Source organism: Pinus tabuliformis, chromosome 7 (genome assembly GCF_031772625.1).
Source record: "Pinus tabuliformis cultivar Carrire ecotype Pingquan chromosome 7, CPIR1, whole genome shotgun sequence".
Classification (NCBI taxonomy): Eukaryota; Viridiplantae; Streptophyta; class Pinopsida; order Pinales; family Pinaceae; genus Pinus; species Pinus tabuliformis.
In genome coordinates this window covers 1107558535-1107702713 of record NC_142293.1, presented here as the reverse complement: position 1 = coordinate 1107702713, position 144179 = coordinate 1107558535, and positions in this window count along the sequence as shown.

Below are 144179 nucleotides of genomic sequence, written 5' to 3'. Positions count from 1 at the left end.
TAAATAGAGGCCAATGAAGTGGAAGGGGATGATTAGGAGGCCTTGATCGATGATGGTGAGATTGAAAACTATTATAGACATTTTTTTGAGTTCATGCAGGCCCAACTACATAGGAAATATGATCGTAGATCTTCTACGAAAAGATCTAGAATGTGGGATCAAAATGAGGAGTCCTATCCCACCAATCCTCCTAAATCAACAGAGAAAGGAAATAAGGCACTAGACAAATCCTCACTAAAAATGGAAGACTCTTTAGATTCCATTCTCCGCAAGTCCAAAGTTTATAAAATAGAACAGTTTCCCTTAAAATCCAAACTAGTCTGTGATAAAGAAAAAGAGCTTGCCGACGTGGTCACAGTTGATAGGAATCTCCCTGCATTTAGTCTTCAAAAAGTGTGGGATAAGTTCAAAATATATGTTCCCTTAACCAAGTTGTCGAAACAACCAGATTACAAATTTTAATTATCTTGGTTCATGTGTCCTCCCACCATGGCTCCTCTACAAGATAGCTTGAACTGCTATGAAGAAAGACCCGCAGTTGTATTTGGACATCATGTTGAGGAAAAATACCCTTATACTCCCCCTTTTTATGTCACTTTGGTGATTCATGAATTTCTCTTACATAGCTACATGCTTGAGTCATGAGCTTCTCACAACCTGATGCCATTGTCTGTTATGGAGCAATTGGGGATGCAAATAACAAGAACGATATAAAAATATGTATTTTTTTGACTTCAAGAGAGTAAAATGTCTAGGATTGATTAAAGACCTAGTGGTCAATTTGTCTCAAATCCCTATGAAGAGTTTTGCAATGGATATTATAGTGGTTAATATCCTTGTGAGGTTTGGTATGCTCTTGTCTAAATAACGGGGATCGAAAATTGGAGGATCCATTTAAATGGATTTAACATATGCTATGATCTAGGAGGATCTCATCATATCAGTTCTACAATGTTTAGTTCATCGTCAGTGTTCAATTCATCATCAGTGTTTAGGGTTGATTCAGTTCTTCATCGTGTTTCAGTTCATGGTTATCGTCATGGTGATTATGGGCGTCATGTGGTGTTTAATGTTGCATAGTGACAAAGATTTTTGTTGTATATGGTTTATTTACTTAAAAAGGTGACAACCCTAAAAGGGGACCTAGGTCATTGTAAAAACCTATGCTAAAGACCAAAGTGGCTAAACCTATGTGACAAAGCTATGGTGAAAACTTATGTGCATAAAACATAATACATAAGGTCTAAACACATGAACCTAAACTATAGAAAAAACCCATTTCAGAAATTTGTAAATCAAACAATACAAAACACCAGCTCCTAACAATAGCAACTAAGTCGCATCGGAACCGTGTTGCATGTGACCGAACTAGTGGAACAACTGTGGAAACAAACATTACAATGCACAGTCTAACTGTGTGGAGGATAAACCATTGGAGGTTTTGGTGACATGTGAACAGTTATTAAAACCACAACGGCCAAAGACCGCAACGGAACCACCCGATTATAACTTTCAGAGGGTGTGTGTTATGTGAACAATGGAAAACCGCTAGGTTTAACCACAATGGATTGTCAGTCGGAACCATGGGGGTAAATAACGCAGGTGGTGACAAACAGCTACCACTACATCTATTCACATGGAAATTCATAAACATCCACTCGGATTACCCTGATGGCTAGTAGTTTGGAGATAACCAAGGTCAAAAAGTGGGGTTTTAAAAGGTATTAAGATATTTGTTTAACCATAATAAGCCTAATGTCACAAAGTGACATAATATCTTCAACTAAAATCCTAAAATTTAACCTTAACTTTAGCTAGTACATGCCAAGCTTGGGCAGCATGAGTTAGAGTGTATCTAATGCCTTATAAAGTCACCAATTTGATCATTGAAGAGTTCATGAGTGGTTTTAGAAGTTTGTATGAAGATTCTGGAAATCATAGGTTGTTTTGTTTTCAGTGTAACGGGAGTATCCAAAGTCGAAATTGGGAACTGTTATAGGCATTGGAAATCTATTTCAGAGTGCTTTATTTTGACAGAGACCAAAAGTTCCTTCGTGCACATTCAGTCTAGTTCATTTAATCTGGAATCAACCTTCTCAGGTTCAATCCTAATAAAGAAATCGCCCATCTTGAAAGCGGACCCAGAGAGGTAGTCCATCAGGGATGAACTCCGTAATCAATATTGTTGTCTGGTATCTTTGTTTTGTTATGCAAATTCAAGCTCAATTATGTTTCTTAAGTTATTGATTCTGTCTTAAATGAACTATTTTTCCTTCAATCTTCCACATTCAAAACTTAAGGTTAGCAATCAAATTCATTGTTGGCAATTAATGAATTCTACTTCAGTTTTAGTTTATGATCGATTTCAGATCATATAATCTAGTATCAATGCAGGCTCCGTTTGTATAATTTTTCCAGTGAATGTTAACCAGGTCAAAGTCGCAACTTGGAGAAGGAAAACTTGAGGGTTTTGATCCAAATATTGGAAAGCAAAGAGTCACTCATAAATTGACCATGATAGGATCTGATGCAGGTGAAAGTTCTGAAGAAAAGATGAGTGAGGAATAGTTTCAGAAAGTGTTTTTGAGCACGCAGCAGATGTTGGGAGAACTATAGGATGATAAGAAGGTGAGATATGCAACTTCTTCTTCAAAGACATCGAAGAAGGACAAGTGTAAAGGCAAGGCTGATAAACCTCCTTCTCCTCCATCATCTCCATCATCTTCTTCTTCTTCTTCTTCTTCCAATTCAGAATATGAAATAGAAAAGAAACCTAAGGAAACATCTCTTTTAAAACTTGATGTAAAATTTGAGTTACATGTTTATGACAGCGAAATGAATCCTGAAAAGGTAGATAACTGGATTAAGCAGATAGAAATTATGTATTGTCGTATTCAGAACATTTCTGACAATAAAACAAAAATTCAGTTAGCTACACTTAGAATGGGGGGAAGAACTTTAATCTGGTGGAAAAGTAAAACTCAAATAGCTATAAAGCGGAAAGGTAAAGTCATCTCTTCATGGTGTAAGTTTTTAAAATCTCTCAGGAAATAATTCTATCCTTTGGGACACATGTAGCAAGCTGTATTTGATTGGAGTCATCTGAGGCAAGGTAAGGGGTATAATGTTCAAGAATTTACTCAGGAATTTGGCTCTTGGTATTCCATTGGATACATGTGAAACTTTATTAAAGTATATTGGCAGTTTACATTCATATTTACAACATACATTATTGATGTTTAATCTTGATGAACTTGATGAAGTGTGTGTTCAAGCCATACATATTGAATCAAGTGTCAGACCCTTCCAGTTTTCACAGAAACCATCTAGGCAGTTGGAAATCAAGGATTCCAAAGACAGTAAGAGGAAGGGAAATTTGAAGGGAAAGAGATTAGTGACAGCTTAGAAGGAAAGTGAGAGACCTACGTGTACTATTTGCCAGAGGAGGACATGATGAGTCCAAATGTTGGAAACTTCACCCAGAACTCAGACCAAAGAAGTTCCAGAAGAAGAAAGGTGAAAATAAGGCTAATGCAGCAATCCAACAAGATTTGGGCTCCGACTTAGGGATGAAGGTAAAATAACCGCAATGGTTTTGATAGGTAAAACTTCTGACACTGGTTCAAGTTCTAGTACTTTTGCATCTTCTTCAAACATAAATCATCTAAATGAGGATAAAAGGGTTGAATTATTTCATATAAGGATAACTTCTAAGCACAAGAAAATAGATACATTGTTTGATAGTGGTTCACAGGAAAATTTAATATCTAAATATTTAGTTAAGAAATTGGGTTTGGAGACACAGAATCATCCAAGACCATACCCACTAGGTTGGCTAAATAAAGAGACTCAGATTAATGTCACAAAGCAATGTTAGTTAAAATTTTCCATAACAAATAATTACATTGATGAAGTGGATTTAGATGTGATCCCAACAAACATATGTGGAGTAGTGTTAGGAAGTCCTTATCTCTATGATCGTGATGCAGTGTTTCATAGGAAAAAGCATAAATATCACCTTAAGAAAGATGGGATTGAATTTATTGTCAGGGCACATAAACTCAAATCACACTTGGATTTAGTTTCAGTTAATCAGATGAAGCGATTAATAAGTTCGAGTAAGAATTATGTACTCATGATTGTAAAAGAACAACATAAGGATCAACATGATGTTTTTTCAGGTTGTAAGTCTTAGTTTAAAGATATTTTGGTTAAAGTGGTAGAATATTTTCCAAGTCTATTTAAAGAACCAAAACATCTTCCTCCTAAGAGAGAAATACAACATGAGATACAGTTGATGTATGATGCCCCTCTTCCTAATATCATAATTTATTGCGTGTCTGTTATAGAGAACGAAGAAATAAAGAAACAGATCCAGGAATTAATTGAAAAATGTTTTATTCGACCTAGTTCATCTCCATGTGGCTCACCCATAATTTTGGTTCCTAAGAAAGACGGGACATGTAGCCTTAAACAAAATCACAATAAAAAAAGGTATCCTCTTCCTAGGACAGATGATTTACTTGATCAACTGAAAAATGTTGTTTATTTCACTAAGTTAGATTTAAGAAGTGGGTATCATCAAATTCACATGGAAGAAAATGACATTTGGAAAACTGCATTCAAAACTAGGCAGGGACTATTTGAATGGCTAGTAATGCCTTTCGGTTTGTGTAATGCGCCAACAACTTTCATGCGGGTTATGAATGATGTATTCCACCCATACATTGATAAATTTGTCATAATCTACTTAGATGATATTCTGATTTTTAGTTCCAATATGGAAGAGCATGTTAGGCATGTTAAGCAGGTTTTTGAAGTGTTGCACATGGAAAAATTGTACCTTAAACTTTCCAAATGTGAGTTTTGGAAAACTTCACTGAATTATCTTGGTTACATAGTTGGAGATGGAAGTTTGAAAATATATCCAACTAAAATCTATGTGATTGTTAAGTTGCAAAGACAAAAAAATGTGATTGAAGTTAGAAGTTTTATAGGTGCAATTCAGTATTGGAGGAAATTTATTGCTCAGTTTTCTTTGATTGCTTCACCGTTACATGCTTTAACAGGTTCTAAAGTTCCTTTTCAGTGGGGAGGAAAAAAACAAAAAGCTTTTGATACACTTAAGAAGAAAATTGTCACAACACCAATCTTAGCTTTACTAGATCTTCAACAGCCATTCAAAATTGAAATAGATGCTATTGGTTATGCAATGGGTGTAGTCTTACTTCAGAAAGGGAAACCAATTTGTTTTCGTTCTGAAACTTTTTCTAAAGTAGTAATGAATTATCCAACATATGATAAATAACTTTTTTCTTTGGTAGAAAGTGTTAAGAAATGGAAACAATATTTAATAGGTAAGCAAATAGTAATTCACACAAATCACCAGCCATTTCAGTACCTTCAGTATCAAATTAAGTTGCAACAATCTCGTCATTATAGATGGATGGGATTTCTTCAACAATTTCACTTAGCAATTAAGTACAAGAAAGGTGTCACAAACAAAGTAGCTAATATGCTTTCTAGACCATCTTTGAATGCTTCATTAGTACTATAGAATAATTATTTCAAACTTGAAAGTTATATAGAACAATATAGTACAGATGCTGATTTCAAAGATATTTAAGAATCATTAACTCATGGTTCTCAAGTGGAAGAAATAAATTATCATATTCACGAAAAGTTGTTATATCATCTGGGTAAGTTGTGCATACCACAGATAGAAAGAGCACATGTTATTCAGGAAGCACATTCTTCTCGCATTTTAGGATATTTTGGAGTAAGAAAAACAATAGAACAAGTTCAAAGGTATTGTTATTGACCTCATATGTATGAAACCGTTGCTAATTACATTAAATGATGTGTAATGTGTTCGACCAACAAGCCAAGAAATCGAAAGATTGGTTTGCACATGCCACTTCCAGTTCCTTTACGACCATGGGACAAAATTTCCATGGATTTTGTTGGAGGGATTCCTATCAGTCCAGAAGAGGGCATGATTACATGTATGTTGTGGTTGACATATTCAACAAGATATGCATTCTTGTTCCATGCAAAAAGAAAGTGACAGCTGAACTGACTGTAAAGATGTTCTTCGAACAAGTATGGGTTCATTTTGGGTTACCTTCTTCCATTATTTATGATCGAGACACTCGTTTTGTAGGAGAGTCTTAGTCCATTTTGTGGGGACTCATGGACACAAAGCTAAATAAGAGCACAACTTTTCATCTAGAAATTGATGAAGAGATAAAAGTGGTGAAAAAAATAGTCATACATATTCTCCGAGGTTAATGTAGTAAACATCCTTAGTTGTGGGATGAATATGTACCTGATGTGTAACATGCTTACAATCGAGCCTTACATTCTTCAACTAATCGATCACCATTAGAAACATGTTTTGGGTATCTACCAAAGTCACCGATGTATTTCATGTTCGGTGAAGAGGATAAAGTGGGTGAACATGTAGATGTAAAAAAAGTAGTTAATTTCATTCAACAGATACATGAAGCAGTATATGATCAGTTAGAGGAGAGTCCGGCCATGTATAAAATGCACCATGACAAGCATCGATTTGATCATCATTTTTAGGTCGATGATCATGTATGGTTGTATATCAGTAAAGACAGGTTGAAAGGAGAAGTTAAGAAAATGACACCTATCAGGTATGTCCCTTTCAAGATTTGGGAAAAGATTGGAAATAATGTATTTTGATTCAATTTACCTCCTTACATGCATATTTACTCAGTTGTCAACGTGGAAAGTCTGAAATTGTATGAACCACCAATGATCATGGATCCCGAGGAAGATACACAGATTCCAACTATTGATGATTTGGCACCTGAGTATATGAATGAGTTGTAGGAAGATATCATCTTGGACAGGAAGATTCAATCTTGAGGGCATGGAGATGTTGAATATCTTCAAGTGGGACTCAAGGTCATGAATCCGAGCAAGGCAAGGTGGATGGAGATCGGAAGAGTGAGGGAGTTGTACCCTCACCTGATATCTACTTAAATCAAACTTTTGTGGTCCAAAAGCTTTCAAGTGGAGAGGATTGATCCAAGAGGATCTCATCAGATCAGTTGCACAATGTTCACCTCATCGTCAGCATTCAGTTCATCATCAGTATTCAGGGTTGATTCAATTCTTCATGGTGTTTCAGTTCATGGTTATCGTCATGGTGATTATGGGCGTCATGTGGTGTTTAATGTCACATTGTGACAAATATGTTTGTTTTATATGGTTTATTTACTTAAAAATGTGGCAACCCTAAACGGGTGTTGTTGGGAAAAGTATCCAATACGGAATGACCCTATCCCACTCTAAGGGTGACAGTACCTCAGCAACAACCGAATGCAAAACTATTCAAGATTACTTCTTTATCAGATGTAAGAGAGAGGAGAAAGGGATCCACTAACCATTGTCTTCCGCTAATGGTTGATCCAATCTTCCCTCTTTGCTGCTTGCTCCCAGCTCCTTGCTCTTTCACTGGCCCAACTACACAAAGATCCTGCAAAAGCACAAGAAAGGGAAACTACAAGAAGCATACATCCATAATTGATTCAAGGATTAGAATAAATCAAATATACAAGCATCAATACGCCACAAAGACACATGCAAATAGAAGAACCTCAAATGCTTTATTAATGGAAGAAGTAAAGTTCTGAGAGTGTTACAACCATAAGAGGCCCAATCCAGCAACACCTCCCAGCAGAAAGAAATCTCCTCTTCACCTCCTTCAAAGCAATCACCCAATAGTTCTATGCACAAACCAACAACACTTCCTTACATTCACAAGATTCCAGCCTCCCTAGACCTCATGAGAGAGCTCTATATATAGGAGATTTGGAGAAAGGATGAGTCAGCTTGAGTTTGGCATGAAGCTGACTAGTGTCCTCTCCCACTTCAGTTATACTTCAATTCTTGAGTCCACTTGGAGTTTCTTGCTTCCACTTGGAGATCTAGATCCTCTTACTCATCACAAGGCGAATTCCCTGATCCAAGTGTCATTTTGGAAGCTTCCTGGGCATTTGACACCTTGCAGAATGACTGTGCCACTTGGCCAATCTCGCCCAGCGCAGGTAGCCTTCATTGCTTTTGACATTCAGCACAGGTACAGAGTGGAGCAGTTGACATTCAGCGCAGATGCTCAGTGGAGCAGCTGACATGATCCAGAAATAGCTTGTTTTTGAGTGTTTTCAGGTGGAGAACTGATTTTCAGTGCTGTGGTTTGCTGACCTTGTTCCTCTAGGGGTAGGAACAACATGTTTAGGGACTTTGGATCCCTTAGATTATTGACATTTCATGCTTCATGCTGTTAGGCACAAAAATGTCTATAACAGTTGCCCCCTAAAGTATGAGGTCGTTTATCGGGTGTAATGCTTTATCAGGAGGATCCGAAGTTCATTCAATCGCTGAGAGGTGCCCTGTAATAAAATACAATACAATACATTATTTTTCATTCTGTTTTCATGATCTAGCTGAGGCGGGCATTCCCATGCTCAGCTTTATAAATTCATTTTGGTACATAGAACAGACGATCGTCTGGTGGTAGACTGATAATTCTCTGCTGAAATTATCATCCTTTGAGTAGGATGATCATCTGCTGCAATGATGTACATAACAAATGTCTTTATATCCTGAATATATATATCGCAGCCCGGATGGATGAAACTAGATCCGGGGTCTTCAAAACTCGTTCGATCTTCACTCTAAGTACAAGTCGATCCATGTGAGAATTGCGCTGAAGTCGAACATGGAAAGACATCGCTTGATTACCGGTCAATAATGTAAACCGTTAACAAGCGCGAGAGGAATCACCAATAATGACAATGATCCTCAAGGTACTGCAGTACAATTCACGTGGTGTGAATAAAGGACTTGGCGTCGAACACCACGCAAAATCTTCTGGTCGAAGGTCATTGATGTATACGTGTCGCCGACAGTGAGAAACTTGCCATTGAGGCATGCAAGCTTCAAAGTACTGAGGGGGTTGTTCCTAGATCAACTCCTTGGATAATGAGCTGAAGTCGACAAGAAGCGATCCGTCAAAGGAGGGCCTTAATGAATCCCACATCAATGACATGGAACGGAGCTAATGATTTTAGTGGAGGTGAAAACAGTCTGTGAAATATGATTCAGGGTGGCGATCATGGGTGGATGAAGGATAATGTATGGCAGTGGATGGGACACGGTTAACTCTTTCTGAACAACATCTCTTGAACATATAACGACACTGATGTGATGGAATGGTAGAATTACCCCAAATGTGGATGGTTTGGCGAGGACCATGGTGATGAGACCGGTGAATGAAACAACCCAACCCGATGTGATACGGAGGACAAAGTGTCATGTTCAAGAGCGACTTGCTACCATTAAAGCTTTGAGGTTCTCCCAATTTTTCCCCAGTCATTTCTGACCAGTACCTCTTTATTTTTATCAAGCTTGAGGAGGATAACATATGCTTGTTCTATAACTTGCCCTTCGGGCAAGCCCATCGCTATGTTTTAACGAGCTTAGCGATAGGGAAACTCGTTCTCGTCTAAAGACAAGTTTGTCGCTATTTAATCATTTTAACGAGTCTAACGACAAGGAAAACTTGATCCTTTTCATTTTTAGAGAGTCTAAAAAGGTACAGAAAGTTAACTCCAAAATTCCTTTTTCGTCATCTAATCCCTTAAGTCTGAAAAAGTATAAAACAATACAGAAGGGATGAGTTTTCGATAATTTTAACGAGCCGAATAAAACAAGCGCTCGACCTTTTTGTGTAATAATCCCTCAGGTCCAAAAATATTAAAATCTAGAGGAGGGATAGCTCTTCCAGTCCTTTTAACGAGCAGGAAGGCCAAAACTCGGCAAACTTTTCATTTTTTACGAGTCAGATGAAAAGAGCTCAAAGAAGACTCGTCTTTTGAGGAACGAGTGATAAACAGGGATAGCAACAGATTCCATGTACAGGTTGGAATTTTCCAATCACGGCAGTGTCACAAGGATGGCTAAGTGAAATCACTCTTCGCAGCTGTTCCTCAAAATAGGTAAACAATCATATGGAGGTGAACGATTGGCCAAATGGAATGGAGGTGGCGGGTGCAAACACGACCAAGGCTTTTATGGCTAATAATTTTACAATCACGAACGGTTATTTACCGGTACTGGGTTCATTTTTTAAAGAGCTTGAATGCGCCAAAACACTGCTCAATGCTTATGTTTATTTTTTAACGAGCATGAATTCCGCGTTAAAACTGCTCGGATCTCGCTTTTCTATTTTTTTTTTAACGAGCATAAATTCCGTGGTAAAACTGCTCGATTATATTTTACTATGCCCCCAACATAATGATGCAAACGTGGCGCATGCCCCCTAGATTTTAGGGGGTCGTTTCATTTTTTAATGAGGTCGACACAACAAAGAACCATCCTCTTGACTCTTCATTTTTTAACGAGGTTGACCTGAGATAGGAATTATCCTCGAAGTTTTAGATCCATTAGAAATAGAAGGTTTCATATTCCACTGTGGCCATTTCCGCCAGATTATTCGGAGGCGGTGGGGCAAAAGTACCCCTTAAAGTAGGGTCTTTTAGGAAAATTACTCCGATATTTTGGAGAGAATGATTGCTTCCATGGATCATTGGAATGCTTCCCGTAACGAATGATGGTACAACTTTTGTCGAAGTTGTTGTCGAACTGCTTGGTTGATCTTTTCCTTTTTCGTTCGACAGCTGAGGATTACCATAATCTTTGTTCCTTGTCGAAATCAAAGCATCATTTTGCTGTTTCGACACCGACAACATAAGGACTTGTGATGGGGAAGAATTTCCACTGTCAACCAGATTTTGACTTTGATTGGGAAATGGATCAGACAACACGGCTGGATTTTTCGGACTCTTAAAGAATCTTTTTATCTCAGCTTTGTATGGACAATCTCTTGTCCGATGATCCTCATCACATATCATACATGGACTGTTTGGTTTCCCTTTTCCAGGAGGGTTTGAAGAATTTTTTCCCGGGGATGAATCACCCTGTTTCTTCTTCTTCCCTTTGTTTTGCTTCTTCCTGCTTCCTGGTTGATTGGTTTCTTTGCCTTTATCTTCTGATACGGAATTTACGTCCGAAGCAAGAATTTCTTCTTTTGCATTTTGATCCGAATTCTTATGGGCTTTCTTTGACGAAGCCTTCATCGATTTCGCGTTTGCTGTGCCTATCACGCCATCACCGGCATGAGAGTCACTATTTGATTTAGGAGGGGGAGGAATTGAAAACTCTGGTCTAGGGGCGTCAGGTATTTTGTCATAGAGTGTGCCGGACTGAGTATAAACTAAGTCCAAATATTGTGCACGAGCAATCACTTGCTCCTCTGTTACGACTCCCCCCTTGGCCACATCTTCCGTAATAGCCGAAAGTAACGACTTTATAAACCATTCAGCTAATAGCTGATCGGGAACATATGTTTTCACCATCCTACGACGATGACGCCACTCATGTATATGATCAGATATATGGGTAGCAGTTGTCTGTTTGAAGTTGGTTAATATTTTTGTTCCCGTTTCATACCTTATCGGTAATTGAAAGTGGGTTAAGAAAGTCGTGGCTAGGGAACTAAAGTTGTCGAAAGAGGCTCTTGGCAATTCAATATACCATTTAGCCGCTGGACCTGTCAATGTCCTCTGAAAAAGGCGAAGTCTTATCGAATCGTCATTAAGGGTGTTCGACGAACACCACAGATGAAAAGTCATCACGTGATTCGATGGGTCTTCACCTGGATTTCCATTGAATTTAGGAATGTCAGACGAAAGTTTATGAGGAATCGCTGGCCACCAAGGGGCATAAGCAATCGGATCGTTCGTCAACTGGTGTAAATCGGGTAACTCTAAAGTTGCCACGAATGGTAACTGTTGATTCAGGTTAGGCGAAGCGTAACCAGGGTACGATGGAATCGCTTGAGCAGTGGGTCTTTGCACACCAGCATAATGTAATTGATGTTGGTATGACTGATACGGTTGGTGGGCTTGACCACTGTAAAGTGGCTGGTTTTGACCGTTTTGGATATACGGTTGTCCACTGTTCGCAAAGATCTGCTGCTCAGAACCTTGGTACACTTGCTGGAATTGTGGTTGTTGGTATTGTACAAGCCATGGTTGTGACGCCATGTTCTATTGCGCCATGCTAACCATTGGACCAAGGTGTGGGGTAATTGTACCCGTTTGTACTTGTGTCGTCCCACCAGTTGGCGATTGTGGTTGTGACCCATGGTCAAGCGACTGTTGCATTACAACCTGAGAAATCTGAGGTTGACATGTAACAGGCATCGCTTGAACTTGCGACACGGTTACAATAGCCGGTGTGGTTGGGATGTTCGTCACAGGTATACACTGTTGCATAGAATATACAATCCTTGGTTGTTGAGGTAGCATAGGTACCCAACTACTTGATGCAATTCCAGTATAACCTGAATACTGTTGAGAACTGCCATATGGATATCCTCCCGGAGGAGGTAATGAAAGGGCATACTGCCCCCCATATGGTAGCAATCCAGAACTCCGAGGGATTGTTAGTCCTTGAGGACTAGATGGCCCAAATTGACCTCCATGAGGATCAATCTGTCGAGTTTCAACATAAGAATTACCGGGTATTACTCCGGATGAACAAACTGGAACAGACCATACTGTCGAAATAGTCCCTTGGTGGACTCCTTCTAGCTGTTGAGAGCTAGTTGGGACAGCTGGTATGCCGGCAAACATCGTTGGAGTGATGGCAGGGGCTTCTGCTGTCGCTGTGTCATTTGACACAGTCCTAGACGATGACGGTTGTTCAGACATTTTAAGTCTATCCAAAAGATTGCCTAGCGATTCTACAGGGACTTCCACTTGTGGTGGATTAACTTCTGATGAAGGAAATAGAGTGACCCCGACCCCAAAATGAGTTGGAGTACTTGCTTGCGGATCCTCTGCAATTTCCTCTATCGCAATCAAACCCGGTGGAAGAGGAAGACCGTCAGGTCCGTAAAATATTTCTGGTGCCGAAGAAGTGGTTGCTTCGACAGCGACAGTTGTTTGGGGAACAAAACTTTCTGGACCGGTTACAGATGGAACTGGTTCAGTTACACAAGTATTTGCCCCCAGACTAGGATCAGTATTACTGTCCTTCTGTGGCTGTTGAACTTCTTCTATAGAGGCAGGGTTTCCAGAAATGTAAGGAGTAACCGGAACCTCAGATGCAGTCGGAACACTTGTTCTAACTTTCAAAGGGGATTTTGAACCGGTTAAACGAGTTCGCTTTGCCCGTACTGTTTTCGATTCCGGGGACAAAGACGGTTGACTCGTAAGCCTCCGCGAACGACGGGGTTTCAATTGACTTTCTTCCACGATTGCGGATTACTCGATCAACTAAAATATTAAAAGGGGAAATTTGTGTTTCCGAATTGAATGAATTTTATTAGACGCTTTTAGACACAACTTGCTTTTTCACTTTTTAAGAGTCGAGAAAAAGCTAAAGATGACTCTAGTCTCCTTCGATGTATTAACGAGCCCGAAGTGACAAATGCTCGGTTGGACTTTTTCAGTTATAGAGTTTGAAAAAGGCCAAAAGAAACTGCTCTGGAGATCTAGGCAGAGGGTGTGCCAAACCTTTCGCAAAACCACAGAATACGTTTTACGGTACGAGTGGTCGATCTTCGTGAATGTTGTGTTCACTGCATTACGATCAGTAGGGCGGCCGACACGGTTTCCTATGGATAAAGGCTTTATTCCTATAGGGGTCTCCCAATATATACGCGACGGTACGTGGGAGCACAAGTCCGTATTAGTGCCACCGACTCTCAGGAGGAATCGCCCACCTTCGTCGAGATCGACAGTCACTACATTTAAAGACGCCGGAACACGTCTCTAGCTTAGACCTCTAGATGTTTGCGTTATGTTTCAAAGCGTTGTTAGGTTCATTCAATATATTTTAAGTTGATCTTTTTAAAGTTTGCCTTTCAAGGTTCACCACGAGATGTATTGATACAAATTCCTAAATGCAGTCTAAGATGAGAAGCAAGCTTTTTCAATCTTTTTGACTTATGAAAATCTTAACTACTGAGGGAAAAGAGAGACAAAATCTTTTCACACAGATCAAAGAGCACTCGCTAATGCACTTTTTCCCTAAATCAACATACAAACTTATATGCAAAATGCAAAAATGCAAGTATTTCTTTTCCTTTTCTTAATGTTTGTGCGACACAAAAAGAAAGCTGTTGTATAACTTTGAATTCAATTTCAAGTGAAAGCAAACAAGTTCGTCCAAAATCAAAAGACACCTTAAGATTTACTTGTTTCGACACTAGAAATATATAAACTCAAACCAAATGACGAAAGCAAAAGCTCAATCAGCTATGAACAGCAAACAAACTAACTCTTAAGATCAAAACGACACTTTATCACAGGTCTAGATCTAAGAGGTCACAGCAAGACTAGTTCACTTTCGTTATGGGAAACTGTAAATGATATAAGAAATACACAAAGAACAAACATAGTTTCTTTATACAACCGAGGCGGAATAGTGGCAAGGAAAGTTGGTTTCAGATAGGCACATTGACTGGTAACAGGCAGCAAAACAAGAGTGAAAATAGGGCAAGAAACAGCAGGAAACCCCAGTAGCACAAAGCAAGACTGGTCCAGCGCAGGTGGGACACTGTCTGTTTGACCTTCAGCACAGGTAGCCCCTTCGGGAACTGCGCTGAAATGCAGACAGCCTTTGTACAGCCTGCACTGAAGAACGAAACTTTCGTTTCTCTTGGTTTCCGGGTCACAGATTGCTCAAAAATTCACAGTTTTGGCTCAAATCAGAAGCTATCAGTCAAGGACACACTAAGGGATGACAAGGAGGATGAAAAGCTATCACTAAGAGCTTATTAGAGTCCTTGTGGATCAGCTCTTCAAATCATAAACTTAGCCAGAAACTGAGCTAGAGTAACTGCCCTCTACTTTGTATTTGAAGGATCCAAATACAGTTCGATTCGGTACTCCCTTTGTTTATGAAATGAATAGCAAAAACACAAACAACCAACAAGATACGATCCCCAGCGGAGTCGCCAATTTGTTGTTGGGAAAAGTATCCAATACGGAATGACCCTATCCCACTCTAAGGGTGACAGTACCTCAGCAACAACCGAATGCAAAACTATTCAAGATTACTTCTTTATCAGATGTAAGAGAGAGGAGAAAGGGATCCACTAACCGTTGTCTTCCGCTAATGGTTGATCCAATCTTCCCTCTTTGCTGCTTGCTCCCAGCTCCTTGCTCTTTCACTGGCCCAGCTACACAAAGATCCTGCAAAAGCACAAGAAAGGGAAACTACAAGAAGCATACATCCATAATTGATTCAAGGATTAGAATAAATAAAATATACAAGCATCAATACGCCACAAAGACACATGCAAATAGAAGAACCTCAAATGCTTTATTAATGGAAGAAGTAAAGTTCTGAGAGTGTTACAACCATAAGAGGCCCAATCCAGCAACACCTCCCAGCAGAAAGAAATCTCCTCTTCACCTCCTTCAAAGTAATCACCCAATAGTTCTATGCACAAACCAACAACACTTCCTTACATTCACAAGATTCCAGCCTCCCTAGACCTCATGAGAGAGCTCTATATATAGGAGATTTGGAGAAAGGATGAGTCAGCTTGAGTTTGGCATGAAGCTGACTAGTGTCCTCTCCCACTTCAGTTATACTTTAGTTCTTGAGTCCACTTGGAGTTTCTTGCTTCCACTTGGAGATCTAGATCCTCTTACTCATCACAAGGCGAATTCCCTGATCCAAGTGTCATTTTGGAAGCTTCCTGGGCATTTGACACCTTGCAGAATGACTGTGCCACTTGGCCAATCTCGCCCAGCGCAGGTAGCCTTCATTGCTTTTGACATTCAGCGCAGGTACAGAGTGGAATAGTTGACATTCAGCGCAGATGCTCAGTGGAGCAGCTGACATGATCTAGAAATAGCTTGTTTTTGAGTGTTTTCAGGTGGAGAACTGATTTTCAGTGCTGTGGTTTGCTGACCTTGTTCCTCTAGGGGTAGGAACAACATGTTTAGGGACTTTGGATCCCTTAGATTATCGACATTTCATGCTTCATGCTGTTAGGCACAAAAATGTCTATAACAATGGGGACCTAAGTCATTGTAAAAACCTATGCTAAAGACTTAAGTGGGTAAACCTATGTGATAAAGCTATGGTGAAAACCTATGTGCATAAAACCTAATACATAAGGTCTAAACACATGAACCTAAACTATAACAAAAACCCATTTTGAACCTTTGTAAATCAAACAATATAAAATGATAGCTCCTAACCGCAGAAACTAAGCCGCGTCAGAACCGTGTTGCATGTGAACAAACTGGTGGAATAACCGTGGCAACAAACATTACAATGCACATTCTAACCACACGGAGGATAAACTGTCGGAGGTTGCAATGACATGTGAACATTTATTAAAACCAAAATAGTCAAAGACCGCAGTGGAACCACCTGGTTATAACTATTGTAGGGTGTGTGTTATGTGAAAAATGGAAAGCCGCCAGGTGTAGCCACAACAGATTATCAGCCTGAACCGTGGGGGTAAACAACGCAGGTGGCCGCAAACAGTTACCACTGCTCCTGTTCACATGGCAAGTCATAAACCTCCGCCCAGATTACCTTTAAAACTATCCGTTTGGAGATAACCAAGGTTAGAAAGTGGGTTTTTAGAAGGTATTAAGATATATTTTTAGCCATAATAAGCCTAATGTCACAAAGTGACATAATATCTTCAACTAAAACCCTAAAATGTAACCTTAACTTCAGCTAGTACATGCCAAACCTGGGAAGCAGGAGTTAGAGTGTACCTAATGCCTTATAAAGTCACCAATTCAATCATTGAAGAGTTCATGAGTGGTTTTAGAAGTTTGTATGCAGATTCTGGAGATCATAGGTTGTTTTGTTTTTAGTGTAACGGGAGTATCCGAAGTCGGAATTGGGAACCGTGATAGGCATTGAAAAGCTATTTCAAAGAGATTTCTTTTGACAAAGACCAGAAGTGCATGTGTGAACATTCAGTCTGGTTCATTTTCTGTGTAATCAACCTTCTTGGGTTCAATCCTAATAAAGCGGTTGCCCATCTTGAAATGAGACCTGGCGACGTAGTCCATCAGGAACAAACTCCATAATCAATATCGTTGTCTCATATCTCTATTCTATTCTGCAAATTCAAGCTTAATTATGTTTCTTAAGTTATTTATTATGTCTTAAATCAACTATTTTTCCTTCAGTCTTCCACATTCAGCACTTAAGGTTAACAATCAAATTCACTATTGGAAATTAATCAATTCTACTTCAATTTCAGTTTATGATCAATTTCAGATCATGCTACCATTACTGTTTTTTGTGGAGAAGAACACTGATTATATAGAGAAGAGATATTTGTGAAGATAATTACAAGGACCAACTGTTCGCATAATTCCCCTGTGTATGGTAACGAGAAATATTTATCTTGCTTATTTTTAGAGGAAGATGATCAAATCATGGATGAGACAAAGGTGGGATGTTCTGTCTCATTAGACCAACAACCATTAGAGTGTTACCAAGTATGGAAGCTATACTTTGATGGTGCTTATTCTAGGGTAGGAATGGGGTAGGTGTGTTGTTGGAATCCCCAGAAGGAAGCTTGATCCCTCTATCTTTCAATATGGACTTTGAAGCCAGAAATAATGTTGCAAAATATGAAATCTTGCTACTAGGTCTATAAGCTTGATGATATCTCAACATTGGGTGGTTGGTAGTGTTTGGAGATTAGGAGATGGTGGTGAAACAAATCCAAATTTAATGCCAAACCAAACATCCAAGAGTGAAGGCATACTAAAACGAGGTATTGGATCTAATTGGGAACTTTTTCTTAGCTTTTAACATCTAGTTTTTCCCAGAGATGGAAATCAGATGACCGATTCCTTAGTTATAGCTGCTAGTAACTTCGAGTCTCCTCAAAACCCCTTGTCCAATTACGAAATTGAAGTCAAATACAGGCATTCAATACTAGAAAATGTTAAGTACTGGAAGGTGTTTGAAGATGAAGAACAGATCAAACACTTCATGGAGGTCGTTGGAGAATTCTCAAGCTCAGAGATTGATCAAGAGGAAGAGAAAGAGATAGATGAACAACATGCCAATTCGGAAGAAACCATTGTAGGGCACAAGATTTTATAATTGAAAGGTAATACTATCCCCAGAGGTTTTGATTTGAAATCACCCATAAATGACCTCAGTAAAATAATGAAGGTATTACAAACTCAAGTGTTGGGGTGTGCCTATGTTATTTTATGCAATGGATTGATAAGATTGTGAAATACACAGACACTAAAACAGTAAGAGAACACAGTAAGCAAACACATAAACACAACAAATTTAATAAGTAGTTCACCCAATCCTCCTAGGCTACATCTCCTGGTACAGCCTTCAATTGTGGCCTTTCTATTGTGTCTTAAAGCGGAGTTTTTACAATAAGGAGCTCAATTTGAGTCTCACTTTAACAGATGATGATTAGTAGGATTGTACTTGGATTCCCCAAGTCTCTAGAGTACATATACTCCCCTTACTAAATCTCGACCTCAACTAGTCTCAGTGGTATGAGTCCAATTTGGTACTCAATACCTGACAGGTATACACAGAGGAGTTTCTTGAACCTCTCAAGCCTTCTTTGGAGTTCACAGACTCTCGAACTCTCTCTGTCTCTGTCTGCTCGATGTTGCCTTTTCTCTGCAGGTCAACTCGGCTTCTCTGTTCTTTACAATTCACTTTTTGCTTGCCTCTCGGCTTTCTGCTTCTCTTTCTCTACCTACTTTTACTCTTTTTCTGTTCATGGCTTAAAGCCAATCTGCTCCCTGACTGTTTGTTTATGCTTCCTAGCTCTCTAGATCTCTTGCCTCTATCTGCTGGAATTCCCTGGCTTTACGTCATCATCACTGTGTAATGCTTCACGGAGAGGTGGCAACTTGTTTCCTCATGAATTGAGTGTGAGTTCTCTTTGAACAATCGCTATTTCTGTTGCTCCAAGATTGCCTGCAAAACGGATTCCTCTGCCACCTCAGCCGAACCTAAAAGCTTATATGACTCAGCCTATTCCCCCGTCGAATCTGTTCATCCATCAGATCATTTCTTCGCCGTTGATCTGGAGCCTCCAGATCCTACGGCCTCCGTCCATATCGCACGGGTAAGTAGCATGACCTTTATCCGCGTGATGTGAGAAGTTTTCTCTCTCATCCACTGGATGCGTGTCACCCTGTGTATGGCATCGGGCATGACTAATTCGAACCCGCTTACCGCTTGAAGCCCTTCCAATATCCTATCGGTTTTAGCATGGGACCTGCCTTTTGATGGAATCGGCGATTAACGTATGGTTTTATGTTTTTCCTCGTGACCGAGCGCTTGGGGGCTTTCCTTCACTAAGGGGGATGCCCTGCGATACGCGATTAGCGCTAATCACGTATCAAAAACTGCCTATGTTTTTGGATTTGACCTCCCATTTGTAAATTTGTGCGAGTGCGCAATCACCATGGGCCAACGATCTACGCGCTTTGACCAAGGATACTCGTTGTTCCGTGCCAACCACAAATTGCTATTGTTTATAGGTAATTTTTTGATAAGCTTCGACAGCCATAATACTTTGAAACTTCGGTATGAGTTTTACAAAGTTCAGGGAACTTTAAGTGTTTAAGGATCTAATTTGGATCATGGCCTTCCCACTGAAAAAGCTTTTGGACCACAAAAAGTTGGTTTTCAAGCATTGACTAAGTGAGGGTATAGTTGTCTCACTTGTCCAATCTCCATCCATTTTGCACTGCTTGGCTTTGAACCCTTGAGTCCAATCCTGAGGTACTCAACATCTCCCCTGTGCGTCGTCCTTACCTTTCTATCCAGAATTGTGTCTTGTTGTAATTCATTGAGATATTCAGGTAACAGATCATCAACAGAAGGCAATTGACTCTGCTCTATGGGATCTTCAATTAATGAAGGTTCGAATAGTCTCAAGCTGTCTGCATTAACAACTGAGTAAATGTGCATGTAAGCTGGTTAATCAAGGCGGAAAGCATTCTCACCAATTTTCTCAAGTATCTTGAAAGGTCCATACCTTATTGGCTTTAGCTTTATGCCTTCACCTTGCATTCTGTCTTTGCTGATATACAGCCAGACTTGATCACCAACTTGGAAACTATGCTCCATCTGATGCTTGTCATGCCTTGCCTTGTATTTGGCTTGGCTCTTTTCTAGCTATTCCTGTACTACCTGGTGAATATCTTGGATTTGTTCAATGAACTTGGTTGCCTTGTCCACATCACTGTGTCCATCAACTACTATGTCTTTACCAAAGGCAAAATCCAAGGGAGACCTTGGTGTGAAACCAAAACAGTTCTCAAAAGGAGATCTCTATGTAAAATAATGTTTTGCTCGGTTGTAAGCATGCTGCACATAACACAAATGTTCATCCCAAAGTTTGGGATGCTTGCTGCAATAGCCTCTGAGCAACTGGATCACTATCCTGTTGACCACTTCTGTCTAGCCATCTGTTTGTGGATGAAAGGCTATTATTTTCTTCAGTTTGGTGTCCATCAGTTCCCACAGACTCGACCAAAACTTCCCAACAAATCGGGTGTCTCGATCAGATATAATGGAAGTGGGTAATCCAAAATGAACCCATACATGCTAAAAGAACAAATTTGTAGTTTGTTCAGCTGTAATCTGTTTGTTACAAGGTATCAAAACACACATTTTGTTGAACCTATCCACAACAACATATAAATAGTCATGACCTTTCCTAGATTTAGGCAGTCCTCCAACAAAGTCCATGGAAATACTTTCCCAAGGATGAGAAGGAATTGGTAGTGGAGTGTACAAGCCTAGTTTTCTATTACTAGGCTTGCTTTTAGCACACATGGTACACCCTCTTACATATCTAGAAACTGTCTCATTCATTTTTGGCCAATAACAAAATCTTTGCAGCTGTGCAACCGTTTTACTTACCCCAAAGTGACCTGATATTAGAGAAGTGTGTGCTTCTTGAATTATCTTTACTCTTTTAGTTTGTGGAATGCATAGCTTCCCACAATGATACAAGAGTTGGTCCTTAATGCGATAATGCAATTCTTCTACTAGTTTGCCTTGACATAAAGTTGCATATACATCTTTAAAATCTACATCTTGAGAATATTTTTCAATGTAGCTCTCATGAAATATTGAGTTATGCCTAAGTATAGTAGATGCATTTATAATTGGTCTAGATAAAATATCTACAACTTTATTGTGTATGCTCTTTTTATATCTGATGACTAAATGAAACTTTTGTAGAAAACCCATCCATCTATAATGTCTTGACTGCTTAAACTTAGTTTGGGAGTGTAGATATTGAAATGGTTGATGATCAATATGTATAACTGTCTCTTTGGCCATTAAATAATGTTTCCAATTTTTCACACTCTGTACTAATGCATACAATTCTTTATCATATGTGGGGTAGTTAACTACTACAGAATTAAATGTCTCAGAATGATAACATAAGGGTTTACCGTGTTGTATCAACACTACTCCCATGGCATAGTCACTGGCATCCATTTGGATCTCAAATGGTATTTGAAGATCAAGTAGTGCTAGTACTGGTGTTGTACTAATCTTTTCTTTCAAGGTGTCGAAGGCTTTCTGCTATTTTCCATCCCACTGAAACACCATGTTCAATCCTGTTAAAGCATGTAAGGGAGCTGCAATTAAGGAAAAGTTAGAAATGAACTTTCTCCAATATTGTGTTGCTCCTAAGAAACTTCTAACTTCTGTAGCAGATTTGGGTTTAGGCCAGCTAACAATGACTGCCACCTTATAGGGATCTATATTCAATTCACCACCCCCTACTATATGTCCCAAATAATTCAAAGATGTTTTGCCAATTTCGCATTTTGAGAGTTGAACATAAAGTTTTTCTCTTTTCAAAACATATAATGTCTGCTTAACATGCTTTAAATGTTCTTCTCACATTTTGCTAAATATAAGAATGTCATCTAGATATACAATAACAAAATCATCAAGAAAAGGTCTGAGTACATCATTCATTATTCTCATGAAAGTAGCAGGAGCATTAGTTAAGCAAAAAGGCATAACCAGCCACTCATACAATCTCTGCTTTGTTTTGAAAGTAGTCTTCCATGCATCTTGTTCTGCAACTCTCACTTGATGATATCCACTATGCAAGTCTAGCATGAAAAAATAAACAACTTCCTTTAACTGATCTAATAGATCATCTATGTGAGGAAGGGGATAACAATTTTTTATTGTTATCTTATTTAGTGCTCGGTAATCAATGCACATTCTCCACGAGCCATCTTTCTTTTTCACCAAAATGATTGGAGACCCACATGATGATATTCTAGGTTTGATGAACCCCTTCTCAAGCAACTCCTACACCTACTTCTTGATTTCTACATTCTCTAAAGCGGACAACCTGTACATTCCGATGTTAGGCAATGGAGCATCTTGTTGCAAATTAATATCATGCACTATTTCCTTTTTGGGTGGCATACCTTTAGGTTCTTGAAACAAGATATCATATTCTGAAACATTTTTTTCTAAATCATCTTGTTGTTTAGCATCACAGCCCTCAAATACATTGGTTTTATCAGGTTTCTTTTCCTTTACAACCATCAGTAAAAATTGTTTGCATGAAATTACAATTCGTTTCATCTGCCCTGAGTTTATAAGAGTGTATTATTCTTGATCTTATGATCTCTTACAATATATTTGATTCCATATTTAATGAGGAGATACTTGTTCTCAGCTCTATAGAAAATATATTTTCTATAATACAAGTAGGGACTTCCCAAAACAATTCCACATATATCCAAAGGAAATATATCTAACTCAACCTCATCTACAAATGTTGACCCAAAAGAAAACTTAAGTTTACATTGTCTAGTCACTTGTAGTTGTGCTTTATCACTTAACCAACCTAATGGGTATGGTTTCTTGTGAGGTGTAGTCAGTAATCCCAACTTCTTTACAATTGCTTCAAAAATTAAATTTACTTGTGAGCCACTATCAAACAAAGTATCAATCTTTTGATTCTTGGAAATAACTCGAATATGGAAAAGCTCATGTCTTTTTCTCTCATTTTCTTCATTATTAGTAGATTGTGCAGAATTACTAGTAGATGCTTCAGAATTTTTACCTTTTATACCTATGGCTGCAATGGTTGTTTCATCTCTTGAGTCCGACCCCAAATCTTTCTGAATAACTACATCAGTCTTCTTCTTCTTGCCCTCAAAATTCTTAGGTCTTAGCTCTGAATGCAGAATCCAATAGTGCTCATCATCATGCCCATCCTTCTTACAATGAGTGCATGAAGACTTGCTTTTCTATGCAGTGCTGGCCTTCCTCTCTTTCCATTTCTATTTTCTTTTCTCCTTATTCTTGCTTGCAACGGACTTGGATGATCCTCCAACTTCTGGGTTCCCATTCTTTCCTCTAGCTTCTAGATGCGTAGCTTGAACAGATACCTCATCTATACTAGTGGGATTAAACATGAGGATAGTGTACCTCATCTAGCTATGTAGACCACATATGTACTTCAACAGAGTCTTAGGTGAGTCTAATGAAATTCCTAGAATCAAAGCTCTTTTCCTAAATTCTTGGGTGTAACCTTGTACACTTTACCCTTTCAATTGGCGAAAATTTTGCCAGCTCATCATGGCTTGCTGCATGTAAGCTAGTGGATAGAACTGCTTTTTGATTGCAGAAACAAATTCATTCCAGACAGAAAAAATCTTACCATGTTTCTTCATGTCAGCTTGTGTCCTGCCTTCCCACCATACCAAAGCAGTGCCTCCAAGGCGTAGACAGGCCAGCTGAATCTTACTCTTGTCTGAGTCAATACTCTGCAATAAACATCAATTTGGCTGATCCAATTATCCAGCTTCTCTGCATTCAACTCTCCATCGTAAATTGGTAAATCAAATTTAACATCTAATTTAATCAAAGATGTCTTCTTTTTATGTTCAGTGGTATTAGGAGGTGTGAGAAAGTTTTATTCTTTCCCTTTTCCTTTTGAGTGGTCATGGAGGAGAGACTCTTCTTCTCCTTTATCTTGTTTGGAGCCTGATGAATCTTCATCTTTATGTTTCCTAAAGTCCCTATACATTTCCTCTACCATGGACCTCATGGCCAGGAAACTATCTATAAATTGGGGGTCTGGTCCCAAGGGACTTTCTTCTGAGGATAGACTCTTCCAATTTCTGGGTTAGTTTTGACCAACTCTCCTTCTCCTAATTTAAGCTTTGATCTAGTTAGCATTCAACAACAAAATCTAGCACAAGATTGTCTAACCCTAACAACTTAGAAGCTTTGATACCACTTGATCTGAAATCACTCGTAAATGACCTCAGAAAAATAATGAAGGTATTACAGACTCAAGTGTTGGGGTGTGCCTATGTTATTTTATGCAACGGATCGATAATATTGCGAAATACACAAACACTGAAACAGTAAGAGAACACAGTAATAAAACACATAAACACAACAAATTTAATAAGGAGTTCACCCAATCCTCCTAGGATACGTCTCCTGGTCCAACCTTCAGTGGTGGCCTTTCTATTATGTCTTAAAGCAAAGTTTTTACAATAAGGAGCTCAATTTGAGTCTCACTTTAACAAATGATGATCAATAGGATTGTACTTGGATTCCCCAAGTCCTTAGAGTACATAGAATCCCCTTATTGAATCTCGACCTCAACTGGTCTCAGTGGTATGAGTCCAACTTGGTACTCAATACCTGACAGGTATACACAAAGGAGTTGCTTGAACCTCTCAAGCCTTCTCTAGAGTTCATAGACTCTCAGACTCTCTCTGTCTCTATTTTTTCGATGTTGCCTTTGCTTTGTAGGTCAGCTCGGCTTCTCTATTCTCTGCAATTCACTTCTTGCTTGCCTCTCGGCTTTCTACTTCTCTTTCTCTGCCTGCTTTTACTCTTTGTCTATTCATGGCTTAAAGCCAATCTGCTCCCTAACTGTTCATTTCTGCTTCCTAGCTCTCTGGATCTCCTACCTCTATCCGCCGGAATTCCCCTGCTCTGCATCATCATCACTGTGTAATGCTTCACAGAGAGGTGGCCACTTGTTTCCTCATGAACTGAGTGTTAGTTCTCCTTTAACGGTCGTTATTGCTCGAAGATTGCCCACAAAATTGATTCCTCTGCCAACTTAGTGGCCATGCCGGACCTCAAATCTTATATGACTCAGCTATTCCCCTTTCGAATCCGGTCATCCATCCGATCATTTCTCTGTCGTTGATCTAGAGCTTCTAGATCCTACAGTATCCGTCCATATCGCATGGGTAAGTAGCATGACCTTTATCTACTCGATGTGAGCGGTTTTCTCTCTCATCTGCTGGACGCATGTCACCCAGTGTATGGCATCGGGCGGGACTCAATTGAACCCACTTACCGCTTGAAGCCCTTCCGATATCCTGCCAGTTTTAGCACGGGACCCGCCTTTTGACAGAATCGGTGATTTTCGTACGGTTTTATGCTTTTCCTCATGACTGAGCACTTGTGGGCTTTCCTTCACTGAGGGGGACGCCCTGCGATATACAATTAGTGCTTTAGCACTAATTGCGTATCAGAAACTGATTCTATTTTTGGATTTGACCTCCCGTTTGTCAATTTGTGCCAGTGCGCGGTCACCATGGGCCAATAGTCTATGCACTTTTACTGAGGGTCCTCATTGTTCCATGTCGACCACAAATTGCCATTGTTCAGAGGTAATTTTCTGATAAGCTTCAACATCCATAATACTTTGAAAATTTAGTATGAGCTTTACAGAGTTTAGGGAACTTTAAGAGTGTTTAAGGATCCAATTCGGATCAGGTTTGGTTCTTGTAAAGCCTCATGAATGCTTCATCTTGACACACTTATTCACTCATTTTCCTCCTCCTTGACCATTTCTTTTAACTTGATAGGCATTAAATTGTAGGTTTTTGACATAAGTAAGGTAGTAATTATCTTATTTTTCATATTTTCTAAATGGTCCTTATTATTAAGTTAACTTTGCATTGGCTACCAGATTTGTGCAATTCTAAAGCTAACATCTGTTTCTGCAGCCAACTCCATTGTTGAACAGGGCCTGCGGCATCATTCAAGGAAAGAGAGATATGGGTAGAAAGAGGTTGATCCCCTCAACAATCTCCTCCTATTCACCTGCACCAAATCATTAGAAGAAAGTCCAAATCACGTGGTCAAAGGAAACGGTCAACACGTAGCTAGAGCAAGTGAGCAAGAGTCTGAGATGAAACTGCCTCTCAATTTTATTTTATGAATAGAAAATCGTGAGCGAATCATTATCTTTTTCTCATTTTAATAGTTAAATTAGAACTCTGTTAGACAAAAGTAGGCATGAAAGCCTCAAACAATTATTAAATGGATTTTATAAATGTTGTAAGGTAGGACAAAACAGGGGATGACATGAATGAATTTATGGTGATTGTAATCATTTTAAAACTTTGTGTTTTGATTTAATGGAAGCATCTTTGAAGATTTGATGCACATTTAATTGTTAATTTGGAGCTTGTGATCTCTTGTTTTTGGAGGGCCCCTACAAACAGTGAGGTTTTTAACTTATAGATTTCCCTATTTATTATTATTTGTTGTAGTATTTTCGTACATGTTTCATTTCATAATCCTTAGTTTGATTTTAGAATTGGATAGCAGTTGTGATATTTCTTTTGACTAGAAAAGCAGTAGTGAATTTCTTCGTTAGTTGTTTTTTATCATCGAATATTAGTCTTGGCCATTCATAGTTTTCATCTTCTTATGATAACATTAAAACCCTCTTTTAAATTTTATACAATTGATTTGACTCATTAAAATACCAGTGGTTTCCTTGTGATTTCTTTGGAATTTCATCAAAAATCATTTCAACTTCATAGCATAATATGTTTCTCTCTATAGACTTAGGTATATAGATTCCTCTTAGCTTTATGTTCAAAGAATTTTTATTCAAAAGTTTTCTTAGTTTAATTTCAAAAAGAAATGTGGTTTAATTGTAGTTACTTTATTGAACTTTCAATTTTGAAGCAAGTGTGAGTTACTATAGTTTTCATTCAACAAGTGTGAGTTAATCTAGTTTTCATTTAGCAAGTGTGAGTTAGTCTAGTTTTCATTCTGCAAGTGTGAGTTCTTTATAGTTTCATTTTTCAAGAAAGTGATCTTGCTTTAGAATTCACAATAATTTTATTTTCACTAGATAGCAATGTTAATTTCATTTTTTAAAATAAGAATACAAAACTTAAAAAAACATTTCCAATAACTCAATCAATTAATAAATCCAACTTAATAAATAGGCTTCTAGCATATATTGTGTGCTTTCACTTCACAAGTTTACCAAATCCGATCGGTAATTTATGCAAGCAATTTAGAACAATTAAATTGACAAATAGATCCCTTGGAAATATTATTCAATTCAAATGATATGCATGTTAAGCCAACTAGGCAAGAATTTGAAGAACAGGTGGAAGATTGCAATATTGGTTCAGATCAAGATCCATGAATAGTTAAGTTGGCAAAAGGAGTTCTTAAGTAATATAAACTAACGTATCTAGACCTTTTTAAGTAGTATATGGATGTGTTTTCTTGGTCTTATGATGATTTAAAAACATTTGATACTAATATCATGCAACATAAAATTCATTTGAAGAGTGAGGTGAAACCATACAAACATAAGCTTAGGTAGATTAACCCTCTGTTACTTCCATCAATTGAGAAAGAGGTGAGGAAGTTTCTCCAAGATAAAATCATCATAACTCTAAGGTAATCATACTGGGTGGAAAATCTAGTTCATGTTAGGAAGAAGAATGATGAAATAAGGTTGTGTATTGACTTTAGGAATCTGAACAAGGCCTCACTAAAGGATAATTACCCTCTGCCTAAAATGGACTACATTTTGCAAAAGTTGGTGGGCTCTGTTCATATGTCTATGATGGATGGTTTTTCTGGATAAAATCAAGTAGCTGTGCATCTTTAGGATCAAAATAAAATTTCTTTCACCACGCCTTGGGGAACGTTTATGTATGCCAAAATTCCCTTCGGCCTCATTAATGCAGGAGCCACTTTTTAGAGAGAAATGGATATAATGTTTATGGGAGAAAAAGATAAGTTTGTGGTAATTTACCTAGATGACATCATCACTTTTTCAAAAACATATGAGGAGCATATTGAACATCTACAACTCACTTTTGAGAAATGTAGAAAATATGGTCTGTCTTTAAATCCTAAGAAGTCTCAGTTTTCTCTAAGTGAGGGAAATATGCTAGGACACATCATGGCAAAAGAGGGGGTGAAGATAGATCCCAAGAGGGTATAAGCCATCAAAATCATCCCATTATTGAGAAATAATAAATAAACCTAGACTTTCTTAGGCAGAATCAACTTTTTAAGGAGTTCCATACCCAATTAAGCTGAGATAATTAAAGAAATTACAAATATGTTGAAGAATGATGGGGAGGTAAAATGGACTGAAGAAGCTCGGGAGTCATTCTCCATGATCAAAAGGGACTTTGCAAAAGCATCTATATTAATCATCCCTGACTACCTAAAACCATTTTTCATTTTCTCTTTTACTTCTCCTCATATAGTGGTTGACGTCTTATTATAGAAAAATAATAAAGGACATGAGAAACCAATAAAAAAATTTAGCCAGGTGCTACGGGATGTTGATATAAAGTATAACATTCTAGAGAAGCAGGATTATTCCTTGGTCAAGGTCCTTAGTGTGTGGGGGGGATTGTAGTTGGAGAGCTATAACCCATAAAATTATCAAAGTAGGTTTCTATTAGCCCAGTATGCTTGGTTAGGTACATGCATATGTTCGGGCCTATGAGATATGCCAAATGTTTGCTGAAAAGTAGAAATTAACACCTTTTCCTTTAATCTTTATTTTTTTTAAGAACCTTTCAGACAGTGGGGGTTATATTTCATTGGGGAAATACACCCATCCTCCAGCGGTCAACACAAATGGATTCTTACGACCATCGATTACTTCACTAAGTGAGTGGAAGCAGTCTTAGATAGAAATGTAACTGATGTCATGGTTATCAAATTCATGGAGGAGAATATCCTTTCTAGGTTCATTTCCCAAGGAATATTATCACTGATAATGCTCAAGTTTTTAAATCTGCCAAGTTTTTGAGCTTCTGCCAGAATTATGGCATCATTGTGGGTCACTCCACTAGCTACTATCCATAGGGAAATTCATTGGTTGAATCATAAAATAAAACCTTGGTAAGGATTCCTTAGAAGAAAATATAAAAAAATAGAAAAACTATGACTCACAATTGAAGTTTTATTTATGAGCCAATAGAGTTACTACCAAGAGGTCGACTTAGAAATCTCATTTTGAATTAGTTTATGGGAAAGCTGCAATTTTCCCTATACAACTAGCAATGCCAGTGCAACAATTCTACAGGATGTTGATAAGAGAAAAATTATCTAACCAAAAGGACCAATAAGCTGGTATAACTTCAAGAAACCAGGGGGGATGTGACTCATAATTTGATTCAATATCAAGAAAAGATGAAGGATCTGTTTAAAGAAAGGCAAAAGATAGAGGCTTACAACCAGGGGATTTTGTGCTCAGGTGGGATGTAAGACGAGAAGATAAAGGAAAACATGGAAAATTAGATCCCTTATGGTTTCAACCTTTTAAGATTGTTGAGGCAAAGGGAAACAATACTTTCTTGTTGGAAAACTTGGATGGTGAAGTGCTTGAGATGCTTGTGAATGGGTAGTTTCTCAAGATTTACTTCCAACACTAAAGAGGTCCATTTTCACCCACTGTACATACCGGTGAGCCATTGTATATACTAGTAATCTTTAAGTTCTTAATGTTTTTCTTTTTTTATTTTCATATACTTGAATAAAATGACTCCATGCCCAATAGATAAAATACACTAATTTGTAGGTTCTCAATGCATTTCTTGCAATAAATTGTCCCCAATTGGAGCCGATGTTGTCACCTACTACACCTTTTTGTAATTGTGTCAAATGATGTCAAATGGTGGTCAAAAAGGGAGTCGAAGTGCAAAAAGGTCAAAGAGGAGAGAAAATATTAGAGGCTGAAATCTAAAGAGGAGCGTAGAAATTTGGGACTCGATCACATTAGAACGCTTTTAAATTCCTTTTTGAAATATTTTTGATGAGAGGGGCTTCGATGTTATGCGACAGATGGTCATGAAGACTCAAAATAATTGAGGGTGTAGAGCAGGCACAACACCTAAGTTCCAAGAAGGAATAATAGAGGTTGAAGGCATCATAACTCTTTTTAATTCTTTTTTGAATAATTTCCAATGAAGAGGGGCTCTGATACAGATTAATGCTTGGTCATGAAAATACAAAGGAAAGCAACGAAAAACCAACGACCCCAGGGACCCTTTCTCTCTCCTAAAAACTGGACACATGGCAGTAAATAATTGGTTATGAGAAGCTAGGAGGGCATATTACTTCAGCATGACGTGGTCGGACAAGGACATGTGGTGGTAAATTTCGACATTTTGGAATAAATATAGGTGACACATGTCACCACTCAGGAGGCGCCACGTGGAGATGATGATGCTAACATGACGTCATTTCAGAGATCTATATTTCAGAGGTGAGAGAAATCATAACTCTTTTATAATTAGTTTTTGAAATTTTTCTGATGAAGAAGGCTTTGATATTATATGGTGCCCAGTCATGGGAACTCTAGAGAACCAAGAGCATAGAGATGGGGCAGAGCACCAAGAGCTAAGAGCTCATCGGAAATGGGAGCTTTCGTATCTCCGATTTTCATTCTTAATTTGAAAAATTCTGATGAAGAGGGCTTCCGCTGCAGTCTGGAACGTGGTGGTGAGAGATCAACAAAACCCAGAGCCAAGAGAATACTTAGCACCGAAGTTCTATGGGCCATATCAAGGATGTGAATTGTTAGGTTTCTATACCAATAGGAGTCATAATTTTGGATGACTAAGGTTAAGCCTTGTAATATTGTACATACCTTTGCTTTCTGCAAATGTTTTCCATATTAAAAAATTAAAAAATGTAAAGAGGGTATGTCCTTAAAGAATAATCAAAGGACAAAAAGAGTAAGAAAAGGTAAAAAATGAAAATATATGAACCCCAAAAAAAAAAGAGACCATGAAAGTGTGCAAGTCAAAATGCCACTACTATTTACTTTTATGCATAATAATGATTGTGTGCAGCTTGTTATTCATGCCACAATCCATGGTAATCAAACTGTTTAATCTTGATTATACAATGCTTTGAATTTTATTTTTATAGTTAGAGAATAAAATCTAACCAAACAATTTAATCTTAGCAAATCATTAGATAGGTAGAGAAAATAAAATGAGTTAATCAGTTTAATCTGAGCCCTTGGATTGATATAAGGTTAAAATTAGATAGTCTACTTTGTAAAAGAAAAAGGATTGATGAGGGTTTCTAGCCTAAATGCACCCAAATGAAATGAAGAAAAAATGGTAGGGTAAGTAGTAGAAACGTTGCAGAAATATCAAGTGATTACACAAAAGCACTTATGTCATGTTTAAATGCATCTTTCAAATGTGCATGAGCAGTAAACAAAACAAGGACAATGGTTCACAACTTGGTTTATTTAGCATCCCCTCAGTCATTTCACCCCTCTACTTACTAATTTCCCATAAATAAGTTCTATTACTTTAAATCCTACAAGTCAAAGAGGCTCAGAGCATTTCTCTGACTTTTGGAGGGACTAGACCCTCGACTTAATGACTTATGGACACAAGTGCTAGAATCCCCTTCATGAAAATTCATCTCCCTTCATTTTCCCTCATTTCCCTAATAAAACCCCCTTTTCCTAAGGTTAAACACCATTTGCCTATGAAAAGTAAAAATCCTATGATTAAATCCCTTTTCACTCAAAAACCCACAAAAAACACTTTATCCTAAGTATAAAGCGAAGTGCGCAGAAATGTTATGTTTTACCTTTTTACTTAGGAAAAACCCACTCTGCCCATTAGATTTCATATTAATTTCTAATTTTATTATATAATTCCCCCATATCCCTTTTCCCGTATATTAACTAAATCCCTATGTAAATACCCCCAACCCTTAGTTTTACTAAAAACTATACGTTTACCCCTTATCCCGACAAAACATATAAATCCCCTCATTAACCCTAAATAATCAAAAATCACTTGTGATTAAAGAATTGGACCCCTTTTAAAGCCTCCATACATTTCATATGTGCTATTCCCTCGCCTGACCACCATCTGATCATTTGCACCCAAATCCTACGGTCCACAGCTATATCGGGCTCACCCGACGCTCGACCTTTACCCAAAGAGTTAAACCCCGCTATTAAGCTCTGCCTGATCATTTTCAAACCTATGATTAAACCTTAAATAAACCCATACCGCCAAGGTTTAAAGCGTTGGGCCCCTCCTAAACCCAAGCTTTATAACTCGTGCATTTCCCTTGCCCGATTGCCATCCGATCAACATCTGCTTCATCCAATGCTCCATAGCCATATCAGCCAGGCCCTATCACCAATCTTTACCTACCTGATAAAGCGGTTTTCCCTGACCCCCCTACTGCTACATCTCAAACATTGTAGTGCATCGGGTGACCCCTCCCGAATACCGCCCACGCCAAAAAGCGGTGCGATGGCCCTCCAATACCACATCCCCGCTTAACCGAAAAAACTGCCAACTGTTCATTTGTAAATGAACCCACCAAAAGTAATTCTTTTTCTATAAAAGGCCAAAAAGCCCTCTTTTCTCCCTTTTCACACCTTTTCTCTGTAAAACTGTTAAAACCTTTGTGACTCTTGCAAATGCCGAATTGCCCAACAGACCTTGAAATATGCTCTAGAAGACGTTGCAGACAACCCAACAGACTTCCCAGTCCGTACCAAAACTGTACAAACCTTTGTAGCTGCTGCGAACCATCAATTTCAAGCAAATTCAGCCAATTCCAAGTATTTCGCCATAGAATACCACTCCTTGTTCAAAATTGGAAAAGTTCAGCGTGTCAAGCATTTTCATTAAGTAAAATTAATTGAAAAATAGCTTAAATTTAAAAATCTATGGCCAAACCCTCTAATAACTTTCCAATTTCCATTAAAAAACCTTTGAATAAACCCCCAGCACCTAATTTAAATCCATAAGAACTAATTTATGTTTTCCCCTGTTGCCCCGGACGTTAGATTGATCACAACTCCCCATTTGGACCTCGACCACCTTCCCTTGGCTGACAGGGATTTCCAAATCAAAGATACATCTACCTAGGGCCACTTGCTTAGAATCCATTGTCAAAGTAGGGACAGATACCTCAACCATGCTGATGATATTGGCCTTTGGGAGTCAAATTTGCCCAAATATCAGTTCCCCCAAGTACATATCTTCCCAGAAATTGTTCATATGTGCCATGCATGCTACATCCCTAGCCATAGAACCATAATGTCTCATGACCAAAAGGTGTTGTTTACTATCACAGCTGAATCCATAAATGAAATGTTGCAACTCCAACCAGGACCAAACCTGACTCCACTCTTAATTGGATATTTGTTAGACCAATATTCCAAATTAAGTCCCTCCAGACTAGTCCAATTCTTCCAATATTTCATTGTTGAAGAGCAACACATTCCTAAAAAGCCTCCCCGATATCTTTATGACATGTTCCCTGAAAGGGGAAAACAAATGATCACCATGATATCATGTATCCTAGGCTACTCTGCTGATGAATTTGTTGATGAACTTGTCCTGGCTGTCATGTCAATCTATACCCCAGGACAACCCCTTACTGTTGCGTACAATTATGTTGAGTTCATAGCTGAGAGAATGCATGATCATTTCACCAGAATGAACAATGAAAGAGTATTGAAATACTCATCTATCCTCTACCATATGTTCTTATATTATCAACCAGATAGATTTCCTTTTCCCTTCCAGAAGCTGGATACCAAATGCCAACCCAGGTATGTCATTTTTTGGACCCCGCTGTTCCATAAGTATGGCTCACCATATACCTATTCAGATTTCATAGATTCTTTTGTTGATCCAGTCATGACTATGCTGAAAGGAATCCCTCCACCCAGGATAAGTCCAGATATCAAAAGAGTCCTTTAGTTGTCTAAATAAAGCAAAGTGGGAGATTGGTACCTTTACCAAAACCACATAGAGATAAGGATTTATGGTTGCTAGCTTGCACCATATAAACTACCCAAATACCTCCCCACGAGGTTATTTTCTCTAGAGTACTATAGGCAAATAATGAACTCTAATGAGATAAATTTTGTCTCGACCAAGAAAAGATCACAGTTCAGAGTAAAAAACCAGTTAGGGCCCTTCATCTGCAATTCTAGAGAGGCAGGGAAGGAAGCAGACCAAATTTTGCAGCAAATGAAGTTCCAACAGAGTTTCATGTGGAGGTATGACCCTCAAGAATTCATGACCAGATTGAGAAAAAAGGCCAAGTTGGGACCTTATATCCACCATCCCATACTAGAGATAGAAAGATACGCAAATCAATCTGGGTAGGTGGAAAACACTCTTGTAGACAAAGACAGTACAAAGGTAGATGTAAAGAATGCCTTATGTGACTTAGAAAGGTAGTTTAATGAGAGCTCATTTCTGCAGGTACCTAAATAGCAAGATCCAGCCATGAACACCCCTCCTATCATGCAGACTCCCCAAAATGAAGAAAGAAATCCAAAGAGAAACAGAGAGGAAGCTTCTACTTCAGGCATGGAAACATCTAATGTACAATGTGAAACTAGTGACAGCAAAAGGCAAAGGCTCAATCCTGTTTCCAAACAAGAAGATACAAAAGGATCAGCATAGGTGACCAACATTTATTTGAAGAGAAGCAAGGGCACAATCCCATCTAGGGAGACACAGGAACCATCCACATCACAAACTCAGATGTTGGAGAGGTAGCTAAGTGTGGAAGTATCCTAATTCAATAAGCCTGTTGACAAGGACCAAGACATAAAGGATACGTATAAAGAAATCAAAATGAGGAATGAGAAGCTCAAAGCTTAGACATATGCTCAATATCTGAAAATCACTCCCACAAATCAAACAAGGTTGATGTCAGCTTTTGACATCAAGGAGGGAAAGCTTCAAATGTCCTTTATCAAACCTACAGCACAGCAGCCCAAGACATCTTCATACTTCAAGAGGGTTGACTTTGAAGTATTGGCAAGGGATATTCATCCCATAGACAAAATAGAATGGCATAAACAGGTTGGAGAGATGATATACTATGCCCTTACAGGTAAAGCCATAGCTTCCCATTAGCTACAAAACTAATTGAACAACATCTCGGCACAGTTTCAGTTGGAGAAGACCTCCTCATAGGCCAAGGATACAAGGATTAAGTCTTTGGAAGACTTAGTTATTGAGTTGGGACATGATCCCAAATATATAAAGGCTACTGAGAATATGATAAAGAAGAAGAACAATGATATTGCTATACTTAAGAAGCAATTAAAAATACCCCAACTGTAGCATCCTCAAACACTGGAATTTTTGGAGACCCAGCATAAGCATGAGGAGTTGATGGACTTAGTCCTATGACTCAATGATCAACTAAGGGAGATAGATAAAGAATTGGATAACTTGATCCAATTAAAAAAAACTGACATTGCCACAACTTCTAAAAATGTCATCCCTACAGTATCTACAACATTCCTTTCCACACTAGCAGCTTCACTAGCACCTACAGCTCGACTTGCCACAACATTTCCAGTCACAATAGAGTCTACATTAGTAGTAGGTACATCAGGAGAAAAAGCAACAGAGTTTGTCAGAGCCATGGAGGAAATGTTTATTCAGGCTACAGAAATGAACAGACTGAAAGAAAAGGTGGCAAATTTAGAAACTGAATACAAACTTACCCAAATTATGCAAAAGGAAGAGGCATGAAAGGCTAATAGAATGAGTGAAAGAGTCAAAGCTATGGATAAATACCTAACATTGGAGAAATCCCTTGGACAAGCCAAGGAATTGTTATGGGCCAATATCATTGACTCCATCAAGGATATTTGGCCATCTATTCAAGTTATTTTTGAACAGACAAAATTGAAAAAGATAGCTACAGAAGCTATCCAAAAAGTCAAGGAGGAATTGGGAGACATGCTTGAGGATGCCAATAGACTCATCCACTTCCTCAACAGCAAAAACAATTATGAGATTCATGAGCTGGATATAGAAGACAAAACTGGAATCATTTTGGAAATAAGGAAGGTCCTTTCCAAGAGAAACCTAATGGTGAACTTGGAATAAAAGTGCCAGAACATGCAAGTAGCCATTGATAGATTCATGGCTAAGTTCCAAATTTTGAGGGAGAAAGGATTGCCTAGTCCATTGGTCATTAATGACAAACTTATGACATAGTAGGACCATGATAAGAGGCTTAGGCAGTTGGATAAAAAAAAAGCTAGCACTTCAACAATAAAAGCACTGCCAACAGGGAAAGTTTTGTATAATACATTTGAGAAATTATTTTTTCTCCAGCATGAGATAAAACACTTGTTCATCACCAAGCCCAATTTTTCCAAGTATACCGAGGCTAATGAGATATATAGGCAAATGATGAATGTCAAATTACCTGATGCTAAATGGTGGGAAAAGATGGCTGATTTATTGTAAGAAATTTACAGTAAAAAGGTAAGTATATAGTAAAAGTAGAACAGCCAGGTAAATAGATGAAAACAAGTTAGCATGCCAAAGTGTATCAATGTCAAAGAGTATCAGGTGAAAGATAAAAGTTAAAGAAGATTCCAGTGTAAAATACCACAACAGCAAGCCAACATAAAGGGCTTAAATCCAACCATAAAAGCCAGCAGCACCACAATAAAAGGGACAACATGAAACAATTCAATAGCTGTCTCTATCTTCTTGCAAGAAGATATTTTGTATTTCCTAAATTAAATCTCAAGTTTGTTTTGAGATATTTTGTAATAATTTATGTATAAATACTTCATAATTCGAAGTATGTAGGGTGGATTCTTAGACATTTCTATAGACCTTTTTGATCAAAAGACTGTAAAGCTATTGTATCACTGACTGGACCAGCAAGCTGGATTAATGAATAAAGACAAGACATTTCACAGGATTCATGTGTAGAGAAAAGTGCAGACAAGTATTTTCTCTTGTGTTGTTATCTTTCTTAAAGTTTTTCCACAATATTTAATGTATTTCTATATCTGAATGCTATAATATGGAATGATATCTCAGAATTTGCTTCATTGCACTCTGTTTTAACTATTATGCATTTAAATGTTTTCTACTAATCATCTAAGTTAAGGAATTCTTGATTTCTCCTTAGTTCAGGTTATCTCCCTGTAATCTATAGCAAAGGATTCTTAATTTCCCTTTGTTTATGACTATCCTCTTTTCCTCGTTTTGGTCCCGGTCTAAGAATTCTTAATTTCTCTCTCACCCTGGTTAAGACCATTTCACACATCTGGGCCAAAGACCTGCACTTTACTCTACTAGCTTTCCCTTTGAACACTCCCTTTAGTGAGTTAATTCCAGTTCTGCTACCCTTATTTCGACTCCCTAGCCCAATCGTCCAAAGACATCATTTTATCCATCTGTTTTAAGGATTCCACCATCCAATCTTCAATACAAATCAAAAACCCCCTGAACCTTCAAAACTAGGCTGAAATCCCAGCAAACAAAGCTAAATCATATAGAGAGAGCCCTCTCTAAGCCATAGGTTGGCTAGAGCCTATGCTTAAAAGTTGGTTTGTGGTTACCTCGATCCTTTCCTTCTTCTGAAAACTTCTAGGGAAAAGTTCTGAGTGATAACACGAATATCATAACTCCTGCGTAAATTCTAATTTGGAAAAGTTCCAATCATGAAGGGGCTCCGATATGTGGTGATGCTTGGTCATGGCCATCCAAAGAACCAAGAGTGAAGCAAAAATTACAAAGGGAGATAGGCCCCCGACAAGGTCCCATGCGATAAATAGGAAGAGGGCCAATGGAAGAGGAGCTTGAAGGCATAAAAACTTTATTTTTATAATTTAGTTTCAAATGAAGTTATTGTTATACAACAAATTGAACTCCTCATCAACTCAGAGGGGAAAGACATGATGGCTAAAGCAAAGACCACAATCACAGGCCTTGATTCCACACTAATGCTAGCTATGCACTGACAACCTGCTTTATAAAGCTTTTCTGCGAGCCTAAGAGTGCGTTAGTGACCCTACTAACTCAAGTTTCTAGGATGGGAACAATGTTAGTGAAACTTGGTGAAGTTCTAAGGGTCAAAGGAACGAATTGACTCATAAATATCTAGATATTTGTTCCTAAAATTATTCAAGAAAATCAAGGAAATGTCCAAATTTGACGTATTTGGAGGATTTCTAATCCGAAAGAAGGAGGCAATTGGAAAGGAGTTGAAAGGCATGGCAACTTCATTGCTTTTTCCCTAGGGAACCCAAGGAGGAACTTGGCAACCCTAACTCAATTGTTTGGTGTTGGTATATCATTCATTCAATTGTTTGTCTAATACCTTTTAGCATGAGTAGCTTAGTTATGTGTAACTAGATGTTCTTTTATGTATTCATGTATTAGTTATTAGAGTTGTATGTTGTGATTATGCTTGTCTCTTCTATGTGCAGGACTTGATCTGGAGCCGGCTCAGGGGACTTCTGCCTAGCTGCATTGTGCTCTCCAGCAAATCTACATGGAGGATTGAGGTAATCTACTTCTCCTACTTTGATAATTAATTATTGTTTATGAACATGAATGTAACTTTGTGATGGTTGCAGATAATCTTACAGTCTACCAAAGGTCCTGAGAATACCTTTGAGGGTATCTTCATTCTCCATACACCATGCATTTTATCATATAGCATAATTGAAGACTTTGCTGGGGACTATACATCTAGTTCCTGGTTTACCCGAACTCTTCTTAGTTTTCTCCTCCTTCTAAGACCTCCCTATACCTCTGCATTCCCTTTCCAACCCACCAAAAATCTTGCTGCATCTTGCATACATGTATTCATCTCTAAATATGATCTAGAAAGCCCTATTTTTGATTGATTTCCCACACTAACGCAGGTTAGCAGACTACACAGAGCTTTATAAAGCACTGTGTCTACTCACAAGGAGCGTTAGTGGACCTATTAACTCTCTGTGGCCACTGCTATAGAGCGTTAGTCTCCCAAAACCTTGATTTCCAGCTATGTCTATAAGCCGAAAGGGATAGGAAGCCTTCTTATGGACTAAAAGAAGATCTTTTACTGCATTTTGTTAGCAAAATAGGTGTCCTAATTTTTCTAATTTTTTTCTCAGAAATAAGTTTTGTTTTTCTTTCTTAAAATCATTTTTTACAAAAGAAAGATCCACATTTTTTATTCATCCTTCTGTTTAGTTGGTTAAAAGTTGCTCTATTTTGGTTTCAAGTAGTTGTTAAGAAACATTGGAAAGAATTCCTTTGGCTATGCATGTGTTAAATGACTAAGATGCATGGAAAGAATATGAATATGTGAAAAACTCTCACTTGTAGAATACAACTTGTTTTCATTGAATTGAAATTTTTTTAAAGCATTGCCTTGTGCATGATTTATTGAGTCAGAGTCTCATCGCATTTCATACGTCAACTCCCCTACCGAAGACAATAATCAAGACACATACAATTTATCTAAAAATCAATCAGTAACTATTTATTGAGCAAGCAAACATTAGTGCAGGCTAGGATCTTGGGATAAGCAGTGTGAGTAAACTACCCAACGTCAAAAACAAAACTAGTGTCATTAAAGAGAGAAAAATTCCTTCTGCGCTCATACTACCGGGACCACTCCAGTAAAAGTGGAGAAAAATACAAGACAACATCAAACTGTAAGTGAAGGTAGACTACCTTCTCTTACAACTCCTTTGGGTATTATGTGTATTGGGAACCCCTTCGGGGATTTCAGAGCTGAGTCGGGGACTCAGGTATTCTGCCCACATAGCGTGATGTCCACGGCTATGTCCCCCCCCAGGTGGTGTCTATGATCTGAGGTATCTTTAGTGGCCAAAATTTTAGGGACTTACACAAGGTGACTGGGATGAGCTGTCCTGGTACTTAACATAGATGGATCTACTCTGTCTTTATTTTTTGGGAGGGTGCTCATCTTCACGAGAGTACTTGGCCCCTCAATCTGAGGTTTGGGTGAAGCTCTAGTGTAACCGTAACTGTACATCTGGCCAACCTTCTCTGTTATTCATTGAGATACTGGGTTTCATCTCCAGTGATCAATGCTTACCAGACAAGGTCATTTCCCTCTATTTGCTGATTGATCAACTTAGTGTATTTTTTATATTTTTTAGGCACTCGCGTGTTATCATTTGAGACTTTAACAAATATCATGATAAAATTTATTGATAAAAAATAATGGTCACTATGGCTACATCTGGCCCTTGTCGTCAATCTAGACGATTTCTAGGACTTCCTCCACTCATTGTGGAAGATCTACCAAGCTCCAGTGAACCAGATTCCCCATCTTCGGGGAATCCATCTCCCAGATCTCACACGAAATCTGTGTGGACAACCGATGATTCAAGTTTACTGGAGGATTTCTTCATAGAAGGATTTCTTCCTCACTTTAACCCTCCGCTCATGAATTCGTTGGACCCACTCTTGATTCCAGTGGCACTTGTACTCCCTATTTCTGTAGGTGCAACATTTCCATCCATCCCATCAATGACTAACGTGTCGTGGAACTTTGTGGACACTTTTGGTCCTCCACCACTTCCCTAGTCGATAGTCACCACAACACTGTCGGTGGCGAACCCCGCTATCCCATTTGTCCCAGGTACAACCACTCACATGAAACCCTCTACAAGTGGAACCCAGCCAATGCCAAGTTCCACCCCTTTAGTGTCAAACTGCATACCTTTGAAAAGTGCTACATACAACGCTCCCTATAATGCTCAATATAGTAATATGGGCATGGTTCCCATCCACCAACAATATGGTCAACTACCATTGTATAGTTCAAACCCAAAGATTCATATATTTGGGGGTATTCCCAATATGCACATGTCGGTCGGGAACGTAACAGTTCCCCCTCCGTTCTCAGGTATAAATGATCAGTCGTTGATTGACATGAGCATTCCTTATGTCAATCAATGACAAATGGTTAGTTCTGTGATGGGAGGGAATCCTCAAGGAGGTCCCAACCAATCCATGGGGGCACCCTACTCACAAATTCAAATGAGTCAAGGGGGAAACGCTTATCCTGGGGGCAATTCTATACCCCAGTATCAAAATCCCCATGGAAATCCACACTACAACACCATACCTCAGGGCAAATACTATACAATGCAGCCCATGTATAATATTGGGAGTCAAACAATGGGAGGAGCTCAAGGCTCCTTAAGTCAGATGTCATCGCCTTGGTCTGAGTCGGGGGCACCACATAATCTACCTTTCTTGGCAACATTGGATATCCCTGACTTGTACAAACTTACAAATTACCCCATCTATCATAACTTACAATGGCCGCCAATCCCACATAGAATACCAACGGACATCCCAAGTTCGATGGGAAACAAGGGGAGGATCCAGGCACTCATATCACGACCTACCATCTTTTGAGTGTTTCTAACTCCATGGTGGATGATAGTGTCTGGTTACGTCTTTTTCCTCGCACCCTCACTGGCAACGCAGCTAAGTGGTACATTGAGTTAGCACGCGTGTCAGTAAATACCTTTGACACTCTAGTGATGGAATTCTTAAAGCACTTCCAGCTACCCATCCACTATGAGACTGGTACGAAACTCCTCACTTCATTATGTCAGGATACCTCCACCCACATCTCTGATCATATACATGAATGGAGACGTAGGAAAAGGTTAGTCAAAGCTCCCCTCCAAGGCTATCTCTTAGAGGACTGGTTCTGCAAGTCCTTACTCCTGCAAATCACTAAAGATGTCACTTTAGGTGGTGTGGTCATAAAAGACCAATCCATATGTCATTCCCAACACTTAGATCTGATATATTCATAGTCTGGCAGTCTTTACGACGTAATCCTCAATGCCCCTCACAACTCCAATGCGTCCACTACTACCAAATCGACTACTCTTCCTACCACCGCGATAAACTCTGTGTAGTCTACACAAAATCCCAATGGTAAGAATAAGAAGAATAAGAAAAAGACCGCTCCTTCTGAGGCGCAGTAATAAAGCAGCAAAACCCAAAACAGAAGGCTGTTGCGCCTCCTAACGAGGAAAAGGATAAACCCACCCGATTCCCTTGCAAAATCTGTGCTGAATACCACATGACATATCTGTGTCCGTGTCTTCAGGAATGCATAGAATACATTGCCAAAAAGGATACTGGTAGGACCCCTGCTGTCCTTAATAATCCTTTCCCCACTCAGCAGCAGCAAAACCTTATCGCAAACCAACCCCAACCCCCACAAGGGGGTAATGGTGGTTCACAACATCCTTCTGCTGGTGAAGGATCTTCTACTGTTCACACCTTTAAAATGATAGATCTATAAACAACAGCCAAACCTTATGGAGCCCATGTCACTCATGTAGAGGAACCTTCCTCAAGTCAAAACCCATCGCCGCCCAACAGTTTTCATATCAAAAGGCCAGTTTCTGACCTTGTAATTTGCCCCGACGCACAACACACAATACATCTACACGTGTCGCCGAAAACTATAGCATTGTAGAAGACTTGGTGCAAGCATTGTCGGCTATGTCGGCGCTTGAAGTATTACAAACATGTCCAACACAAAGGAAAGCTTTGCTTTCGGCTATTGGTGGTATCGACCCACAGGATTCCATGCTTGCAGTTTTCAACACGGAAAAGTTTAAACCTCCCCTTTCCCACCATCTTGCATTTCAGGTGCAAATTTTTTCGAAAGGTAAAGGTATTCACAGAACTGTCATCTACGAAGGTGCTTCCACCTGCATCATGTCGGCTTCATGTTGGCTCACCCTAGGTTCTCCAACCCTATCCCCACCATCAAATTCCCTTAAATCTTTCGATGGCCACACTTTCATCCCAAAAGGTTACCTAGGTAGCTATCCCATCACCTTGAGTGGGAAAATGGTAACAGTAGATATTGAAGTTGTGGATCATAAACTTGACTATAATTTGCTTTTGGGCCGCACTTGGACTTATGCCATGAAAGTTGTTGTGTCTTCGGTCTTCCATATCATCGTCTTTCCCTTGGATGGAAATATAGTCACAGTGGACTAGCTGTCCTTTTGCACCCCAGATTACTCTCTGTTACCTAGCAGCTCTGTACCCTTAGTGGGTGGTGTACCTTACTTTTATGTCAATATCGATACTGGTCTACTGAAGGCTTCTTCCCTCATACGTTGTTTCCCTCTTTAGCCGCTGAAGGTTTCACAGACGGTAAATATGCTTTCATCTATTCCTCATGAACAGACCGATCCATGGATCCTACCGACTCCTTCAGACATTGACACTTACAGAGAACAAATGCCATTGTCACTAATTGAATTGGCCTACGAAGCCATTCAATTTGCATCTGAATCTCCAGTCACTTTGGTTTCGGCCAACGATACCACTGCCCCTCCCATACCCGCTCCTTCTTTCGATCCACTCAATCAAGTCCTACCTATGGACGAAGCTATTAGAGAGATCATGAGTTTAGAAGAGCAACCTTAGTTGGACTCGCACCATCTTGTTTTGATATCTGATTCGGACATGATACCTCTTCAAATCCTATCAACTGAGATGCTAGAAATCGTTTCCTCACCCTATACGACTATCCAAACTTTGGACTTAGAAGGAAATAGGGGCAATATTTCAAAAACATTGCTCGTCGATATTTCTGTCATGACAGGCATTGTGGAAAACATACAGATTGGAGCCAATCACAATCCTGAGGAAATTGCGAGCTTCACCTACTCTTTTAAGGACTTCTGCGATGTTTTTCCTTGGTCTTATGAGGAAATGCATGGCATAGACCCTTCTATTGTCAAGCATGAGATCAAGGAAGATCGAACATTCTTTTCATGGTATTTTTCTTGCTCGTTAATCCAAAAACTCCTCAAGTCTCCTTCTTCAGGCTCTTTAAACTACTATGAAGAAGATCGAGCGTTCTTTTTATGGTATTTTTCTTGCTTGTTAATCCAAAAAACCTCAAGTATCCTTCTTTGGGCTCGTTAAACTACTACAACGAAGATATGAGCACTTTCCTTTATGGGATATTTTCTTGCTCTTAAACTAAAAAATCCCCAAGTTTGTCATCGTTGGGCTCGTTAAACATATACGACGATGGTCTGAAAAACTCTTTTTCGCTCTTTTTCTAGCTCATTAAACTGAAAAAGACCATTAGAGAATTCTTTTTAGGCGCTTTTTTCTCGCTCATAAAACTGAAAAAAATCTTGAGTTTTGTCTTTAGGCTCATTAAACATTTATAAAGATGACCCAAGTATTATTTTAGGTACTTTTCTTGCTCGTTAGACTGAAAAATCCCGAGTTTTTTTCACCGGGCTCATTAAAAATATACAGTAGCAACAAGAGCACTTGCTTTTGTGGGACCATTTCTCACTCTTAAAATCGAAAAAATCCCTAAGTTTTTCCCCTCCTTCGGGCTCGTTAAATCTACGAAGGAGGAATGAGCAGTTCTTTTACCTCTTTTTCCTAGCTCACTAAATTGAAAAAAGATACATTGAGTTTTCTTCATTTGACTCGTTAAAATTTGATGAAGGTATTGAGTTTGTCGTCGTGTGACTCATTAAAAATTCACGACAAAAAATGAGTTTAGTCTATCTCCTCATACTCGTAACAAAATGAGGTCGAAATCTATTGAACATAGGTTTCTCTTTATCCAAATTCAATGGATTAACTCATGGAAAAGTAACCGATCCGGGTATACTATTAACCTTTTGCCGCACCCGGTTAACAACTATGACAAAGGGACCACCATGGAGTCATTCTTTACGATCTTTTCAAACTCTCTAAATATGAAAAGATCACCGATTTGTCTAGTCTGGACTCTTTAAATTACATAGAAAAGATATAGAGTCGCTCTTTTTACGATCCTTTTCAGACTCTCAAAACATGAAAAGATCAATGAGTTTGCCTGTCTGGACTCATTAAACTAATCAGATGGGGCAAAGAGTCGCTCTTTTTGCGGTCCTTTTCAAACTCTTAAAATATGAAAATATTGACGAGTTTACCCATCTGGACTTGCTAAACTAATCAGATGGGGAAAGTGGACAATACAATTGTATTCCATATTAGAAAGCGTGGTTTGGTAGCAATTGTTCCCTTGAACATGGCACTCCCTCAGATAAACCTTCCTTGTGACGACCTCTCAATATGAATCCTACCATCCTATGAGTTTAGCCTATATACCCCGATGTTCTTACATCTCCGTATCCTAACACTCTTTGGTGTTCATGAGTCTAGTGCTGCATGGTTAAAACCATTGTCGTGCCTTCTATTGTTCAATGATTAACCTTTTGTTTCCTCCATCAACCCATCAAGCATATCCTTTCATCACGCCCTCTATTGTTTAGACCCAATGCTCAATGATTCCTCAAAAAACAAAATCATTTTTGTCTCGTTTCGTGTCGATTGATGTAGGACACATTATTGCCTACCTTTCAACAAGGTATCTTCCTATCGACTTCAACACTCTATCTATGAAGACAACCCAGAAACACATTCAGTGCCTTGGTACTTGCAGACATTAGTGGTAGGTTGCCTTGTGTTTGATCAGGGGTTCTCATTATTGGCTCCTGGTTAAGTGATTCTACAGGTGTTCGACTACAAAACATCTTTCACACTCGTTAGATTGTATTATGCATCTTCGAGACCATCGCCATTATTGGTGGCCTTCCTCGCATCTATTAACAGTCTCCATTATTGACTGGTAATCAGATGATTTCGTGCATGTTCAACATCAATGAATATATTCACATGTATCGATCTATGCTATTCGATGAAGCGTAAATCAAGACCTTGGGTAGAGGCTTGCATCACTCAGCCTTGTTTCCTCTCTCAAGTTGCACATATTGTTTTTTGGAGGTAACTTATCAGGATGATTCTATTATGACATCGGATCCGCATTGTTCTTATCAGTGGCTAGCATCGTCATATCTCCTTGGAGAAAAACACTCTGACATAGCTACTAAGCATGGGAATGCCCGACCCAGGACATGATTTTAGCAGCTTATATGTATGTGTTGTATCAGGTTTCCTGTACCAACCAAAGCTCCGATCCTCTCTCTCTTTTTGAAGGAAAATTACAGTTAAGTAAATTATTTCGGCCATCATTGCAGCCTCTGATCTCATACTTTAGGGGGCATCTTTTATACAAAAAATTGACCTCCTCATCAACTCATAGGGGAAAGACATGATGGCTGAAGCAAAGACCACAATCACAAGCCTTCATTCCACACTAACGTTGGCTATGCACTGAAAACCTGCTTTATAAAGCTTGTCTGCAAGCGTAAGATTGCGTTAGTGACCCTACTAACTCAAGTTGCTAGTATGGGAACAGCGTTCGTGAAACTTGGTGAAGTTCTAAGGGTCAAAGGAATGAATTGACTCATAAATATCTAGATATTTGTTCCTAAAATTACTTAAGAAAAGCAAAGAAATATCCAAATTCGACCTATTTGGAGGATTTCTAATCCGAAAGAAGGAGGCAAATGGGAAATAGCTGAAAATCATGGCAACTTCATTCTTTTGCCCTAGGGAACTCAAGGAGGAACTTGACAACCCTAACTCAATTTCTACATAAGCAAAGCTAGGGCTATGGTGATGGAGGTCAGAGAATTTGAAAGGATAGCATACTTGATTGTTGAGCATTGTCTCAAATCATAAGAAGTTGGAAAGAAGGGAGAGAGAAAGAGAAGCTGGAGGGGTAAATGAAGGCGGACACAACAGATGGTTGTAATCACTCTTCCAACATTAATATAGAACTGCAGATGTACTGTCTACTCTATGGTGTTGGTACTATCATTCATTCAGTTGTTTGTCCTATACCTTTTAGCATGAGTAGCTTAGTTATGTGTAACTAGATGTTCTTTTATGTATTCATGTATTAGTTATCAAAGTTGTATGCTGTGATTATGCTTGTCTCTTCTATGTGTAGGACTTGATCTGGAGCCAGCTTAGGGGACTTCTGCCTAGCTGCATTGTTTTCTCCAATGAATCTACACGAAGGCTTGAGCTAATCTACTTCTCCTACTTTGATAGTTAGTTATTGTTTATGAACATGCATGTAACTTTGTGATAGTTGCAAATAATCTTACAGTTTTCCAAAGGTCCCAGAAAGACCTTTGAGGGTATCTTCATTCTCCATACATCATGCATTTTATCCTATAGAAGTTATGAGGATAGAAGTGTAGGAATTTACAGGGTAAGTTCCTCAGACTGAACACCAAAGGACACCGCTCACAAACAGATCGCAGATCAATACACCAGTACTTTTGACATGGTTAAGACCCCCAAAGAGGGAAACAGTCCACGGCTTGAGCCAATGTGGCCACTTCAGGCAATTTATTAATAAAAGAATGAAAATTTACATAAGCCTCTCTCATGAACGGTTAACCTAAAAACGACCCTCCATGCTCTTTAAATAGAGATCATGGACCAATCAAGTGTTAAGCCACGGATCAAGTGTCGATAATACCGAGGAGAGAATGAACCGTCGGATTGTAAGTTAAAAAATGTACATAGTAAAGAAACACACATTAACTAACTCTATACTAGACCAAGTTGTACTTAACTATTTCCTATGTGTCAGAATATCCTAACCTCCCCCCTTAAGAACAACTTGGGATAGGATTGAAGGATTTACAAATATGACACAATAGGAGAAGGAAGGAGGCACTAGAACCTATCCCCCCTTAGTGACAACTTCTTGAACTCCAACCATAAATCGAAGTTTAGTGAACTTCGCCTCTGTGAGAGCCTTTGTAAAGATTTCTGCAACTTGATCATCTGTTGAACAATATTTCACTTCAAGAACATGGTCATGAATGAGCTTTCCGATGAAGTGCATGTGCAGTTCAATGTGTTTGTTGCGCTGATATTGGACTGGATCTTTGCATAGTTGAATGGCACTTTGATTATCACACCAAAGTGTAGTCGGATGCTGCTGCTGAAAGCCAAACTCTAATAGGATCTGACAAAGCCACAAGGCTTCCTTACTAGCTTCTATGGCACCATGATACTCTGCTTCTGCTGAAGAAAGAGAAATGGCACCTTCTTTCTTGCAAGCCCATGTAATAGGTCTTGAACCAAGAGTGAACACATAACCTGCAGTAGACTTCCGATCATCAAGGTCACCAGCCCAATTGGAATCAGTGAAACCAACCAATAGAGGAGATGCTTCGGCACTGTAATGAATCCCAAACTGAACTGTACCTCGAACATAACGAAGTATTATTTTAGCTGCTTTCCAATGACTTTCACGTGGGTTTTTCATAAACCGAGCAACAAGGCCAACAGCAAAGGAAAGGTCAGGACGAGTATGGGTTAGATACAAAATTTTTCCTACAAGTTGACGGTATAAGGTAGCATCAACTTCAAGAGAAGTACAAGTGACTGAAAGTTTGACTCCAGACTGAAAGGGAGAAGGGGTTGGCTTACAGTCTTCCATGTGAAAATGGCGTAGAATATCACAGGCATACTTGGATTGGGAAAGGGAAATACCTTCCTTGGATTGCAAGACTTGAAGACCAAGAAAATAATGTAAGTGCCCTAAGTCTGTCATTTCAAACTTCCTTTTAAGGCTAGACTTCACATGGTTTATAAGGTTGGGATCACTACCAGTCAGGATAAGATCATCAACATAAAGAACAAGAATGATAAGAGACTTGCCCACTTTCTTGGTGTAGACAGTATTGTCAGAATGACACCTAGAAAAGCCATTTTATAAAAGAAAGTTATCCATTTTGGCATATCAAGCTCGAGGAGCTTGCTTGAGACCATAAAGGGATTTCTTAAGCCGACATACAAGGCTGGAGTTTGTTTGTATAAAGCCAATAGGTTGTTCCATATAGATTTCTTCATGCAAGTCCCATGCAGGAAGGCGGATTTAACATCCATCTGATGGACTTCCCATTTGAAAGAGGTAGCAAGGGAAAGAACAAGGCGGATAGAGTTAATTTTGGCAACAGGGGAGAAGGTTTCAGTATAGTCAATGCCTTCAACTTGTGAAAAACCCTTAGCAACATGACGAGCTTTATGTTTATCAACTTTCCCATCTGGTCCATACTTGGTTCTGTAAACCCATTTGCATCTAACAAGTTTTCGTCCCTTTGTTAGAGGAACAAGATCCCATGTATCATTTGCCAATAATGAATGATATTCTTCATTCATAGCTGCTTCGCAATCTGGATGGCCTGAAGCTTCTACAAAGGTGTCAGGATCATAATTCACTGAAGCTTGAGCCAGTAAAGAAGAGGCTCTCTCGAACTGAGAACATGTACGTCGCTGATCTGTAGGATCACCGACAAGATCACCTGCTACATCCCAAGTAGCACGGACCCATTTTGGAAGCTGAGGAGCTGAAGGAGGATCCTGAGAAGGTGGGGGAGGATTTTAATCCTCACTTTCATCATCTGAAGAAGAAATATTTTCAAAAGTAGAAGAGATAGGGAGAGGTGGCACATCCGCCGAACTAGGCTCGCAGGCCAATATATTTTCAGCAAACTTTGCATCTCTTCTAATGATAACATTTTTGGACTTAAGTGGAATAAGTCTATATCCTTTGACATCTTCAGAATATCCAACAAAAATACATTTTTCACTCTTAGCTTCTAAAGCTTTATGTTTCTCATCTAGAATATGGACCCATGCTTCACTTCCAAAAACACGAAAGTGACTTACATCTGGTTTGATTGAGCTCCATGCTTCTTCTGGACTGATATTCTTTAAAACCTTAGTAGGAGTGTGATTTATTATGTAATTTGCACAGTTAATTGCTTCTGCCCAATAATTAAGACTAAGTCCTTTAGATTGAAGCATACAATTAGGCATTTCCTTTAAGGTGCGATTCTTCCTTTCAGCTACACCATTTTGTTGTGGAGCATATGGAACAGTATGTTGCATTTGAATTCCATTCTCAGTGCAAAAGTTGATGAATGTGTTTTTAACATATTCTCCGCCATTATCATATCTTAGCTTAAGAATTTGATGTCTAGATTGTTTTTCAACAAAGGCCTTAAAGGCCAAGAACATGTTAAATACTTCACTCTTGAGTTTTAAGAAGTTGTTGATGCCCCAAAAATCATTGTATCAACATTGGGGATAACCACCCGGTCCGGACCTTAATACAGCTCCTTCTCCGTTTGGAATGGTGGCTCCGACTGGGTATAATGGGACCAGTTTCCCAATAATGAATAAAAAGGGTGGATGAACGATTAATTATCTAATCTATCGATAGGTGAATAACTTAATCTATCAGAAGAAATAAAAGAACAACTACTAATCCCGGGAACTATTATTCTTTGAAATGTAGCGCTTGATGATCTTTGTCTATTGACAGGCATATAGATGACTCTATCTAATAAACATAGACATTTATTCATTCAAGGATTACTTTGTTTAAATAGTTAAACAAAGTGATTAAGACAATATTGCTACACTTATCATTTATATTATCGATACATATATGATCAAAAGAAAAGCATACTGTAAACATCCAATAGTGGAAGGAATAAAGAATGTTGTTAAAAACACATGCATATATCCGATAATAGCAAAAGTGATCAAATGACAATTCATATAAAAAGAATGAACTCAGACATAGATAATAGTACCATATGAGCTGCTAGTCACTCCCAATATCAATCGCTATTTGAAATTCTTCTTCCAACTCAGAAATACTTTCAAACAAAGACAGTAGTGCACATTCGCATAAAAGCTTCTTTGTCAAAATCAGAATGATTGGCCCAGTTTTATAAAAGAATATGCCTGAAGTACAGTAGTGCAACTTCAGGTTTTAAGTTATATACAAAACTTACGACCCCTTCTAAATACATGAAAGGGTCTATAAATACTTAATTAAGCTAACGACCTATGAAACTAAAATCCTACTTAATTGGTATCATTTGATTTTGAATATCTCCTTCACAACAATTTGGCAGTCGGCGGCATGAATCATCACTTAGGTTGTTTGCCTTTAAACCTGAGTTGGCATATCGCAAGCATTGGCTCCACTTTTGGTGGTCTGTTGAGATGAGAATTGAGTTGGGCAGCATAGGTGGCATCCTGTATATCGGGAATGATATACCCGATTGCATCTGTGAGGCATTTGAGGGCGGCTCTCTGGCTGTATGGTTTGACTAAGAAGAACCAATAGGTGTCCCATGTCAAACTGTTAATTCCTGCGATTAATCTCCCATTTTTCTCTAGTTCCGGATAACATGACTGCTCCAATGTTTTAGCCGCTGTCAATTTACCTGGAGTACATTGAGAAATTATGTTAGACAAGTAGAGAGTATTATTAACCAATTCAACCAAATTACTTGTGGTTAATTTGCATCTTGAAATTACTCTCTCTGCTTTCATTAACTGGGACTACCATTCCATAAATAACATCTCCTTATGTGATTCTAGAATTTTTGGTAAATTAGCCGCCTGTCCCTGATCGGTGTCTTGCCACTCAAGAAAATTAGTTAGTGTTTCATCGGCTTGATCCAAGTCTGTTCTGGCTTTTTCTGATTTTTCACTAATTGATTTCGTCAAATCACATAATAGTTCCGCCTGGGCGATTTGTTGACATAAAAGCTTTATCTGTGTTATCAATGCCTTGTTTATATGTAATGCCTCTGCTCTGAATTCAGCTAACTATGGAAGATTCTTTGTTTTCTCTAGCTGGGCTGATAGTTGAGCAATTTGCTCATCTTTCGACTTCAGCATTTGTTCATTCACTGCTTTTAGTTGTGCCAATGCCTCAGACAACTCTTTCTGCTTTTGAACTGCACTGTAATCAATCCTTTGTTTCTCTTCCTGTAATTGTTTAGTCAATTGATTATTTATCTGCTGTTGTGTAAACAATTGCCATTCTGCTTGCTCCGCCTTCTTCTGTGCCTCCAATAGTTGTGCTTGTAGTGAAAAGATCTCCTGGTCTTTTCATTTTAATAAATTACTCACCTCTGATGCCTTGTCTATTGTCGCTGCCGAATAGGCTCCATCATATTGGGATAGTTTTGTTAGGTCATAAGAGGGGTCAAATTCCTCTTTGCAAACCACGTTGCCCGTCACTTTTTGTTCAGGGAATAGAGAAGGTTGATGAGTCCTTCTCCTTTTCCGCTGTCGTTTTACCACAACCTTGTGTCTTGGGCTATAGAAGACATCTAAGGGAGGAATTTCTTCTAGTTGCAAAATAATCTGATCAGAGGGATCCTTAGGGATTATCTCTACTTCTTTAGAACTGGGTAGGCCGCTGGTTCCACTTGGAACCTGTTTTGAAGTTGTCTCCTGTGTGTCAGCCGCTTTTGATGTCTCGGCTTCCTTAGAGCACTCAAGATTGCTGATGATTGAGTCGAATTGTTGCCATTCCTGGAGCAATTTCGGGTCAATCTGAGCGTCTACATTCACCTCTATGTTTCTCTATTCCTGCTCTTTCGTCTGGGTTTCCTCTTGTTTTTTCATATGCACTTCCTCCTGTCCTTTTGATGTAACAGGAGGTTCCTTAGTGAGTCCCTGCTCAGGCTCGCTTGATTCTTTCGTTGGGGTTGTTGCTAACAGATCTAGAGGCAAAGTTTGCAACCTCTGTTCTCTAAGTCTATTGAATTCAACTAACCCGTCATCTTTATATTCCATTCTGGCCAGCGATTTAACTTGGTACATTGACTCGGCTGAGGAGAACAGGTCATCAAACTTATCTTCTTTATAATCAAACTTTGTCAATTTTGCCTGTTCAAGTGCATTATAGGCGACTTTGTTTGGATCAAATCGCCTATTACGAAGAGTTGCTAGACTTAATGCCTTCATTTCTTCAGCTTCTTTCTCTGCATGTTTAAAGTCATGCAAAGCGTAGACACCGCATCTCAGAGGAAAAGAGGGCCAAACCTGCTTCTTATTTTTCTTTAGAGTTTGTGTAACTCCTTCGGACATAATTTGATAGGCTATCTCCCTAGCCAACAATTTATCAGGTATGTACAAAGGGAGGACATGAGGTTTGGCTTGGCTACCAAAAATTCTTATATAAGTAAATTTTTCCTCTCCGAACCATCTTCCTATGGATGTCAAATCAACCCCTGCTTGGTAGGAAATCTTAGGAGCAGGTTTATCAAAAATAGAGTAGTGAATGGGCAACATAAAGCCATTGCACACTTGATATAAATGGTGCTTATAGTAAGTTTTCCACAACTTCTGATGGTATATATATGAATGGGCATGGGGTCTTGTGGAGTCCACCTCCATCCAAGCACAGGAAATTCAGAATTAAAACACAGGGTGTCCAAGATATAAGCACTATAGTAGAATGGGGGAATATACCTTTCAATGATGTGGGTTTTGCTTCTAAAATCAAGAACTGCGGTTGCTAGCTTATCCGACAGTATAGTTGCCCAATCCATTATTTCACTATTACATGCCGCTTCCATCAAAGGAACCATTTTTATAGTGAAATTTGCGGAATCGTGTAACCCCCACAATCTACACATCATTATCCCAGCATAACAATAAGGAGAACATAGAGAATCAACATAGTACTTACCCGAAGGCTCATGCTTGTGTTTTGCCGGATTTTGCCTCCAATCCCGAATGGGTTCGGATTCAATTTCGTTCTCTTCTCTGAATTTCTCCAGGAATGCCTTGTTGTACTTCTTCTCTGGTACAGGCAAATGATACATTTGCCTCAAATCATTAGGTTGAAATGAACCGAAGATTCTCCCATCTATGGGGCAAAAGGTTCTGTCTGTAATTGGGATTTCTTCTATTGCCCACCTCACTACATCCGTATATGGGAGAATTTTTTCCCGGGCTGCTATCCGATGAGGAAAGAGTCGGCTAAATCCTTTAGAGTAGCATCAGATTTTCGAGTGGTATCTACTGTGGCTTGTACTGCTGTCACCTCAGGTTCTTCGGCTTCAATTAAATTATAGGTACTTTGCCAAGTAGTTTTTCTGAGTCCCACACATGTAGTGTCGGATATCAATCCTTTTCTTTTAGTTCTTGGATCAGTGATGAGTTGTCCTGTGGCTGGAGAAGCGGAGGCTATTGCAGTTTTCTTAGACTTCTTCCCAATTCTACTTGAATCTATTGCTTCGGAAGAGTTCTGCACAAGAGTGAAAATGAACGTAATACAGAGAATTGGTAGCGCCAACCAAATATGAGCGAGATATATTAATCAATGCATGATGAAGGATTAACTTAAAGTGGCCGTGGATACAATCTGTGAAAAGATTTTTTAGACTTACTATTCCATTAAATGGCTATTAAAACCTGTCAACCCTTTAAATGCCCATCATATCATTTATTGGCCGAATGATTCATTTAAGCGTGCTTTGGATGTTTTGGCGGTTGAGCGCAAGTGAATCGCTATTGGGAAGAGAAGGCCTTTAATACGAATTAATCATAATATCCCTGCTTTATCAATTTTTGAAATTCGCGCTTTTGGCTTTTTAGCTCTCCTCTAGGAGCGAATTCGTCTAACGAGGTAGGAGCTGCTTGCCCAGTCAGAAAGCTAGGCTCCATCTGTCAAGGAGAAGGCATGGTACCTCGACCCGGACTGCTATTGAAGAATAAGAACTCGTTGGGTTGCGTTCGACCGAACTCTATTCGTAAACTTCAACGGGATCCGGTAGCAGGTGCCCCAGACTTCTGCCTTTTCTTCTGATGTAGTCGGTTGTTTTTATCCGTGAACCACTGGGAGCATATTAATGAAGACTCCCGAAGAATACTTTCGGACAAAAAGAAGAATCCAAAGACGATACATTTAGTAACTCTACAGGTACCACCAGTATCGCAATCGATCGTCGGGGAAAACTTAAATTGTTATATTGGTTCCTTTTGGAATCCCTGATTGTCGATAGCGATATCGCCAATTCGCATCGGGAGTATTAACTGAGAACTTTGAAAAGCATGCATTGTACATCTCCGATTGCCGATAGCGATATCGCATCGCTTCAGAGCGAAAGGGACTTTTTGTTATGATAAATTGTATTGCCGATATCTGATAGCCTTTTGCGTGTTGTCGCGTCGGAGAAAACCAATGGGTCTTTAAGTTATGCCTCCTTTGTCATTGCGACATGCGATCTGGCAATCACTTTATTGCAATGATAAAAGATTACTCATTTATATACTATAAGACCAATTAATTGGTTTTTCAAAAAGGTTTTGTAATGTTTTTATTTTGTTTTTCGGATCTTTTTGAATAATACTAAGTTGATACCAATTAAAATAAAAAGGGGCCCATTTCATATTATAGTTTTGAAAATAAATTTGATATGAAATGGGGGATTGTTGTAGAGCACAACAATTGGTGATTCGCTGGAAGAAACAGTTATCTCTGAAAATTACGGAAATACTTAAACTTTTTCAAAATAGGAATCTCATCAAAGGGGAAAATTCTAATATAAATAGGTATATATGCATTCCAAATAAAATGAAACTATCTTTGCTAATTTCCTCTCTTGTTTAAAATTAGATACATTCTAAGTTTTAAATTGGCCTCTATTGGTTGATAATGATAAAACAGAAAACCTTTCCAAATCAGCTTTTAGAATTGACTCCTTTGTCATAGGTAGAGCCTCTGCTGCCAGCAAACGTTCATAGTTTCGACAGGGATACCTTTTAACCATGTTATTGTCCATTGTCCCATTCATTTCAGAGTATGATTAACAGAATGAATTCAAAACATGATTTTCCCATTTTGCATTTCTTTTCTACTTTTCTGTTATTTTGTAAGATAAAAAGCCATTTTCCTGGTTTGGTGACCAGCTGAGTGACAATGCCATTCACTGGTAGTAATTTAACCGAACAAGCTGGCTCGTGATGAGACCCCTTGTCTTATAATTCTAAGCCATTACCCTGTTTTGGTATGCAGTATTGGTAATGTCGGTTAAACGATTTCCCTATGATCATGGTAAGCAGGCTTGTAATAAGACCTCTTATCTTTTATATCAAATATTTTAGAATTACACTCTGAGTAATCATAAGCTTTGGTGAGTGGGATGGACAATTTTCTCCTTAAGAGTAAAATGGATGACAAGGTAAGAGTTAAAGATGTTGAAGTTGGATTAGTTCCTATTTTGATATTGATAGCATTTTTGTGACCAATTTGAAAATATAAAATGATTTACAATACTTTTAAACTTTGAGAAGCGTTCACAGAAATTGAAGTGTGGTTTCAGAATGCAATTATACCTAGTTTCCTAGAAATTATCCCTTTTGTTTAAGACTTCTATTATTTTAAAAGCAAATATCAACACTACTTCTTTTGAACAACTTTTTAAATACAGCAAAGGTCAATGGAAGATACCTTACAACTTTATTTTCTAATGGTCCTACAAACTACAAAATTCTACTAAACTAAAAAGGAGAAGGGGTTACCTCCTCAATTGAAGAAATTTTTTAAGATAAGGCCATTAACAGGGAGAGAATCTCTCAAACCTGATAAATCTTGTAATATGAAGGTCGAATGGCCTATCTTCTCACAGATATGAAATGGCCTAAGCCACATCTTCTGGAACTTGGTGTGTTTTCCCTTATCTTCATGGGCTTTGTCCCATTTCAGAACTAAATCACCGACTTGAAATTGTTTTGAACCGGATGAGGCTGAATCAAAGGATGAATTGATAATTTGTTGATGTTTTGCATGAATAACCTTGGCTTTTTCTCTTTCCTCTTCTAATTTTAGAATTTGGTCATGTCTAAGTTGAATAGAAGAAGAAGGGCTTTCCTCAATAAACTGAACTAGGGCTAGAGAAGGAAGGACAAGATTTGTTGGTAGCACTGCTTCTTTTCCATACACGAGATTGAACAGAGAAGAACCTATGGAAGCCTTCTGCATTATCCTATCAGCCCATAGTGCAAATATTAAGGATTTGTGCCATTTTTTATGATTCTGTTCGATAGTCCGCTTAATAATTTTAATCAGATTTTTATTTGTGGATTCTGCTAAACCATTACCTTGGGGATAGTAATTAGCAAAATATTTCAATTTAAATCCTCTTTTAAATGCGAAATCAAACATAGCATTGCTTGAGAAGTAAGATGCATTATCAAAAACAAGAGCTTTTGGGACACCAAACCTGGTAATGATGAATTGATCTATGAATTCTATAATTACCTCAGAATTTGTTGTCTTTAAAGGAATTGCTTCAACCCACTTAGTAAAATAATCAGTGGCGGTAAGGATATACTTATGTTGTTTGGAAGAATGTGGAGTAATTTCTCCAATGATGTCCAATCCCCATTGCTCAAATGGTTGTTCAATGTTGACTGGTTGCAAAGGGAAAGCTGGCTTTCTTTGTCTTCCACTAGAAGTTTGACAATTTCAGAATTTCCTTACATATTCATGAGCATATCTAAACAAAGTGGGCCAACAATATCCAGCATGAATGATTTTGTGGGCTGTTGTGTCAGCTCCAAAATGTCCTCCTGCTGTTCCATCATGTAATTCATGCAAAACCTTTTGTGCTTCAAGTTTTTCTAGGCATCTTAATAAGATTGAATCATAATTTTTCCTAAAAAGCACATCATCAATAATTGTGAATTTTTTTGCTTTTAATCTAATGGCCCTTTTGTTTTTGTAAGATAGGTTAGGAGGTGCATATCCATTTTTCAGATAAAAAATTAAGTCAGCATATTGTGATTCAGAATCAGTAATACTTATCTGGTTGATCGCTTCGGTTTGATCTGTATCACCTGATTCTTGAATGTTGGATGCTCCTGCCAATAACCTGCAAAAATCTTGGCCTCTAACAATCTTTGCTGGTTTAATTTCTAAGTCATATTCTTGAAGTGTTGTAACCCAATTTGCCATTTTTTCACCTAATTCCCTTTGGATTAATAGTTTCCTTACCGCAGGGAAAGGAACTATAACTTTTGTTTGGGCTTTTAAAAGGAAGGGTCTGTAATGTTTGACGGTTTTATATACATCAAAGGCTTGTTTTCCTACTTTGGAGTAATTCAATTCAGCACCCTGAAGATTTGAACTATAGAATGAAATGGGTGCTTCTAAGTTGTGATTGTTAATATGTGTAAGTACTGCTGCATAAGACAAATCAGATGCGATAGTATACAATGTGAAATGATTAGAAAAATTAGGAGTATTTAAAGCGGGGGCATTGATTATTGATTGTTTGATTAAATCAAACGCTTCCTTTTTTGCTGATCCCCATCTAAAGACTGAATTGTTCTTAATCATAGTTTGAAGTGGCAAAATGATTTGAGAAAAGTCTAGAACGAATCTTTTGACAAAATTGATTTGGCCTAGAAATGACTGCATGGCTTTTTTATTATGAGGGAAAGGGATTTCATAGATTTCTTTAATCCTGTCCGGATCAATATAAATGCCATCTTTAGAAACAATAAAGCCTAATAGCTTTCCTTGGTCAAGAGCGAAGAAGGATTTTTTAGGATTCAGTGAAATACCATACCTTTTGCAGCGTTGAAAGATTTGATTTAAATCATGCAAATGATTGGATTTCTTTTTAGAAAATACAGTAATATCGTCTAAGTAGACAACTACTGTTTTGCTAATCACCCCTTTAAAAGCTACATCCATCACTCTTTGGAACGTGGCTCCTACATTAATAAGTCTGAAAGGCATTTTCTGATAAGCATAAGTTCCCCATTTTGTTCTGAATGTGGTTTTGAGTCGGTCATCAGGATGGACCAAAACTTGGTTATATCCTGAAAAACCGTCTAAAAAGGACATCAACTCAGAGCCTGCCACTGATTGGAGTATCTGCTCCATAGTAGGTAATGGGAAATTATCTTTTAGGCTCGCCTTATTCAAATTTCTGAAATCTATACAAATCCTGATGTTGCCATTTTTCTTTCTGACAGGCACCATATTGGAGACCCAGTTTGAGTGCCGAACGGGAAAAATAATCTTAGCTTTCAAGAGTTTATTGAGTTCCGATTTTATTTGACTCTCTAAGTTTGGATGTATTTTTCTCAACTTCTGTTGAATTGGTTTCTGTTCGGGAAGCATTGGAATGGTATGCTAGATGATGGATGTATCGTATGTCTTTAAATCGTCATATTTCCAAGCAAAAACATGTTTATTTTTCCGTAACAGTCTAATGAATGCTTCCTTTTCTTCCACGGAAAGTCCTAATCCTAAATTAATGTTTTGAGGATTTTGCTCAGTGCCAAGGTTTATCAATTCAAACCTTAAGGTGGAACTTTGGAGCTTTGTATTGGTCACAGGTTTAAACCTATCTTTAATATCATAAAGATCCTCAAGCTTCACCACAGGCTTTGGGATTGAATTTTCCTCGTGTTTTCCTCTCATTTGAAGGTCATGCTCGTTTTCCTCAATGATTTGATCATCATAGGACTTTTCGGAAGTTAAAAATTGTAAAATGTCTTCATCGTGGTTGAGTACTCTCCAATTAGTGACATTGTCAGGAATCGATGGCCTAAAAAGTAATTCTACTTAAAATCTATCTGGGTTATAATCTTCGGAAGGTAGGAGCTTGGAAGCAACATTGGCTAGCAAGTCGGCTGCTGAATTTTGAGACCTGGGGATGGAAGAAATATTGAATGCTGAAAAGTGGGAGGTGAGTTCCTGTACCAGCGACTGATAATGTTTGAGATGGCTAGAAAGACAATGAATTGTATTCCTTACCTGTTTAATAATAATTTTAGAATCTCCAAACACTTTCAAATATTGAACCTTGAGGCCAATCGCTTTATATAGTCCTTGGACTAAGGCTTCATACTCAGCTGTATTATTCGTGCATTCAAACTCCAGCCTATAGGACAGCATTGTTTTTTCTCCCTGAGGGCTAACCAAAATACATTCTGCTCCCGAACCCTCGCTAGACTTAGACCCATCGAAATATAGTGACCAAAACAAAGAAGTATTAACAATTTTATTTATAGTTTCCTCAGTATCATTAAAACATCTTGACCTATCTGTTTGTGAATAATTTTCGATCTGAGATGTAGAATTGTTTACTGAGAAAGGAGATGGTTGGGCAGTGAAGTTGCCAAAGAATGACTCAGATGAATAACTCCCCAAAATGTTGTTATTCAATGCTATTGGTTGGTTTTCTTGTTCAAATTCTGTAACTGTATGGGTCGTGTTTCTCCCGATCGATTTTTATTTGATTTGGCTTTCCCTTATAGGGAAGCCACATATGGGACCAATCGGTAGAAATATACCCATGGAGTTTTTCAGACCAATCCCTACTCAAGATTAAACCATAAAATTTAGGTATATCGGCGATTAAGATATCGATTCTTTGAACTACTCTAGGATCAGCTGATAGCCTGATAGTTACTGAGTTGATTTCCCCTAAAACCTGGACTTTAGTCCTGTCCAACTGCACAATATGAATAGCAGACTTTTGGGGTTCAATGTTTAGTTTGGAACAAACTGAAGCTGGCATTATATTAGAGGATGACCCTGAGTCAATCAAACAGTTGTGCAGGTTTCTATTGTATATCTCATAGGTTAGAAGGAAAGGTGGAGTATGAGAATTTGATCTATCTCCAATCAGAACTGTGTCTGTAGCTTCGACCATACCAGAAGGTGGTTGACCTGCATCATTTGCAGCTTTAGCACTGGGAAGGGGTGAAGTAGGAACAACATTTAATTATTTGAGAACCAATTTTTGCTGATGTTTCAATTTACTAAGTTCATACATGGTAATGTTTTCCTTAGTCTTTTTCATGTCATCAACAATATTGTAATCCATTGAATCGGATACTACCAATGTCTTAGATGTTGACGGAATATTTGAGGTTGAAGGTTGGTTTTGCGAAACTGTTGCAGGTGGCTTCTTTGGGGGCACCTTTTCCTTTGTTGTAGTAGCACCTGCACTCCTTTTCTTTGAAGTTGTATGAATAGGTTCGAAGGTACTTTTACTCCTAGTAATGACAGGAAACGCTTCTTCTTCATTTTCTGTACCGGAGTTAGGCAATATAAAATCCCACATTCCATGACATTCAACAACTTCTTCTTCTTCATCAGTTGGTGAAACTGTTTCTTCTTCTCCTTCTTCAAGATCTGAATCTGCATTAGATATAACATTCGGTGGTTTTGATTCAGTTTTCTTGTAATTCTTAAAGGGCCTTTTGGTTGAGGTTTCAGCTACTTGTTTTTTGATTTCAACCATTTCATTTGACATAGTCTTGAGGACCTTTTGTAGACCCTCCATGTCATATGGATCTTTAGGGGTTTTCTTCTTTGAATCATCTTTAAAAGAAACTTTTTTGGTTTTTCTATCTTCAAGAGCAACTTTCTTCTCTAGAGCATTAATATGTTTCTCCACAGCAAGTGCTTCTTTCATGTTTTCAGCTAAAGTTGGTTTTCCAACCCTGTCTACAAAAATAGCTATATTGGCAGGTAGGGCAGTTATATACCACTCGCTTCTGATTTTCTCACTTGGTTTGGAGGCCGTTGGGATTTTATTCAAGAGTTTATTGAATCACGCATTAAATTCTTTAATCGGTTCCCTATGCTCTATCCTAAGATTGGAGAGATCATTTATTAGTGTAGCTAAAGACCTATCATCACCATACTTAGTAAGAAATTGTTCTTGGCAAGTGGTCCAACTGGTAATGGAACCAGAAGGCAAGGAAAAATACCAGGATCCTGCTGATCCTTGCAAAGTATAAGGGAAAAGCCTAACGACAACATCTTGCTCTGTTACTCCCTTCAAATTAACTGCTAACATGAAGTTATTAATATGTTCTTTAGCTTGTGTTCCATCATCTCGATTAAACTTGGGTAGCCATTTCTCAGGAGCATCAGGTAATGCATGCAATGGTGCAGGCATGTTGACCACACCAGGCCTGGTCCATGGATCTGCCATTGTAACCACAATAGTGGATGATACTACTGTTGAAATTCCAGATGTCTAGGAAGGAGCTGATATTGAGGATTGCGTAGGTTGGGATATTGAAGTTGCTAATCCCTGATGAACAACAATGTGTGATGAGGGAGTGGATGGTTGACTTCGCACTGGGGAAGATGAGATGGAGGATGTGGATGAAAGTGCTTCACTGTCAGATCCTTCAGTGTTTTTCTTCGCCTTTTTCCTTTTGGGTAAAGGGAACTCAGTAGGTTCAATATCGAGCTTTCCACTCTGAAGTCTAGTGAGAGGGTGAGGTAAATTGAATTGCGAAGTCACACTTCTTTGAGATACCTCATATTTCTGTGGTGATATCGAGAAGCTCTGAAGTTTATGGATAAGAGACTAAACTTCGGGATATTCAAGACATAATTGTTCTGGAGTATTGTGAGTTTGAGCAGTGGTAGTTGATTCCTCTTCTTCTTGTTTGGATACTGGAGAACCAACATGCAATTGGGAAGTACGAGGTGATGTGGAGGGAGAATTACTCTTAGAATGGTCTGTAGATTTCGATTTGCTTGCCATTCACAGTTGAGGCCCTCCTTCTAGCGCCAAAAATGTTGATGCCCCGAAAATCGTTGTATCAACATTGGAGATAACCACCCAGTCCGGACCTTAATACAACTCCTTCTCCGTTTGGAATGGTGGCTCCGACTGGGTATAATGGGACCAGTTTCCCAATAATGAATAAAAAGGGTGGATGAACAATTGATTATCTAATCTATCGATAGGTGAATAACTTAATCTATCAGCAAAAATAAAAGAACTACTACTAATCCCGGGAACTATTATTCTTTGAAATGTAGCACTTGATGATCTTTGTCTTTTGACAGGCATATAGATGACTCTATCTAATAAACATAGACATTTATTCATTCAATGATTACTTTGTTTAAATAGTTAAACAAAGTGATTAAGACAATATTGCTACACTTATCATTTATATTATCGATACATATATGATCAAAAGAAAAGCATACTATAAACATCCAATAGTGGAAGGAATAAAGAATGTTGTTAAAAACACATGCATATATCCGATAATAGCAAAAGCGATCAAATGAAAATTCATATAAAAAGAATGAACTCAGACATAGATAATAGTACCATATGAGCTGCTAATCACTCCCAATATCAATCGCTATTTGAAATTCTTCTTCCAACTCAGAAATACTTTCAAACAAAGACAGTAGTGCACATTCGCATAAAAGCTTCTTTGTCAAAATCAGAATGATTGGCCCAGTTTTATAAAAGAATATGCCTGAAGTACAGTAGTGCAACTTCAGGTTTTAAGTCATATAGAAAACTTACGACCCCTTCTAAATACATGAAAGGGTCTATAAATACTTAATTAAGCTAACTACCTATGAAACTAAAATCCTACTTAATTGGTATCATTTGATTCTGAATATCTCCTTCACGACAATCTGGCAGTCGGCGGCATGAATCATCACTTAGGCTATTTGCCTTTAAACCTGAGCTGGCATATCGCAAGCATTGGCTCCACTTCTGGTGGTCTGTTGAGATGAGAATTGAGTTGGGCAGCATAGGTGGCATCCTGTATATCGGGAATGATATACCCGATTGCATCTGTGAGGCATTTGAGGGTCGCTCTCTGGCTGTATGGTTTGACTAAGAAGAACCAATAGGTGTCCCATGTCAAACTGTTAATTCCTCTGATTAATCTCCCATTTTTCTCTAGTTCCGGATAACATTACTGCTCCAATGCTTTAGCCATTGTCAATTTACCTGGAGTACATTAAGAAATCATGTTAGACAAGTAGAGAGTCTTATTAACCAATTCAACCAAATTACTTGTGGTTAATTTTCATCTTGAAATTGCTCTCTCTGCTTTCATTAACTGGGACTGCCATTCCATAAATAATATTTCCTTATGTGATTCTAGAATTTTTGGTAAATTAGCCGCCTGTCCCTGATCGGTGTCTTGCCACTCAGGAAAATTAGTTAGTGTTTCATTGGCTTGATCCAAGTCTGTTCTAGCTTTTTCCGATTTTTCACTTATTGATGTCGTCAAATCACATAACGGTTCCGCCTGGGCAATTTGTTGACATAAAAGCTTTATATGTGTTATCAATGCCTTGTTTATCTGTAATGCCTCTGCTTTGAATTCAGCTAACTCTGGAAGATTCTTTGTTTTCTCTAGCTGGGCTGATAGTTGAGCAATTTGCTCATCTTTCAACTTCAGCATTTGTTCATTCGCTTCTTTTAGTTGTGCCAATGCCTCAGACAACTCTTTCTGCTTTTGAACTGCACTGTAATCAATCCTCTGTGTCTCTTCCTGTAATTGTTTAGTCAATTGATTATTTATCTGTTGTTGTGTAAACAATTGTCGTTCTGCTTGCTCCACCTTCTACTGTGCCTCCAATAGTTGTGCTTGTAGTGAAAAGATCTCCTGGCCTTTTCCTTTTAATAAATTACTCACCTCTGATGCCTTGTCTATTGTCGCTGCCGAATAGGCTCCAACATATTGTGATAGTTTTGTTAGGTCATCAGAGGGGTCAAATTCCTCTTTCCAAACCACGTTGCATGTCACTGTTTGTTCAGGGAATAGGGAAGGTTGATCAGTCCTTCTCCTTTTCCGCTGTCGTTTTACCACAGCCTTATGTCTTGGGCTATAGAAGACATCTAAGGGAGGAATTTCTTCTACTTGCAAAATAATCTGATCAGAGGGATCCTTAGGGATTATCTCTACTTCTTTAGAACTGGGTAGGCCGCTGGTTCCACTTGGAACCTGTTTTGAAGTTGTCTCCTGTGTGTCAGCCGCTTTTGATGTCTCAGCTTCCTTAGAGCACTCAATATTGTTGATGATTGAGTCGAATTTCTACCATTCCTGGAGCAATTTCGGGTCAATCTGAGCGTCTACATTCACCTCTATGCTGCTCTGTTCCTGCTCTTTCGTCTGGGTTTCCTCTTGTTTTTTCATATGCACTTCCTCCTATTCTTTTGATGTAACAGGAGGTTCCTTAGTGAGTCGCTGCTCAGGCTCGCTTGATTCTGTCGTTGGGGTTGTTGCTAACAGATCTAGAGGTAGAGTTTGCAACCTCTGTTCTCTAAGTTTGTTGAATTCAACTAACCCGTCATCTTTATATTCCATTCTGGCCAACGATTTTACTTGGGAGATTGACTCGGCTGAGGAGAACAGGTCATCGAACTTATCTTCTTTATGATCAAACTTTGTCAATTTTGCCTGTTCAAGTGCATTATAGGCGACTTTGTTTGGATCAAATCGCCTATTAGGAAGAGTTGCTAGACTTAATGCCTTCATTTTTTCAGCTTCTTTCTCTACATGTTTAAAGTCATGCAAAGCGTAGACACTGCATCTCAGAGGAAAAGAGGGCCAAACCTGCTTCTTATTTTTCTTTAGAGTTTGTGTAACTCCTTCGGACATAATTTGATAGGCTATCTCCCTAGCCAACAGTTTATCAGGTATGTACAAAGGGAGGACATGAGGTTTGGCTTGGCTGCCGAAAATTCTTATATAAGTAAATTTTTCCTCTCCGAACCATCTTCCTATGGATGTCAAATCAACCCCTGCTTGGTAGGAAATCTTAGGAGCAGGTTTATCAAAAATAGAGTAGTGAATGGGTAACATAAAGCCATTGCAGACTTGATATAAATGGTGCTTATAGTAAGTTTTCCACAACTTCTGATGGTATATATGAATGGGCATGGGGTCTTGTGGAGTCCACCTCCATCCAAGCACAGGAAATTCAGAATTAAAACACAGGGTGTCCAAGATATAAGCACTATAGTAGAATGGGGGAATATACCTTTCAATGATGCGGGTTTTGCTTCTAAAATCAAGAACTGCGGTTGCTAGCTTATCCGACAGTATAGTTGCCCAATCCATAATTTCACTATTACATGTCATTTCCATCAAAGGAACCATTTCTATAGTGAAATTTGCGGAATCATGTAACCCCCACAATCTACACATCATTATCCCAGCATAATAATAAGGAGAACATAGAGAATCAACAGAGTACTTACCCGAAGACTCATGCTTGTGTTTTGCCAGATTTTGCCTCCAATCCCGAATGGGTTCGGATTCAATTTCATTCTCTTCACTAAATTTCTCCAGGAATGCTTTGTTGTACTTCTTCTCTGGTACAGGGAAATGATACATTTGCCTCAAATCATTAGGTTGAAATGAACCGAAGATTCTCCCATCTATGCTGCAAAAGGTTCTGTTTGTAATTGGGATTTCTTCAATTTCCCACCTCACTACATCCGTATATGGGAGAATTTGTTCATGGGCTGCTATCCGATGAGGAAAGAGTCGGCTAAATCCTTTAAAGTAGCATCAGATTTTCAAGTGGTATCTACTGTGGCTTGTACTGCTGTCACCTCGGGTTCTTCGACTTCAATTAAATTATAGGTATTTTGCCAAGTAGTTTTTCTGAGTCCCATACATGTAGTGTCGGATATCAATCCTTTTCTTTTAGTTCCTGGATCAGCAATGAGTTGTCCTGTGGCTGGCGAAGCGGAGGCTATTGCAGTTTTCTTAGACTTCTTCCCCATTCTGCTTGAATCTACTGCTTCGGAAGAGTTTTGCACAGGAGTGAAAATGAACGTAATAAAGAGAATTGGTACGCCAACCAAATATGAGCGAGATATATTAATCAATGCATGATGAAGGATTAACTTAAAGTGGCCGCCGATACAATCTGTGAAAAGATTTTTTAGGCTTACTATTCCATTAAATGGCCATTAAAACTTGTCAACCATTTAAATGCCCATCATATCGTTTATTGGCCGAATGATTCATTTAAGCGTGCTTTGGATGTTTTGGCGGTTGAGCGCAAGTGAATCGCTATTGGGAAGAGAAGGCCTTTAATACGAATTAATCGTAATATCCCTGCTTTATCAATTTTTGAAATTCGCGCTTTTGGCTTTATCGCAATCGATCGTCGGGGAAAACTTAAATTGTTATATTGGTTCCTTTTGGAATCCCCGATCGCCGATAGCGATATCGCCAATTCGCATCGGGAGTATTAACTGAGAACTTTGAAAAGCATGCATTGTACATCTCCGATCGCCGATAGCGATATCGCATCGCATCGGAGCGAAAGGGACTTTATCGCATCGCATCGGAGCGAAAGGGACTTTTTGTTATGATAACTTGTATTGCCGATATCCGATAGCCTTTTGCGTGTTGTCGCGTCGGAGAAAACCAATGGGTCTTTAAGTTATGCCTCCTTTGTCATTGCGACATGCGATCTGGCGATCGCTTTATTGCAATGATAAAAGATTACTCATTTATATATTATAAGACCAATTAATTGGTTTTTCAAAAAGGTTTTGTAATGTTTTTATTTTGTTTTTTCGAATCTTTTTGAATAATACTAAGTTGATACCAATTAAAATAAAAAGGGGCCCATTTCATATTATAGTTTTGAAAATAAATTTGATATGAAATGGGGGGTTGTTGTAGAGCACAACAGAAGTATACCCAAGTGCATCTGGAGAAATCATCAATGAAAGTTAAGAAATACTTGTAGCCAAAGAATGAAGCAACTAGAAGTGGACCACATAAATCACTATGCACGAGCTGTAAAGGGGCTGAGGCGTGCCAAGAGGCACGTTTTTCAAAACTGTCCCGATGATATTTTCGGAGTACACATCCGGAAAAAACACCGTCTCTGCAAGATACCATTGGAAGACTTGTCACCATATTTTCTTTACATAGATTCTGAAGAGAGCGATAGTTTAAGTGACCAAATCGCTCATGCCAAATTTTGCTCACTTCATCATTATGAGCAAAAAATACTGAGGGAAGATTTGATGACCCAAAGTTGTGAAACTTATACAACCTTGTAGAATCATCAGCAATGTCAGTAGATAAAATTTGTCTAGGATCTCTTAGGTCCTTAATTACAACATCATGAGGTGAAAATTCAACGATTTTACCTTCACCTAAATAGGTTATCTAATATACAGATAGAAGGTTGCAGGATAAGGTTGGAACACATAATACATCATTAAACTGACCATTGTCTAGATGAACAGTTCCAGTCCCTACAACACTAAGAGATCTATCATCACCAACATATATATTTTTGGTGTTACAATCATTTAAAGAAGAAAACATGGCTTTGTTTTTGGCCATGTGATAAGAAGCTCGAGAATCAATGAGCCACTCATGAGAATGAGAAGAAAAAGATACATTTAGTGCATAGCCAGACCGAGATGCTTGACAACCACATGCAGAAAGTGCCATTCCTGAAGATGAATTTGAAGTTGAAGATTGCTCCAAATGGATGTTATGCTTCTTCATTGCTGCTTCCAAGGCTTCCATCTTCTTAAATCATTTGGATTCTAAGTGGCCATCTCGATTACAAAAGTTGCAATGTCTATCAGTCTTCTTCCATTTGTTTTTATTTGTCTTATCATTTTGTTGAAATGATTTTTCGTTTTGAGGCGGAAATTGCTTAGGACCCTTGTTTGGTTTAGGACCATTCCTTTTAGGATACGAATTCTTAGGAGTCTTTGAATTTGGTTGCTGCTGGGCGGCTAACGCTTTCTTAGAAGAGTTTCCAAGATGAAGAAGACTAAGGTGTAAGAGTTTTTCTTGTTCTCTTATTAAAGAATCACAAAAGGAATCAAAGGAAGGGGACTTGTAGGCTTGTCCTTGAGAAATGAAGGCTTCTCTTGTAGAATGGAAGGTGGAAACAAACACAGAATAGGCTGGTCCCAACTTAGTAAGAATGGAGTAGATAATGCTACTATCTTCTTTCTTAACCTTAACACCTTCCAAGAGAAGTCTAAGGGTCTTGAACTTGGACAAAAGATCTTCAATGCAAGAAAAATTATTGGGGTCCAATGTAAGCAATTCATTTTCAAGTTGATGGGCTTTAAGTTCATTTTTAATTCCAAAGACTTTAGTAATATATTTCATTGCTTCATCAGGAGTATCAAGTTCTGCAATATGGAATCTAAGATCTAGAGAAATAGACATCCCTATCAACCCGCGTGCTTGGTCTTGCCTATTTTCCCATTTAGCTGCCTTGTCTTCATCTTTCGGTTTGGTCTCTTGGCATGTGGCTATTCTGTAAAGACCTTTACTTCTAAGTAAATCCACAATGTAGGAACACCATTGGAAGTAGTTGGTGCTGTCAAGAATAACTTGGCATGGACTTTCCATTAAAAAAAAAAAACTGAAGCTATAGATGCTGAAACTAAGTGTTTCAATGGAAAGATCTCGAAAAATTAGGCTGTTTCAAAAAAAACGGTTCTGAAAACGGCTTCCGGATGAAGAAGTTATGGCTTTTTGAAGAAAAATTGATGAAGTCACTGATGAAGTGCGGGAGATCTAGAGAAATAGACATCCCTATCAACCCACGTGCTTGGTCTTGCCTATTTTCCCATTTAGCTGCCTTGTCTTCATCTTTTAGTTTGGCCTCTTGGCCTGTGGCTATTCTGTAACGACCTTTACTTCTAAGTAAATACACAATGTAGGACCACCATTGGAAGTAGTTGGTGCTGTCAAGAATAACTTGGCATGGACTTTCCATTTAAAAAAACTAAAGCTATAGATGTTGAAACTAAGTGTTTCAATGGAAAGATCTCGAAAAATTAGGCTTTTTAAAAAAAAACGGTTATGAAAATGGCTTCCGGATGAAGAAGTTATGGCTTTTTGAAATTTTTTTGATGAAGTCACCTATGAAGTGCGAGAAATCTGGAGAAATAGACATCCCTATCAACCCACGTGCTTGGTCTTGCCTATTTTCCCATTTAGCTACCTTGTCTTCATCTTTCGGTTTGGTCTCTTGGCCTGTGGCTATTCTGTAAAGACCTTTGCTTCTAAGTAAATCCAAAATGTAGGACCACCATTGGAAGTAGTTGGTGCTATCAAGAATAACTTGGCATGGACTTTCCATTTTAAAAAAACTGAAGCTATAGATGCTGAAACTAAGTGTTTCAATGGAAAGATCTCGAAAAATTAGGCTGTTTAAAAAAAAACGGTTCTAAAAATGACTTCCGGATGAAGAAGTTATGGTTTTTTGAAGAAAATTTGATGAAGGCGCCGATGAAGTGCAGAAATGTGTGGAAATGAAAAATCCGCCCCCACAAAATGGAGAATTGAACCCAAGACCTATACTCTCATAAATTAGCTTTGCACCAAGTGAGCTATACAAAAAGTTTGAGAGAGATTTTCTCATTTAGTTGCCTTGTCTTCATCTTTCGGTTTGGTCTCTTGGCCTGTGGCTATTCTGTAAAGACCTTTACTTCTAAGTAAATCCACAATGTAGGACCACCATTGGAAGTAGTTGGTGTTATCAAGAATAACTTGGCATGGACTTTCCATTTTAAAAAAAAACTGAAGCTATAGATGCTGAAATTAAGTGTTTCAATGGAAAGATCTCGAAAAAATAGGCTGTTTCAAAAAAAATGGTTCTGAAAACGACTTCCGGATGAAGAAGTTATGGCTTTTTGAAGAAAATTTGATGAAGTCACCGATGAAGTGCGGGAATGTGCGGAAATGAAAAATCTGCCCCCACAAAATGGAAACTTGAACCCAAGACCTATACTCTCATAAATTAGCTTTGCACCAAGTGAGCTATACAAAAAGTTTGAGAGAGAGAGAGAGAGCTATACAAAAAGTTTGAGAGAGAGAGAGAGGGCGGAGGGGGGGAGGGGTTGATGCTTTGGGTTGTGTGCTTGCTTTGAGAAAGCTCTTTTTCCCTACAAAACAAAAAACACAAAACCCAACACGGACATACAAAAAAAAACGAACCTTGCGGCTCGAAGTTAGCTTTAGCCGGAAACTAAATATTTTCCTCAATGTTTCTGATTTTCCAAGATCACACTAAGGCACAACGGAAAAGAGCATACGCATGAGAAAAATCCTTCCTTTCTGTTTTTTTTTGCCCAGATTGTACATATTCGCAGGGCAAAGAGCATACGCAGAAATGAAAGGTATAGATCCGGTAATAAAAAAAAGCTAAATAAACCGAAAACCGAAATAAATAGAGAGAAAATAACTGTAAACTGCAAATAAACACTGTATACCTCCAGATCTTAAAAATGACGCAGCTAGGGCTACCGGAAACCTTTTCGTGTGAAACGAAAGGGGTTCCTCACTCGAAAAGATGCTCCCAACACAACAGAGCAGTCCTCTCGGCCCGAAAGCAGTCAGAAATAGTAGATCTGGGAAACGGTAGTCGGATGCAGTTCTACCAGCTTCAGATTTGGATCACCAACAGATGTTGCCCTTAAATAGCTCTGATACCATGTAGGAATTTACAGGGTAAGTTCCTCAGACAGAACACCAAAGGACACCGCTCACAAACAGATCGCAGATCAATACACCAGTACTTTTGACAGCCTGAGCCAACGCAGCCACTTCAGGCAATTTATTAATATAAGCTTCTCTCATGAACGGTTAACCTACAAATGATCCTCCATGCTCTTTAAATAGAGATCATGGACCAATCAGGTGTTAAGCCATGGATCAAGTGTCGGTAATACCGAGGAGAGAATGAACCGTCGGATCACTACATATCGTGACCGTCGGATTGTAAGTTACAAAATGTACATAGTAAAGAAACACACTTTACCTAACTCTATACTAGACCAAGTTGTACTTAACTATTTCCTATGTGTCGGAATATCCTAACAAGAAGGCTATGATATTGCAGTGCCTATGCATTAATCCTTTGGTCACAGGCAGTAGTCCCATGGTTGATAATCGATAAATGAGTTTAAGAAAGAGGAACCAATGGTGATCAGAGTTCTCTATTTTCATAACGATCCTCTATAAGAGTTATGAGACGTATTGGGTTTCGATAGTATAGCATAGAGTGTATGCAAGTGGATAGGTCAGCAGTTATGTCACATGACATCTTCAACACCACCACACCTGATCATGGCCAGTTCCAAGAGGGGAGATTAAAATTAGGATGAGAAAACAACAGGCATATTGGTCGGTAATCATGAAGGAACACTATGGTAGAGGCGTGGTTTAATCAGAGGTGATCAGAGGAATTGGCATGAATATTTTTTATTGTAGCCATCATTCAGTTTTCCCATGTTTTGTTATTTTGTAATTTCTGCATTTTAAAGAAGGAATCAATCTGTTATGTAATCATTTGAATATGTGCATACCGAAACAACTGGTCGATTACACAACTATAACATTAAAATATATTTATTAACTATTGACTCAAAGCTCCTCCTCTGCCCTTAAATAGTGGGAAGAAACTCATTTGAAAGGTTCTAAAATCCTGTTCCTAGAGGTCTAAAATCTATGTTTGCAGGTATTATGAGTTATGTGTACTAAAATAGGTTCCAACTCTTGGTTCAATGGCTTGTTCATGAGGTGCTAGTGCTTATGCAAATGTCAACTATCTTGGACCGATGATATGGATTCCATTTTCAAATATTAATTAAGGATATTTGGTGATTCCAGTGGAGTAATGTGTAGTATGTATTCCTCTCTATTTGTCTATCTTCCTCTAAAATTGTTATGAAACTAGCTCAAGAAGAAGATAGAAAAGATAGATCGACGCCTTAAAATTTAGCCTCTTCGAGGGGGCAACCTCCTTTACATTACGTAAATGAACAATTCTTGGATGATTCAAATGACAAAAACTCCTTTCTATATATAGGAGTCTAAGGATTCACAATATAACCCAGCCGACCTAACAATAATAATATAAAGCCACAAAAATAACAATAGAAGGATTCTATGGGGCACAATAATAACAATATGGGGACAATAGGGGCACAACAATATTAATAAGGGGTACAACTACAATAGTAATGGGGTAATCACTAGTATTATAGGGACCCAACATGCCCCTCTCCCTCAAAAAAGTGTTGTCCTCAACGCTTGAGTAGTTCTGGATGCTTCTATATAAAATTCTCATCCTCCCATGTGGAATCTTCAGCAGATAAGTTCTTCCACTTGATAAGATACTCTGAAATTGATATATTTCGTAGCTGTCGAGTTCTTGTTTCTGTGACTGCTTCTGGTTCCAATATAATTTTTCCTTCCTCGTCAAGTTCTGGCAATATTGTTTGAACTGGGAGCTTATCGCCTATAACCTTCTTTAAACATGAAACATGGAAAACTGGGTGCAATCGAGAAACTGCAGGAAGCTCTAATTTGTATGCCATAGTACCAATCTTTTGCAACACCTTGTACGGACCATAATACTTTGGTGATAATTTATTATCCTTCTTAGCTTGCTTGAGGGACATTTTCTTATATGGTTGTAGCCGTAGGAATACCCAATCACCTACATCAAAACTTCTTTCGCTGCGATGTTGATCTGCCTGTTGTTTCATTCTATTATGTTCCAACACGAGGTTATCCTTTAAGAGTTGGAGGAATTGTTGTTGATGTTCGATGTGATGTTCCACTGCTTGAACCTTAGAATTTTCTCTTAAATATGATGTGATGGATGGTGGCTGATACCCATAAAGTGCCATAAATGGGGTCATTTTTGTTGTTGTATGGAAGGAAGTGTTATACCACCATTCAGCTAGAGGCAACCATTTGACCCATTTTGTCTGTTTATCAGATACAAAGCAACGAAGATATCCTTCCAAACATTTGTTTACTATCTCAGTTTTCCCATCAGATTGAGGATGATAAGATGAGCTATGAGCTAACTGAGTACCAAGACAAGAAAATAATTTTGTCCAAAAATTTCCAGTGAAAATGGGATCTCTGTCACTTACAATAATCTTTGGGTTTCCATGTAGCTTTTGAATTGTTTCCATAAATGCAGTAAAAATTATATTGGCTTTAAATGGATGTGATAATGCACAAAAGTGTGCATACTTGGTAAGTCTGTCAACTACCACCATGATGACACTCTTTCCCTCAGACTTGGGTAAACCTGTGATAAATTCCATTGAAACCTCCTCCCAACGTTGGCTTGGAATGGATAAAGGTTGTAATAGACCCGGTGTCTTAATTGTTTCAACTTTATTTTGTTGGCAAACCAAACATTCCGCCACAAACTTTTGAATATCTGATTTAAGGCCATCCCAAAAAAATTCCTTCTTAACCCTGTGGTAAGTTTTTAAAAATCCCAAGTGCCCTCCTAAGGGAGAAGTGTGCAATTCCATAAGAATCTTTTGTTTTAGCTGGGAATTCTTAAAGAGGTATAAGCGATCTTTGTACCATAACAAATCATTTTTCTAGCTAAATGTATCAGACGTACTGGAATCTTGTTGTAACTTTTGAATAAGTGCCCACACTTCTTCGTCATTCTTCCATTCCTCCCTTGCTTCGTTTATCCAATCTGGTTGGATAATAGAAATGGCGCACAACAATGCTTCCACATCCTCATCCTTTCTTGAGAGTGCATCTGCCACCACATTTTGCTTCCCTTTTTTTAGATGATTTCAAAGTCATAACCCAACATCTTTGTGACCCACTTTTGTTGCTCTTCAGAGGATAATCTTTGTTCTAAAAAGTATTTAAGGCTATCATGATCCATTTTTACCTTGAAGTGTCTTCCCATTAGGTAGGGTCGCCATTTCTTAAGTGCATGGAGTATTGCCAACATTTCCTTCTCATAAATAGCTTTGTGTAAAAACTTTCCCTTGATTGGACGACTTTCAAAAGCAATGGGTCTTTCATCTTGCATTAAAACAGCACCAATTCCATTTCCTGAAGCATCACATTCCACAATAAAGGTTTTTGTGAAGTCCGTGTAGCTAAGACAGGTGCTTGGCACATTGCCTCTTTAAGATGTTCGAAGGCCTTTGTTGCTTCTAGAGTCCATGAAAATGCATCTTTCTTCAATAATGTTGTTAGAGGTGCTGCTATTCTTCCATAATTCTTAACAAACTTGCGATAATACCCTGTCAACCCGAGAAATCCTCGCAGATGCTTTATGGATGTGGGGATTTTCCATTCCTTAATGGCTTTAATTTTGCTAGGGTCTACCTTAACTCCTTCATGAGATACAATATGACCCAGATATTCCACCTCTTGTACTCCAAAGAAACATTTGGATCTTTTTGCATATAATTGTTTCTCCTCTAATAGTTGTAGCACCCTGTCAACATGTTCAACATGATCCTTCCAAGACTTGTTGTAGATTAGTATATCATCAAAAAATACTAACACAAATTTTCTAAGGAATGGTTTGAAAATTGAATTCATCAAACCTTGAAATGTTGAGGTGCATTGGTAAGGCCAAAAGGCATGACCAAAAATTCATAATGACCCTCATGAGTTCTAAATGTTGTTTTCGGAATGTCTTCAGTCTTCATTCTGATTTGATGATATCCTGAACGAAGATCCAACTTGGTGAAGTAAATTGATCCATGCAATTCATCCAGTAATTCATCAATGACAGGAATGGGAAACTTATCTTTAATAGTGAGCTTGTTGAGCTCCCTATAATCCAAACACATGCGCCATGATCCATCCTTCTTGTGCACCAATACTACTGGAGCAGAGAAAGAACTTTGACTCGGTTGAATTATACCAGCCTCTAGCATTTCTGCAACCATACGTTCAATTTCACTCTTTTGGGCATAAGGATATCTGTACAGCCTGATGTTTGGAGGAACACTTCCTGGAATCAGATGAATAGCATGATCATGATCACGAATAGGTGGGAGACCTTTGGGAGTCTCAAATACCTTGGAATGATTGTCCAAGACTTTTTGGAGATCTGGAGAAATAGATGATTCCAATGTGGAAACATCTAGCGAACATAATTGTGCAATTACACCTTTTCGTTCCTTTTTTAGAAGCTTTGTCATATCGTTAGAGCTGATTATCTTCCTCGGTTTCCCTGCAATACCCCTTAATTCAACTTCCTTTCCTTCCACAGAAAATTTCATGAAAAGTTCTTGAAAATTAAAAGCTATTGTACCCAAGGATTGTAGCCATGGACTCCTAATACAACATCAGCACCCCCCATTGGAATGGAAAGCATTGGGCTAGTCAATACATATTCTCCCATGGATAGCTTGATATTATGGCACTTTCCAGAGCAATTTATTGTTCCTCCATTTGCAACCATCACTTGACACTCTGGTGCTGGATATAAGAAGCAATTCAATTCTTTTGCTACCTTACAATGAATAAAATTGTGGGTACTTCCTGAATCAATCAACACTATTACCTTTTTCTTCTTGATTTGTCCTTCTATCTTGATGGTTTGAGGAGTGGTAATTCCCGCCAATGCATTACAAGATATGGTTGGATTAATTTGTTCTTCATCTAGGCTTTGTTCCTGGAGTATATCCTATTCTTTTGACCTTTCTTGCTCATTTTCTTCTTCCTCTTCACAATCTATGTAGAATAATTTCTTCTCAGCACACTTATGACCTTTAGTGTATTTGCTATCACAACTATAACAAAGTCCTTTTGCTCTTTTTTCTTCCAATTGTTGTGGTGTCAACCTTATAGGTTGTGGAAGACTAGTGGCAACAACACTTCTGTCTTTATAGTTGTGAGTGGTATGCTTCTTTGTTGCCATAATTTTTCTTTCCATTTTTCTTGCTAACCTGAATGCCTTCTCTAATGAATCAGGTTCCCAAAGGCGAACATCATGTTGGATATTATCCTTTAAAGACCCTATGAACACATCAATCCTATGCTCCTCTGGAATACTTTTTACCCTTATGTTCAATTTTTGGAACTCCTCAATGTGCTCCATTATTGAACCCTTTTGTTTGAGACTTATCAATTGGCTAAAAAAAGTGTTTCTTTTTGTATCCTCATAATGTGCTATCAATTCTTCCATAAAAATTTCCCAAGTGATAAATTGTTTACGAGAGCAAAGCCATTGATACCATACAAACTGATTTGGTTCCAAATATAAAGTTGCAATACGTACCTTTTGTGTGTTTTGTACATTATTGAGATCGAAAAATTGCTCCATCTATAATATCCATGTTGCGAGATCCTTGCCATCAAACTTCCTCATATCGATTTTTGGAATATGGTGCGTCTTCAATCCAACATTAGAGTCTATGAAATCATTATTAACATTTCCTTTGTTTGCATCATGAGTTTCCTTTACTCCCCTTTCACCATTAGTAAGTATTTCTTGTAGAAAATTTGTCAAATCTGCCTTCAGATCTATCTTCAAATCGTCAATCTTGGCTTCCACGCCCTTTATCTTAGATTCCACTCCATTTATCTTAGCTTCTGTTAGCTTTTTTGAGAGTGAAATTTGCTGCACTTGGTCTTGTAATTTTGATATATCATGTAGCATTTCTTCATCTTCTTCATAAGTCATGCTAGAGCTTTCAGATTGCTTACTAGGTATTTTCACTTTCTTTCCTCGAGGCATCAGTTACCGATACTAATGTTCTACTATGCCCTTTGAATTCCTTCAAAATAATTTTTCAAACCAAGCTTAAGCAAAAATTTAAAAAATCTACACACCTTTTTTCACTTTGTAGGATCTCGATATTGCCTCTAATGTATCTCTGTAATTTCGAATCATCCAATTCTGAAATTATGACCTATGGTATCCCTCTGTGTCCTCTTTCCAATGCCACAGTTTGACCCCAATTGGATTCTCCAATGAAGAGTTATGCCAAATCTCCCACAGTGACCGGATTATAGACTAATTCAGTAGATCGAACCTTTACGACGTGCCACGTGTCCCTATTTTGACCTTTGGCTCTGAAAAATATATACAAGAAACTACAATCCGTCCTCTTTTTGTACCTTCTTACAAAATTTCAATCAGATGCTCAGAGAGAAAGTTACGATGATTTTCCCCAGGTCACCTGTTTGGAATGTAATTCAGGGGTCTACAAAAAGACCAACTTCCTCAAACCATATCTCCACAAATATAACGGGAAAAACTCTGAAATTCGGACCCAAGATTCAACGCGATGTCTTCTCAAATGGGTTTTTTTTTAGCTTCTGAAATGTCGCAGAAAAAAAGTTATAGTGAAAATGCCACGATGACCTGTTTGGAGCAGCAAAACCCTAGAATCTAAAGCTATGATACCAAATGTTATGAAACCAACTCAAGAAAAAGATAGAAAAGATAGATCAACACCTTAAAATTCAGCCTCTTCGAGGGGGCAACCTCCTTTACATTACGTAAATGAACAATTCTTGGATGATTCAAATGACAAAACCTCCTTTCTATATATAGGAGTCTAAGGAGTCACAATATAACCTCGTCGACCCGACAATAATAATATAAAGCCACAAAAATAACAATAGAGGGATTCTATGGGGCACAATAATAAAAATGTGGGGACAATAGGGGCACAACAATATTAATAAGGGGTACAACTACAATAGTACTAGGGTAATCACTAGTATTATAGGGACCCAACAGAAATTGTGTAATGAAGGTGTTGGTTTCACTCTCACATTATGGATTTACTTATGTTATAGGGTAGTAATGGTACCTGTGCAATTACATATTTAACAATTTTATATTATAGCCAATAGTACCTGTGAGATCACAAATTTACCAATGTTATTTTGTGATAGAATGTACCCATGAAAATATAGAGCTAGAAACCTTAAATGCACCACAATTTCTACAATTTCATCTCCTTATTCTTCCATAGTGCTGATGGGATTTGTTGCTTAGGATTTTGTGTTATCTAGCCCTCTGCATTGAATTCCTTTCCCTATTTTCTCTCCCTCCATTTTTTACTAGAATAATAAATATTAAGCTGCATTTTATTGTGTGTCGGCCACCATATAAGGGAATTTATCCTTGGGATGAGCGATATCTACCTATATATAATTATGTGTATGTTTGAAGTCTACCTTATCAAATGGTGATTGACCCAAGTTCTAAATCAATACAATTCCAATTATATTAAATATGGAGTACAATTAAAAATTCAGCAAATCCTCAAATCACTCCTCTAAGATGTCCTAAGTACTGACCCTTTCCTCAACCTAGGGTTGTCTCTAAAAGCTACAACAGAACAAAAGTAATACATTAAAGAAAAGATCTCTTAAACAACTGTTTATTGACAACAGTAAATAACAAAATTGTTTATCATTACTTCAAAGTTTGTCGAGAAGTCAAATTACAAGAAAAAATTGTAAGGAAACAAAATTCATAAAATTTCAAAATGATATGTATGTAAAAAAAATCCAATTACATTAAAAACAAATATATGATTACAAGAGAATTAAATAATTTATTCCACGACCACAAAGTGCTTGATCTTTTCTTAGAAAACATTAGCCTACAACTTGAGTGCTCCCCTATTCCTACAAAGGTACCAATAATGATCGTATAGATATCACCCTTTTACAAATCAAATTCCCTCATTTTATAGACAAAAAAATTGTTCTTTCTTTACAATTACAATTTCCCCATATTTTCGATAATTACAAAGATTTTAAAAACTAATTTTTTTCCTCAAATCAACAAAGTATCAATACAAATCTTCCAAAATGACTAGAGGTTCTGACCCTTTGCCAATTTGAGGTCACATAATTCATGTAACAAGCTCAACACCATCCCTTTGCCTCGTCTAGGGAGTGTTGTGAATTTGATCGAAGATCCAATCGTGTAACAAAGACAACTAATTTCTATTAAAAAATAATCATTTAACAATAATAACAATTGAAGTCAAATAACAGTGTAGATATAAAATCAAATCTGTGAAAAATAACATTGATTATCCCATTCTTGGTGTTTACTATTTCTCTTCGCTTCTGGTGATCTGGTGGAATGAGAAATGATTGTGGGCCACTATCTTCACTGCAGAAAGAAAATTGTAAAAAAAATATGATAAAAATGCCTCTTATCATGGTCTATTTTCATTGTCTACAGGTTTAGTAGTAGTGCTTGGGAAATCTATGTTTGATTGCAAAAATTAAGAAAACTATAACGCTCCAAGCACCCAAATCTAACCTCAAGACAATAAAACATATCCTACAAATAACTTGAAATCTTCATATTTAGATTACAACTGGACAAATGGCGGATCAGATCAAGGAAATACTGAGGAAATAAAAGACATTTTTCTTCCCAGGCATCACTCGTTGAATCCTGAGAATTTTCCTCCATAAGAAGTAGAATTATATCGCAAATAATGATATAAGTCACAAAACACTCATGCATAAATTTAACTAGGGTTGTTCTGAAGAAAACCCATGCCTCAATTTTTTTAAATTCAACCTGGATTGATCAGAAACTGAGCTAGAAATAAAGGTGTTATCTGTAATTTCGTCCTTAACACTTTTTCAAGTTGGGGATAAAATCCCACATTCATCACATGTTTTTTTAATGGATGGATTTATATTGTCAGGTATTTTAATGTGTTGTCAAAATATGGCACTAGCTCTTAGTCGAGTGTTGTCTTTTGGTTGAGTGACATGGTGTTAAGGGCTTATGGTTTGATGCTTTGTTTATGATATTCTTGTTGGTCAAAGTTGTCATTGATGTCAATATGGCATCCCTTGTGATGGAAAATAGTCTTGTGATATGGCATCCCTAGCTTTAACAACAAACCCTAGAAGGTTGACAGGTATACCCTTGTGTGAAACACTCTACATGATGGAACCCTAACCCAAAAAGAAACTCTAACCCTAACTTTACTAAACCCTAGCTTTAACAACAAACCCTAGAAGGTTGAAAAGTTGTCATTGATGTCAATATGGCATCCCTTGTGATGGAAAATAGTCTTGTGATATGGCATCCCTAGCTTTAACAACAAACCCTAGAAGGTTGACAAGTATACCCTTGTGTGAAACACTCTACACGATGGAACCCTAACCAAAAAAAAAACTCTCACCCTAGCTTTACTAAACCTTAGCTTTAACAACAAACCCTAGAAGGTTGAAAAGTATGTCTTGACATTTATATGAAAGCAACCTCAGTCTTTATGAAAGATGTCAAAACCCTTTGTATATTAATGACTGTATACATCATAAAGAGTATATGACAAGGACCTAAAAGATTGCAGAGGCATGAGTAAAAAGCACATTAATAAGACCAAAAATCATGTCTATATAATACATCATATATATCATACATCATACATTACCCATATATGATAATTCCTTCTTACGCCACAAACTTTTGAATATCTGATTTAAGGCCATCCCAAACAAATTCCTTCTTAACCCTGTGGTAAGTTTTTAAAAATCTCGAGTGCCCTCCTAAGGGAGAAGTGTGCAATTCCATAAGAATCTTTTGTTTTCGCTGAGAATTCTTACAGAGGTATAAGCGATCTTTGTACCATAACAAATCATTTTTCTAGATAAATGTATCCGACGTACTGGAATCTTGTTGTAACTTTTGAATAAGTGCCCACACTTCTTCGTCATTCTTCCATTCCTCCCTTGCTTCGTTTATCCAATCTGGTTGGATAATAGAAATGGCGCACAACAATGCTTCCACATCCTCATCCTTTCTTGAGAGTGCATCTGCCACCACATTTTGCTTCCCTTTTTTTTATATGATTTCAAAGTCATAACCCAACATATTTGTGACCCACTTTTGTTGCTATTCAGAGGATAATATTTGTTCTAAAAAATATTTAAGGCTATCATGATCCGTTTTTACCTTGAAGTGTCTTCCCATTAGGTAGGGTCGCCATTTCTTAAGTGCATGGAGTATTGCCAACGTTTCCTTCTCATAAATAGCTTTGTGTAAAAGATTTCCCTTGATTGGACGACTTTCAAAAGCAATGGGTCTTTCATCTTGCATTAAAACAGCACCAATTCCATTTCCTGAAGCATCACATTCCACAATAAAGGTTTTTGTGAAGTCCAGTGTAGCTAAGACAGGTGCTTGGCACATTGCCTCTTTAAGATGTTCGAAGTCCTTTGTTGCTTCTAGAGTCCATGAAAATGCATCTTTTTTCAATAGTGTTGTTAGAGGTGTTGCTATTCTCCCATAATTCTTAACAAACTTGCGATAATACCCTGTCAACCCGAGAAATCCTCGCAGATGCTTTATGGATGTGGGGATTTTCCATTCCTTAATGGCTTTAATTTTGCTAGGGTTTACCTTAACTCCTTCATGAGATACAATATGACCTAGATATTCCACCTCTTGTACTCCAAAGAAACATTTGGATATTTTTGCATATAATTGTTTCTCCTCTAATAGTTGTAGAACCCTGTCAACATGTTCAACATGATCCTTTCAAGACTTGTTGTAGATTAGTATATCATCAAAAAATACTAACAAAATTTTTCTAAGGAATGTGTTAGTGTCAATCTTGAAAGCCCTCCATCAGTGATCAAAGCTCTTTGCATTTGCATTAGTAGGTGTCTCATCAGTGTTAAAGTTTGCATCCCGTTAGGCATGCCATAACCCTGATGGAGGAGCTGGTCTATTCATACCCCTCTTGGCTTTGCTGGATCAGGTCATATCAGTCATTGAGTTTGTCAAGCTGCTCTTGTTTGGTATTAATGTCAAAATTCTAGGTCTAGGGTTTTGGTCAGTTGTCTTAGCAAGGTCATGTCTCTGAAAGTCCTTGAGTGACCAGCAAGCCAGAGGGAGGATGGTAAACATGTTCCTTTGAAATTTTCATCATGTACAGTTCATTTTTAACCTTGGATTTAAAAACCCTGTTTTTAAAGCCAAGGTCATGATAATTTTTGTAAAAAGAATAAATTTCCAAAATGTACAACAACCCTGGTCCCCTTGCCACAGTCCTTCAGATGATCTACCTGCAAAAAGAATCAGGTCAAAGCACTCAAAAAGTCAACTTCAGGATAAAGGAAACCAAGAAAATCAGTGTTTTAAAAAAGTGTCAAAATAGACTTTATAAAGTGGGTTTATGGATGAAATTTTTTCAAATGAGATTATAAAAGGTAATGTTCCCTCCTTTCACTCTCATTGTGCATTTCAAGCTTGCAAGAGAGAGTGTGATAGAGTGATAGGCGAAGGAGGCGAAATTGCAATGGTTTCGGGCAGATTGCAGGTGCGCGACCCTTCCAGGCTTGTGCGCGACCTGTTGGGCGGTGCGCGACCCGTCCAACGCACTCCGGCAGTGTGAAATCATAACGGGCGCAACCCGTTGGGCTGTGCGCGACCCGTTGGGGAGCGTGCGTGACCCGTTCAAGTGTCTGCCACCAAACCTCAAATAAATTCCTTCATTCCACTTCAAATTTGCTCAATCGGTCGAGGTAGGCTCTTAATGCATGGTTGTTGATATTGGTAGTGAAAATATGGATGTATGCTATGATTTCATCTTCTAAATTTGCAAATGAATGGATTAATATGGCTGCTTGCTAATGTTTGTAAAATGCTAGGGTTTTGTGACTGTTTCAAGTGTTTTTGTCCCATTTGGTCCCTTCCCTCTTTTCCTCTTCCATTCATAGTCATGCTTGCATCTCTGTCCCATATTATTTGTACATTAAATGTTGACTTTTTCCCCCATCCCTAAGCTATAAACCCTACCCCTCTCACAAGCACACAAAACCCTAATTCCCTCTACCATACACATGCAAAAAATAAAAAGAAAAGATACATTTGTAAATAAAAAAAAAGAGTCATGTGAAAATAAATGTTGCTGTATATCTAGAGGCATGTACATAACCCCTATATACCCTTGACATCCCCTTGTACATGAAAACCTTCCCTCTATGTGAAAACAATGTGCATGTACTCCTTAAGAACAAAAAGAGCAAAAATTTGCCTTATGACACACATGAACTCCTATAAGCAAATTTGGTGTATGGTGTCCCTATGTCCCTATTGATACATATATGCCCCTTCCATGTTCATTATCATACATGTTTTTATCCCATATGAGATGTTCTTTGCAAATGATTTCCCAATGTTAAAATGTGTTCCTATGTGCATGACAATTTGTAAAGTTTCCCTTGAAAATTCCCTGTTATTTTCATATATTCCCATTCCTCGTTAAGAAGTTCCCTCCCCTAACATTCCCCTCATGTTTTTTCCCCTTGAAACAGCATAGAGTTCAGTACTTTTGCAGGCAGAGGCAGCAGTTCAATTTGTCCTTCAGTTTGCCCACCTTGCTCCAAAACCATGTCAGATACCGAGACTTATGAGCAAGGTGATGACCATTCATCATCTACAGAGATTGAGGAACAGAGGAGGCCTCGTAGAGGGGGTAAGGGAGGTCATCATAAGAGGGAGGAGCCTACTTCTTTGGAAGAGTTACAGGCTTGTCCTTTGGCACTGAATTGTTTCCAATATATGTCATGCTATCAGTTTTGTGAGAGGCTCTCTCAGATTCAGCATCATAGAGAGCTGGCCCTCTTGTTTGTCTTACACCTCCATGATGGACATGTCACTCTTGCAGGGGTGAATTTCATATTGACACCCGAGGTGATCTCAGAGGCTACAGGGATACCAAATGTGGGTGAGGTGTGGCCTAAGCGCCGATTACTTGATTTTGTTCACTTTGAGCCTTATGTCCGGCCATCATTTGTGAAACTGTTGACGGGTGTTTTCCCATTCAGATTTCTTCGGAGTGAGTATGCTCCCCTCATGAGACTTATCATGCATTATTTTACATGTGAGGGCAGATTTTCACAGTTGTATTCATATCACATTCGCCTGTTGATGCATTTCACCTGGGTGAGGATGATGAACCTCCCGGTCTTCCTGTTTCAGAACATTCAGAGGATGGTGCCCATGTTGCAGAGGAAGACCCCGGCCCAACAGTACAGGAGCCTTTGTCACTATGGTTTGATCCAGCTTATAGTCTCTCATCAGTTGACTCAGCAGGGTATCTCATGGGAGGAGTTCATCTCCCGTGAGTTTTTCACAGTGCCACCTCAGCCACATCAGGAGGCTATTCATGAGGAGGGAGGACCATCTCAGCAGCCTGATGCTCCTATCACCCGACATGTCAGCTCCACTCCTATGGTCACCTATCAGAAAGGCCCAAGGGCCTTATTTGCAGCAGCTAGGCGAGTATTATCTCCACAGCAGGTGGAAGGGATCTCGCCTTCATCTTCAGAGCAGCGAGTGTTATCTCCACAGCAGATGGAAGGGGCCTCATTTTCTTCGCCAGCACAGGTATTGCAGAGGGGCAAAGAGCCCATGGTTCATGAGGATCCGGTGATTGATCTTGAGGTCAGTTCTCCTAGCCAAGAGGCGAAGGAGATCATTCAGCAGCTCAGGGCCGAGAATGATGTTTTGCAGCGGAGACTTGAGGGTGCCCAATGGACCATCACATATCTAGAGCAGCGGAACACACAGCTGGAGGAGGAGAAGGCACTTGATGAGATTTGGAGGATTCGTAGTGACCGAGTCCTAAACCGTAGGAGGCTCGGTGACCCATTGCCTGTTGACCGGGAGTCATTGCTTATTCAAGAGAATGCCCACTTGGAGAGGCTGTTGGCTAAGGCCAAACAAGACAAAAGGCTGCTAAGGGACATGAAAAACCATTATTGGGCTAGGATGCACGTTTGTAAAGCAAAGATGAAAATGTTCCAAAGAAGGTTGACCGAGGCTCTTAAGAGGAAGAAGAAGACCAACCCCCTCCGCATCTTGGCCGAGGCTTCTCTCACTCATCATGACACTCACTAGCCTCTTCACAGCACCAAGCACAAAAAATTTTGGAAGTTTTGGCTCATTTTTGGCATTTTTGGGCAATTTACAGGTTTTGGCTTCTCAACGGGTCTCACCCCCGGTGAGACCCTTTGTCATCGTAGCTCTGTTTTGCAAAAACTCAGCATTTTTGGATTTTTCATGCAAAGTTACATATGCCCATGCATTACCTTGAGTTTTCATGGAGTTTTGGGCCTCCAAAAGGTCAAAATACAGCCAAATTTTGACTTTCTGCCCCTTTTTTGAGCTGCAGAAGTAGTCTTGGGAGAATTGACTTTTGACTAGGCAAATGACCTCCAAATCCAAACATTCCAGTTGGGTTGGAAATTAGACTTAGATACCTTTCCAACGAGCTATCCTGCACCTCATTCTAACACCGGGAAGGCCTCCAAACAGGGCTCCAAAGTGCGCGACCCGTTGAGGATGATGTGCGCGACCCGTTGAGGAATTTGTGCCAGATTTGACCAGTTCAGCCCAGAATTTGCAGTTTAGCTCTAGTTTGACTTGCTGAGGTCAATGGTGGTCCTTTTGACTGTACTTGTGGCACTTTTTGGATACTTTTACTCTTGTTTTACTCTTCTAGAAGTTTCTCTCATGTAAAAGGGTAAAATTGACTGTATGAACTGGTTTCCAAGTTTATAGAGGCAAGTTGTTTTGACTGCCTATTTTGTAGTGCTTAGTTTAGAAGTTGTTCAAACAGCTCCTAGGATAGTGAGCTCGACCCATGGAGGCAGGGAAAGAGGTTAGATCATCTATATTATGTACTTTCATGCTCATTTTCATGGTTGGACTCTTGAGGGAGAAGCTATCATTGTACTATCATTTGTATCTCTGCAATTTTTGGCTAAGGAAGACCAGGGTTTTGCAGTCATCTTTGGGATTCATGTGGACTCAGGTGTTGATGGTGTGTTTCTTCATGTTATTGTAAGCTTTTTTATGTGATTCATTTCCTTTCTATACTGCTGCATATTAAACAAATGAAGTGATAAAGTCAGAATTCATGCTTGCCATGCTCTACTTTTAAATTTGTTTAATTTCTTTGTTTTCTGCTGTCTAAAGAGAATTCAAATCCATTGTTTGCTCTCTTTAGCCTTCTTTTCTTTCTTCCTAATCATCCACTTCAGCTAAAGACATCAATACAGGTTCCTACCTTGCCCCAAAGACCCCCCTGCAGAAACTGTGTCCAATCCCCGCACCCTAAATTGCAGCTCCTCAATTTGCCACCAAAAACCCCAAAACCCCCAAATCAACCTTTATAATCAGTTTACTAGCCTAATATCAGTGTTACCTTGATTGTTCATCTCTTCCTATCGAAAATTTACCGAGATTGACCGGAGAGAGCCTTCTCCTGCCCCGTAGGGCTAGCTACGAGGCTGAATGGTTTGATGTAGCTTTGAGATTTGCCTTTTCAGCCTGAGGTGAAATTTCAAGTGCTAACATACTGGCGACCATACTGGGGAGAACATCAAATTTCTTGTTCATAGACGAGTTATTTCATAAGTCTTAGACGGAGCCTGAAGTTACGCCAGGTAGCCTTCGAAAACGCTCTTGTTTTACATCAGCGCAAGTAGATAAACGCTGCTTCAGTCAATCTCCGTGAGCTTGTGAATATAGCGCTTCTCTGACATCTTATCCCCATGTATTTGTTAACTCTTAGCCGTGGATGATAGGTTGAGAGTTTTCACAGGCTGAACGCTTTTTCTTTCCTAGTTATTCTAAGAAAACAAGCTGGCTACAGATCCTAGACCCATTTTCAGATCTCATTCATGCCCAGCTATTTTTGATTATCTTGAAGATTTGGATTTTGACGAAAGCTTTGAGTTGTCTCTGTTCAAAACTAAATCTGAAAGTGCACTTGCAACTCTAGTTCCTAATCCTGATTTTGCAGCTGCTATTGAATTTGAGAGGCATAATAAATTAGTTGAAAACTTCATTTTGAGGAATCTCCAGACACATGTACAAGCTACTACTCTTGCTGATTTCCTTGAAAATATCTCTGGTCATATTGGATCTTCTATCACGGCGCATGAACAAACAAATCCTCCTTTTATTGTTATCTCTCCCATAGTTACTCATCCTCCATCTACAGTTGTTTCGCCTTCAGCATCACATACTCCTCTTACTCCTCATACCGCTACACCTACTCCGCCTGCTACTCCAAGACCTACCTTACCTAGAAAAATGGCAGCCAGGTTTGCCCCACTTGCATTGCCTGCTAATCTTCATGATATGCCTGCTGATTACCAAAGTAAAATCCCCATGTTTGATGGCACTCCACAAAGTATTACAGCTCAGCAACATATCGATAAAATGTCCACTTTCTTTGATCTATATGAGTTAGATGAAGAAGATGTTACCATGCGGTTGTTCGTGCAAACATTTGCCGGAGAAGTAAGAAAATGGTTCAGAGGGTTAACAGCTAACAGCATTGCTACCTTGGAAGCACTTCAGAATCAATTCTTAGATCGGTGGGAAATCAGAAAGGATCCGCTTCAAATCAATGCCGAATACAACAACCTCAAGCGTAATCCGGGTGAGTCTGTTCAAGATTACATAATCAGATTCAATACAGTTTATAATGCTATTCCCGATGATTTGAGGCCATCTAGAAAATCAGCACTTCTCAAATTCCCGGATGGTTTTGATCCGGAGATGGCTTATTCACTGAGAGACCGAGATCCCCCTACCTTGGAGGATATGCAGAAAATTGCTGTCAGCGTTGAGGCAAATTTGAATGATAAAAGAGCAAGAATGAAGGCAGAAAAGCGAGTCACCATCAAGGAGGAGGCATCCACGTCAAATCAGGTTCTTCAGCAGGTTGAACAGGTGAAGAGGTTACTTGAAAGGGTCACAATTGACAAGCCGGAACCGCAGATTCGTAACCCAAATTTCAGAGGTCAGCAGCAACAATATAGGATCAAGCAGCGTGAAACGAAGGCACAAGACACAACAGTTCAGCAGCAAATGAAACCGCCTTTTCAGCAGAATTTTTTTAGTCAAGAGTCTGAAGATGAGGGTGATAATGTTGGCGAGGAAAATCATTTCTTTACCCCTGATGATATGCCTACATATATCACGGAAGAAGATGAGTTGGTGAGTAATTTTGTCTTTCCCCAAGATGAGCATTATATTTTGTCAAATGATATGATACTTGAAGAAGAATCTGAAGAATATCAAAGAGGGTATTTGAATGCATTATCAGCTCAGCAAGGACAGCAAAGGCAATTGAGAAGCCGGGCTATTCCTATAAATCCCGTGCAGAAAAAGAAAGACATTGCAGCAAAGAATGATTCGGTTTTTTCAAAAGGTAAAGATATAGTCGGTCCATCATCAACTCAAACATCATCGGCAGCTAAAGTAGATCAGCCATCGAATGCACCAAAGGATAAAGCTGAGAAGAGAGATAATCCGGCAAAGGAAGGTGAGAAGTTTCCAGTTTTCAGTTTGGAGAATGAAATTGCAAAGGTGAAGATATCTATTCCTTTAACGGAGGTTATGAAGAACGCTACTTACCGAGGCCAAATTTCCAAGTTGCTGAATTTTGATCCAATGCTAGACATGGTGAATGTACAAGATGATCAACCGGAGTTAATCTTTGGGCCAGCTTTGAATGGTGAGTCTCCCGAGAGTGACATTCCTCCATTTTATATTAGTTTGCGATTGCATGAGTTTGTGCTGCACAATGCTATGTTTGACTCAGGAGCTTCACATAATTTGATGCCGAAAACAATCATGGAGAAGCTGGGGCTTGACATCACAAGGAAGTACCATGATTTGTATTCGTTTGATTCTAGCCGGGTAAGATGCATTGGTTTGATCAAAGACTTAGTGGTGAGTCTAGATCAAATTCCAGCGAAGAATGTTTTAATGGATGTGGTGGTGGCGGACATTCCTCCACGATTTGGCATGTTGTTGTCGAGGTCATGGGGAGCCAAACTCAAAGGTACGATTCAGCTTGATTTTTCATATGCTTCAATTCCAGTTTTCGATCAAATGAGGAAATTATATCGGGAACAGAAGATGAAATACATGATCACTAGTAAGGAAAAGCCCGTGAATCATCCTGTAAATTATGTACAAACAGATTTAGAATCTTTTGTTTTGTTTGCGGAAAATTTCAATGAGGTAGATAGTCAGTTAGTTCAAGTAGAAGATATACCAGACATTTCAGAAAATTTCAGGGATGTTTTGAGAAAGGAAAGTGAAGAAAGGTCTGCTGTCATAAGGCCAATTGCAGAAATAAATGGGCAGCAAACAGAACATGAAACAAAATCAGACTTTCAGCACCTAGAAGATGATGAAGAGGGTCTTTGGACTATGGATTTTGATGGTGCTGGTATAGGTGTGTGGATCCGAAGCCCATTCTCAGCCCAAGATCAAGTTCCAAGCAAGGTACGAGTATGTTCTTATAAATTGGCTTTTGATTGTTCGAATAATGAGGCAGAATATGAAGCTCTTATTGCTGGTTTGAAAATCCTTCTGAAGTTAAAGGCAAAGAAAATAGTAGTATATGGCGACTCCGAACTAGTTATCAAGCAAGTGAAAGGTGAATTTCAGGCCAAACATCCTCGCATGAGAGCTTATAGAAATGCTGTTTTAGATATCTTGAAAAGATTTTCTGAACATACTTTGACATGTGTGCCCCGGATTCAAAATGGTGTTGCGGATGCATTGGCTAAGGCAGCAAGTAATCTGAAAATACCCATGAATTCCAGCAATAAGTTCGAGATATATGTGAAGCATCGTCCTACAGTTCCAGATAACCAAAGGTGTTGGCAAGTGTTCCAAGATGACGAAGAAATTGAAGATTTTCTGCAAGTTAAGGGTAAGTTTGAAGACATCTCAATAGATATGAAAGCTGAAGGAGTGAATCAGATGGATGTATTGCAGCTCAAAGATAATCACATTCCAAAAGGATTGATTCCTTTGGAGGAATTGTTTGATCAGGATGATGTGGCCCGCAAGCCAACTTTGAGGCCAACAGCTGAAGGAGTTGAAGATGTGAACCTTGGGACAGCTGCAAATCCAAAAATGGTGAAACTTTCAAAAGCATTGCTGCCTAAGGTAAAGCAAGAGTATATCAGATTATTGTCTCTGTATTCTAATGTTTTTGCATGGGATTATTCAGATTTGAAAACTTATGACACAAGCATTATTCAGCATACCATCCCCATAAAGCCAAATCAAAAGCCTTTCCGGCAAAAGTTGAGAAGAATTAATCCTAAATTGCTGCCATTGATTGAGAAGGAAGTCAACAGGTTGTATAAGTTCGGAATCATAGTGCCAATCCGGTTTTTCGATTGGATCTCAAACTTGGTGCCCGTGAGGAAGAAAACCGGTGAGATTCGCTTGTGTATAGACTTTAGAAATCTGAACAAAGTGTCATTAAAGGAAAATTATCCGCTGCCCAAGATGGATCACATATTGCAGCGGGTTGTGGGGGCATCTAGAATGTCATTGCTTGATGGTTACTCCGGATATAATCAGATTTTAGTGCACGAAGATGATCGTGACAAGACAACATTTACTACTCCATGGGGTACATTTCATTATGCCAAGATGCCGTTTGGATTGAAGAATGTGGGTGCCACATTTCAGCGGGCAATGGACATGGCCTTTGAAAATGAGAAGGATGTCTTTTTAGTAGTTTATCTTGATGATTTGACCGTGTTTTCTAAATCAGATGAAGAGCATTTGTTTCATTTGACTAAGGTGTTTGAAAAATGCAGAAAATATGGCATCTCATTGAATCCGAAGAAAAGTCTTTTTGCTATGAGTGAAGGCAAGCTGCTAGGCCATATCATTTCTAAAGATGGCATTCGTATAGACCCTGCACGAGTGGAAGCAATTCAGCAATTGGAGCAGCCCCGTAGCAAGAAAGAAATTCAGTCCTTTAATGGTAAGTTGAATTTTCTGCGTCGTTTCATTCCCAATCTTGCTGAACATCTCAGAGAGATAACCAATATGCTCAAAAAGGACAGCGAACTAAGATGGACCGAAGAGGCGGTGAAATCTTTTAATTTGATAAAGGTAATCTTATCTTCAGCCCCAACTTTGATTAGCCCGGATTATACTCAAGATTTTATCTTGTTTTCATTTGCCTCTGAGCATACATTGGCAGCCGTGTTAATGCAAAAGAGAGATGGAGTTGAGAGGCCCATAGCTTTTTTCAGCCGCATCATAAGAGACGGAGCGCTGAATTATAATATCATTGAGAAACAAGCATTGGCCCTGATCAAAGCATTAAAAGATTTCCGAGTTTACATATTGAATTCTCATGTATTAGCATATGTCCCTAATGCAGTTGTGAAGGATGTTTTAGTGCAAACGGAACCGGAAGGAAGAAGGGGTAAGTGGATTGCTGCACTCTTAGAATATGATGTTGAAATTAAGCCTACCAAGTTGATTAAAGGTCAAGGCTTAGCTAAGTTGATGGCTGAAGCGAACCTTCATGTCCTTGATATAAATTTGATTGCTGCCTTGTCTGATGAAGATGAAGAAAATTCAGTTCTACAGGTGTCTGATATCTTTGTGTCTTCCCCTTGGTATGCTGATATAGTTTATGTGCTTCAAAACTTATCTGCACCTCCTGGAATGCCTAGAAACAAAGCTAGAACATTGAAGCTAAAGGCTGCCAAATTTTGCATTATCAAATCTGCACTTTATTGGAAGGATCTCGGTGGCATCTTGCTGAACTGTTTGGTCGAAGAGGAAGCAAAAACAACAGTAGATGATTTCCATAAAGGTGACTGTGGGGGTCACTTATTTTGGAAAACTACGGCTAATAAGATTTTGAGAGCCGGTTTCTATTGGCCTTCTTTATTTTCTGATGTGTATAAAGCGGTAAAGAGCTATCATGAATGTCAAATTTTTCAAGGAAAACAGAAATTACAGCCCTTGCCTCTCAAACTGGTGGAAATCAGTGCACCATTTCAGCAATGGGGCTTGGATTTTATTGGCGAAATCCACCCTGCATCTTCCGGGCAGCATCGATGGATCTTGACAGCTACAGATTACTTCACAAAATGGATTGAAGCCATTCCCACCCGGCAGGCCACAGATTTGGTAATTATTTCCTTTCTTGAAAATAATATCTTGTCACGTTTTGGCTGTCCACAAAAGTTGATTACTGACAATGCAGCTGCATTCAAATCAAAGAAGTTGGTTGATTTTTTCTTTAAATATAACATCAGTTTGGGGCATTCAACCGCTTATCATCCGCAAGGTAATGGGCTGGCCGAATCTTCAAACAAATCCCTTGTGAATATTATAAAGAAATTGCTGGAAATAAACAAGAAGAGCTGGCATAAGAAGTTAATAAATGCACTATGGGCTGATTGGGTAAGTCAAAAGAAGTCAATTGGTATGTCACCTTTTGAAATTGTTTACGGAGTAGATGTAGTGTTTCCTACTTCACTTAGTGTCCCAGTAGCCAAGTTGTTTCAAGAAGCTAGTGGTGAAGAGGATCCTATGCAACGACGGATCAGTCAAATGATTCATTTGCAGCAGACATGAGAAGAAGTTCACCAAAATTCCCTTAAGTTGCAGGAGCGCATAAAGAGAATCTATGACAAAAAGGCCAAGGCAGATGAGTTTCAGATTGATGATGTTGTGTTACGGTGGGATGCCCGCAATGAGGATAAAGGGAAGCATGGAAAATTCGACAACTTATGGAAGGGTCCTTACAAAATTGCAGCATACCGTGGTCCAAATGCTTTCCTTCTCAAAGAAATGAACGGAGATGAATGTCTTGGAGGGTCGGTGAATGGCCGGCTGCTCAAAAGGTATCATGCTTGAGCATTTTCTGCTCTAATCACTCTCATTGTAAATACCATGTCATTTTCTTTCTGCAGCAAGTGTGAAGCTGATTTCCATCTTCAGTTTGGGGCCCGCGGTGAAGGCTATAATTCTGAAAATGGTGATTAGTTGGTGTGAGTTTTACAAGTTGTTTCATGTCAGTTCATTTTCTGTATAGAGTTAGTGAGTTAGTGTCCAAGATAGTTTTGAATTTCAGTCAATTGTCTAAGTCAAATAAAGTTGTTTTCAAGTTGGTCACATGTGAATAAGTTGACTCCATTGCCCAATGGTTGCAAGCACTGGTCTGCTCTCCCAGATGTCTAAGGTTCTTGGTACCTCCAAGGAGCTACCATCCCCATTGGAGCCAATGTTAGTGTCGGTCTTGAAAGCCCTCCATCAGTGATCAAAGCTCTTTGCATTTGCATTAGTAGGTGTCTCATCAGTGTCAAAGTTTGCATCCCGTTAGGCATGCCATAACCCTGATGGAGGAGCTGGTCTATTCATACCCCTCTTGGCTTTGCTGGATCAGGTCATATCAGTCATTGAGTTTGTCAAGCTGCTCTTGTTTGGTCTTAATGTCAAAATTCTAGGTCTAGGGTTTTGGTCAGTTGTCTTAGCAAGGTCATGTCTCTGAAAGTCCTTGAGTGACCAGCAAGCCAGAGGGAGGATGGTAAACATGTTCCTTTGAAATTTTCATCATGTACAGTTCATTTTTAACCTTGGATTTAAAAACCCTGTTTTTAAAGCCAAGGTCATGATAATTTTTGTAAAAAGAATAAATTTCCAAAATGTCTTCAAAAAGGCAGCAACAACCCTGGTCCCCTTGCCACAGTCCTTCAGATGATCTACCTGCAAAAAGAATCAGGTCAAAGCACTCAAAAAGTCAACTTCAGGATAAAGGAAACCAAGAAAATCAGTGTTTTAAAAAAGTGTCAAAATAGACTTTATAAAGTGGGTTTATGGATGAAATTTTTTCAAATGAGATTATAAAAGGTAATGTTCCCTCCTTTCACTCTCATTGTGCATTTCAAGCTTGCAAGAGAGAGTGTGATAGAGTGATAGGCGAAGGAGGCGAAATTGCAACGGTTTCGGGCAGATTGCAGGTGCGCGACCCGTCCAGGCTTGTGCGCGACCTGTTGGGCGGTGCGCGACCCGTCCAATGCACTCCGGCAGTGTGAAATCATAACGGGCGCGACCCGTTGGGCTGTGCGCGACCCGTTGGGGAGCGTGCGCGACCCGTTCAACTGTCTGCCACCAAACTTCAAATAAATTCCTTCATTCCACTTCAAATTTGCTCAATCGGTCGAGGTAGGCTCTTAATGCATGGTTGTTGATATTGGTAGTGAAAATATGGATGTATGCTATGATTTCATCTTCTAAATTTGCAAATGAATGGATTAATATGGCTGCTTGCTAATGTTTGTAAAATGCTAGGGTTTTGTGACTGTTTCAAGTGTTTTTGTCCCATTTGGTCCCTTCCCTCTTTTCCTCTTCCATTCATAGTCATGCTTGCATCTCTGTCCCATATTATTTGTACATTAAATGTTGACTTTTTCCCCCATCCCTAAGCTATAAACCCTACCCCTCTCACAAGCACACAAAACCCTAATTCCCTCTACCATACACATGCAAAAAATAAAAAGAAAAGATACATTTGTAAATAAAAAAAAAGAGTCATGTGAAAATAAATGTTGTTGTATATCTAGAGGCATGTACATAACCCCTATATACCCTTGACATCCCCTTGTACATGAAAACCTTCCCTCTATGTGAAAACAATGTGCATGTACTCCTTAAGAACAAAAAGAGCAAAAGTTTGCCTTATGACACACATGAACTCCTATAAGCAAATTTGGTGTATGGTGTCCCTATGTCCCTATTGATACATATATGCCCCTTCCATGTTCATTATCATACATGTTTTTATCCCATATGAGATGTTCTTTGCAAATGATTTCCCAATGTTAAAATGTGTTCCTATGTGCATGACAATTTGTAAAGTTTCCCTTGAAAATTCCCTGTTATTTTCATATATTCCCATTCCTCGTTAAGAAGTTCCCTCCCCTAACATTCCCCTCATGTTTTTTCCCCTTGAAACAGCATAGAGTTCAGTACTTTTGCAGGCAGAGGCAGCAGTTCAATTTGTCCTTCAGTTTGCCCACCTTGCTCCAAAACCATGTCAGATACCGAGACTTATGAGCAAGGTGATGACCATTCATCATCTACAGAGATTGAGGAACAGAGGAGGCCTCGTAGAGGGGGTAAGGGAGGTCATCATAAGAGGGAGGAGCCTACTTCTTTGGCAGAGTTACAGGCTTGTCCTTTGGCACTGAATTGTTTCCAATATATGTCATGCTATCAGTTTTGTGAGAGGCTCTCTCAGATTCAGCATCATAGAGAGCTGGCCCTCTTGTTTGTTTTACACCTCCATGATGGACATGTCACTCTTGCAGGGGTGAATTTCATATTGACACCCGAGGTGATCTCAGAGGCTACAGGGATACCAAATGTGGGTGAGGTGTGGCCTAAGCGCCGATTACTTGATTTTGTTCACTTTGAGCCTTATGTCCGGCCATCATTTGTGAAACTGTTGACGGGTGTTTTCCCATTCAGATTTCTTCGGAGTGAGTATGCTCCCCTCATGAGACTTATCATGCATTATTTTACATGTGAGGGTAGATTTTCACAGGTGTATTCATATCACATTCGCCTGTTGATGCATTTCACCCGGGTGAGGATGATGAACCTCCCGGTCTTCCTGTTTCAGAACATTCATAGGATGGTGCCCATGTTGCAGAGGAAGACCCTGACCCAGCAGTACAGGAGCCTTTGTCTCTATGGTTTGATCCAGCTTATAGTCTCTCATCAGTTGACTCAGCAGGGTATCTCATGGGAGGAGTTCATCTCCCGTGAGTTTTTCACAGTGCCACCTCAGCCACATCAGGAGGCTATTCATAAGGAGGGAGGACCATCTCAGCAGCCTGATGCTCCTATCACCCGACATGTCAGCTCCACTCCTATGGTCACCTATCAGAAAGGCCCAAGGGCCTTATTTGCAGCAGCTAGGCGAGTATTATCTCCACAGCAGGTGGAAGGGGTCTCGCCTTCATCTTCAGAGCAGCGAGTGTTATCTCCACAGCAGGTGGAAGGGGCCTCGTTTTCTTCGCCAGCACAGGTATTGCAGAGGGGCAAAGAGCCCATGGTTCATGAGGATCCGGTGATTGATCTTGAGGTCAGTTCTCCTAGCCAAGAGGCGAAGGAGATCATTCAGCAGCTCAGGGCCGAGAATGATGTTTTGCAGTGGAGACTTGAGGGTGCCCAATGGACCATCACATATCTAGAGCAGCGGAACACACAGCTGGAGGAGGAGAAGGCACTTGATGAGATTTGGAGGATTCGTAGTGACCGAGTCCTAAACCGTAGGAGACCCGGTGACCCATTGCCTGTTGACTGGGAGTCATTGCTTATTTAGGAGAATGCCCACTTGGAGAGGCTGTTGGCTAAGGCCAACCAAGACAAAAGGCTGTTAAGGAACATGAAAAACCATTATTGGGCTAGGATGCACGTTTGTAAAGCAAAGATGAAAATGTTCCAAAGAAGGTTGACCGAGGCTCTTAAGAGGAAGAAGAAGACCAACCCCCTCCGCATCTTGGCTGAGGCTTCTCTCACTCATCATGACACTCACTAGCCTCTTCACAGCACCAAGCACAAAAATTTTTGGATGTTTTGGCTCATTTTTGGCATTTTGGGCAATTTACAGGTTTTGGCTTCTCAACGGGTCTCACCCCCGGTGAGACCCTTTGTCATCGTAGCTCCGTTTTGCAAAAACTCAGCATTTTTGGATTTTTCATGCAAAGTTACATATTCCCATGCATTACCTTGAGTTTTCATGGAGTTTTGGGCCTCCAAAAGGTCAAAATACAGCCAAATTTTGACTTTCTGCCCCTTTTTGAGCTGCAGAAGTAGTCTTGGGAGAATTGACTTTTGACTAGGCAAATGACCTCCAAATACAAACATTCTAGTTGGGTTGGAAAGTAGACTTAGAGACCTTTCCAACGAGCTATCCTGCACCTCATTCTAACACTGGGAAGGCCTCCAAAACGGGCTCCAAAGTGCGCGACCCGTTGAGGATGATGTGCACGACCCATTGAGGAATTTGTGCCAGATTTGACCAGTTCAGCCCAGAATTTGCAGTTTAGCTCCAGTTTGACTTGTTGAGGTCGATGGTGGTCCTTTTGACTGTACTTGTGGCACTTTTTGGATACTTTTACTCTTGTTTTACTCTTGTAGAAGTTTCTCTCATGTAAAAGGGTAAAATTGACTGTATGAACTGGTTTCCAAGTTTATAGAGGCAAGTTGTTTTGACTGCCTATTTTGTAGTGCTTAGTTTAGAAGTTGTTTAAACAGCTCCTAGGATAGTGAGCTCGACCCATGGAGGCAGGGAAAGAGGTTAGATCATCTATATTATGTACTTTCATGCTCATTTTCATGGTTGGACTCTTGAGGGAGAAGCTATCATTGTACTATCATTTGTATCTCTGCAATTTTTGGCTAAGGAAGACCAGGGTTTTGCAGTCATCTTTGGGATTCATGTGGACTCAGGTGTTGATGGTGTGTTTCTTCATGTTATTGTAAGCTTTGTTATGTGATTCATTTCCTTTCTATACTGCTGCATATTAAACGAATGAAGTGATAAAGTCAGAATTCATGCTTGCCATGCTCTACTTTTAAATTTGTTTAATTTCTATGTTTTCTGCTGTCTAAAGAGAATTCAAATCCATTGTTTTCTCTCTTTAGCCTTCTTTTCTTTCTTCCTAATCATCCACTTCAGCTAAAGACATCAATACAGGTTCCTACCTTGCCCCAAAGACCCCCCTGCAGAAACTGTGTCCAATCCCCGCACCCTAAATTGCAGCTCCTCAATTTGCCACCAAAAACCCCAAAACCCCCAAATCAACCTTTATAATCAGTTTACTAGCCTAACATCAGTGTTACCTTGATTGGTCATCTCTTCCTATCGAAAATTTACCGAGATTGACCGGAGAGAGCCTTCTCCTGCCCCGTAGGGCTAGCTACGAGGCTGAATGGTTTGATGTAGCTTTGAGATTTGCCTTTTCAGCCTGAGGTGAAATTTCAAGTGCTAACAGAATGGTTTGAAAATTGAACTCATCAAACCTTGAAACGTTGACGGTGCATTAGTAAGGCCAAAAGGCATGACCAAAAATTCATAATGACCCTCATGAGTTCTAGATGTTGTTTTCGGAATGTCTTCAGTCTTCATTCTGATTTGATGATATCCTGAACAAAGATCCAACTTGGTGAAGTAAATTGATCCATGTAATTCATCCAGTAATTCATCAATGACAGGAATGGGAAACTTATCTTTAATAGTGAGCTTGTTGAGCTCCCTATAATCCGAACACAGGCGCCATGATCCATCCTTCTTGACCACCAATACTACTGGAGCAGAGAAAGAACTTTTACTCGGTTGAATTATACCAGCCTCTAGCATTTTTGCAACCATACGTTCAATTTCACTCTTTTGGGCATAGGGATATCTGTACGGCCTGATGTTTAGAGGAACACTTCCTGGAATCAGATGAATAGCATGATCATGATCACGAATAGGTGGGAGACCTTTGGGAGTCTCAAATACCTTGGAATGATTGCCCAAGACTTTTTGGAGATCTGGAGAAATAGATGATTCCAATGTGGAAACATCTATTGAACATAATTGTGCAATTACACTTTTTCGTTCCTTTTTTAGAAGATTTGTCATACCGTTAGAGCTGATTATCTTCCCCGGTTTCCCTGCAATACCCCTTAATTCAACTTCCTTTCCTTCCATAGAAAATTTCATGAAAAGTTCTTGAAAATTAAAAGCTATTGTACCCAAGGATTGTAGCCATTGGACTCCTAATACAACATTAGCACCCCCCATTGGAATGGAAAGCATTGGGGTAGTCAATACATATTCTCCCATGGATAGCTTGATATTATGGCACTTTCGAGAGCAATTTATTGTTCCTCCATTTGCAACCATCACTTGACACTCTAGTGTTGGATATAAGAAGCAATTCAATTCTTTTGCTACCTTACAATGAATAAAATTATGGGTACTTCCTGAATCAATCAACACTATTACCTTTTTCTTCTTGATTTGTCCTTCTATCTTGATGGTTTGAGGAGTGGTAATTCCCACCAATGCATTACAAGATATGGTTGGATTCATTTGTTCTTCATCTAGGCTTTGTTCCTGGAGTATATCCTATTCTTTTGACCTTTCTTGCTCCTTTTCTTCTTCCTCTTCACAATTTATGTAGAATAATTTCTTCTCAGCACACTTATGACCTTTAGTGTATTTGCTATCACAACTGTAACAAAGTCCTTTTGCTCTTTTTTCTTCCAATTGTTGTGGTGTCAACCTTATAGGTTGTGGAAGACTAGTGGCAACAACACTTCCGTCTTTATAGTTGTGAGTGGTATGCTTCCTGGTTGCCATAATTTTTCTTTCCATTTTTCTTGCTAACTTGAATGCCTTCTCTAATGAATGAGGTTCCCAAAGGCGAACATCATGTTGGATATTATCCTTTAAAGACACTATGAACACATCAATCCTATGCTCCTCTGGAATATTTTTTACCCTTATGTTTAATTTTTGGAACTCCTCAATGTGCTCCATTATTGAACCCTTTTTTTTGAGACTTATCAATTGGCTAAAAAAAGTGTTTCTTTTTGTATCCTCATAATGTGCTATCAATTCTTCCATAAAAATTTCCCAAGTGATAAATTATTTACGAGAGCAAAGCCATTGATACCATACAAACTGATTTGGTTCCAAATATAAAGTTGCAATACGTACCTTTTGTGTGTTTTGCACATTATTGAGATCGAAAAATTGCTCCATCTGTAATATCCATGTTGCGGGATCCTTGCCATCAAACTTCCTCATATCGATTTTTGGAATATGGTGCGTCTTCGATCCAACATTAGAGTCTATGAAATCATGATTAACATTTCCTTTGTTTGCATCATGAGTTTCCTTTCCTCCCCTTTCACCATTAGTAAGTATTTCTTGTAGAAAATTTGTCAAATCTGCCTTCAAATCTATCTTCAAATCGTCAATCTTGGCTTCCACGCCCTTTATCTTAGATTCCACTCCATTTATCTTAGCTTCTGTTAGCTTTTGTGAGAGTGAAATTTGTTGCACTTGGTCTTGTAATTTTGATATATCATGTAGCATTTCTTCATCTTCTTCATAAGTCATGCTAGAGCTTTCAGATTGCTTACTAGGTGTTTGCATTTTCTTTCCTCGGGGTATCAGTTACCGATACTAATGTTCTACTATGCCCTTTGAATTCCTTCAAAATAATTTTTCAAACCAAGCTTAAGCAAAAATTTAAAAAATCTACACACCTTTTTTCACTTTGTAGGATCTCGATATTGCCTCTAATGTATCTCTGTAATTTCGAATCATCCAATTCTGAAATTGCGACCTGTGGTATCCCTCTATGTGTTCTTTCCAATGCCACCAGTTTGACCCCAATTGGATTCTCCAATGAAGAGTTATGCCAAATCTCCCACAGTGACCTGATTATAGACTAATTCAATAGAGCAAACTTTTACGACATGCCACGTGTCCCTATTTTGACCTTTGGCTCTGGAAAAATATATACAAGAAACTACAATCCGTCCTCTTTTTGTACCTTCTTACAAAATTTCAATTTGATGCTCAGAGAGAAAGTTATGATGATTTTCCCCAGGTCACCTGTTTAGAATGTAATTCAGGGGTCTACAAAAAGACCAACTTCCTCAAACCATATCTCCACAAATATAGCGTGGAAAACTCTGAAATTCGGACCCGAGCTTCAACGCGATGTCTTCTCAAATGGGTTTTTTTTTAGCTTCTGAAATGTCACAGAAAAAAAGTTATAGCGAAAATGCCACGATGACCTGTTTGGAGCAGCAAAACCCTAGAATCCAAAACTCTGATACCAAATGTTATGAAACCAGCTCAAGAAAAAGATAGAAAAGGTAGATCAACACCTTAAAATTCAGCCTCTTCGAGGGGGCAACCTCCTTTACATTACGTAAATGAACAATTCTTGGATGATTCAAATGACAAACCCTCCTTTCTATATATAGGAGTATAAGGAGTCACAATATAACCCAGTCGACCTGACAATAATAATATAAAGCCACAAAAATAACAATAGAGGGATTCTATGGGGCACAATAATAAAAATGTGGGGACAATAGGGGCACAACAATATTAATAAGGGGTACTACAATAGTACTAGGGTAATCACTAGTATTATAGGGACCCAACAGAAATTGTGTAATGAAGCTGTTGGTTTCACTCTCACATTATGGATGTACTTATGTTATAGGGTAGTAATGGTACCTGTGCAATTACATATTTAACAATTTTATATTATAGCCAACAGTACCTGTGAGATCACAAATTTACCAATGTTATTTTGTGATAGAATGTACCCATGAAAATATAGAGCTAGAAACCTTAAATGCACCACAATTTCTACAATTTCATCTCCTTATTCTTCCATAGTGCTGATGGGATTTGTTGGTTAGGATTTTGTGTTATCTAGCCCTCTGCATTGAATTCCTTTCCCTATTTTCTCTCCCTCCATTTTTTACTAGAACAATAAATATTAAGCTGCATTTTGTTGTGTGTCGGCCACCATATAAGGGAATTTATCCTTGGGATGAGCGATATCTACCTATATATAATTATGTGTATGTTTGAAATCTACCTTAGCGAATGGTGATTGACCCAAGTTCTAAATCAATACAATTCCAATTATATTAAATATGGAGTACAACACAATTTTCAGCAAATCCTCAAATCACTCTTCTAAGATGTCCTAAGTACTGACCCTTTCCTCAACCTAGGGGTTGTCTCTAAAAGCTACAACAGAACAAAAGTAATACATTAAAGAAAAGATCTCTTAAACAACTGTTTATTGATAACAGTAAATAACAAAATTGTTTATCATTACTTCAAAGTTTCTCGAGAAGTCAAATTACAAGAAAAAATTGTAAGGAAACAAAATTCATAAAATTTCAAAATGATAGGTATGTAAAAAAAATCCAATTACATTAAAAACAAATATATGATTACGAGAGAATTAAATAATTGATTCCATGACCGCAGAGTGCTTGATCTTTTCTTAGAAAACATTAGCCTACAACTTGAGTGCTCCCCTATTCCTACAAAGGTACCAATAATGATCGTATAGATATCACCCTTTTACAAATCAAATTCCCTCATTTTATAGACAAAAAAATTGTTCTTTCTTTACAACTACAATTTCCCCATATTTTCGATAATTACAAAGATTTTAAAAACTACTTTTTTTCCTCAAATCAACAAAGTATCAATACAAATCTTCCAAAATGACTAGAGGTTCTGACCCTTTGCCAATTTGAGGTCACATAATCCATGTAACAAGCTCAACACCATCCCTTTGCCTCGTCTAGGGAGTGTTGTGAATTTGATCGAAGATCCAATCGTGTAACAAGACAACTAATTTCTATTAAAAAATAATCATTCAACAATAATAACAATTGAAGTCAAATAACAGTGTAGATATAAAATCAAATCTGTGAAAAATAACATTGATTATCCCATTCTTGGTGTTTACTATTTCTCTTCGCTTCTGGCGATCTAGTGGAATGAGAAATGATTGTGGGCCACTATCTTCACTGCAGAAAGAAAATTGTAAAAAAAATATGATAAAAATTCCTCTTATCATGGTCTATTTTCATTGTCTACAGGTTTAGTAGTAGTTCTTGGGAAATCTATGTTTGATCGCAAAAATTAAGAAAACTATAACGCTCCAAGCACCCAAATCCAACCTCAAGTCAATAAAATGTCTACAAGTTTAGTAGTAGTGCTTGGGAAATCTATGTTTGATCGCAAAAATTAAGAAAACTATAACGCTCCAAGCACCCAAATCCAACCTCAAGACAATAAAACATATCCTACAAATAACTTGAAATCTTCATATTTAGATTACAACTGGACAAATGGCAGATCAGATCAAGGAAATACTGAGGAAATAAAAGACATTTTTCTTCCTAGGCATCACTCGTTGAATCCTGAGAATTTTCCTCCATAAGAACTAGAATTATATCGCAAATAGTGCAATAATTCACAAAACACTCATGCATAAATTTAACTAGGGTTGTTCTGAAGAAAACCCATGCCTCAATTTTTTTAAATTCATCCTGGATTGATCAGAAATTGAGCTAGAAATAAAGGTGTTATCTGTAATTTCGTCCTTAACACTTTTTCAAGTTGGGGATAAAATCCCACATTCATCACATGTTTTTTTAATGGATGGATTTATATTGTCAGGTATTTTAATGTGTTGTCAAAATATGGCACTAGCTCTTAGTCGAGTGTTGTCTTTTGGTTGAGTGACATGGTGTTAAGGGCTTATGGTTTGATGCTTTGTTTGTGATATTCCTGTTGGTCAAAGTTGTCATTGATGTCAATATGGCATGCCTTGTGATGGAAAATAGTCTTGTGATATGGCATCCCTAGCTTTAACAACAAACCCTAGAAGGTTGACAGGTATACCCTTGTGTGAAACACTCTACATGATGGAACCCTAACCCAAAAAAAAAAACTCTAACCCTAGCTTTACTAAACCCTAGCTTTAACAACAAACCCTAGAAGGTTGAAAAGTTGTCATTGATGTCAATATGGCATCCCTTGTGATGGAAAATAGTCTTGTGATATGGCATCCCTAGCTTTAACAACAAACCCTAGAAGGTTGAAAAGTATGTCTTGCACCATATGCAAACCCTTGTGTGAAACACTCTACATGATGGAACCCTAACCAAAAAAAAAACTCTAACCCTAGCTTTACTAAACCTTAGCTTTAACAACAAACCCTAGAAAGTTGAAAAGTATGTCTTGACATTTATATGAAAGCAACCTCAGTCTTTATGAAAGATGTCAAAACCCTTTGTATATTAATCACTGTATACATCATAAAGAGTATATGCCAAGGACCTAAAAGATTGTAGAGGCATGAGTAAAAAGCACATTAATAAGACCAAAAATCATGTCTATATAATACATCATATATATCATACATCATACATTACCCATATATGATATATCAAATATAGCCAACATTATATATTAAATATGATATATCAGATTAACCATCACTATGGTCCCCACACACCCATGTCACTCTACAGTGGTCCCTACTCTTTATTAAACATACCTCATCTCCAAAATATATCGTTGTGGTCCCTTTGGTCCTTACCTAACCACGTCATTAGTAATCCGTCTAGAAATTAAACAACGAACAAGTTATCGTTTTGAACTACTCTGTGCCCGTCCAATTGACTAAATTGTGACATGCATTTCCTATGACCGATCGCACTGAAGTCGGCTTCATCACCTTCAAAGTTGGCTCATTAAAAACAACTAACATGTGTATCTAGATAAGATACACACTATAAATATGGCTCAGGTTCTCTCATTCTGGCAACTGAATTCATCAACAGAAAATAAAATCAGAGATAAAAACACATATCGTAGAAGTTCACATCTCGTGAATTAGTTGAACGAGGCTGAGGAGAATAAAAATTATGTTCGGAAGAAATTCTTCACATCGTGTGAACGTGGAAAGGGAGAACAAAAAACATGCATCTCAATACCTATGACAGAAATTGACGACTGTTTGGGTATCATAATTAAAATGCTTCGTTGACTAAACATTTCTGAAGACTCTGGTTAAAATATTCGTAATTCTGACCTGTGGAAAGTTACAACCTCAGACCTGTTTCACCTTTTGAAGAAGCTTAGATCTATAAACTTAGACATATCTTGCTATTATATCATGGATGGTATTCTGAGGTTCAGATTTCAGGACATACGGGTAGCTATCTTGAGTGGGCTCGGTACAGGGATTTAGTTTTGCAACTCGGATAGATTCTATACTTGTGCTGTAGCTCGGATACACTTGTGGAAAATCAAAGTAGGAACATTTGTGCAGCAAAATTTGTGACGAAGTATACACTTGTGGGAGTTCAGAACTGTGGAGAGGCTTGGACAATCACTTATGAAAGAGCTTGATGATCTTGGAAAATGGGCATATTGAAATCTGAAGCAGTCTTGTGGAGAAGATGATCAGCTATTCAAGTAAGTCTTTTATACACTCTATTTAATTGAAGGATTGGTGTCCTTTGGGTAGGTGCCCATAAACACAAGGTTGGTGCCTTGGAGAAGATAGAAATGGCGCACAACAATGCTTCCACATCCTCATCCTTTCTTGAGAGTGCATCTGCCACCACATTTTGCTTCCCTTTTTTTTATATGATTTCAAAGTCATAACCCAACATATTTGTGACCCACTTTTGTTGCTATTCAGAGGATAATATTTGTTCTAAAAAATATTTAAGGCTATCATGATCCGTTTTTACCTTGAAGTGTCTTCCCATTAGGTAGGGTCGCCATTTCTTAAGTGCATGGAGTATTGCCAACGTTTCCTTCTCATAAATAGCTTTGTGTAAAAGATTTCCCTTGATTGGACGACTTTCAAAAGCAATGGGTCTTTCATCTTGCATTAAAACAGCACCAATTCCATTTCCTGAAGCATCACATTCCACAATAAAGGTTTTTGTGAAGTCCAGTGTAGCTAAGACAGGTGCTTGGCACATTGCCTCTTTAAGATGTTCGAAGTCCTTTGTTGCTTCTAGAGTCCATGAAAATGCATCTTTTTTCAATAGTGTTGTTAGAGGTGTTGCTATTCTCCCATAATTCTTAACAAACTTGCGATAATACCCTGTCAACCCGAGAAATCCTCGCAGATGCTTTATGGATGTGGGGATTTTCCATTCCTTAATGGCTTTAATTTTGCTAGGGTTTACCTTAACTCCTTCATGAGATACAATATGACCTAGATATTCCACCTCTTGTACTCCAAAGAAACATTTGGATATTTTTGCATATAATTGTTTCTCCTCTAATAGTTGTAGAACCCTGTCAACATGTTCAACATGATCCTTTCAAGACTTGTTGTAGATTAGTATATCATCAAAAAATACTAACAAAATTTTTCTAAGGAATGTGTTAGTGTCAATCTTGAAAGCCCTCCATCAGTGATCAAAGCTCTTTGCATTTGCATTAGTAGGTGTCTCATCAGTGTTAAAGTTTGCATCCCGTTAGGCATGCCATAACCCTGATGGAGGAGCTGGTCTATTCATACCCCTCTTGGCTTTGCTGGATCAGGTCATATCAGTCATTGAGTTTGTCAAGCTGCTCTTGTTTGGTATTAATGTCAAAATTCTAGGTCTAGGGTTTTGGTCAGTTGTCTTAGCAAGGTCATGTCTCTGAAAGTCCTTGAGTGACCAGCAAGCCAGAGGGAGGATGGTAAACATGTTCCTTTGAAATTTTCATCATGTACAGTTCATTTTTAACCTTGGATTTAAAAACCCTGTTTTTAAAGCCAAGGTCATGATAATTTTTGTAAAAAGAATAAATTTCCAAAATGTCTTCAAAAAGGCAACAACAACCCTGGTCCCCTTGCCACAGTCCTTCAGATGATCTACCTGCAAAAAGAATCAGGTCAAAGCACTCAAAAAGTCAACTTCAGGATAAAGGAAACCAAGAAAATCAGTGTTTTAAAAAAGTGTCAAAATAGACTTTATAAAGTGGGTTTATGGATGAAATTTTTTCAAATGAGATTATAAAAGGTAATGTTCCCTCCTTTCACTCTCATTGTGCATTTCAAGCTTGCAAGAGAGAGTGTGATAGAGTGATAGGCGAAGGAGGCGAAATTGCAATGGTTTCGGGCAGATTGCAGGTGCGCGACCCTTCCAGGCTTGTGCGCGACCTGTTGGGCGGTGCGCGACCCGTCCAACGCACTCCGGCAGTGTGAAATCATAACGGGCGCAACCCGTTGGGCTGTGCGCGACCCGTTGGGGAGCGTGCGTGACCCGTTCAAGTGTCTGCCACCAAACCTCAAATAAATTCCTTCATTCCACTTCAAATTTGCTCAATCGGTCGAGGTAGGCTCTTAATGCATGGTTGTTGATATTGGTAGTGAAAATATGGATGTATGCTATGATTTCATCTTCTAAATTTGCAAATGAATGGATTAATAACATCTCGTGAATTAGTTGAACGAGGCTGAGGAGAATAAAAATTATGTTCGGAAGAAATTCTTCACATCGTGTGAACGTGGAAAGGGAGAACAAAAAACATGCATCTCAATACCTATGACAGAAATTGACGACTGTTTGGGTATCATAATTAAAATGCTTCGTTGACTAAACATTTCTGAAGACTCTGGTTAAAATATTCGTAATTCTGACCTGTGGAAAGTTACAACCTCAGACCTGTTTCACCTTTGAAGAAGCTCAGATCTATAAGCTTGGACATATCTTGCTGTTATACCATGGATAGTATTCTGAGGTTCAGACTTCAGGACAGACGGGTAGTCATCTTGAGAGGGCTCGGTACAGGGATTTGTTTGCAGCTCGGACAGATTCTAGACTTGTGGTGTAGCTCGGATACACCTGTGGAGAATCAAAGTAGGAACAGTTGTGCAGCAAAATTTGTGACAAAGTCTTGTGGGAGTCCAGAACTGTGGAGAGGCTTGGACAATCACTTATAAAAGAGCTTGATGATCTTGGACAATGGGCATATTGAAATCTGAAGCAGTCTTGTGGAGAAGATGATCAGCTGTTGAAGTAAGTCTTTTATACACTCTATTTAATTGAAGGATTGGTGTCCTTTGGGTAGGTGCCCATAAACACAAGGTTGGTGCCTTGGAGAAGATAGGGTCGAAGCCCTAGAGGTCAGAGCCTCATCAAAGACCAAGTTGGTGCTTGGCAATAATTGTCATACATTGTATTTATTCTTTTATATTCAATAAAATTATTCTTATACATTTCTTTAATTAAATTGTGAAGGATATAATTGGTAATAATACCAATTGAAAGAAAATATTGATTGACCCCCCTCTCAGTATTTCCAACAATTGGTATCAGAGCTAGCTTCTTCATAATCAGCCTAACAGCTGGAAGAAGGATTCTTAGTCACAATGAAAAATCAAGAAGTGTCAGAAAGACTTCCTTTGTTCGATGGCACAAATTTTGGTTTTGAATGGGTACATTGCAAATGCAAAAGCCTTAAATACCATCACTAGTGGAATTACTGATTCTAAATTTACAAAAGTCATGAATTGTGACTCGGCCAAAGAAGTATGGGATAAGTTGGTTAGCTTATACGACGAGAACTCCAAAGTTAAGAAGACAAAACTTCAAACTCATAGAAGGCAATTTGAAAGTCTGAAAATAGATGATGAAGAAGATATTGCATCATACTTTCTCTGAGTAGCTGAAGTGGTCAACTCCCTTAAAGGATTCAGAGAAAAGATTGAAGAAAGAATTGTTGTTCAAAAGGTCTTAAGATCTCTCCCAGACATATTTGACTCCAAAGTAAGTGTTGTAGAAGAAATGAAGGAGCTAAATACTCTTAATATGGATGAACTTTATGGAATCCTCATTGCCTATGAGATGAGAAAATGATCCCAAGTTCCAAAGATGCAGCGTCAAGGCCTCAAAATCAAAAAAGGGGAAAGAATGGAATACTAGCAGTGATGACTCTGATGTTGAATCTGAATTGGCGCAATTTGTACGAAGAATAAAGAAATGATCCAAGCTAAAAGGTAAGTACCCTCTTATTTGTTTCAAATGTGGAAGAATAGGTCATTATGCTGCAAAATGTCCTCATAAGCATGATAGTGATGATGAGGAGGATTCTAAAAGGATGGTATACAAAAAGAAAGGGTTCAATAAGAATAATTTCTTCTCTAAGCAAGATGAGTCTAATGAAGATGAGTTTTGTAGTCATCAAAAGAAAATCAACTAATCATTTCCCTCATCGCAAAGGAGGTAATGATGAATTAGATGAAGAAAATGACTATGCTGGAAGCCAAGAAGTATTATTCATGGCATTCCTAAATGATGAAAATTCAGGACTAGAAGGAAATGTAAATGAATTGTTAATGAGTTCCATTGAAGAAAATGATAAATTACAAAATAAAATCATTTCTCTCAAGGTAGAAAAGGAGGAAGAAAAAAGAAGGCAAGATCTCTTGAAAAATAAGCTAAAAGAAAAGGAAGAAATATGTGCAAATCATGAAGCTAAAACAGTATCTCTAAGGAAGGAAATGGAGCAAGTCAAAAAGAGTTGGGAAAGCTCTCAAACACTTGACATTATCCTAAATGGTCAAAAACCTCAATATGACAAATCTAGGACAAATTTTATAGGAGAATCGTCAAGTACTAAGGATAATGCAAAAAACTATGCCAACATACTTTCTAGCAACCCAAAAGAAGAAAAATAATTTCATCAAAGGCCCATCTCAAATCCAAAAAATGAAGAGAGAGTAACTCCAAGGAAGAATGTTGATTCAAATCATGGCTATTGCAACAGGTACAAAACTATCTTTTTGGGGCATTGTTATTATTGTAAAAATTTTGGTCATCAAGCTAAATATTGCATGGCTTGTAAGAATGAAACAACAAATTTCAAGGATCAAACAAACAAACCATATGGTCTCAAAGAGCAAGGACAAATCAAGACCTACAACTCTTTTGATCCCTTGGGCAAATTTGATCCAATTTGCTCATTATGTAATGATAATGGACATAATGAACAAAATTTCTCCCTCAAAAGAAGAGAAGCAAAAAATGAGAATCTCAGTACGAATAAATGTGGCCTAGCTCTATGTGCTCACAGTGATGAAAATCATTGGTTTGTGGATAGTGGGTGCCCTAAACATATGACAGGTGACAAAAGGATGTTTGTCTCATTGAACAAAAAAGAAGGCCTTTGGAAGTGGATCTGCCAAAATTGCTGGAAAAGGAATTGTTACCCTTATTAATGGAAAAGGAAAGGCTCAAAATTCTTTGTTGGTAGATGGGCTCAAACACAATCTCTTGAGTGTTAGCCAAATCTGTGATCAAGGACATAATGTTGTCTTTAGCACTAAAAATTGTGAAATAAGGAACTCGTCCTCAGGAGAACTTGTGGCGAAAGGAGTTAGAACATCAGATAACATCTACATTCTGAACAAAATTCAGGAAGATAAATGTTACCTAAGTAAAATGGATGAAAGTTGGTTGTGGCACAAGTGACTAGGACATACAAGTTTCGATAACTTGATCAATATCAGCAAGATTAATGCAGTGCGAGACATCCCAAAGTTATTCAAGCCAAATCATGGTGTATGTGGTCCATGCCAACATGGAAAGATAACTAAAACCAACCACAAGACCAAGGAGTTCTCTACATAAAAACCTTTGGAAATCATTCATGTTGATTTATGTGGACCAACTAGAACTCTGGTGCTCCAAGGAGAAAGGTACTTTTCTTTATTTGTTGATGACTATACTAGAATGATGTGGGTATATTTCATAAAATATAAATCCGAAGCATTTGAATGTTTTAAGAACCTTAAAGCTCTTGTAGAAAATGAAAAGGATTCTAAGATTAATTGTCTTAAAACAGATAGAGTGGAAGAATTCACATCAAAAGAATTTGATGAATTATGTAAAGTACATGGAATTGAAAGAGAACTCTCTGCTGCTAGAACACCCAAGCAAAATGGGGTAGTTGAAAGAAGAAATCGAACTGTTCAAGAAATGGCAAGAACAATGTTACTGGAAACTAATTTGTAGCCAAAATTTTGGAGAGAAGCAGTCAGGAAAATTTGATTCTCGGGTTGATGAAGGAATATTCCTTCGATATTCTACTAGGATAAAAGCCTACAAGTGCTACAATAATTGACTACGGAAAATAGTGGGAAGCATTGATGTGAAGATTGATGAAGACCTTCCAGAAAAGGAAATTGAAGATCATGGAGTTGACCTTCTCGTTGAAGAAAATGAAGAAGAACCTGAAAAAGAGGAAAAATATCAACAAAAGGAAAAAGAACCATCTGAAACCCCTTAAAGGTGAAATTCCTCCAAAAACATCACCTGGAAGAGTAGATTATTGGCAATGTAGATGAGGGGATACAAACCCGAAAATGACAATTACACCAAGGAAAAATGATGTTGCTCTCCGATCTATGATAAAACCCAAAACTTTTACTCAAGTAAGTAAGGATCCTCATTGGGTGGAATCCATGGAAGAAGAAATGTCTCAAATCGAGAAGAATTAGACATGGGAGTTGGTACCTCGTCCAAATTATAAAAATATAATTGGAACCACGTGGGTGTTAAAAAACAAAATGAATGAAGATGGACAAATCATCAAAAATAAGGCAAGGCTTGTTTGTAAAGGTTGTTCACAAATTGAAGGAATCGACTTTGAAGAAACCCTTGCACCAATAGCTCGTATGGAAGCTATAAGGATGTTCTTGGCATTTTCTTGCTCAAAATGATTCAAAATCTATCAAATGGACATAAAATCAACATTTTTGAATGGGGAACTCAAAGAAGAAGTCTACACGGAGCAACCAGAAGGAAAAGACTTTGTTTGTAAGTTGAAAAAGTAAAATAAAACTTACCAAGACAAGTTGAGAATCATCGAATAAATCGAAGAGGAAAATGTTCAAGCAAAGCATCCAAAAAGCGATCACACTTCGAAAATACCAAATTAAATGTCGAAGTTCCATCATTTAAGAAAATCCAACAAATCAAAATATGGAAAGCACTCAAAGGTAGACATTCCAAGAACAACCTCTAAAGGTTGAAGAATAACACAAGAGATGAACAAAACCCCAAGGGGAAAGAAATGTGATAATGAGGATGAGGGGAAAACCATCAACCTTGACCACATTAGGGCTCAAATTTGATCAAATATATTAAAGTCAATTCTATGAAGAAATTACAGTATGCGTTAGGCATCAAAGAAGCCTACTCTAGAGTCAAATATTTTGTAGCAGCTCCTTACACTTTGAAGTTCACATGTTGTATAAAGTTATAGCCCTTTCGTAAGTTATTTGCAATAACCCAAAGAAACATGATCAAGTTGTTGTTATTTAATGAGAGATTGATTGATAAAATCAAGCAATCACTAACGGAAGACCCCTCACATACTTCGAAGTTCATAACCTCGCCAATAAAACCTATCCATCAAGGTTATTCCAATGATTCAAAATCAAAACGAATTATGAAAATTGGATAATGAGAGGGGGGACCTATACAATTTTGGCAAAAAATGTAGGGGGGTTCTTGGGGGCCCAACAAATGGTGACTGATTGGGTGATCTAGTTATCTCTGATTAAAAGGTACGAAACCTATAAAAATAAAGGAATGGGAGATTAGATGATACAAATGGAAACTTGAAATATCCTAAAATATGTGTCCCTGACTTATATAAATAACATTTAAAATTCATTGGCAGGCCTAAATCATAACTATCATCATCTAAGAACTGATTAAAATATTACCCTATGAATTGTGTACTATAAAAAACTTTGTATATTCAACAAATAACTTCGTTAACAATCAATTTTGATAAAACAAGGTAACCAATTAAATCATAGTGTTGAATTAACTTCTATACAATAGACATGGCCACTATAACCTCGACAACAATACCTTTTAACTCCTTCAAATGCTAGTGTCCCATCTATTAGAAATAAATACATAGTTTCAAAATCATTTGAATAACTTGTTTAGACGTTGATTGAAGATCATTTTCCTAGCTTGGTAATAAGATGGTGACAGTGCCATTCACAAGGACTAACAAAGTGAACAATCCAACTTGTGATGATACCTCTTGTTCTTCAGCCTTATGAATAAAAGCCATTGCTCTAGCTTGGTGACCGGTAGTGGTAATGTCACTTTATTAGAACTTATGATCATGGTAGGTCGACCCATGATGAGACCTCCTATTCTCCAGTTAATTGTTTTTATTTTATAAGATTCAACTATGGTTATTGTTAATCTCTAAGAGATTATTTCATAGATGAGGAGGCAGGTTATCTCCTTAAGAGTAAGTGATGGCATAAAACATTTTTTGATAATCAATCTCTACTTGGCTAGCTTTGCTTCCCAAGAGATAATTACCTTAAAAACAATTGTTGATAAATATACTTTTCTTTCTTAGAATTGGGGTCAAATGTAGTTCATTAGATAGTAATGAGAATGTTTAAGTAAAATTTATCGTAATTTGATAATATTTTTTTATCAAAATAGGGACTTGAATTATTAAGAGAGTTCAAGGTCACCATAGTGCATTCATCTCTTTAAATAATAATCCCTAAAGAATAATATTTTGTGATATATATATATATATATATATATATATATATATATATATATATATATATATATATATATATATATATATATATATATATATATATATATATATATATAAGAGTATACTGGTGCCCAAATGATCATGTCATAGAAAAATCCAAAAAGATCAATCTAAACGAAAAGAAAGAAAATCAGGGAATCACAAAATATGAAAGAAAACAGAACAACCCCTAAGTCAATTATGAAAACACCATAGGATGCAATAACCCTATCAAAATCCAAAAATGATTAGTAAAAATCCAACTCTAGGGATAAGATATATATTGTGAGCATATGCATTTGATCTCTAAATCTTATTAATGATATAATTAGGTACTTGACTTTAACATTCAAATTTGACATTGTGGAAAATGTCACATGTTTGACCTTTTTATTAAAGAAAAATAATTCCAAAATGTAAAAGGCAACAAAAAGTTAACTAGATAAGTTGTCATGATATTTGATTTCTAGAATTCTATAAGGATACATATCAACACAAAGAAATGTTAAGGAGATAACACTATGAACAAAAAAATTGAAAGAGAAATATTTAAAGTAGTCTCCCCTCAAGCTATCGAGATAGCGACTCATCTGAAGTTGGCATAGCATACTTCCATACTGCATTATTAAAAAAGAAAGAGAAAAAGTCAAACACAACTAATCTATCCCTAAATTTACCCTACACTACTTTGAAACTCAAAAACTAAGTGAAATGAAACTTCTAGTGAAACCTTTCCAACTACTTTAAACTTGTAAGAATGTGTACACCAATAACTACAAGCATCAATAATTGCAATATCAAGCAACATGGACAATTGTAATCATTCACATAACACGTGTAAAAGAATCAAACCTTTATTTATAGGAAATTTTTTAGTATATTATTCTTTTAACCATGCATAAACTCTATCATAATACTGAAAAAGAAGAAGAAGAGAAAAGAATGGAAGCATGAGTTTAGAAGGATTACTAATATGATGGGGACCTAACATAACCATCAATTGAAACCGAAACTCCCTATTCTCTTGACAATACTTCAAAGGATTTAAAATTTCTTCACATGCAAAATCACTTGGAAAATAAGTATTTACAATAAAAGTAGAATAAAAAAAAAAAAAAGGATTTAACAAGACTTGATCATGAAGAATATCTAAAAGAACACCTTGGGATATTAAAGGAGAAAACTAAGGTGAAGTGTAGTAATTAGAAGAACACAAAATTGAGTCATTAGGGAGTTGTATGTCATCATAAGTGTCATAAAAAACTTATCCCTCTTGCAACTCATGAGAAGGCTCATGTTCATGTCATTCTATAAAAGGATATGCAAGAGACTCAACAATAGGTGTATTATGTTTAACCTCGATTTATTGGAGTTGATTTTGTTGTTCTGCAAGTGCTTCTACTCTATTTTGATTTGAATCAGTACAAATAGGGGTTGGGGCAGGAATATTAACTAGATCGTTACCATATGTATGGGAATTAGAGAACAGTTCAAGATACATAAGATAATGAGTACCAGAGAATAGATGATTTTCATGAAGTGGACACTCTTTCATGAAACTATTAGTCATACTCTATTTACTAGATGAACCCTCTTGTAAATTAAAATGGTTTGATTCAAGATTAACTTCTAAGGGAGGACATCATAGACATGATCATTAGTTAACTCTAAATTTTCTATGAGATTTTCCTTTGCTGAAATATTCTCTTTGCAATCAAAATCAAAAGGAGTTTTAGGAACAATTTCCTCTTGATATTTCCAATCTAAAATAATTTCAGATTGTTTAGAAAATGGAAGATAAATTCCTATTGTAAGTGAGTGTGAAGGGATTTGAGATTAACTAGTTGTCACTAAATATTTCATGACAAGATCAGGAGTTTCCATTCTCTTAATGTCTTGATCAACCTAGTAAAAATATAAGCTATTTTCATTCCTATGTTTATTTCTAGAAAGAGCAAGTTTAAGAAACCAGAAGGTTAACTCATGCCTAGGGGGTAAATATTTTAAATGAAATCTCCAGCAAAGTACAAGAAATCTAAAAGAAAACTCCTGCAATGATTCATTTTCATGCATAGATAAACTATTAATTTCTAAACACAATGAATCATAATCATAGCCTTGATGTGCATTAAAAAATACTTCAACTAATTGGTTCTACGAGTGGATAGATTTGGGTGGAAGTGCTTTGAACTAGTTAAGTATCCTCCTTAGAAAATCAAAGCAAACAACCTACATAATACGCTATCAGTCAATTCTCCAAAAGATTTAAACTCAAATTTAAAACAATGAATATGTACAAGAGAAGTCAAAGAATGTTCCTCACCATCAAATCTAAACTTGGACAAGAATTTAGATGTCTTGGGAGGGATATTTTGTAATCTAAAATTAAACACATCCTCACATATAGAAGTTAGGTTAAGAGCCATGAATTATATGAAAAAATAAGACACTAGCTCCCTATAGGTTAGCTTGTCTTCTAACCTTCCTTCAAGCACATGTGAGATGACACAAGAAGAATTAAAAATCTAGAATTGTAGAGAATCTGAGTTTGATGATTTAATCAATTAATTTTCCGCAAGCCCTCCTTCTAGGACCATTTTGTGGATGCAGATTTTAAGAACCTTAGTCAACAAGAAGGAAGTTACTTGAACCAAGTCTCTTCACATAGACCAAGCCATTTGGAGTACTCACCCCTAACAGGTTTAGAGGCTTTGTTAGCCTTTTACCTCTTCCTCTTGTGAAAAGGAAAAGACAAAGAAAAACTACAACTATCTAAAACTAACCTAAGTTAATACAATTATATATATATATATATATATATATATATATATATATATATATATATATACCATGGAATACTACTACTTATCAATCTATGTTAATCGACATGCTATTCTTGAAATCTATGCATATGATATACAAAGAATAAGATGACCAGAGACTAATGTAACTGGCATGTCAATGAAAGATGAATGGTTGGTAAGCTAATGCAACAAAGAGTATATAAGATGAAAAGGAGTGTTAAATATGAATTATAAATAAAATTATAATTTATACTATTATTAATGTCTTAATGTAATAAATCTATAAAAGAATGAAACATTACCACCATGTAACTATTGGGATGGGGTCCCCTGGGTCAGTTTTGGGGATAAAAACCCAAGTTTTGATGTAAATTTTGGTAAAATATGTAAAATATCTGCGATTTGTGGATGCATAACACATAGGTAATTAGGAGTAAAAGAGTTTTTAGCCCCTTGTCTATGTAAAGTTGAGTCGGCTTTGAGATCCACCCATGGTCCGCGGGCCATGGGATTATATAAATAGGTGTGTCTTAGAAATTCTAAGGCATAATCAAATGATGATGGATGTAATGGATCAATAGAATATGGCACAAAGAAGTGAGTCGTAGAGGAGGGAAAGGCTCTGCAGCTGAGTGTGTAGAGACCTATATTAGTGTCCGCAGCTAAGTGCACGGAGCCCTGCAGTTGAGTGTGCAGGGCAGTTTTGAGTCTGTAACCTCATATTGAAGATTAATAAAGCAGAGTATTGAAGATTTCTTGTGTTTATCTATTTATTTATGTTTAATGATGATTTCTACATATGATGTGATTTAATAATGTCTTTATGGAATATTGATCTACTAATGCGCGACTCCAAAGGATACGTCTTGATAACTGTATGCAATGCATGTTAAATACTTTTGCGAATGTTATAATACATTATGCTATGTTTATTAAATACTTAAGTAGATATGTGTGAGATTAGATCTAGGGTCATTTTATGGTGTGCGTAAGTAGATGATTCATCTATTAAGGGTCCGTAAAGACATATCGTAGACCTTCGCGAAGGTCTTGAGGCCGTGTTATCACCAAAAGATTGATCATCTAGCCTAATTTACTAGATGGATCGAAGTACACCATGTAAAGCTAATTTTACCATAGTAAAATTGTTTTCACTATGAGAAATTACCTAATAAAGCACCATTATTAAGTAATTTATAGTTAAACCCATGAAGAATAATTAAATAAATCACTATTTATTTGATTTTCTTCTAAGAATAACTAATTAAACCATTGTTTTATTATTATTCCTTGTCAAATTCAACCCAATCATGAAAAATAAACAAATAAATCATTATTTATATTATTTTCCTCTAAGAATAACTAATTAATCATTAATTAATTACTATTCTTTGTTAAATTTGTTTAAATCCCTTAGGAATAATTAAATAAATCATTACTTGTTTATTATTCCTTGACTAATTCCTTGAGATGATAAATAAATCATTTATTTATTTATTATTTCTAAATAAAAGTTTAAATGCTTTTTCACTCCTAAACAAATATAATAAAATATTCCAAGTGGTAATTCCAAGAATGAGATCAATAATATTTTATTATTACTCATTATTTGAGGATAACTCAATATTTTGTTATAAATAGGAGGGTTTTCCATTCATTATTCACTTTTGATTATTTTCATTGTTGCACTCACTATTGTTGCTATGATCATTTTCATTGTTGCACACCATATTTTTTTACTGGGTTTATGCATTATAGAGGAGAGAGACTCTATAGAAGTTGTTTGAGGATAGTCAAGAGCCCATCCCATAGAGGGGGACTGGTAACATTTATTTTTTCTCTTCACAGGTGTTATTATTAAATTATTCTTTACATATATGGTTCCATTGGATGTTTTAGGGTTATTACTCTTTCTTTCATTGTTTAATTATGATTTCAGCATAGATCAGAATTTTGGTAGGTTTTTTTTCTATTAATAACTATAAATCTACAATGTTTAGCATTCATTTCTATTGTTGAGATTGTTTGTCATCCACAATCTTAAGTGGGTTCTTTTCGTGCATCATTGAGAAGAAAACACTACAACAAATTGGCGACTCGGCTAAGTTTTATACTTCAGATCCAAAAACCTGGGTGACTTTTGGTTTTTAGCTTAGGGTTTCTTCTTTTTTTCAATTCTATTAATGTTTCCTAATGTTTTAACCCTAGATCTAATAAATTTCTGACTTTCGCAAGCTTTCTGGTCGTCTCCGCATGTCATAAGAACAAGTCGCGCAAAGGCGACACTTTTTTCTGAAATTTGTAGACTGGGATTCTTGGAACATAAATCATAGTTTTCAGCCCAAAAGGTGTGATCTAGGCTCCAAAATGCATATTTATACCCAAAAAGTGTGATTTCATCAAAAAATAGGTCAGACCTGCGATTTCTGGATTTTAGGGTTTTTCTCAGATATATTTCTGGGTTTTTCTAAGAGCTTTCTGTTGGGTGTTTGACCTTTGTCTCGTCTTGCTTAGGCCTTGATCCATCTTATTTTACTCATCAAAGTTGAATTTAGCCTCCCCTAGGGCTTCTAGTACACTTCCACCTTTCTAGCAAAAGTTTAACTGAGTGAGAAGTCTGAGTTTCTGCAGCACTTTCAGCCACATTTTCCATATCTATAACCTTTTGTTTTAGATCTAATAAGATAGGTTGCTACCATTTATATTTTCACATTTAAACTTGTTTGGTCATTCCCTTAGGGTCCCATCGGTTGCTCTAGGTGTTTCACCCATCTCCTTATCTTTTTGGAGCGATCTTCCCCTCTGGTTTTTTGTTGTTGCTGCACCACTTTTCAGCAACTTAGAGTCACTTGATCCCAATCACACCGACATTCAGATCTCTTGGCCATTTTAGTGTATTTCCCATCGATTTAGCCAACAAGTAGTACAATGTTTACAAACCCGGTTTGGGTGGGGTTTAGCTAATTGTTTTTCTATTTATTTTCTGTTATTTATTTCAGTTTATTTTCAGCAAGATTTTTCCTTTTTTTACAAACACGATCTGGGCTTAATCAATTAATACACTTTCACACATAAGCACACCTTAAGCGAAGGGTTCTTGGTTTACACCGCCAAGCGAAGACATAACATAATAAATTTATCTCACGACATCAAAGAAAAAAGATATATCGTTGATCTCCCTTCACCCTTTATATGTTTCGTGTGTCCTTCCATCATTGCTCCACCAAGGCATCTGCTACGGAGACTATTAAGCCTTCACCCTGAGTTTCCACTTGGGCGTATCACCCCTCCCCGTCAGTTTCGAGTTCATAGCCCTCTGAGTCCCCATATCAACTCTTCTCTTGGTCCTTCTGATTCCTCATCTAATTTCGAATCTCATTCACTGTATATCATCCGCATGTCTGGACCCACAGCTGGTGCAGGAACCTAAACTAGTGGTGGCTCCAGTACTATACCGGTGGTCACATCAAGTGGAATAGTCTCAGGAACCATTCCAATAGCCCCCACACTCCCATTTATGGATGGGTTAAGTCTACCATATCTTAACTAGTTGATAAACGACCCCATACACCATGATGCTAGTTGTCCCTCTATGCCGACTAAGCTCCCCTTAGACATCCCAAAGTTCTAGGGTATTGCTGGAGAGGATCCTACCAACCATGTTTGATCCTTCCACATGTGGTGTTCATCCAAATCCATAACTGATGACTCCATTCGTCTTCGACTCTTCCAACGCATGCTCACTGGAGACACTGCAAAATGGTATGTAGACTAGCCCTCTGCCTCTCATTCCGTTTTCGTGACGCTTGCTAAAGCGTCCTTATCATATTTCTAGTTACCTATCCGGTATGACACTGGTACAGAGCTTTTGACCACATTCTGTTAATCCTCTGCTACTCGCCTTTCTGACCATGTTCAAGAGTGGCATTGAATGAGGAGCACATGTCATGCCTCGCCTTTCGAAGACCGTGTCTATCTACATTGGTTTCTTAAGAGCCTTTTATCCCCCATCGGGAAAGATGTTGCATCCCATTTTCCTCAGACTGAGGAAGAAGCTCTTCAGACCACTTTGAGATATGATCTGATTTATACTTGATCGGGTTATGTCTATACTGTTATTTCGAACCTCCCTCATCCTGGAAGTGCTAATGCACTGGGGGCATCTCACACCACCGACTGTATCATTGGATCCATTTCACAATATTCGCCATATTCTTAGCAGAGCTATGGCTATCCACAAGGGGGCACCAATTCCTCCAACATTTATTCCCCTCCTACTAGCAACATGTTTCCAGGGTCCCGGCCTATCTACCAAACTGTTGCTCCTTCTTATGCATAGCCTAGTGCTCCAGCCCCTCATGTATTAGTGCCGCAACATCCCATGCATCCCCAGCCCTAGAAACCACCACCCTCTTAAGGCCAGGTGTTTACACAACAAAGTGATACCAATCCCCAGAATTCAATGAAAAATAATAAGGGGAGGGGTAACAAGGGTAACCAAGGTAACCAACCTAGTGAACCCCCGGGGAACCAGCCTAACACCAACAATGAGCAACAGGGCAGCCAACCCAAGCAGAATAAGGCTATTCATATGAACAAGCCTTGTGCATGTTGTGGTATACATGGTCACTATACACATGAGTGTCCTATTTTACCCCAAATGCACCAAATGTGGGAAGCTCAAGCAACTTCTCGAGGTCAGCCATCACCTTAAAATCCTACACCATCTCAACCGGTCGTGCTCACAAATCCTTTCCCTCGACAAGGATTTATTGCTGTTCAACCCCATCTAGGTCAAGCAACCCACCTCCCCCAATCTTCTAGTCCTGGTGACTACCAGATCCTAATGATGAACAATGATGAGGTTAACCCCTCCAATATCAACCTACAAACTCAGTCACGCCAATATGACAAGCCCTCCACTTCGTCAGCTACTGAGTCCAAAAGAAAAGTATCCACTGAGCCTCTTATGACACCAAGTGGTCCTTTATAGATCCCTAAACCCAAAGTTGAGGCCAATCCCAAGATCCCAAAGGGACCATTACACCATAATGTGACTTCTAACTGAGCTGCCCATACATACAGTATAGTAGATGACTTGGCACAATCACCTATTGCCATGTCAACACTGGAAGTCCTCTAGTTGTGCCCTTCCCAAAAGAAAGCTCTACTAAATGCCTTGGGTGTAGTGGATCCTTCTGATGATCGTTTGATTGTCTTCTCATTTGATACATCAATTCAGCCCCCATTGCCTTCTTCTGTTGCTTTCCAGATACCAGTTAGAGTTTGTAATGCCATCATCTCTAGATGCATTATTGACGAAGGCGCATTCACCTATGTGATTTCTACTGCTGTTTGGAAACAACTCAAGTCACCTGAGTTGTCCCCCTCCACCATCACTTTGCATGCATGGGATGGACACTCCTCTCATCCCTTAGAATGTACTGCAACTGCCCACTGACCCTTGTACGCAAGACTGTCCATGTCGATATCGAAGTCATTGATGCCCCTTTGGATTACAACATCCTATTAGGTCATAGTTACACATATGCCATGTCAGTTGTTGTGTCTGCGATGTTCTACAAGATGTGCTTCCCCCATGAATGGAAGATCGTTACCTTTGATCAATTGACTTATTACGAGCTGACATCCACGACCTCCCCCAAGTCCATCATCTCATCAATGTTCGACAAATAGTCTTCAACTCCTTGCACCAATGTCTCACTCGAAGTTTATAAGGATTCCTCATTGTTATGTGCCTTCCCTAGTCCTTCCCCTCCCATTTCTGAACCTACTTCCATGATTTTTTTCATGTTACAAGCGTCGCAGGCTACCCTTAAGCAGTCTGGTACACCTGATCAAGAGCCAACTCCTCAACATCCTATTGTTACTCTTCTAGTCGAACCCTCTAGACCCACTACCCTGGGACCTCCTCTGTTTATGGGTGCCTCTCCTATGTTCCCTCGAAGAACTGTTCCTCAAGGTCTTAACCATCTAGGAGCTATTCCATCGGGACATTACCCTGCCAGCTATATACCTTTCTTATTCCCCCCTCTGGGAATTTTTTCTGTACCTGCCATGGCTTCACTGGTCCTTCCTAAAATGACTCTTGGAATCCTAGTATGGTACATCGACCCCCCTAAAAACATTCTGCCTCATCAGCCAAGACTGTATGATGCTTTGACCCCGGTTCAACCGATCCTCATGACCCCTGCTGCTGCTTCAGTACCATCAAAATCTCAACAGGAACCAACTCCTATTGTAAAAGCATCTGGTCAGGGGGGCAAAGCCAAAAGGAAATATTCGAAGGACAAGGATCCCCAAGCTCCTCTAGCCCCTAAGGCCCCAAAGCTGTGTGCTTTGTTTGAAGTTGTTGGGCATGCCACCAACAATTGTCCTAAACTTCTTCAACTTAAACCTTTGTTTCATGAAGCATTCCCTGAGTCAAATATTCCATAAGTCCATGTTAAAATAACAGTCCCACCTAAGAAACTCAAAATGCTTCACACAAACCACCCTTGTGCCCTCTATGATATTCATGGTCACTATTCCCATTTTTTCCCTTGTCTCGATGAGATTTGTGATTTCCTTGTGGAAATTCATGAATACAAGGCCACTCGTAGTGGAACCTCTCCTCCTCTACCTATGGATTCTAGTACCGCTAGTCAATGAGAATAGGGAAACTATGGCCCCTCCATTATGATCCCTTTCCCCGATGTCGATATGACGAACACCACATGCCCCATTATTTACCTATCGTCACCCTTGAGTTACTCGTCAGTAAACCTTTGAGAGGTTTTTGTGCACATTTCTATCAAACCCTTTTCGATAGAATCCAAGGTCTCAACATTAGTATACCCTCCTTCTACCAGTCATCTACCATTCAAGATGCTGCGTATGTGAACCTTATTCCTCAGGTTGATGCACTAGGTAATGTCATTGCATCATGTAGTCAGCCTTCCTCCCATCCACCCATCTCCCAGCCTGATGAGGACACCATGGAATCTATGTCTACCCCTACACTTGAGTAAGGGGGCATTCCTTCATGAGGATTTCGAGGGACATCTCCTTCCTTATTATCCCAATACGCTCTACCTCCATAAATGTTTCTCAAAGCACATCTCTTTGATTTGTGTGTCTTTATTTCTACCATAAAGTTAGGTAGATTTCATCATCTCATCCTTTGTCTTTTGCACCTTTCATATGGATCCATCATCCACACAGTATATCGACAATGCCGATGGTGTGAGTCTCTTCTCCCAGAATCTAGCCTCAACATCCTAGGCCATTTTGCCCCCCTTGCATACATTAGTTTGGTCAAATGGTGTGTGCATTGGATCTGCCACCAATAATTAGGCCGAATATGATGCAATGATAGTTTTGTTAGTCGATGCCCTTGCTCATTGCATGCCTCATATTCATGTTCGTTTAGATTCCTTGCTACTTGTCATGCAATTGAATGGTGTGTATCATGTGCATAACCAAGTCCTATTTAGAAAATATCTACAAGTGAAGCCATTGGTACATGAATTTGAAACCATTACTTTCAGTCATGTTCCTATAGCCCAAAATCACTATGTAGATACCATTGCAAACAACATTCTAGATTGGCATTTATCACATGTATACCACATAAGATAACCACACAAATGGTGAACCATCATCGTCATATAAAATCCATAATCATATTATGTATCATACAAGTGTTTGGAGCCCTTAGCTCTAAGTACATCCAGTACATCGATAGCATACTGGGGGGGCACATAGACCCATACATCTCCTTTGGAGGATCTCATGCCAAGTTGGGCCGAGATGCTTGAATCCCTTTTCCAAGCACCCAGAACACAATGGAACTCCATTAACACCTCTTGCTAGGGGGCATCATTCCCACCTTTTCATACCATATCAATATCCCATGCTTGGGGGCATGATGTTTTTTCCCCTAGCCATCCTCTCACATAAGTCTTGGCCTAAATCCCAATGGATCTAGGTGTGGTCGATTATCCTCCCATTCCTTGGATAGTTTTTCCTACTGGCCTCTCCATCGAGCCATATTCACATCACATATCGTAGACATTTGATACCATATCTTCAAATATTCTACTCTATACCACCTAGTCCCATGTTTGACTTAGTGGGTGAGGATGATTCTAGACCTCCTCTAGTAGTTCATTCTCGTTTTTCTCTTCCTTAATTCTTCACCAAGAACCATTGTTCCAAGAAGCATTTAGGCCATCTTTAGACAAGTAAGGCCACTTGTTTGAAAGTCTTAGATATTGATTCCAATGGTCGGTTTGTCTGCTAGGATCTCCATAATATTTAGGGTCTTCTCCTCCTCTCAAATTGGAGGAAAAACATCCTTTCATAGAAAAATCCCCAATTTTTCTATTTCCCATTGTGAGTAAACCATAGCCCAGTTTGATGAACCGTTAGCAGTGTTGGAAAACTCCCATAGAGCTCTATAATGGGTCTTCCTTAGTTTTTGATGATTTGAAACTTCACGAGGAAACCATTTTTCCAAGAAGGGTCACTTCGTCGCCTCTAAAAATAAAATTTTGTCATAAAGCGACACTTGTACTTTGAGGTCCACCAACTCTTAATACTTTTTGTACCATATGTCGATCTTCATCATGAGTAACCATCATTTACTCATGTTTTCATGGTCCCCACCAGGCCTAGTCTGTGTGGCAGCATCATCGAGTCACCCTTGTTCAGAGCATCCGCGATGAGTCACCCTTGCATTCTTGGAGTCTATTTCATGCCCCATCATATCATGTCACAGTATTCCATCCATATTTGCATATCGTTCATCCTGTGTTGCCCATTTTGGCCTCCAGTCATACTATCCCCATCCCCTCCGAAGTCGAGTCAATTGCTGCCAGGTCAACCATGCACTTTATGCTCTAACAAGGGTAGTCATTTGTTTGTCCCTCAGTCCCCTTTTCCCCATTATCCCTGGTGTCATTCCATCAGTCACATTACTATTTTCCCTCATGCTTTAGTTGAGGATCCTCATTGCCTCATCTATCGCGAGCCCTATTATGTCGACATCAGCTCATTTATTCCAGAAGAATGGCCTAGAGGGCGGTGTATCTTGATTCCAACTTCCATTCTTGTTTGGCACCTTGGATTGAGTAGAGGGTCTCATTATTGCCCTTTGACTTGGTCATTTCATGTTCATGATCCATACATGTGATGGTCCAATGATGCAACAGATTGTAGTAGTGATTCTCGAGTGTCTGTGAGATGTTTCAGACCTCATGAGGGGGTGGCCCTTCAGGTAGGCCCCCATGTGCCTGGATGCATACCTACTATGCTACAGCCTCAGATGTAGTTCCATAGAGTTTATGAGTTGGTTCCTACTAATCACAGTGTTCATAGAATGCATGTCTGATGAGCCTCGGTATTGCAACAAGAATGCTGCAACTCTCGAGGCTACCGACTTTAATTATCAACCCGGGGGTTCGTACAAACTTAAGAGGTGTAGGCACTATATTTGTGGCATACAATGTGTCCTTCTTTTTCTATCATGATGTAATGGAGTGCATGTACTAAATTCAAACCCTAAACGAATTTTAGAAAATGAAATGTTTGAAATGGAACCTTAACATATTGCAAGAAAGAAAGTACAAGGAAAGAGACAGAAATTCAATGTTGAATCACACCATGTCCTAATTAACTACCAAGAAACTATGCTTTGCAATAACACTAAATTATAATGAACCAAATACTACTACCTAATAATGGAAGTAAGAAGCATCAAACATCACTAATGTGCAAGTAAAGGGACTGAAATAAATCTGTTTTTGTCTCTTTGCTTTTTCATGCAAAATCAAGTATGCAAACTAATGTCTTTTGGTGATGTGGAAGGTGAATTAAGGATGTTGGAGGTTGGATGGAAGGGGTAGGATATGTTTGGATGGTTTTGTAGACCCTTGGGATGATTTTGATGAATTCCTAGAGGTTTTCCATCAATTCGGTCTCAAAACAGGTCGTTTCAGGAAAACCTAAAGGATGTACTAGAAACCTACAGGATGATCCTGTAGAAATTATAGGAAACCTACAGGATACAACCAAGAGAAAAATGTGAGGTGTTGGAGGTGATGGGAGGCCTAGGAAAGGTGTGCGATGGGTGGAATGGAGTGGGAAAATTCCTAGGATCACTTAGAACTCAAAACCAAAGTCGGGAGATGGATGGATTCGCTCAAAAAGCTTGGAGAAGTTTCCTTGTGAAATGATGAAATTGGTGAGGGTTTAACGACCAAGAAAATCAAATCCAAATGGGATGGGACAAATTTTGGTATTAACTAGGGTTTCTTAGGTCCCCATTCCAAGTGGAATCACTCAAAAAGACCTCTGTTAACCCATGCAAAAAATATATAGAAAACATTACTACTCGAAAATCTAGAAATTCGAGAACTAGTGAGCTAGTAAATATAGAAAATGCCTAACCAAATAAAGTGAAAATAAAATGGGGTAATTTTTGTTATGAAATAGAATTTTTTTGTGATCTAATGCAAGTGGAATCAATTCGATTGAAGCTCGTTAGCATGCTCTAAAAAATAGAAGAAATTTATTGTTCTTTGCTAAAAAGGAGGTCCAACAATCTAGATTTGGGAATAAGAAGACTAATCCAAGAAGCTCAATGATTATTATGAACTTCCAAAGATTTTCCAAGGATGAAATAGTTCTTTTGACCCTGCAAAATAACTTACATCAACCATTTAACTCAATCCTACAACAAGAAATCATTAATACTAAATGCAGAAATAGAAATAAATAAAACAAGACATGCATGTGAACAAGAAGTGAAAAGAAGGAAAGAAAATGACACAAAAGGGATCTGAGGTTCCTGAGATGGCCATCCAAAGGCAACACAGAGACCTATGGAGGAGAACAATATTTAGAAGCTGAACATGACACCAATCTTCATTATTTTCATTAATAGAATTACATCACTGCAAGAAAATACAATGGAGTTGCAAGAATACAAGCTCTCTCCACAATAACAGTAATAAAAATCCCTCCCTAGAGGAAAATTTGACTTGGTACTTATAAAAAATGATTAGTACTCATTCCCCATAAATGGAGGAAGCTTTCCCCACAAAAATCCCTTGATTAGTGGATCTAGTCCCCAATACTAGGAATTTGCATTAAATGGTAGGGAACACATTCCTAGATTTTCTCAATCATTCCCTAGAGGAAAATTCGACTTGGTACTTATAAAAAATGATTAAGAATCATTCCCCATGGATGGAGGAAGCTTTCCCCACCGAAATCCCTTGATTAGTGGATATGCTCCCTTGATTGGTGGATCTGCTCCCTTGATTAGTGGAACACATTCCTAGATTTTCTCAATCATTAGAGTTCCACAATTTGTGCCATAATTCCATAATATCTTGTTGAATTATTATTTATTATTGATCCTCCAGTAGTAGGGAACAAGTCCCTAAATTATCTCCTCCTCCAACTCTTCATAATCTGCCCAATATTCTCATAATATTCCACAAAATAAATAATATTAGGCACAAATATTCATTTATTCATAAACCTTCCTAATGAATATATTAAAGTTAAAAATAAATTATCTAATGCAAAAAGAGAGGTTTAATGCGCTGAAGGATGGTCATAGGCATTAATTTATGTCTAATTTAGAGGGCCATCAACATCTCCTACAAATGATCCATTCATTTTTGCAGAGCCCCTCCTTGTTCAGTAGGGCTTCTCTGGTTGTTCTACCCTCCCTCCTACCCATTTATTGAGGGAAGGGACATTATATCTCATGTACTCAGATATTATTGTATTAAGTCCTCACTCATGTTTTTACCAAGTGCATTATGTATATGGGACACATTGTATTATTTTCTGGCTCTGTTATGCCAGCATGTCATGTAACATTGAGCATGTACTTCATTGCTCAGTTTCATATTTCTGGGAAAACCATTATTTTTCTAATAAGTTATCTCGGCGGGTATGGGTATGCCTCCCCCACCTCGGTGATGTCTGGTACCACAATATAAAAGGATACTTGCATTAGTCTCACCCCCTCTGTCACTATCCTCTCTCAGATTCAGCTTCATTAGTCTCTTTCTCTTTCCTTGACTCCCCTAATCTGTTTAAGTGATTGTGCCTTTACAACGTACTTTGGTCATACATTTTGCTCCTAACACTCGTATGTTGGGGGGAAATCTTTTTTCACCAAAAAATTGATCATTTAGCCTAATTTACTAGATGGATCGAAGTACACCATGTAAAGCCAATTTTACCCTAGTAAAATTGCTTTCACTGTGAGAAATTACCTAATAAAACACCTTTATTAAGTAATTTATAGTTAAACCCATGAAGAATAATTAAATAAATCACTATTTATTTTATTTTCTTCTAGGAATAATTAACTAAACCATTGTTTTATTATTATTCCTTGTCAAATTTGACCCAATCATGAAAAATAAACAGATAAATCATTATTTTTCTTATTTTTCTCTAAGAATAACTAATTAATCATTAATTAATTACTATTCTTTGTTAAATTTGACTAAATTCCTTAGGAATAATTAAATAAATCATTACTTTTTTATTATTCCTTAACTAATTTGACTAAATCCCTCCTAAAAAACTATAATAAAATATTCCAAGAATGGGATCAATAATATTTTATTATTGCTCATTATTCAAGGATAACTCAATATTTTGTTATAAATAGGAGGGTTTTCCATTCATTATTCACTTTTGATTATTTTCATTGTTGCACTCACCGTTGTAAATCTGATTATTTTCATTGTCGCACACCATATTTTTTTATTGGGTTTATGCATTATAGAGGAGAGTGACTCTACAGAAGCTAAAGACATTTGAGGATAGCCAAGAACCCATCCCATAGAGGGGTACTGGTAACATTTATCTATTCTCTTCACATGTGTTATTATTAAATTATTCTTTACATATCTGGTTTCCATTGGATGTTTTGGGGTTATTATTCTTTCTTTCACTGTTTAACTATGAATGCAGCATAGATCAGAATTTTGGCAGGTTTTGTTTCTATCAATAGCTGCAGATCTACAATGTGTAACAGTCATTTCTATTGTTGATATTTTTTGTCATCCACAATCTTAAGTGGGTTCTTTTTGTACATCGTTGAGAAGAAAACACTACAACATGTTGGTTAAAGGAAGTTACAGCACCGAGCCCTAGGGGCCTATAGATCTATGCGAAGGAAGATCTAGGGAAATAAAAGGCCTCACATTGATCTCTGGATGCAAAAAGTTGGTTCCACCACCCCCTCATACTGCTTCGGGTGAGACTTCAGCATGTGCTACGTGGGTTGATTCCAAAAGGGCCAGTAGTGTAGGGTTTTGTTTGGTGCAATTAACTTTGAACCTAGGTCAGGACCTACTAAGCCAACATATGGTTCTGTTGTTGGGACTGGGATCTGTTTAAGGAGATGTGTTATGTCACATCACTGGAATCCGACCAAGAAGGAAACTGAGAAGTGGTTGGATAGAAATATTCACAAATTCGCGGCATAGGAAAACAGGAATTCGTGCCTGTCAAAGGAGCAGTGGTTCGACAGATATTTGTATATAGAAATACATGAAATTTTCTTCTACACCTTCCCAATCGAACTATACGAGTGGATAGCCAAGTTTGCAAATGGCCAAGGAAGGTGGAAGCTTGATGGTCCAATAGTGTGGACTCTGGAGCTAGTGCAAAGGTTGGAATCCTTTGAAGACAAGATCGCACGCATTGTCGACCTCTGGCTTGATCAGATTATAGGAAGATTTGTTACAGAGTTCGCAGTTGATACCTCAGTCAACTACAATGAGCAGAGTGACACTTCTTCAAGGGACTGCGAGGTAAGTATTTGGTATCCTTGAATACTTAGATTAATATGCTCTTGTGTGAAAAACAGGTTATGCCATTTCCTTGATGTTTGGAGCTATGCAAAGTGGAAAATTGTTTAGAGATTGAGAGAAAGCAGGTCCTGAATATAGCTCATTGCTTGGACCTCCTTCAAGCGATAATGAGGGAACACTACAAGCCTCACCACGGAGTGTTGTCCAGCTAATAAGATAGAGTTTTCCACGGATACATCATCCATCCGCTCCACCTCCACCTTTGCCTCCACAACATACACCTTCGTCCACACCTCCGCCACCACCACCGTCGTTCAACATGTCAAACGCAATAAAACTGCCAATTTTCAAGGGTATAGGGAGCGAAGATACATATCAGTTCTTGTTTGTTTCGAATGCTGTGTGGATCACGTAGCAGATCTGACGCAGGTTAAACTTGCATAACCCAGAATCTTTCCCATTCTCATGCATATACAAATGCATCTCAATAATTGCGCAAATAAAAACTCCAATTCCGGGAAATTACATACATTATCTTTTGCGGAAGCTTAATCTTACAATCATTCCACTATGATTATAAAACCATTACATAAATAGAGAAATTCTCTTTCAAATATTCTCTTATGGTTATAGGACCATACACACCCAATGAAAATCTTTGCCAAAAATCCTAGGAAAAGACTAAAAACCCCAATGGTTTTTCATTCACATATCAACCATAACATATATACGCACTCCAAATCTGTTGAGAATATTTAATAAGATTTTAAAAATCACCATTCAATCCATGACCAAACCCAATATCTCTAATTCCTCAACTTCCATTTAAATCCCAACATTCACATATGACTGGATTTTAAAATCAAAATTCAATAAAAAGAATGTGCCCATGCTTTAAAAGCTCAACCTGGCAAATTCATACCACTGCACATCGATTTCAGGCACCACAATATAAATGAGATTCGAACTTGTTTGAATTAATGCCAGTGAGATCATTTAAAAAGAATGCCAGCACTCCCAATTTATATTCAACCATAATCCAAAAACCAACATAACAACAGTCTTCATTATGGTACTCATCCTGTACCAATTTTCCCCAACGCTAAATTGTGACTTACCATTCAATCCTACACGTAGAGAATTGCCATCGATTTCCACCAACGAACTTGCCATCGATCCTTCAGCAACAAATTTGCCATCGCTAATTAATAAATTCTGCCTAGTGTTAGATCCGAAAGTCCACTTCCAATGCATTTACTGAATTCAACAATCTGGATCAGCGTATATAAAGACTGGTAACTAATGCTGGACCCCTGCATCCTTCAGTTCAACCACAGCATTATATATATAAATATGATTTAAACAACCAATTACTTACATACCGGTTTCACTTCCTTCACTTGACTCTGGAACCCAACAATTAAAATCGTTTTAATTGAATTCCAAATAAATAAACAGTGTTTAAAAACAATGCCTTACGCCTTCTCTCACATCTGTCCATAAACGCAATTGACATCAATTTCAGTTCCCACATGGATTTAAACATTGCGTTATCACATTACGACTTGTCAACTTGTTTGATCAAACACCTCATTCGATGGAACATCCAACTACACCTTCGATTAATCCAGCGTTGCTCCATTACCCTGTTCTACGTGTCAATGATTCAATCTCAAGCCAAAACTTAACTTATCAAACCAGATTTAAAACGTTGTTTAACCTTTAACAAAGTTAACACATTCCACATCAATTTGCCATCATTCGATTTCCAGATCTGCATTCAACTTAATAACGTGGTCAACAACCAACCAAATTCAATCTAACAGAAACAGAGTTCTGCGAGTTCACCACGAAATCAGAATTATCTTTGGTTCTTCTTCACACAGTTCTTTAACTCATAAATTCGGTCTTAAAATGTTTCTAACAAATTCATTAGGCGATTCGATTTCCCAGTTACAGAAATTTAAACACCCAATTTCTAAATCCACCAATAAAGCTCTAAAACACACTTATCATATTAATAATGGAAATACTTACAAACTTTTCTTCCTGCCCAAATATTAAACATTCATGGGCCTTATAAGTTGCCCAGAGGCTTACAGCCTTGGCTATTCAAACTTTCTCTCAATCACTCTAATTTCACCTCCTCTCTATTCTATTCTTTTTTTGCCTTTGAAGCTCATTAATTTATACAAATTGAATTGAACCAATTTAGGTTCAAATCCCTTTAATCACTCAATAAAGTCCTCGAATATCTCAACACCCCTACAATCTAGATTTTATCCCTAAAATCTTGAAACTAAATCTAACTTAGGCTCATAATTAATTCTTAAATATCTCAAGTCTAATTTCTCTCATGTTTTCCAATTATTTGGAAACATTAACAAATCCTCTCATATAATTAATTAAAAACTCTCAAAAATCCCATTAATATTTACATAAAATTAATATTTCCTCATAAACATAAGACCCCTTAGTTTAAATAAAATACAAAGTATTTTTCGAATCTAATGCTCCTGCATCAGACTCCCAGGGTTGAAATTAATCGTGATCACCTGATCATGTGTTGGGATCTCTTTTTTTTTGGATCCCATATCTTGTGCTGCAACTTTCCATTTTTCGTTGCTTTTGTCTGTTGTTCTTCTCCAGGTCTCCACACTTTATGCTGCATTGCCCCACTGGCTTTGCTTTCACAATCTGTCTTTGTCTTTACCTTGCTGCTGCTGCATCTCTTCTTTGCTGATGTCTTCCTCTGAGATACTTTCAACATGATTCTCCTGATTAATTCAATTTCTCTGTCCAATAAATCTCCAAATTGCTGATTTCTTGCTTGCTCAGTTCTTACTGTCACTTGCTGACTTCTTGCTACCACCCAATCATCCATGCCCTCTTGTTTTCTACTTTCTCCTATCAGCAACTTACTGGACTGGTACATTGTGTACTCCTTTCTACTATCTTCATCTCTCTACATCTGCAATTCCCAATTCTGAAATTGAGATTCTTCCTGTACTGAATTTTGACTATTCAGCATCCTTTCCAGCAACATAACTTCCTCATCCCATGGATTAGAAATTTCCACAGAATTCTCGTCTTTCTCCTTCATTTGACTGCTCAACTGAGTCAAATTTCCTTCAATACCTGCAATAATACCTACATTCACGAAACACTTGTTAAAATAAAATCATAAGGCATCAGTGCCTTACTTCCCTCTACCAGCGCTTCAGTATGTTGCTTTGAGTTCTCCTCCACTATCAGCACATTAGTATGTTGATCCAAACTTTTCAAAGAATTCTCTGTAGAATTCCCAAGACTATCAACTAGTCTTCCTTTCACATCATCTGTCTCCATGATGTCTTTCTTCTCTTGTTCACTGTAATGAACTCTACCTTCTGCTACAATTTCTCCTTCATACTCTGAATTTACCAACAAGAATTCCAACAATTCAATTTCCTTGTGGCATTGTTGAAGTATATCATCATCATGTACCATCCCTTCATTCATACACAAATCTTCAGTTTGAAAATCACAAAGTTCAACAGTCTCAACTGTTGGTTTATGTACCAGCTCTTCAAGCTGATCCTCTTCTTTATTCACAAGAACTTCCTCTTGTGCTGTAATAACTTCAAGTACAAACGCATCGCTGCTTTCTTCTTCTGAGTATTTATATCCTGAAAGAGTATTTTCCATACTTGTGACAGCTTCACAAGATTGCGCATCCTCCTCCGTAGAACCTGTAATCACATCACAATTGTCAGCTATAAAAATAGAAGAGTTCACATTATCCAGCTGATCTGGATTTACCCAATAGTTCAAGAAATCATCAATGATCTCCTCTTCTGTTTCACCAATGGAAACCTCCACTTTCAACTCAGCATCTCTGAGTTCTTCACGACTCAACTACATACTCATCATCTTCTTGAGATTCTTCACCTCTTCTATTAACTGCATATTTATCTGTCGATCTCTTTTCTGTTGCAGCCTCTGCCATTTCACTCTCTTCCTCATGTGCCAACCCACTCTCTGGTCTCCCATATTTTCCCTTATCAATAACTCAAGATGAACCGTGATCTCAGCTTTCTCTTTCTCATACTCTTCATCAGTCAACTGTTGTCTTATGCCATTTGCCTTGGCATCTTCTTCCTCCCTCTTTATACTGTGGCCTCTTCGCTCTCTCCTTTATGAATTTCAATAGTCATCTTCTTTGCCATGAGTTTCTCACCCATGAGTTGCACCAAGCCTTTGCAACAGTAAACTCTTCTGCTGCCACTTACCTCACCAATTTCTTCCTCTGGATCTCGTCTTTTGGTAATCAACCGGTCTTCTAATGGAACCTTTTGAGCATTTCTCCACTACTCCTTCAACCTTCTATCATCTGCAACTTTCAAGAACACACTTGTTCTTTTCATTCAACCTTTGTTGAATCTTCAGGTTCTACCACATTCACCTAGAATCCCTTGCTGGACTCCTTCATCACTGCACTTCAGCTGTGATCTGCTTCTTCCCGCTGAGACTTTCTTCAACCTGCTTGCAACCTGAACTCTGCAAACAACTTTCAAACCAGAGTCAAATATCATCTGACAACTCACCTTCAAGATCCTGTTGATCTTGCTTCCCTTCTTCAACTGCACTTGCATATCTGTGCTGCAATCTTCATTAGCTTCAAAATCAGATATTCATTCATCACATGCAATTAACTCAATTCAATTTAAAACTTAAACCTTCACACAGAGCTATTCCAGCTCTGATACCAAAAATGACGCAGGTTAAACCTGCATAACCCAGAATCTTTCCCATTCTCATGCATATAAAAATGCATCTCAATAACTGCGCAAATAAAAACTCCAATTCCGGGCAATTACATACATTATCATTTGCGGAAGCTTCATCTCACAATCATTCCACTATGATTATAAAACCATTACATAAATAGAGAAATTCTCTTTCAAATATTCTCTTATGGTTATGGGACCATACACACCCAATGAAAATCTTTCCCAAAAATCCTAGGAAAAGACTAAAAACCCCAATGGTTTTTCATTCACATATCAACCATAACATATATCCGCACTCCAAATCTGTTGTGAATATTTAATAAGCTTTTAAAACTCACCATTCAATCCATGACCAAACCCAATACCTCTAATTCCTCAACTTCCATTTAAATCCCAACATTCACATATGACTGGATTTTAAAATCAAAATTCAATAAAAAGAATGCGCCCATGCTTTAAAAGCTCAACCTGGAAAATTCATACCACTGCACATCGATTTCAGGCACCACAATATAAATGAGATTCAAACTTGTTTGAATTAATGCCAGTGAGATCGTTTAAAAAGAATGCCAGCGCTCCCAATTTATATTCAACCAGAATTCAAAAACCAACATAACAACAATCTTCATTATGGTACTCATCCTGTACCAATTTTCCCCAACGCTGAATTGTGACTTACCATTCGATCCTACATGCAGAGAATTTCCATCGATTTCCACCAACGAACTTGCCAACGATCCTTTAGCAACAAATTTACCATCACTAATTAATAAATTATGCCTAGTGTTATATCCGAAAGTCCACTTCCAACACATTTACTGAATTCAATAATCCGGATCAACGTATATAAAGACTGGTAATTGATGCTGGACCCCTTGCATCCTTCAGTTCAACCACAACATTATATATATAAATATGATTTAAACAACCAATTACTTACATACCGGTTTCACTTCCTTCACTTGACTCTGGAACCCAACAATTAAAATCGTTTTAATTGAATTCCAAATAAATAAACAGTGTTTAAAAACAACGCCTTACGCCTTCTCTCACGTCTGTCCATAAACACAATTGACATCAATTTCAGTTCCCACATGGATTTAAACATTGCGTTATCACATTACGACTTGTCAACTTGTTTGATCGAACACCTCATTCGATGGCACATCCAGCTACACCTTCGATTAAGCCAGCGCTGCTCCATTACCCTGTTCTACGTGTCAATGATTCAATCTCAAGCCAGAACTTAACTTATCAAACCAGATTTAAAACGTTGTTTAACCTTTAACAAAGTTAACACATTCCACATCAATTTTCCATCATTCGATTTCCAGATCTGCATTCAACTTAATAACGCGGTCAACAACCAACCAAATTCAATCTAACAGAAACAGAGTTCTGCCAGTTCACCACGAAATCAGAATTATCTTTGGTTCTTCTTCACACAGTTCTTTAACTCATAAATTCGGTCTTAAAATGTTTCTAACAAATGCATTAGGTGATTCGATTTCCCAATTACAGAAATTTAAACACCCAATTTCTAAATCCACCAATAAAGCTCTAAAACACACTTATCATATTAATAATGAAAATACTTACAAACTTTTCTTCCTGCCCAGATATTCAACATTCATGGGCCTTACAATTTTCCCAGAGGCTTACAGCCTTGGCTATTCAAACCTGCTCTCAATCACTCTAATTTCACCTCATCTGTATTCTATTATTTTTTTTCCTTTGAAGCTCATTAATTTATACAAATTGAATTGAACCAATTTAGGTTCAAATCCCTTTAATCACTCAAAAAAGTCCTCGAATATCTCAACACCCCTACAATATAGATTTTATCCCTAAAATCTTGAAACTAAATCTAACTTAGGCTCATAATTAATTCTTAAATATCTCAAGTCTAATTTATCTCATGTTTTCCAATTATTTGGAAACATTAACAAATCCTCTCATATAATTAATTAAAAACTCTCAAAAATACCATTAATATTTACATAAAATTAATATTTCCTAATAAACATAAGACCCCTTAGTTTAAATAAAATACAGAGTATTTTTCGAATCTAATGCTCCTGCATCAAGATCACTAATGACAACATAAAGAAGGCACAGTTGGTTATTGCTTTACAGGATCACGCACTGGCATGGTATATTAAGTATTATGATGACATCCTATAGCAACGCTAGTAGAAACTAAGGATACTCTAAACAAAGAGTTTAGTAAGCCTAATTCTGACTTGCAGTCAGTGGTTGGATTTAAGGAAATCACGATGAGGGTTGATGAAATGACTTGGGAGTTAGATTAAAGGTTGAAATTTGTGATCCAAGAAGCTAATATGTAGCTCACAGATGGTCAGTACCATGAATGGTTCATAGCTTCGCTTATACCCCACCTAAGGATTTCTTTTTTTAGTAACAACAGAAGATAGGAACTCAGGCAGAAGCCCTGGAAATCACGATGAGATTGCATGCGAGACCTATTTAGGACACAACTTTTGGAGTCCAACAAATTCACTCGCAGTTGCAGAACCTCTGCTTGGAATTGCAGAGCTTGAAAAAAGAGAAGGGGGCTAAGCCATAGGTGCATGAGGAAGTCTCATGCCTAAAGTGTAAAATCCAAGGGCATGATAAATAACATTGTCCTATATTTGAAAATTATATCACCGGAGGGGGACCAATTCCCCTAAGGCCAGAAGCTCTTGCAGAACTGAGTGCAGGGCCTACGCTATGGTACACTATTTTTCAGGTGGCTGGAAAAAATGTAACGAATAATTGTCATTTGCTGCAAAAGTTTATTTAGACACTAGAAAAGTTGTTCTACAATTTCTATAAATCGATGGGCCATGATGCCACTGTTGCAGCTACGATTTGATGATGGAAAGAACGCCTACCAATCGAATGCAAGCATAAAGTTGGCCTCCAAAGCATGGCACTGGAGGAGCACGCAGAGGATATCAGGGATGAGGATGAGGTCGAGCCGAAGGAGGACCTGGTAGAGGTTGCGGACATGTTATTTGATATAATTGTGGGACACCAGGGCACTATGCGTAGGAGTTCCAGAATTAGACACACTCGTCATGTCAATACTACAGCTAGTTTGACCACACTATAGAAGAATGCCCTGTGTTGATAGCTAAGATGCAAGAGAAGAAGACGCGGCCTCAACAACCTACATAGAACTTACAAATGGTGAGAGTTGATCCCTGTGATGAAGATACGAATGTGAATATAGTACTAAGGAGTAGAATAAAGATTGGTGATGATAAGGAAAAGCAGCCTGAAGAGGATAGATGTGTCTACAAGGCCCCAGAGAAGGAGGTTGGGTTTAATCTGGAGCACGCGGAGGAAACATTTATGGAGGCCAAGAAAAGCTTCACTAAGGCACCTACCTCAGGAAGTTAGAACAAAGTACCAGAAACCAGTGTGCTTATAGAGGTTGATCCCTCTGTACTTACCACGTTCTTGGAGACCTGCATGAAACTCCTGCGTGATAGCAAGGTTGTGAAAGGCCTACAGGAATTGATAAAAAAAGTGTGTTGGTAAAGAAAACTCCCCTAATGGACACCACATGGTTAGAAAAATTGGCAAACATAAGACAAGAACAGGGCACGAGATGAGGCTCACAACGCAAATAGGAGATTATGAGATGGACCAGGTCATTCTGGATCTGGGGTATGACATGAACTTTTGGCCTAAATAGACATGGGAGAGAATGGGGAGACCTGCGTTGCAATGGTCTTTAATCCATCTTAGAATGGAAAACCAACAAAAGATAATCCCTATGGGATGACTATATGGAGTAATAATGGATATAGAAGGTGTGAGTGCGCTGGCTCATTTTGAAGTAATAGAAATCATCGACGACAGAAATCCATACCTTGCGCTCCTTGGAATTGACTAGGCAATAGATATGAATGGAGTCATCAATTTGAAGAAGAGGACAATGTTGTTTGAGAGGAAATCACTTTGGGTGGTAGTACTATTAGCCCTGCAGAAGAACCACACTATTATGAACCAGTCCGTGACTATGAAGAAAGCGTTGATGACTTGGATTAGATCTACAAAATAATTGTGTGAGATGAAGACTGGATTAAGCTAATAGTAGATGGATGGATATCATGGGATTGGGAAAGTTCCTGTACCTCGGATTCAGATGAAGAATTGGAGCATTAGCATAATCGGCTACATGAAGTATCTATGCTGCGCTGCAACATGATGAATAAATCGCTACGTTGTGTGTCATCAAAGGTGATAAATTTACCCTCTTATGATGGTTTAACTAACGTAGATAAGTTTTTGGATGCCTTTGAATGAGAAGTCCCTGAGGATCATTGCTTGCAAGCACTGGATTTGGCGCTATGCACTACACCTGCACGATGGTGGGGTACGCACAAGGATATATTTGATGAATGGCGAGATTACGGAAGGATGATGAGGCTGCAATTTGGTCATCTTAAAATTCAAATAACTGAGAAATACAATGGGAGAAATGATCCGCATGATCATTTAGCAAAGTGGAATAAAGCTTATGGAACGGAGTGACAGTCGGAGTGGGTGCATTTATTCTATCATAATTTGGATACAATTCCTATGAATTGATATCTGGAAACGGAGCTTTGCCATGGCACTGTGGAGTGGGATATATTAAGGTAAGTATTCTTAATGACCTTCAGTTCTGAAGATGGGTTCGAGAGCATTGACAAAGCTCTGCAGGAGGTTAAGACAATGATATTTAGAATACTGCAAGAACCTTCGAAGTGGGTTAAACCAGATTGGAGCACCCAGTTGCCCCATGTAATGGAATGCTATAATGTGACGACTGAAGGGGAGGATGAAGATCCATGAAATATTAATATTCTAGAGGGACAAGGCCATCACAAGGTGAAAAATAAAAAACTTGGACATCACCATGCCATTGAAAACCAAGTAAGTGAAGATTGGTACTGAAGCAGAACCAAAATTTGTGAAGATTTGGGATTAGTGGGACGATGCCACAGTGGATAAAGTTGCTGAGTTACTCCGTGAGTATCAAGATCTTTTTCCTACCAAGTTTTTGGACCTGAAGGGAATCATAGGTGACTTGGGTTTGATGAAAATCACTTTGAAACCAAACACGAAGCCTATTAAGTAGAGGCCGTATCACCTTAATCCCAAATACAAGGAAAAGGTTTGCTTGGAGTTGGATAAGATGCTAGAAGAAGGCATCATCGAACCTATGGAAGAATCTGATTGGGTGAGCCCGATGGTGGTTCAGGAGAAGAAACAGAAGGGAGAAATAAGGATTTGTGTAGATCTAAGGAAACTTAATGATGCTTGTGTCCATGACCCATTTCCGACACCATTTACTGATGAGGTATTGGAAAATGTTGGAGGGTAGGAAGCCTACTTGTTCACTAATGGGTTTTTGGGGTACCATCAGATTAAGATCATGCCAGAGGATAGGAGCAAAACAAACTTCACGATGGAATGGGGTTGTTTCTAGTATACTGTAATTCTGTTTGGACTTAAGAATGCGCCTACAATATTCTCTCATGTAGTTATAGTAGCATTTAAGGAATTCATTCATAAGTTCTTGGAGGTTTATTTTGATGAATGGACGGTGTTTGGTTTAGTGAAACGCCATGTAGCAAGCCTATGCCTGATGCTGGATATGTGCCACAGATAACAGATCATGTTGAATCTGAAGAAGTGTCTATTCTATGTCCCCTTTAGGATCTTGCTGGGTCATGCAGTGTGAAAGAAAGGTCTAATGGTGGACCCTACCAAGATCATAGTGATAGTGAATTTGGAGGTCCAAAGAAGTGTCAAACAATTGCACACAACTCTCGGACATACATGATATTACTGAAAGTTCATCAATGCTCATGCTCAGATTACTGCACCCATGGAGAACTACTGAAAAAGGGCACTACATTTTGTTGGGATGAAGAATGTCAGTGCATTGTTTTATGTATTGAAGGAGAAGATGGTCACCGCGCTGATTTTGGTCTTCCTTGATTGGATAAAGGAATTGCACGTACATGTTGATGCCTCTAGAATTGCGTTGGGAGCAGTACTAACACAAGCCAGTGAAGGAGAAATGGACCACCATATAGCCTTTGCAAGAAGGAAATTATAGAAGGTTAAGCAGAATTACTCAATGACAGAGCGTGAAGCGTTGGCCATGATATATGCACTGTAGAAGTTCAGACACTATCTGTTTGGCAGACACTCCAAGATGTACATAGATCATTATGCCTTGAAATACCTGGTCAATAAGCCTGTGTTGGGGGGGAAGATCTGCTGATGGTTGCTGCTATTCCAGGAGTATGAATTTGAAGTTATTGTAAGTCAAGTAGGTTGAATGCAGGACCTGACCATCTGTCGCGGATCGAAATAGAAGAAGAGCCTACTAATTTGGAGGAAGGGTTTCCCGATGGGTAGCTCTTCACGGTGTGTGTAGCAGATAGCCACTTTGGAGATATTATTCACTTTTTGACTACAGGGACAACAATGGAAGGGTATACCAACCAACAAAAGAAGGAACTAGTAGTGCCCACGATAGGTTTCTCCATGATTGCAGGACATTTGTATAAGATGGGTGTAGACGAGATATTACAACAATATGTGCCAGATTTTGAGCGGAATAGCATCACTAAAGCTCATGGAGGGGCTGCTGGAGGACATTATGCAGGAAAGGCGACAACACATAATATTATGTGCACAGGTTTATGGTGGCCTACGCTAGACAAAGACTCTAAAGCATATTGTAGGGCATGTGATGCATGTCAATGACTGGGAAGACAATCACGGAGGGATGAGTTGCCATTGAATCCTCAAATTGTTGCAGCCATTTGAAAAATAGGTGATTGATTTTGTTGGGCCAATTCATCCCCCAAGAAATAAACCTGGTGCACACTACATCATCACCGCGATAGAGTATCTAACCCAATGGGCAGAGGCACAACCGGTTAAGGATTGCACAGGGACTACAACAGTGAAGTTTTTGTTTGAATATCTGTTAACCAGACTTGGCTGCCTAAAGGTGTTGATGAGTGATCAAGGTACGCACTTCCTAAACAAGACAATTAGCACATTCACTGAGGAGTTCCAGGTCTATAATTAGAAGAGTACACTGTATCATCCTCAGGCTAATGGAATAGTTGAGACCTTTAATAAGATTTTAGAGAACGCGATGATGAAGATTTGTAACATGCAGCGGAATGACTGGGATGTGCGCATACCTATAGTGATATGGGCGTACATGACTACTTGTAAAAAGATGACAAGGAAAACACCTTTTCGATTGGTCTACGGTGTAGAGTTTGTGACACCTATGGAATATATTGCGCCTAGTCTATGCATAACATCTTTCACAGGAATGGAAGATCGTGAAGCCTTGGAAGAACAGCTCGTGTAGCTGATGGAGCTTGAAGAAGACAGATTCTTGGCTGGATTCCATCAGCAAATACAAAAGGAATGTGAAAAAGAACGATCGACATATCAAGATGCGCACGTTCAAGATAAATGATTTGATATTATTAAGTTATGGTATGTTCTATGCTTATAATAGTTTACTTCTTTTTCTTATTATATTCCACCGATTAGCAATCACATGTACATAAAGTAAAGTGCAGATAGAACATTAAACGATCGACAGAAAACAAGCCAAGACAAGAGACACAAGATGTGGTGGCTAGCCAGGGACAAACCCCACAATGTGTGGGGAAACCCTTTGATCAAATCTTCTTTTATCTTCAATAATTCAGCAGAGAGAAATAGTACAATAAATCTGATTCATATCAGCAGTAGCAAACCCTAGATCAGTAGCATCAGCATTAGCGGCTTCATTATCAAACTAGGGCAGACCATATCTCACAAACCGAAAATCGGATTGACTTCATTCCACCACCAAAAGTTTCGGCTTCCAGAGGAGGTTCAGATGAACCTAGAGCGCAGTTTAGATGAGGAGATCTTCTAGGCCACGCAAGTCAATCTTTACTTCTGCAGTTGCAGCTTCAATTTCAGCAGTTTCCAGCTTCAAACTAGGGCAGTCGATATCTTGCAAACCGTTCGTCGGATTGACTTCATTCCACCACCAAAAGTTGCGGCTTTAAAAGGAGGTTCAGATGAACCTACATCACAGTTCCAAAGAGGAGATCTTCTAGGCCACGCAAGTCAATCTTTACTTATGCAGTTGCAGCTTCAAATTCAACAGCTTCCGGCTTCACATGTGTGAGAGAGAGAAACCCATTTCAGCGCAGTAGAGAAGAGACTCATATCTGCGCAGTAGAGAGAGAGAGATGTGATGAGATGAGTGAGTCCAAATGAGGAAAAGTCCTCTTATATTTATACGCAACATTGGTGGGTGAATAGATGCAACTGTTGGGCTTCTGAGCCTACATGAGTTGTAGGTCGACTTGATAATAATTCCATAATCAAAATAAATTCATATCTCCATGAATACTTATCGGAATTGGATGATATTTATATCAATCCTACACCTCTCGACAAGAGGAATCTAATAAAAATATTATTAGCCATGAATAAGATGACCCACATGAATTTTTGCCCTAGTTGCCAATTTTAACACTCCCTCTCAACCATGGAGAACTTCATCTGCAATCTGTCTATCGGTCGTTACTATTCATCCATCAAATGCACTGCCTTGTACAGCCTGACCCTTGCCCTGCTCTGCTCTATTTTGCCTGTTCTGCTTTGTCTTGTTCTGCCCTGCACTGATCTGTACTGTTTTGTTCTGTTCTGCTCTGCTCTTGCATTGTTCTGTTCTACTCTACTTTTGTCTGAATTATGAAGAAGAAGAAATGATCGAGGATGTATCATACTGACTCAAAGTCAGTCTCAGAGTATGTACCACTGGTCCCAGACCAGTTTCAACCAACCCAAAGTCAGCATCATAGTGAGTACAACTCCAATGGTCGCAGACCAATATCATCCACCACTGACTCAAAGTCAGTCTCAGAGTATGTACCACTGATCCCAGACCAGTCTCAACCAACCCGAAGTCAGCGTCATAGTATGGTACAACTCCTACCACTGGTCCCAGACCAGTATCATTGATCCTAGATCAATGGAGGTCATCCTAGCATAGGGAGTACGGTAGTTACAACGATGCATC